This window comes from Salmo trutta, chromosome 16 (genome assembly GCF_901001165.1).
Source record: "Salmo trutta chromosome 16, fSalTru1.1, whole genome shotgun sequence".
Taxonomy (NCBI): Eukaryota; Metazoa; Chordata; class Actinopteri; order Salmoniformes; family Salmonidae; genus Salmo; species Salmo trutta.
Window position 1 is genome coordinate 58,186,995 of NC_042972.1, and position 144,179 is coordinate 58,331,173.

Below are 144,179 nucleotides of genomic sequence, written 5' to 3' on the forward strand. Positions count from 1 at the left end.
TAAGATGGTGTTTTTTTCTTGACTGATTGCCATTTGATTGATGTGGTGCTATTGTATGCTATATCATTTGAAAGGGCTGTGATTCAGTGTTCAAAATATGTATAATGTTTTCATATGTGGTTTCACACCAGAAAAGTATGCTGATTAACGTACACAGAGGTCATGGTCTCAGTAAATTCAGGAATTCCAAAACACTTCTACCGATGATGTAAAAATACCAAAATGGCGATTTACAGTTAGTCATAGAATTAGGAATTAGAATAAAAAAATATATACAAAAAAAGTAATTTAATAGGATCTCTATGGTTACAGTTAGCTGATGTTCTAAAGCCTAGTATTTCCATTTCTCTTTAACAGAAATTCTGCAATAACCTTCATGACCTAGTAGTGGACCAGAAGACAGCAAAGCCTAAACATTCCATATATTAAGAATGACATGAGGCAGGTTATTTCACTGACAGAAATGTATTGAAAAAGTACTTATTGTAAATAATGTGGTTGATGAACACAGACATTCCTGAATAGTATTTGTATTTTTGTACTTATTATGGATCCCCATTAGTTCCTGTCAGGGCAGATGCTACTCTTCCTGGGGTCCAAACACACCAAATCACCCACATTACATATAAAACAAAAGATAAAGCAGTGAACTATGTTTGTACTGAATGAGCTAAAGATAAAACAGTACATCATATAACATCCCTACACCACCACATATCCATAACACAAAATGTTCAATACCACCATACATATGTGTGCCTATGCATGTGTCTGTACCTTTGTGTGTGTCTCTTCACAGTCCCCATTGTTCTATAAGGTGTATTTTTACCTTCTTTTTAAATCTGACTCTACTGCTTGCATCAGTTATCTGATGTGGAATAGAGTTCCATGTTGTCATGGCTCTATCTAGTACTGTGCGCCTCCCATAGTCTGTTCTGGACTTGGGGACTGTGAAGAGACCTCTGGTGGCATGTCTTGTGAGGTATGCATGAGTGTCCGAGCTGTATTTTAAACAGACAGCTTGGTACAGTTCGGTACATTCAGCTTGTCAACAACCTCTTACAAAAACAAGTAATGATGAAGTCAATCTCTCTTCCACTTTGAGCCATGAGAGATTGATATGTATGTCATTAATGTTAGCTCTCCGTGTACTTTTAAGGGCAAGCCGCCCTGCCCTGTTCTGAGCCAAGTCAGTGCAAAGAATACCTCATCAGTAGCTTTGATTGTTTAATATATGTTTAAGATTGGTCTAATAATAACCAAGTATTTGAAAATTACAAGACTTATACAAAGGACATTAGCACTTACATAGAGTATATCACAATAGCAAATCTACCACACACAATGTCCTAACACAAATTAAATGAAACTTATGATAACGAAGTATATTTCTCATATAGATGTTTCATTCTCCGTCTGATCCTTATGCACTTGTTGACTGTTCATCCATTTACGATGAGCGTACTGATCTGTCCAGGGAGTGTGTAGAGGATGAGGACGAGAAAAACCAGCAGGACAGCCAGGATGAGTAGAGCGATGATGTACTTCTTGTATTTTTTCCAAATGAAGAAGACAAAGGTCTTCAGGGGGTTGATAAACCAGTTGAAGGTTGTCTTGGGGCGACTAATATAAGGTAGAATGAGGAAAGAGACAAAATGAACAAAAAAGTTAGCAATGTTCCCAGTTTCATGGATTTTTTTCATAATTGTTTTTTATACAGTAGGCTATGACATAGTGTGAGCAGTAGGACTCGTGTAGAGTTTGCACCGATTTCTCCAGGGGGAATAGAAGATAGGAAAAAAGGTCAAGTAAAAGTAGAATAAAAGGAATAAGGCATTAAGGTAAATAATAAATGAATACATGTTCATGTTTTAGCTTTGTCTTCAGTGTAAACTTAGCGAATTGCACAAAGTGTGCCCACGGATCAGATTCAATCAAACCTTCTAAGCTGTAGCAATGTTTAAATGCAGTCTGTGACCCCATGTACACCTTGTATAAAACATGTGAATGGTATGTGCATTTGTATTCACTTAACAACAAAAACATGTTAATGCAAGATCAAATGCGCTCAATGGCCCTGATTAAGCACATGTAAATGTAACATTATTCCCTTTTTATGCACTCTATACCTATTCTGACCTTGATCTTAAGCTATTCGCCCGCTATTCGTTCAGGGTGGAGATCTAAGAAATGAAGGTGTGGTAGAGATGTCTTCAGATAAGCCGTATTCTGACTAACTTAATTCCACCACCTTTACGCACAAGGAAACCATGAACAAGGTTTTGCAAACCTACCGGTTCCAAGTGGAAAAAGCATATACTTTATTTTTGCCGAAACAAATAACAGCATTCTCCATGCACTGTCATTTATAAATGGTTAACAGCTATTGATAAGAGCTAGGTAAATGAATAATCCGTTTGGAGAATGGGGATTATAAATACACAAAGCAATTGTTTTAGATCATTTTTCCTTATGATCACTGTGAAAGCAGACATATGGAAGCAAACTGAAAATCATATCAACATGACATGTATTGTGGCCCCTTTTCAACAGTGAAATTGGCAATACAGTGCCTTCGGAAAGTACTCAGACCCCTTGACTTATTCCACACTTTGTTAGGTTACAGCCTTGTTCTAAAATAGATTAAATAAATAAAACATCTCTGCAATCTACACACAATAGCCCCTTAATGACAAGGCAAAAACAGTTTTTTTGCAAATTAGAGAATTAAAAACAGAAATACCTTATTTACATAAGTATTCAGACCCTTTGTTACGAGACTCGAAATTGAGCTCAGGTGCTTCCTGTTTCCATTGATCATCCTAGAGATGTTTCTACAACTTGATTGGAGTCTACCTGTGGTAAATTCAATTGATTGGACATGATTTGGAAAGGCACACACCTGTCTATATAAGGTCCGACAGTCGACAGTGCATGTCAGAGCAAAATCCAAGCCATCAGGTCGAAGGAATTGTCTGTAGAGCTCCAAGACAGGATTGTGTCAAGGCACAGATCTGGGGAAGGGTACTGAATACAGTGGCCCCAATCATTCTTAAATGGAAGAAGTTTGGAACCACCAAGACTCTTCCTAGAGCTGGCTGCCCGGCCAAACTGAGCAATCGGGTGAGAAGGGCCTTGGTCAAGGAGGTGACTAAGAACCCAATGGTCACTCTGACAAAGCTCTAGAGTTCCTCTGTGGAGATCGGAGAACCTTCCAGAAGGACAACCATCTCTGCAGCACTCCACCAATAAGGCCTTTATGGTAGAGTGACCTGACAGAAGCCACTCCTCAGTAAATGGCACGTGACAGTCCGCTTGGAGTTAGCCAAAAAGCATCTAAAGACTCTTAGACCATGAGAAACAAGATTCAAACAAGATTGAACTCTTTGGCCTGAATGCCTAGCATCATGTCTGGTTGAAACCTGGCACCATCCCCACGGTGAAGCATGGTGGTGGCAACATCATGCTGTGGGGATGTTTTTCAGCGGCAGAGACTGGGAGACTAGTCAGGATTGAGGCAAAGATGAACGGAGCAAAGTACAGAGAGATCATTGATGAAAACCTGCTCCAGAGCGCTCACGACCTCAGACTAGGGCAAAAGTTCACCTTCCAACAGGACAACGACCCTAAGCACAGAGCCAAGACAACGCATGAGTGGCTTTGGGACAAGTCTCTGAATGTCCTTGAGTGGCCCAGCCTGAGCCCGGACTTGAACCCAATCAAACATCTCTGGAGAGACCTGAAAATAGCTGTGCAGCAACACTCCCCATTCAACTTGACAGAGCTTGAGAGGATCTGCAGAGAAGAATGGGAGGAACTACCCAAATACAGGTGTGCCAAGCTTGTAGCGTCATACCCCAAAAGACTCCATGCTTTAATCGCTCGATGCTGTAAGGTGCTTCGACAAAGTACAGAGTAAAGGGTCTGAATACTTATGTGATATGTTTTTTATTTTTAATAAATTAGCAAACATTTCTAAAAACCTGTTTTTGCTTTGTCATTATGATGATTTTTGTGTGTAGATTGATGACGGGGAATAAACAATTTTATCAATTTAAGAATAAGGCTGTGATGTAACAAAATTTAGAAAAAGTCAAAGGCACTGTAGCTGTGCCGGTACTCAGAATTTTTATTGTGTGCCCTCATAATTTGAATGGATTAAATCTGGACACCCAACCTATAGGCTTCTGTAGGGCTGAACCTGCCAAATTGATGTATGCGCTTTAGAATATTTTAATGATAGTCTACAGTATGCCCGGGCTTTTCTCCATTTTATTTTACAATTTGTATCATACAATTTGTTAAATACTAGCCACTATCGGGAGCCACCATCAGTAATACCCACATATATTTATAACTGTCACTTTAGTGTTCATTTTCTTCATTTTGTAGATTACATTTTGCATCATTCCATTCTGTTTACCTTTTACTTCCTCTGTCACTTCCGTGTAAATTATTCCTGTGGGTCGCTAGCATTACTGGATTATATTAGGCTAATGTTGTGCAATAATTCGGGACAAGTAGCCTATTTGTATCATTATGGAATTCAAGATCACATGTAGCAGGTTAAACCTGGAGCCTGGTTCACCACAACTGGACACTTGTCCTATAGTTCCATGATTAGTGAGAATTAGGGCAGATTTATATGACTATTGTTCAACCCCTATTGTACACTTTTTCCCATTTCCAATATTTCATGGATTGAACTTGAATTTGACAACTTTCATGATGAATCAAACCACTGTATTTTTGATTCATCAATATATTTAGTGCGTAAAGGCTCTCCAAACCAGTTTTTTTAATGATTCATACATACTTTCCTAACCCTAAAATTTGCGTAAATAATCTACAAGATCAGAGTATTTTTGTTGGCTAGTATGCCCGTGTGCAGTGAATTTGCATGTTTGTACAATTGCGTTTCATGGGCTAAGCCAGGTTTGCAGTGAAGTAGTAGTAGAACCTTAAATGTTTTATTACTTTTTGAATCAGGTGTGGGTCTCTGGTCCGTGTGTAAACTTTTAAGCTTGTTTGCAGTGAATAGTAGTAGAACCATGGATGTGTAGTGTCACTTTTTAGCACTTTCTTCGGGTCATAGCAGCACTTCTGACAGGGTTACAGAGATTGCAGGAATTTAGTAGGTCGTCTAGCATTTCATGCATGCTTTCTTATGAAATTGTTTAGTTAATAAAGATAATTGTTTGCTGTATCTGTATTGAGTTTTGGTGTCCTATACTTTGATGCTGGACCATACCGGTCAAACAAAGGTGGTGGCAGCATCACTCTACTCTGCTCAATCCAGTACTTGCCCCCCCTCTTGGGTGGTCTAGTGAGCTTTTTTACAACACTTTGTCTTCGCATTATCCGGAAGGCTATTGGCAATGTTATTTCTGATATTTTGATATAGGTATTTTTGAAAGAGTATAGATTAGGCCTACTGCAGATAATCTTGTCGCAATAAAAAAGATATCATATTATGAAATGACAGGTGCATTGTGTGAGCTCTCCAGGCTGTGCTTCCAGACCCCGATAAAACTCCCCTACTGATTAGGCCTACGTTTTAGGGACAAGACAGGTATCCTACCTACAACAACACAATGCAATGAAAATTAAAATATACAACCGGTTGTGATAATTGCGTTGTTTTCTCTATAATACATTACAATTGCATTCATACACCACCGTGATATATACAGTAAGGCCGACAAGCCATACATCGTTTAGAGACCCATCTAGCTCTCACAGTCTCACATCAGAATTAGATGTTCATCCATGTTAATCAAATGTCAAATTTCAAAGTTGTTGCAAACGTCACATTTTGTAGTGTTTAAGCTTAGGTTTAGGCATTAACTCCAAATTGATAAGGTAAGGGTTAAGGTTTGGGATAGACTTAAAATAAAAATCTAAAAAACAACTTTCTATTGCCGGATTCGAACTTACAACAGAGGCAAATGCATCCACCATCCCTGTCCACAATGCCCTAGCAAAACCAAAACCTACTTGAAGGTAACAGTGCTTACTGTTGCCCATAGTGGCTTGTTTCCAATTCATCTCCCGACATCCACAGGCATGGATGGACATCGAATACTGACTTGTATCACAGGTGACCTGGCTTTTACAGACACTGTTCTAGTTGGCCTAAACAGTGGCAGAATAAATTCAACCACATAGCCTAGGCTATTTGTGTTTATCACAGTTAAAACCGGAGAGAAAAATCTGTTTGGTAAAGTCCCCAAAGCAAATATTGCATGTAACAGTTAGGTGACCTACACAGCATGATCAAATGCAAGTTCCTATAATAATAATCTTGCTGCAAATTTCATTTTTGGTTTGCTTGTATGCTAATAAAGTCCTCACTAAAATGTTTCCAAAGCAGCAAGATTATTATAATGAAAATACAACGGCAATGCACTTCAACTTTGACATGTTGCAGGCTAAGTATAGGAAGAAGCCCCCAGATTACTGATGGTAACCTTACATTAAAAAGGCGCACACCTATTTTAGGACCACAGACATTACTGTAAGTCATGCAAAAAGTGCTGCCTCTGTTATTTCCGCACCGCTGGGCTGGGCACTGCGCGCAACGAGCACATTCACACTCATCACAATAGGCAACAAACCTATGCAGAATATATGCCCGCAGTTTAGTACACAATAGGTAAATAGTTATTGCAATATTGTGGCGAAGATGGCAGCATGTTCATTCCGAAATAGCCCAAAATGCTTAACTGAATGAAATGTATTTTAATCAGGACAGTCAAAGATGATGATGGAAATTAGAAAACAGTATTTTGGCCATATACCACAGCTCCTCAGGCCTTATTACTTAAATATACCACATCCCCTCTGGCCTTATTGCTTAAAGGTCTGCCCACGTACTCAGCACTCACACATTCTAAAAAAAGGAAAGCATTTAATTTGATATGACCATGAGAGCTTCTTGCACATTTCTTTGATTGAATAACAATAATTTTAGTCACTTACTCTGGTTTTTCAAGTGGCTCAGGTTCCTTGCGGGCTTTTCCCACAGGAGCCAGCTCTGCCTCCTCGAGTGTCACCAACTGGAACTCTGCCTCCACTTTTCCCTAAACAATAAAGAAAATTCAAAGAGTTATCATATAGGGCCCTGTGTCTTGCACAATCATGTGACATGCCTGGACTTTAACCTTTTACCCTATTTAAAGCTTTCTCCACTTTTCATTTTATGTCCGATGGTCCAGCACCATCCTGGTTTCATTGGTTTCATTAATTGTGTAATTAAATTTTTTTTGTGTAATTCAAATCCTGGTTTCATTGGTTTCATTTTTTGTGTAATTCAAATTTTGGGATAAGGCTTAAAATACAGGATACAATCTTACTATGTCAGATGATTGCGCAAAACACAGGGCCCTAATCACAACACACATACAGAAAGGTTATATTTAAGTTCTACACTTATCACTACCACCAATTCGAGACTAACCCATACCCTCACTCACCCATACTAACCCATACCCTCACTCTAATCTGATTCCACTATAGTCATTGGAGGCTCAACCAAAGCTGCCTTTACTACACTGAACAAAAAATATAAATGCAACATGTAAAGTGTTGGTCCCATGTTTCATGAGCTGAAATATAAGATCGCAGAAATGTTCCATACACACAAACCTTTGTGCACAAATTTGTTTACATCCCTGTTAGTGAGCATTTCTCCTTTGCCAAGATAGTCATGCTGATTAAACTGACGGATTTTGATGTGGATTTTTTCAATTATGTTTCTTAGAATGACGCACGGGCGTCAATAGACTCTTAAGGATAACTGCCATGCACTTTAAAAGTGTCTGGAAAGTTTAACAACGGCACAATTAAGTGGACGACAATTAAGAGGAAGGTATAAAATACCAAACTTGCATGGAGTTTGGGCTAACTAGGATCCTCCCCATTACCTCAGTTATTAATGTGTGACCCACACCAGGATTTACTCCTGCCCAACCCTCCAGGTCAATTATAATCTCATAATGCATTACCATAAGGAGATAAGTGCTCCCACTGCTGTCTACAAACTGAAGGTCCTCCGGCTTCATGTTTCTATTTTTCTTTTTCTTCTTGTTCTTCTTTGCCTCTTCAGCCTCCTTCTCCTCCCTCTCAATGTCCTCCTGACTCTTGAGCTTGATGAGGGGCCACCATCCTTTCATCCTTTTGTTAAGGAAGATAGAGAAGCGGGGACTGGCCTTGTCCTCGGCCATCTTTATGCTGCACTGCCCTGAGGTCTTGGCTGCCCGCACCATGTCGTTCAGACGCAGCTCAATGGAGCCTGGGAGAGAGGTGACAGAGGGGTGAGAGCAACCTTTAGCAGCTGAAGAGTATCAAGCTAAGCAATAGTTTTCCTGCCATTTTAATATCTACACACCCCAAAAGGAGTCGACAACACAGCAATAACGGCCGGCTGTGACACAGCCTGGGATCGAACCTGTGTCCCTAGTGACGCCTCAAGCGTGCCTTAGAACATTGCGCCACTCGGGAGGCCTCAAAGGTCATGTTTTTACAATGGTTTGTTTGAGTGGTAAGCCTAACGAAGCCAACTGCAGACAAGTCGAGGAGTGAAGTCGGGGGAGGTGCATTTGCAACAGCCGTTAGTTGGACACTGTAGTGGTTTTCCGACAGCAAGGCTCAGTTCAATACGGCAGTTTCAACATATCTGTTATTGTCTAGAAAAGCGTATCTGTATAAATGTTGAAATAAGCTTTTCTATACTCCCATATCACACACACAATGATAGAGTTCTTGAGTCATCTTTGATTAATTCAGACTATTTTGAGGAAGTGTATACTGGCTACGGCGTCTCAAAATGGACAAACAGTACTATTGCGACTTTTTTCAATTTTTTTAAGCAAAGGTCTTTTAAGGGAGGACAATTTTTATAACCATAATGCAAAACACTTTGTAAAGGGGTGACCAACGATGGTCACCGACTTCACAAACGGGATCCACCCCTTTTCAAAGTGTGTTGCATTATGGTTATAAAAATTGTCTTCCCTTAAAACACCTTCACTTCAAAAATTTGAAAAAAGTGGCAAAAGTACTGTTTGTCCATTTTGATACACCATAGCCAGTATACACTTCCTCAAAATAGTCAGAATGAATCTAAGATGACTCAAGAACTCTATCATTAATTATCGTTTTTGCGGAAGATATAAAGTTGCACGACTAAGATGTTTGGTGCAGTATTACTCAATGAAAAAAGTTGCTTGAAAACTAGTCGTCTCTTGTTGAATGACAACGAACTTCATTGAAGAATCCCTACTGTTGACCAATCACTGACGAAGGGGTGTTACCTCCAAAAGATATGTTGTGTGCCTGAACAGCCGAAAAGAAAACTTCACAAAATGTAGTCATAATGTATGCACAGAGAGCCTGTTCTAATGGAAAAAAATATATAGAAAGCCTTTATTACAGCAGACTGAAAACAGTTGCATGCATTTTGAATTGCGGTTTATTTATTGTTTAGGCTAATTATTCAAAGCTCCCTTTATTATTTCATTTTAAAACTAAAATGCTTGATTGCATTTCAAAGCATGAATGTCTCGTATGCTGTGTGATCGAATGAATGAATGATTGAATGATTGATTGATACCGTAGCCTATATATTGAAATACAGTGGGGGAAAAAAGTATTTGATCCCCTGCTGATTTTGTACGTTTGCCCACTTACAAAGAAATGATCAGTCTATAATTTTAATAGTAGGTTTATTTGAACAGTGAGAGACAGAATAACAACAAAAAAATCCAGAAAAAGGCATTTCAAAAAAGTTAGAAAATGATTAGCATTTTAATGAGGGAAATAAGTATTTGACCCCTCTGCAAAACATGACTTAATACTTGGTGGCAAAACCCTTGTTGGCAATCACAGAGGTCAGACGTTTCTTGTAGTTGGCCACCAGGTTTGCACACATCTCAGGAGGGATTTTGTCCCACTCCTCTTTGCAGATCTTCTCCAAGTCATTAAGGTTTCGAGGCTGACGTTTGGCAACTCGAACCTTCAGCTCCCTCCACAGATTTTCTATGGGATTAAGGTCTGGAGACTGGCTAGGCCACTCTAGGACCTTAATGTGCTTCTTCTTGAGCCACTCCTTTATTGCCTTGGTCGTGTGTTTTGGGTCATTGTCATGCTGGAATACCCATCCACGACCCATTTTCAATGCCCTGGCTGAGGGAAGGAGGTTTTCACCCAAGATTTGACGGTACATGGCCCCGTCCATCGTTCCTTTGATGCGGTGAAGTTGTCCTGTCCCCTTAGCAGAAAAACACCCCCAAAGCATAATGTTTCCACCTCCATGTTTGACGGTGGAGATGGTGTTCTTGGGGTCATAGGCAGCATTCCTCCTCCTCCAAACACGGCGAGTTGAGTTGATGTCAAAGAGCTCCATTTTGGTCTCATCTGACCACAACACTTTCACCCAGATGTCCTCTGAGTCATTCAGATGTTCATTGGCAGACTTCAGACGGGTCTGTATATGTATTCTTGAGCAGGGGGACCTTGGGGCGCTGCAGGATTTCAATCCTTCATGGCGTTGTGTGTTACCAATTGTTTTCTTGGTGACTATGGTCCCAGCTGCCTTGAGATCATTGACAAGATCCTCCCGTGTAGTTCTGGGCTGATTCCTCACCGTTCTCATGATCATTGCATCTCCACGAGGTGAGATCTTGCATGGAGCCCCAGGCCGAGGGATATTGACAGTTCTTTTGTGTTTCTTCCATTTGCGAATAATCACACCAAATGTTGTCACCTTCTCACCAAGCTGCTTGGCGATGGTCTTGTAGCCCATTCCAGCCTTGTGTAGGTCTACAATCTTGTCCCTGACATCCTTGGAGAGCTCTTTGGTCTTGGCTATGGTGGAGAGTTTGGAATCTGATTGATTGATTGCTTCTGTGGACAGGTGTCTTTTTTACAGGTAACAAGCTGCGGTTAGGAGCACTCCCTTTAAGAGTGTGCTCCTAATCTCAGCTCGTTACCTGTATAAAAGACACCCGGGAGCCAGAAATCTTTCTGATTAAGAGGGGGTCAAATACTTATTTCCCTCATTAAAATGCAAATCAATTTATAACATTTTTGACATGCGTTTTTCTGGATATTTTTGTTGTTATTCTGTCTCTCACTGTTCAAATAAACCTACCATTAAAATTATAGACTGATCCTTTCTTTGTCAGTGGGCAAACGTACAAAATCAGCAGGGGATCAAATACTTTTCCCCCCCACTGTATAAGCCTAAGTAAGTTACGGTATTAAAACTAAACAGGACACGCTCTTTGGCCTACAGCTCGATGGTGGTAATACAAGGCTACTATACAAAGCCTACTAATGATAACGACATTGCCTATTATGATTATCATTATTATAATAATAATAAGTAATCTTAAGAATAAGATGGAGATCAAGGAAAGGAGGGTTTAGGAGCGAGAGCTGCGTGTATATTGTGTGTGACAAACATGTGCTGTGAGATTACAATATTATTTTTCTGACTGTTTGGAACAGTGTAAACAACACTAAATAAATTATAAGTAATACCAGTCTGTTGAAAAGGAAAACATTTGTTAAGCCTTTGTTGCAGCTAGTAGTGACGTGAATGAATGGAAACCAATAGGATGCTAACATTAAATGTGTAACAGGGTACAGTTTGTAAAAGCAGCCTTGTGCCCCTGTCAGTGCCAGGTGTGTGAGATTGCAATTAAGAGTGTGGCCTTCACTATAAAAATTGCTGTTTGTTCTTTCAGCAGATCCCATTGCTGTGAGAAGGTTGGCGTGCACAGGGAAAACAGGAGAGGTGTATGTTACCAAGCACACTAGTCATTTGATATTAAACTGATTATGGCAATAGGCCGAGTATGGCATTAGTCATGTAAACACCTTACCTTGCTTATCTTAATCGGCGTAATGTCATAATTGAAGTAAGCATACACTGATTAAAACACCTGTTTTTCTGAGCAATCTTTCTTTTAATTAGGTCATGTAAACAGCTTAATCGGAGTTCAAGCGGTATATTTGATCTGCGCATGTGCCAGCACCAGCAGCGCAAGCCTCCCTCTTATGCATGATTGAAGTGAGGTCGGAAAAATAATGCATTTTAGAAATAGTTTTCCCATACAAAATGTATATTTACAATACCAGTAAAAAGTTTGGACACACCGAATCATTCAAGAGGTTTTCTTTATTTTTACTATTTTCCACATTGTAGAATAATAGTGAAGACATAAAAACTATGAAATAACACATATGGAATCATGTAGTAACCAAAAAAGTGTTAAACAAATCAAAATATATTGTATATTTTAGATTGTTCAAAGTAGCCACCCTTTGCCTTAATGACAGCTTTGCACACTCTTGGCATTCTCTCAACCAGCTTCACGAGGAATGCTTTTCCTACAGTCTTGAAGGAGTTCCTACATAAGCTGAGCACTTGTTGGCTGCTTTTCCTTTACTCTGCAGTCCAACTCATCCTAAACCATCTTAATTGGGTTAAGGTCAGGTTATTGTGGAGGCCAGGTCATCTGATGCAGCACTCTCCTTGGTCAAATAGCCCTTATACAGCCTGGAGGTGTGTTTTGGGTCATTGTACTGTTGAAAAACAAATGATAGCCCCACTAATCACAAACCAGATGGAATGGTGTATCACTGCAGAATGCTGTGGTAGCCTTGCTGGTTATTAAGCAGCATACCACCCTGCATCCCACTGCTGGCTTGCTTCTGAAGCCAAGCAGGGTTGGTCCTGGTTTGGTTTCTGGATGGGAGACCAGATGGTGCTGGAAGTGGTGCTGGATGCCAGTAGGAGGCACCCTTTCCTCTGGTCAAAATATAGCCCAATACCCCAGGGCAGTGATTGGGGACATTGTCCTATGTAGGGTGCTGTCTTTCAGATGGGATGTTTTTTTTTATTTAACCTTCATTGAACTAGGCAAGTCAGTTAAGAACAAATTCTTATTTACAATGACGGCCTACCGGGGAACAGTGGGTTAACTGCCTTGTTCAGGGGCAGAACGACAGATTTTTACCTTGTCAGCTCAGGGATTCAATCCAGCAACCTTTCGGTTACTGGCCCAACACTCTAACCATTAGGCTACCTGCCGCCCCAGGTTAAATGGGTGTCCTGACTCTCTGGTGTCACTAAAGAGCCCATGGCACATATCATGTCCTGGCTAAATTCACAGTCTGGCCATCATACCATCTTGGTCACCTAATCATCCCCAGCTTACAATTGGCTCATTCCTCTCCCCTGTAACTATTTCCCAGGTCGTTGCTGTAAATGAGAATGTGTTCTCAGTCAACTTACCTCGTAAAATAAAGGTTAAAATAAATAAATAAAAAGTGTGCCTTGAATTCTAAATACATCACTGACAGTGTCACCAGCAAAGCACCATCACACCTCCTTCTCCATGCTTCACGGTGGGAACCACATATGCAGAGATTATCCATTCACCAACTCTGCTTGTGTTTCTTGGCCCTTCTTATTATTGGTGTCCTTTAGTAGTGTTTCTTTGCAGCAATTTGACCATGGAAGTGGGTATTTCACGCAGTCTCCTCTGAACAGTTGATGTTGAGATGTGTCTGTTACTTGAACTCTGTGAAGCATGTATTTGGGCTGCAATTGCAGGTGCAGTTAATTCTAATTAATTTATCCTCTGCAGCAGAGGTAACTCTGCGTTTTCCTTTCCAGTGGGGGTCCTCACGGGAGCCAGATTCATCATAGCACTTGGTGTTTTTTTGCGACTGCACTTGAAGAAACTTTCAAAGTTCTCGAAATGTTCAGGATTGACTGACCTTCATGTCTTAAAGTACTGATGGACTATCGTTTCTCTTTGCTTATTTGTGCTGTTCTTGCCATAATATGGACTTGGTGTTTTACCAAATAGAGCTATCTTCTTGTCACAACACAACTGATTGGCTCAAACGCATTAAGAAGGAAAGACATTCCACAAATTAACTTTTAACATGGCACACCTGTTAATTGAAATGTATTCCAGGTGACTACCTCATGAGCTGGTTGAGAGAATGCCAAGAGTGTGCAAAGCTGTCATCAAGGCAAAGGTTGGCTACTTTGAAGAATCTCAAATATAAAATATATTTTGATTTGTTTAACACTATTTTTGGTGACTACATGATTCCATGTGTGTTAATTCATAGTTTTGATGTCTTCATTATTATTCTACAATGTAGAAAATAGTAAAAATAAAATAAAAACCTTTGAATGAGTAGGTGTTTCCAAACTTTTGACTGGTACTGTATATGTTTGACTAAAGCTAGTGTGTCTATGTATGCGGATGACTCAACACTATACACGTCAGCTACTACAGCGAGTGAAATCATTGCAACACTTAACAAAGAGCTGCAGTCAGTTTCAGAATGGGTGGCAAGAAATAAGTTGATCCTAAATATTTCAAAAACTAAAAGCATTGTATTTGGGAAAAATCATTCACTAAACCCTAAACCTCAACTAAATATTGAAATTAATAATGTGGAAATTGGTGACTAAACTGCTTCAAGTAACTGGATCAGTGGTAGAAAAAGTACCCAATTGTGATATTTAAGTAAAAGTATAGATACCTTAATAGAAAGTTACTAAAGTAAAAGTTAAAGTCACCCAGTAAAATTATAATTGAGTAAAATGTAAATTGAAAATGTTCAGAGTAAAAAATACATTATTTTGTTTAGGAATGTAGTGAAGTAAAAGTAGTCCAAAAAATAAATAGTTAAGTACAGATACCCCAAAAAACTACTAAAGTAGTACTTTAAATTATTTGTACTTAAGTATTTTACACCACTGCCCTGGATTGTAAACTGTCATGGTCAAAACATGTTGATGAAATAGTAACTAAGATGGGGAGAAGTCTGTTCATAATAAAGCGCTACTCTGCCTTCTTAACAACACTATCAATAAGTTAGGTCTTACAGGCCGTAGATTTGTTGCACCTGAACTACTGTCCAGTCGTGTGGTCAGCTGCCACAAAGAGGGAAAATTACAATTGGCTCAGAACAGTGCAGCACGGCTGGCCCTTAAACGTAGACGGAGAGCTGACATTAGTAATATGCATGTCAATCTCTCCTGGCTCAAAGTAGAGAAGAGATTGACTTCATCACTACTTATTTTTAAAGAAGTATTGACATGCTGAATGTACCAAGCTGTCTGTCTAAACAACTAGCACATGGCTCGGACACCCATGTATACCCCACAAGACATGCCACCAGAGGTCTCTTCACAATTCCCAAGTATAGAACAGACTATGGGAGGCACACAGTACCACATAGAGCTATGACTACATGGAACTCTATTCCACATCAGGTAACTGAAAGCAGTAGAATCAGATTTTTTAAAAATGGAACAGAGGGGACTGTGAAGAGACACACACACAGACATGCTAACACACTCACTCTACACATACGTGCACATGGATTTTGTATTGTAGATATGTGATAGTAGAGCAGTGCCTGAGTGCAGAGACTTAATGTGTTGTGAAAAGTGTTATGTAATATTTGTAATTGTATATCACTGCCTTAATGTTGCTGGACCCCAGGAAGAGCATCCTAAATAAATACAAATACAAATGTCCGAACTCAGAATCAACTAGGCTTCCCAGCTTAGTAGAACATTTATTTTGACTGGCAATTTTCTGCATTTATCAAAGTCCCATCAGGTAGCCTGATTTCAGAGGTGTCCATGTAAACAGGATTATTAGAAAATGTGTTATTCTTGCAAAGCTTGTAAACCTTTAAATAGAACTATTATATTAATCTGACTATTCACAATAACCTTAATATTGTCTGTATGTGAACGTACCCATTGTTGCATAGTCCAAACAGAGAACAAGCCTAATGGCTGTGAGTATGTCTGTATATGGTGTAAGTGCCCATATGCCATTGACCTGCTCACCTTCTCGCTGGGCACACCCTCCTGTGAATGTGACTGCTGCACAACATATTGATCTGAGTTACATATATTGACCGGTCATTTCATTGTTGATCTATATGCCAACTGTTTCTAAAGTTTGAATATTTGTCCTGGTATAGGGATATGTACCTGGAGCTGAAGATGAAAATATTGTTCTGTGTTGTGTTACTCAGCAGGGAAAAAAATACCATTGTTGATCGCTATTCCCATGTGCCACCTCTGATTAAAAGAACCTGTGTGTGTTAGTTTAATCCTGAGGTCACCTCGTGTATAGAAGAAAGTGCCGTAGTATCGGCAACATGTTACATTTGGCGTACTCGGCAGGTTGAGCTGACTATCCCGGGGTAACCCTGATTGGCTTGGCTGTGCAAACCCACTCCGGAACCATGACCTGGATCTTGTGGAGTGCTTTTCCTATATGATATTGTGTATTTGTATTTTTGTAATTGAATTTATTATGGATCCCCATTAGCTGCTGCCAATGCAGCAGCTACTCTTCCAGGGGTTTAGCAAAATTAAGACAGTTATACAATTTTAAAAGCATTACAATACATTCATGACAAATTTCGCAACACACTATTGTGTGTCACACATGTTTAACATTTGCTAATGTGTATTGAAGATTTGATTTCTTAATATTTTGCATGCATATTTTCTTATTTTTATTGCATGCTATTTTTATTATTGTCCAAAATGTGAGGACACATTTTGAAATTGCAGGGGGAATATGTGACATGCGTCACATCTAGACTGATTGCACCCATTTGCATCTTATTATTGGATAGTGGGTTTTGCCTTAGAAATGCCAGTGTTTCCATGTGCTCAGCAGTTTCACTTTACCTGTGAAGGTTGACGTGCCTCGGGAGGACGAGAGCGGTGACTGTGCCTTCAGTCCAAATTCCAGTGTAGCAGTTTGGTAGCCTAATCGTATGTCGAGTGTGTGGTTGGCAAGAATGTGCCCTTCAGCCAGGATCCGCTCACCTTCTCCTTGGGCACTTCCTCATCTATTTACTCTGTATAAAGTTAACTATGGTGATAGAATAATTGTACGCGTTACAGCACTGAAGATTTGGTTATCTATGCTTATATGCTGAGCACTCCGATGTTGATTATTGATGTGTGAAACTACGAATCTATTGAATACAAAGCTGACGCTAAAACTATTAATTGCTGCTGCTGAAAATAAAATGACTTATATTGCAATCTCGTTGTGTGCTTGTTATTTTCACGTTCCACCCCTGGTGATAAAGAACCTGTGTGCTTTATAGTGTTTTAGATCTTAACGTAATTATCAGAGGACCGATCACCTCTCCAAAAAGGTGATGTAGAGGCTACATCCTTCAACTGGTCACATTATGCTAACGTGACAAACTATTGTAATTAAATACATTAGTTGATTGCTGTGATAAATTGTTCATGGTCTCCTTCTGAGGTAAGAAGATGGTTAAGATGTCTGGAAACTGTCACTTTAAGGTAATTTTTTGTGAATTTATGAATTTCTGCTTGGACAGTATGAATATAGACCAATGTTTGTCATGCCAACACTCACAACTAAGATCTGAACCTTTAGCAGCCTTTGCCTTCATTTCTCTATTAGTATATGTTTACTTGTAGGGATATACAGTGTTGAATTCTACTAACCAATCTAGAAACAAACCATTATGTATTATGAAAAACATACCCTAGATAAAGGATTGTGTGTGATTTATTTTGTCAACAGCACCATTAACTCTTCATATTTGCTTTTGTTCTACTTCATTACAAGCGGAAAACACTTGATTAAGTCATCATTAAAAGACCTGGGCCAGTAAAAACTTTAAGTGGACACGGTAGTGCCTGGGCCAGTGAATCATTTAAACTGGATACATTGGTGCCTGGGCCAGTAAAAACTTTAAGTGGATACGTTAGTCCCTGGGCCAGTGAATTATTTAAACTGGATACATTGGTGACTCTCGGGCAAATAAAAATGTAGAGGACCTCTTTATTGAGATATGTGATTGTTTTTCTTGAATCCATCTATATTTTTGTATTTTCCTGTATTTTGTAAAAGGTGTAAGTGTAAAATGCAGGGCTCCCATGTGAAAAAGCCCTTGGTCTCAACTCCCTGTTGAAATAAAGGTTAAAAAATATATATATACAAAGATGAAGTGCTAATTTATAGTTTATGTTTACTAGTAGTTGGTACGTTCATCAGTCGTTCTGGTATTGTTTCGTAGCCAATATGAACTGAGAAGAGGAAAAACAAAAAATCTAAATAATTGAATATTTATGCCATTTAGCAGGCACTTTTACCCAAAGCGACTTACAGTTATGTCTGCATAAATTATACATATGGGTGGCTCCAGCGTAATCAAACCCACGACATTTGGCATAGCAAGCTCTATGCTCACACAGGACAACAGAACCATAAAGATACAAACTCATCATGAACACTCACCCAGGAAGTCATTTGAGGCGATGAGGTCATAGTCCCAGACCTGAAGCACAAGAACGGCAGGCTGGCGGAACTCAGATTCCTCCAGAGAGAAGATAGACTCCTTTTTTGTAAAGGTGATCTCTTTCTCTGTGGGGAGGTAGTCAAACCGGAAGACAAAACGCCAGTTGAAGTTCCCCTCCCCAGTCAAGGAGTTGAAGTGGACATCAGTCTCCTGTTTGTTCCCATCTAAGCCTTTAATCCAGCTATATTCAGAGTGACAAACAATTCAACGTCAATTCACACAACATCTTTCTACAAATAATCTTTATATATCATCCATAAAATCCGAATCCAGTTACTGTACATCTGAGAGGCACATCTGGTAAGAACAACTCAAATGGCCCCATTGTTACATCTGGCATTTCATCACCAAATTGATTTACAAAATAATTAATCCATTTGGTTTCCTAGGTCGTTGTGTGTGTGTGTGGTTTTTACCAACCCTTTCATGTATATATCACTGGATGGATTTCCAGTGAAGGGGTTGACATCATCCAGGACGACGTCATCAGTATTCCATATGATCACGCGCAACTCATAGCTTTAGCGAGAGAGAGAAGTGGGTGTTGCTGAGTTATCTTTAGGTTGTGGATCCTAGTATGTAGTAGTATGACATGGTGTCTCACAGACACTGTAACATATAACTTTGAACACTAGTCTGGATTACCTTATAGGCAGCCGGGGTTTGATATCGATAGGTGGAGGTGCTGGTACGTCCATAGGAAACATATCGATCCACATGTGAGCATAGCCCTGAAAGCACCAGGCACAGAGCAGTCAGGACAAGGACTCGTGAAAGAAACCTAAACCAGTGTTCCGGGGTAATCACTGGAACACCAATATCGCCATGTCTAAAACTTGTGGTTACATTAAACACAAATCAGGGCATCCACTACCTCTGGTCCAGGCCGTCATGTGCAGCTTTTGTAGCCGTTTCCTGCAGCCAACTGGCCCTTGGCCTCATGGGTGTAATTTTATTCATCCTTTTCATCATTTCATAATTAACAAACATACAAAAAATGTAAACGCCAAAAATCTACTGTTTCTATGTCAAATGGTTTTGTTATATTTCAGTCTTCTGTGATGTGTATATAAAGTGTAATATTGGGATGCAAACTAAAAATGTAATACATTTCAACTCAATATCTGACATGGTGCAGTATTCTTCTTCTTTTTTTATCCCATAACCATGTGTGTGAGGTGTATACTTTTGTTTCAAAGTATACATGTTTAAGACTACCAAGAAACACTGTGACCCTGATTTAGCTCACTGCAGTAAAAGGTTAATGCCTCCCAGGCACCATGAAGCACCGAGTGTGATGCCCCATAGAGGAATTTTGTTTTGGGACTGAATTCACTCATACGATACTGGACACTGTATCACGGGACGCCTAGATTTCTAACAAATGCAAGACCACACACCCATCACTGTGATCTATCAGACATGGTGAAGTGGCCCTCCCTTCCCACAAGAAGGACTACTGCCTACTTATCTATGCTCCTTATTAATAAGGTAATCCCAAACTTATAGCCTCTGTCTCAGATACTACTATCTTTCACTGTTCCTAAGGCCAGGACTAAATATGGGAAAAATACAATTTTCCTTTATTGCTCCTTGGTCTTGGAACGACCTGCAAAATACTTTAAAACAGGAGGAGAGGGTATCGCTTGCTGAGTTTAAAGCTCTGATTGAAGAAAATGTTGTTGACCATTAAGACCATGTATTGTATTGTGCTTTTGTGTTATGTACACGCGGACTACAACCCGCTGACCTCTTGCCAGGTCTCCCTCGCAAAAGAGGTTTCTAACCTCAAGGGTTGTTTCCTGTTAAATAGATAAAATGTTGCTAGAGTGCTGACAAACTTTTCTGTCCAAGCGCTGGGGTGTCCTTTCTCAAAAATCCTAAATAAACATCCTAAATAATACTTTTTCTTAAAAGTAGTTTATTTCTACAACTAAATTCCCGGACGAGCCTTATTTGCATTGCAATTTTCACTTTGTTTTCGTGGGAGGAAAGCACACCAGCACTTTGTTTCAAGATTATGTATTTGAATACATGTCTGCTATGCTTTTAAAGCCTTGTTCACACTGCAGGCCTTAATGCTCAAATCAGTTTTGTTTTTTAAATCAGCTTTGGAATACTGACAGTCCAAACAGCAAGTTACAAGTGACCAAATTGGATTTGTGTGTGTTCAGACTGTAGGAACTTGCTGACATGGCTACCCTACATGTCATGGTGGTGTGTGTGCAGTGGTGTAGGCTGATTGGTGGTGGTGCTCTCACTCAAAAGTTGTTGTGTAGCAAGCAAGGTGACAACAATGCCTGCCAGTTGCATTGCATGTTCAAAATCATAGTGTAAAGGCCTTTGCAGACTGCATGATTTTAGCCGTTTTATGCAACGATTTTGCTGTCCCAGCCAAGATGTCTCTGTCGTAGGCAAATTCTTAGGTTGTAACTCCTTGGCTCGTTCAGTGTGACAGGGTCTAGGTCTGCCAATGAAGTACCGACACGTGCAGTCGTAGGCTCCGACAAAGTTCTAGCAGTGTCAGATTGTTTTTGCATTTTGTCGTGTAGTGTGGCTGGTGTTGAGAGCCGATCCCAGTGACTGACCAATAGTTCCTATGGCCGGCACTGAGTATGCGCACAATAATACGATTATTATGAATAGTCAGATTAATATAATAGATTGATTTAAACGTTTAGCCTACATGCTGTGCAAGAATAACCATTTCCCTAATAATCTTGTTTACATGACACATCTGAAATGAGGCTACATGATGGAAGTTTGATAAATGCACAAAATCAGCAATGAAAATAAACGTTCTACCACATGTTATTTTGGGGAAGCCTATTTGATTCTGAGTTCGAACATATAAGATGCATACTTTAAGTTTTCCCGAACTCACTTCACTCACCCATAAGAATAGAGTGAGGCTTGTGCTGCTGGCACATGCGCAGATCAAATACATCGGCTGACGTAGACTTGCAAGCCAATCGCTGACAGAACTGACCAGGTTGATAGCAAGATTGTAATTTGGTAACATTGCACAGTGTGACGTGATAACCGTAAAAGATTGAATCCGACATACAGTCTGCAAAGGCCTTAAGATCACTTTTAAAGCTAGCTGTTTAGTTTGCTAGAACATTCACAAATTTGTTTGTAAACAATTAACAAGTTAGTTAGCTACCACATGTTCTTGTCAAACTGTCAACAGAGTAACTAACAAGTGACAAGATATGCCAAATAACAGTAAAAAAAAAAAAACACTTGATAAATCAGATTTGACAGTTCAGACACAAATCGCATTGACAGGAATCAGACTTTTCAAACCACCTATGAAGGTAGTTTAAAATGTAGCTTGAAATATCTGATTACATGTGTGTTTTGGCTGTTCATACTGCAAGAAAAAGTTCAGATTCGAATCAGATATGCAAAAAAAATGTGGATTTGAGTTACTTCAAACTGCCAGTGTGTCACGTCCTGACCAGTAAAGGGGTTATTTGTTCTTATTAGTTTGGTCAGGACGTGGCAGGGGGTATTTGTGTTATGTGGTTCAGGGGTGTGTTTGAGTATGTGTTCATGTAGAGGGGTATTTGATTTATTAGTTGTTGTTTTTTTGGTTAGTTCTATGTTGTTAGTTCTATGTCTGTGCTAGGGTATTGTATTTCTATGTTTAGGTATGGGGATTGGGGCCTTCAATTGGAGGCAGCTGTCTATCGTTGCCTCTGATTGAAGGTCCTATATTTAGGAGTGTGTTTGTTTTGGGAATTGTGGGAGATTGTTTCTTGTTTTGCTGTATGCCTGACGAGACTGTCTAGTTCGTTTTGTTTTTTGTATACGTTGTTTGTGTTTTTCCTTCTTCACTAATAAAAAGAAGATGAGTATACATTTTCCCGCTGCGTTTTGGTCTACACCCTACGACACCTGTGACACAGTGATAACAAGGCTTAAGATACAGTGAGCTCCAAAAGTATTGGGACAGTGACACATTTTTTGTTTGTTTTGGGTCTGTACTCCAGCACTTTAGATTTGAAATGATAAAAAGACTATGATGTTAAAGTGCAGACTATCAGCTGAGAAAGTTAGACGCACAAATATCATACCCCCAAGACATGTTCACCTCTCACCATTACAATAACAGGGGAGGTTAGCATTTTGTGGGGGGGTATGATATTTGAGCATCTGTAACTTTCTCACTCATCATTATTCACGACTCATTCAGGATTATCCGTAATCATGGTAGCATCCACATAATTGTATAAGTGCTTAGAAACATATTCTTATTTTGAATAAAAGTGACTCCAAAATGACACAATACATAATTTACCATTCCTTTCTATTGGGAACAAAATAATCTGAAACAAAACCAAAACAAACAGCCAATACTTTTGTAGCTCACTGTATGTGCCTGGTCGGTCCCTCAGATCCCCTGACACTGTTTTTTGTTTTTGTTCCAAAGCCAGAACAAAAACGTTTGGTGAGACTGCCTTTAGTCACTATGGTCCTAGCCTTTGGAACAGCCTGCCAGATAGCCCAAAAATAAAAGCTTCTCTTTAGCTGTGCTTTTACCAAGGGTGTTCTTAGTTGTCTAAGACATATTATTTACTTTATTTATTTTATCCCATACTGTATATCTTATTTATTTTATCCCCTTTAATTTATTGCTGCATTAGTCTCTCATATTCACTGTTATTTTACTATTGTTATACTATTGTAATCTTGCCTATCTTAATTTTATATTTGTATAGAAACGTAACGTTTTTGTTATATTTCTCACCTTTTATTTTATTTGTTGTTAAGCACTTTGAACTGCATTTGTTGTAAGAAATGTGCCCTCACCTGAGGCAGTCCTGGTTTCTCAGGGTTGAGGAGGGAGCGCACCTCCAGGTGCTCTGGTACAAGGGGACAGGCTCCCTCACAAAACTCTCTCATCTCCCCCCACCGGTGCAATACACTCAGGGCCTTGTGCTCATCCAGCTCACGCAGATCCTCTTCTGTCTTGTTGTTCTTCTTCAGCAACTCTGAGAACACAAAGGAAACATGATTATGATAGTGCCACTTGTTCATGTTATAGATTAGTTATTAACATGCTAATAATGCAGCTGCAAATATTGTCTATGGGCACATGATTGCAATCTGTGTAAATCAATTATGGGTTGTTCCACACGAAACTGAAGAAGAAAAAAGAAAAAGCTAATTACTTTTTGGATCATTCTGAAATGTAATGCATGAAAATGTCTTCTGGAGCAGGGATATTTGGTATATGCTGTATATTTGATATTTGGATCTAGACTCTACAACATTTAATTTCCTTACAAGTTTGAAAACTGGAATGTGTGATGTAATCCTTTTTATAAATCCTTATTATTTTGCCTAATGATTTTCAATTTGAGCATCATTGCCTCTATATAGCCTACACGTTCTCGTTCTAAACATCTAACGCTGGTGGGATATAAGGACGACTGTGGTTTCGTGACAATGACCACAAGAGCAACTGCTCACCGATTTGACAGTTCCAACGCAATTACACTTCCGACACCGCCTAAACAAAAGCAATGAAAAGCTATGTGTTTGTCGGCTAACCCGGGTTACCGATGATCTGATTGAATCCTGGACATGGTCTTTTTTTTCTTCAGTTTCGTACAGAACGACCCACATGTTAAAGGAAACATACCTTCAGGAAACGCTTCATCAGGCACTTTGAAGATCTTGTTTAGAACTTTGATTTCTAATTCCCGGTATTCCGGAGAGGGAATCGTATTTTTCCTGCAGAGCTCTGCCAGAATGGCAGATGGTTTCTTGGCATCTCTCCACTTATTGTATCCGTCTCTGCAATCACAGAAAACAGCTGCCTTAAATGACGCTGCAAAGACCAGTGATGAGGTTATGCCATTCTGATGCACCGTAATATCTTGTGCCATTATTGAGATGTAATGTCCTGTATGGACAGGAATATCAGACACACGTGTCATAGTAGAGGGCGATGCCACAGCCTGCGTAGTGGTGGCTGTAGAAACGGTTCTCCAGGTCGATTCGTGTCTCTCCGATGAGGTCATCAGAGCCCACCAAGTTGTGGTCAAACACCATCAGAGTAAGTTCCGTCTCCAGTGGGAAGGACACGGTCAGCTCAAACACTCTACAGGAGAAGTGCAACATGTAAAAACTTGCAGAACCTCCTGAAAAAGGACCTGTGTAAGCGTATTTTGGGAAACGGTCGTAAAATAAAGCTAATCATATTGTCACACTTTCACAGATTTTTCAGCTATTGTACAAAGAGGATATGAATCTGAATTTGACTGAGCTGGGCCTTTAATGTATTTGTTAAATAGTGATAGTTTCTGCAACACTCCTAGAAAATGGTTCCGCCTTAAAAAACACAATGACATCATTCATGTCAGCAGTTCGACAAGCAAGAGTTTTCGATTTAATGTTTGATTTAACTCTGGATAATCATATTCGGTAGTTGAATATTTATAATTCTTCCTTTTGCCACTCACTCGCCAAACACTGGGTTGAGCTGTTTGGGAATATAGCTGTCCTTGCTGTCCATGCTCTGTCCACCAACTTTCACCACCACATAGGGATCTGCCTTTCCATTAGGGTCAGTAGGGGCCAGGTTGGTGGCCTGGAAATTCATGGGGGAGATTGATAACATTGTTCCTTAATTTGCTCTTATGTAGTAAGGTTGCTATTACTTGAGTAATAACATTGTATTAACATATTACAAAGTAATTTATTAATTACTTTGAAATTGCATAGCAATGGAGTTGGGCTGAGGTTTTTCGAATTCAGTTCACATGTCTTGAAAACATAAACAACAAAAACATGCTAGCTTATAAGCCTACCTTCACAACATACACCCGCACTAGTACTTTAATGGGTGTATTTTGGGGAATTCCTTTGGTAATCTGGCGCTCTGCATGTTCGTCCTCAGGTGAGATGGGATAAATCAAAAAAGAACCCTGTGGCAACAAAAAACACTTTTTTTACTAACACTGTCTCAACCAACCACACAGTATCAGTACTGAAGAGTGGTTTGACACAATAGTGTCACTCTCTGAGACACTTATGACAGTAAAAATCTATCTGATTTGATTTATTGAGGGAGACACATTTCTCTTTTAGGTCTAGAGTAACAATTTGTTCTTATCTCGCTCACCTTGTATTTCCCCATGCTTCTCTCCTCTTCATCGTCATCCTCTTCCTCATTGGCTTTGCCTTTGTAGATGGGGAATGTGTGCAGCCAATCCATGAATTCGCTAAACTCATTCTCCAATTCTGATTTATAGAGCTGAGAAAACACCCAGGTTATTAATGTAGCCTTACTGTATTTTTTGCTCACATTTTCAAGTATATTGGACAGACACAATGAGGAGATAGAAGAACGTAAGGAGGAGGGATGGTGTGCTAGAAGGGCGTGGACCGGATTTGAAGCTACACCAGCATTGGCATACATACTGCGAGACCACACCAGCCCACAGCCTTACTGTATTTAACTGTGGATATACCGTGGTAGATATCTAACATTTCCAAAATTGTAGCTTTACCATAACATTACTGTGGCCATAACGTGTTTATTTTTTGAGTGAACAAACTCTAGAAAGGGCTTTTTGTTTTCCTGCCATAGTGCTGTACAGGCTTCATCAAATTCTCACAGAGAAAATTCTCACCTGGAGAGTTGCTATCTTTTTCCGTTTCGGTTTGGGCGGTGGCTCTATCTCCACTATCACAGCATCCTCCTCCTCTGCCTCTAATGTGCCACCATCTGTTGAATAAACATGACTTTTAACTCAGAGATTACAGTTGCTCTGTGCATTGAAGCCTTCAATGAGATACAGCGTGTGCAGATTTCCACACTGAGATGGGGAAAGGATCACTTGGCACACATGGCTGATGCATTACTACTACTGTATTTATTTATTTATTTTGCTCTCTTGCACCCCAGTATTTATACTTTCTACTTTGCACATTCACCTACTGCAAATCTACAATTCCAGTGTTTTTAATTGCTATGTTGTATTTACTTCGCCACTGTGGCCTTTTTATTGCCTTTACCTCCCTTATCTCACCTCATTTGCTCACATTGTATATAGACTTATTTTTCTACTGTATTATTGACTGTATGTTTGTTTTACTCCATGTGTAACTCTGTGTTGTTGTATGTGTCGAACTGCTTTGCTTTATCTTGGCCAGGTCGCAATTGTAAATGAGAACTTGTTCTCAACTTGCCTACCTGGTTAAACAAAGTTCAAATAAAATAAATAAATAAATTGCTGCTGTTGGGTTCTGAGAATATGAAACATACTTATTCATGTCACTGAGGGAGAGAGGGTAATGTATAACATTTACATTATATCAGCGATCTTATTGAAATATTGAGTGCTTAGGGTTAGAGGGTCTACACTAGAAGTTAATGGTTATCTGTAGGAGGAAGGTATATAGTGTGTGCAATTAAGCTTGGAATGTGCTGAGTGCAGGGAAGCGATCACATGTGGCAGGGGAGAGAGCTATGGATTAGTGATGAAGAGGGTCGAAGTCAGGTCAGATCACGTTAAGGGAGAAAGAAAAGTATATGGCCTATTACTTAGTTTCCTGCCTAGCAGTAAAGATACAATGTTTGTTCAGATGGTAAGAGGAGACTCAGCCTAGGAGAAAGGGTTAAATATCAGTGCTTGTGTGGAAATGTTTTTGTCTAATGCAGCTGTATTGATCCTCTTGGAAGAATAAACTTGGTTAAGCTTCCATATCGTCCGTTAAGTTTTTTACTCTGAGAATTAGAACCTAACACTGTATTAATGGATGCTGGGAATGTCATTATATTAAACTCTTGTATAAAAGATTAGAATTGCCAAAAATGTATGAAGAACAGGGCACAAATAAGAAAGTAAAGCATACATAGAATTATTTAATTTCAAAAGCTCTGGGGTGATTTTACCAAAAGCTTCGTAAGTAAAAGGTACTGTTTTTCTTGATGAACCACACCTACATCACTGGTAGAGCAGCAAAGTACTTAAAACCTGTTACATCTAGGGGGCAGTAATTTCACGGCTGGATAAAAAACGTACCCGATTTAATCTGATTATTAGTCCTGCCCAGAAACTGGAATATGCATATAATTATTAGCTTTGGAGAGAAAACACTCCAAAGTTTCTGAAACTGTTTGAATGGTGTCTGTGAGTATAACAGAACTCCTATGGCAGGCAAAAACCTGAGATGCTTCTGTTCAGGAAGTACCCTGTCTGAACATTTCTTGCCCTTCTTTATTATCTCTGTCGTTTACAAAGGATCTCTGCTCTTACGTGACACTTCTCACGTCAACAATGGAGTCTCACAGCCCGGGAAAAACAGGAATGATGTCATTCAAAGCCCTGGCTGAAGCACACGAGAGCAAATGCTGAGTGGTCAGTCAATGGACTAAGCCTTAGGCGCGTGACACGCCCCGCCCCCGGCTTTCGGTTTTTTCCTCAGTTTACAGACAGGCAGATTCCCGGTCGGAATATTATCGCTTCTCTACGAGATAAATTGCATAAATATTGGTTTTAAACAGCGGTTGACATGCTTCGAAGTACGGTAATGGAATATTTCGAAATTTTTTGTCATATTTTGCGTCATGCTCGTGGCCGAGATTTAGCGTTGGGATAGTGTCTAGAACGCACGAACAAAACGTCGCTGTTTGGATATAACGATGGATTATTTGGGACCAAACCTACATTTGTTATTGAAGTAGAAGTCCTGGCAGTGTATTCTGATGAAGAACAAGCAAGGTAAGAACATTTTTCTTATAGGAAATGTGATTTTGGTGAAGGCTACACTGGGTGGGTGTCTAAATAGCTAGCCCTGTAACGCCGGGCTATGTACTTACATTATTGCAAAATGTGCTTCATCCGAAAAGCTATTTTAAAATCGGACATATCGAGTGCATAGAGGAGTTCTGTATCTATAATTCTTAAAATAATTGTTATGCTTTTTGTGAACGTTTATCGTGAGTAATTTAGTAAAATCACCGGAAGTGTTCGGTGGGAATGCTAGTTCTGAACGTCACATGCTAATGTAAAAAGCTGGTTTTTGATATAAATATGAACTTGATTGAACAGACATGCATGTATTGTATAACACAATGTCCTAGGTGTGTCATCTGATGAAGATCATCAAAGGTTAGTGCTGCATTTAGATATGGTTTGGGTTTATGTGACATGATATGCTAGCTTGAAAAATGGCTGTGTGATTATTCCTGGCTGGGTACTCTGCTGACATAATCTAATGTTTTGCTTTCGCTGTAAAGCCTTTTTGAAATCGGACAGTTTGGTTAGATAAAGGAGAGTCTTGTCTTTAAATAGCTGTAACATAGTCATATGTTTGAAAAGTGTAAGTTTTCGGATTTAGAGGAGTTTGAATTTCGCGCCCCGCCCATCATTGGATATTGGAGCAGACGTTCCGCTAGCGGAACGTGTAGATGTAAGAGGTTTTAAGACTTCATTAAGATTGACAGTCAAATATTGATTTTAAAATGGTTGCATTTTCCATTGTAGCTATGCGGTTTTGGGAAACTCACCCCAGTTGAATTAAACAATTGTAAGGAGGAGTTCACACAATATAGACTTGCAATTTTGAACATAAGTGGTAAGAATAAAATCAAATAGTCTGCGACAATTTTCATTCCCCTATGCATCTAACTAAGACCGGGCCGTAGACATCTGTATTAGACAGACAATAACTCTCAGCTGTGTGGAGTACCTGTTTCCTGTTGTTCATCCATGTCCTCCTCGTTCTCAGTCTGTAAATAATAAAAATATGTCTCACTATCATCAAAACAGATAAACATTACTGGCTTCAATTCTATGATAGTACTGTAGCAAAACCAAATATTGACATTTCCTGTGAATGAAAAATGTGTTGCAAAACAAATTAAAAGAGTGATTTGATTGTATGCTGATGCTGTATAAAGTAGCAACAAACCTGGCCCTCAACAACAAATGTTGGTTTGGCCCACCAGAGACTTCCAGAAACATCTGATGTAATTATGAACAATGTTGTCTTTTTATTTGTTAGCCTGCAGCTCACCATTGGATTACATTTCAGCACACCAAGCCCACCCTTGGTATAAAAACATTGCTTTGTTTCACTCACTATATACCTGGTTTCTAAGCTCTTCCATTGACGCATAGTACTTGGACCACCAATCCAGCTCGTCTTTCTCTGGGGTCTCCTCTTCAAGCTCCTCCACTTTGTTCTTCTTTAGTTTGTTCAGTGGAGACTGAGGATGAGAAAGTTGATTTGAAATGGATTTATTCTGTCACAAATCTCATACTGCACTATAAGACCCCGTGCCTTTGCAGTAAAATATGGAAATATACAATAATACCATATTGCTGCTTTGTATTATTCAAAACAAGCAGTGGTAGGAACATTTAATCTTATCAGTCCCAGGAAATCCTCACATTTCACCAATGTCAGCAAAAACCTGATAAAAAAATACATTTATAAGAATGCTGTATGTAAATATAAATATCCAACTAGTCAGAGACAATGGTGGAGTTTGTGACAGCAACTATGTGAACTTAAAGACACTCTGTCCTGGGATTTCCTATGATCTTCAAAAAAGGTTGAAGGTCAAATAGGGGGTGCTTATATTTTAACTGTGTACTGAAGAACCTCTAAGCTAACGTAGCAGGTGTTAAAGAAACATCTGAAACTAGATCGCCTACATAATGGTCTTGACAAGAAGGGAAATCATTTTTTGGTGGAGGTTCTCTGCTGCACTGTTCAACCAATCCAGTAAATGTGGAAGAGGAGCCAAGATTGAGTGTCGCCTTGTTAATGTCCAAAAGCAGAAGTCTCATAACAAGATCTCTTTCCATTTCCCCTGAAAACCGGAACATCTGGCTGTAGGGTACTCGCCTCTGCCGAGTCCCCAACAACCGGCAGCGGTGTGAAGTACTGAAGTAAAAATACTTTATAGTACTACTTAAGTCGTTTTTTTGGGTATCTGTACTTTACTATTTATATTTTTGACAACTTTTACTCCAATACATTCCTAAAGAAAATAATGTAATTTTTACTCCATACATTTTCCTTGACAGCCAAAAGAACTCATTACATTTTGAATGCTTTGGCGGACAGGAAAATTGTCCAATTCATGCACTTCTTAATTACCAGAACATCCCTGGTCATCCCTACTGCCTCTGATCTGGAGGACTCACTAAATACTTGAAAGTCATCCATTAAAATAAGTGTTTGAAAGTCACCCAGTAAAATACTATTTGAGTAAAAGTCTAGAAGTATTTGGTTTTAAATATACTTAAATATCAAAAGTAAATGTAATTGCTAAAATGTACTTACGTATCAAAAGTAAAAGTATACATAATTTCAAATTCCTTATATTAAGCAAAGCAGATGGACACATTTTCTGTTTTTTTATTTATTTACAGATAGCCAAGGGCACGCTCCAACTAAGACATAATTTACAAACAAAGCATGTGTTAGTGAGTCCACCAGATCAGAGGCTGTAGGGATGACCAGGGATGTTCTATTGATAAGTGTGTGAATTAGACCATTTTCCTGTCCTGCTAAGCATTCAAAATGTAACTAGTACTTTTGGGTGCCAGGGAAAATGTATGGAATAAAAAGTACAATGTAGTGAAGTTAAAGTAAAAGTTGTCAAAAATATCAATAGTAACCCCAAAAAAACACTTAAGTAGTACTTGAAAGTATTTTTACTTTAGTACTTTACACCACTGCTTTTTTTTGTAAATGATGTAAAATGATGTAAAAGCATAGATATCTTAGTAGAAAATGACTTAAGTGAAAGTCCTCCAGTAAAATACTACTTGAGTAAAAGTCTAAAAGTATTTGATTTTTAATATACTTAAGTATCAAAAGTTAAAGTATAAATCATTTCGCATCCCTTATATTTAAGCAAACAAGATGGCACAATTTTTTGTAAATGATGTCTGAGTGTTGGAGTGCACAGCATTCGACCTTCGCTTTCGACCTTTCAACTCCGTACGGAGGTTGCAGCGATGGGACAAGACTGTAACAACCACCATGAATACCATGAAATTGGGGAGAAAAAGGGGTAAAAACACCAATGATATTTTTTTGTATATATATATATATACAAAAAAATCATAAATCATTTCGCATCCCTTATATTAAGCAAACAGGTTGAAAGGTCGAAAGCGAAGGTCGAAAGCCGTGCACTCCAACACTCAGACATCATTTACAAAAAAATCGTGCCATCTTGTTTGCTTAATATAAGGGATGCGAAATGATTTATACTTTAACTTTTGATACTTAAGTATATTTAAAATCAAATACTTTTCGACTTTTACTCAAGTAGTATTTTACTGAAGGACTTTAACTTAAGTCATTTTCTACTAAGGTATCTATACTTTTACTCAAGTATGACAATTGGGTATTTTTGCCACCACTGAAAACTGTTGAGCGTTCATGAGTCTCAGCTTTTCATAGATGGGTCATGATTGTTTGTAGCTTAAACCGTTACGAATTTACAGATGTTTTTGTGAGAATAATAACTGTTTTCGGGATCCGCCCTTCTCTCACAAACACTGCTCTAGCTCAGCCCCTGCTAATCATACATACTAATGAAATCAGTGGATGCAGAACAAATAGATAGTCTGTAGCTCAAACACACAATGTTAAAAAGGGGTTAGAAATCCAAAACGTGCCAGCTCCGGTAAACAAACAAGCATTGACAGTACACTGAGCACAGATACCCAGCTGAGGTGCAGGGCGAAAGAGTGTGAAACAGATTGACTGCTCCTCAGCGGGGAATCAACAGGACACCTGCTGTGAGCATGATGTGCATTTAATCCAACAGTAATCAGTGGCCTCTGAGACAAACGACTGGCACCAGTATTACAGCAAACCCCACTGCACATTGTGTGCCTGGCTAGCTCAGGCACACGTTTGGGCACAATCAGAATGTGGACAGGATCAGGACAAAGGATGCATGTTAGCACCAGGCATAAACAGGGCTGTAGCATAAATGGCAACCTTTGTCTTTTTAGTCTTTATGGAAGAGGGAAAAGGCATTTGTAGGTGGGTTGATTGATCGGTAAAGAGAGGAGCTGCAGAAGGCTCAGTTGAGCAGAAAGATGAGATAGGCTAAGGTACAACTACTCACAGTGAAGTTTAGGGGGTTGATGGGAATCTTGGAGGTTTTGATTGGAAGGCCTGTCAGGTCCATTTGCTTCACTGTATTGAGATGGGATGTCCTCATGGGGGGGTTATTTTCTGAAGGCAATAAAGAGAGGACATGGGACTGATTATTTGTATTAATTATGGATCCCCTTTAGCTGCTGTCAAGGCAGCAACTACTCTTCCTGGGGTCTGGCAAAATTAAGGCAGTTATGCTATTTTAAAAACATTACAATACATTCATTACAGAATTCACAACACACTAAGTGTGTGCCTTCAGGCCCATACTTCACTACCACGTATCTACAAAACAAAATCCATGTGTACTTGTGTGTATAGTGAGTATGTTATCATGTGTGTGTATGCATGTGTCAGTGTCTATGTTTGTGTTGCTACACAGTCCCTGCTGTTCCGTAAGGTGTATTTTTATCTGTTTTTTAAAATCTGATTCTACTGCTTGCATCAGTTACTTGATGTGGAATAGAGTTCCATGTAGTCATGGCTCTATGTAGTACTGTGCTAGTCGTTTTAACATAGCTCGGTGCTTTCAACATGTCAATAACTCTTACAAATACAACTAGTGATGAAGTCAATCTTTCCTCTACTTTGAGCCAAGAGAGATTGACATGCATATTATTAATGTTTGCTCTCTGTGTACATCCAAGGCCCAGTAGTGCTGCCCTGTTCTGAGCCAATTTTCCTAAGTCCCTCTTTGTGGCACCTGGCCACACAGCTGAACAGTAGTCCAGATGCGACAAAACGAGAGCCTGTGGGACTTGCCTTGTTGATAGTGCTGTTAGGAAGATAGAGTAGCGCTTTATTATGGACAGACATCTCCCCATCTTAGCTACTGTTGTATCAATATGTTTTGACCATGACAGTTTTCTACACAATGAAATGACACATATGGAATCACGTAGTAACCAAAAAAGTGTTAAACAAATCCCAAAATATTATAGATTCTTCAAAGTAGTCACCCTTTGCTTTGATGACAGCTTTGCACACACTTGGCATTCTCTCAACCAGCTTCACCTGGAATGCTTTTCCAACAGTCTTGAAAGAGTTCCCACATATGCTGAGCACTTGTTGGCTGCTTTTCCTTCACTCCGCAGTCCAACTCATCCCAAACCATCACAAATGGGTTTGCGGAGGCCATGTCATCTGATGCAGCACTCCATCACTCTCCTTCTTGGTCAAATAGCCCTTACACAGCATGGAGGTGTGTGTTGGGTCATTATCCTGTTGAAAAACAAATGATAGTCCCACTATGCACAAACCAGATGGGATGGTGTATCGCAGCAGAATGCTGTGGTAGCCATGCTGGTTCAGTGTGCCTTGAATTCTAAATCAATCACAGACAGTGTCACCAGCAAAGCACCCCCACACCATTACACCTCGTCCTCCATGCTTCACAGTGGGAACCACAAATGTGGAGATCATACATTCACGTACTCTGCGTCTTACAAAGACACGGCGGTTGAAACCAAAAATCTCAAATTTGGACTCATCAGACCAAATTACAGATTTCCTGGGGTCTAATGGCCATTGCTCGTATTTCTGGGACCTAGCAAGCCCTTTCTTCTTATTGGTGTCCTTTAGTAGTGGTTTCTTTGCAGCAATTCAACAATTAAGGCCAGATTCATGCAGTCTCCTCTGAACAGTTGATGTTGAGATGTGTCTGTTACTTGAACTCTGAAGCATTTATTTGGGCTGAAATTTCTGAGGCTGGTAACTCTGATAAACTTATCATCTGCAGCAGAGGTAACTCTGGGTCTTCCATTCCTGTGGAGGTCCTCATGAGAGCTAGTTTCATCATAGCGCTTGATAGTTTTTACGACTGCACTTGAAGAGACTTTCAAAGTTTTTTTCGTATTGACTGACCTTCATGTCTTAAAGTAATTATGGACATGTCGTTTCTCCTTGCTTATTTGATCTGTTCTTGCTATAATATGGACTTGGTATTTTACCAAATAGGGCTATCTACTACTGTATACCACCCCAACCTTGTCACAATACAACTGATAGGCTCAAACACATTAAGGAAAGAAATTCCACAAATTAACAAGGCACAACTGTCAATTGAATTGCATTCCATGAAACTGGTTGAGAGAATGCCAAGAGTGTGCAAAGTTGTCATCAAGGCAAGGGTAGCTACTTTGAAGAATCTCAAATATAAAATATATTTGGATTTGTTTAACACTTTTTATGTTACTACATGATTCCATATGTGTTATTTCATATCTTTGATGTCTTCACTATTATTCTGCAATACAGAAAATAAAGGAAACCCCTGGAATGAGTAGGTGTGTCCAAGCGTTTGACTGGTACTGTAAGTCAGTGTACAACATTCCGTCATTGGTTACTCAGAGTTCCTCATACTGACATTGGCTGCGGCCTCAGGCCCAATGGCGCCAACCTTGGAAAAGTAATTTCAATGTCTCCTCTCTCCTCTATTAGAAATAGGAATAAACCAAATGGTGCAGTTGCATGCAACCTTATAGCCATACCAACTTTATCAATATCAACCATCATTGAGTTGGAGACTCCATGTGACTTTAAAAATCATAAAGAACTTGGGTTGATGCATCTGAATGTTGGAGTTTACTTCCTAAACTGGATTACATCAAGATCTGGGCTATGCAGACAAATCCGGACATTCTGATATTGACTGAAACTTGGATATCTGTGGACATTCTGGACTCTGATATTAATATTGAGGATATTAATGTGTTCAGAGCTAACAGACAGGGTAGAGGTGGTGAAGTGGCCATTCTCATTCAAAATAATTTCTCTGTCTCTTTACTGAAATCCATTTCCTTGTCAAAAAATGATTAGCTACTATCTTTAAAGTAGAACTGACAGCGTTTTAACTACTTTGCAGATATGAAACAAAGAGACAATCATAATATCAGTGAAAAAAATATCAAATTCCCAGTTTATGCCACAAACCAGTTTCATAAGAGTTTTTAAAAATAGGTTGTATCTGACTTAACATTCCATGACGTACACTAAGGCATTGTTGGCTGAATAGATGGATGCAGTTCAATGCATGATTAATATAATTCACCAATACCTTTCTTGGTTGTCCAAAAAATATTGCTATCAGGTTGTAAATCATAGCAGGCCTGGTACATTGTTTCCTGCCTCCATTGTTTCAGTTTCATTTACTCAATATTTTGGACAAAAACAGACAAATGTACTGTAAATAAGGCTGGGAATGTCAATACAATCAAACTAGCAAGGGCAATGATCACAACTCAGTCATAATGTAGCTAATCAGCTAGCGTATCTATTTATGTAGCAAGTTAAAAACACGGAGCCTAACATTAGCTAGCTATCTAGCTGCTAGGAGGATCATGTCATGTCATTGGAGGAGTGAGTGAGTTACTGACTTTTTCCCCTCATTGTTTTTCGGTGGCTATACACAGCTAGAGATGCAGATGTCAATTGGTTAGCTAGCAAGAACTTGAATGACGTATCCAGATAGCATATCTCTTGCGTTCACAAATTCATTCTGGCTATCTACTCGGATTTCAGAGCACTCTCGTCTGAGTGTGCCAGAGCATAGAATAACTTACACATTTACCAACACGCAACATCCGCTAAATATGAACGTGTCAGTAAACATAGACAAAAAAAGTAATGAACGCTCTAGATAACAGTTGGTACATTTACATTTTAGTCATTTAGCAGACGCTCTTATACAGAGCGACTTACAGTAGTGAAGGCATACATTTCATTTTATGCATTTTTATTTATTTTTTGTACTGGCCCCCCGTGGGAATCGAACCCACAACCCTGGCGTTGCACACACCATGCTGGCGTTGCAAACACCATGCTCTACCAACTGAGCCACAGGGAAGAGCATGCCACTTGCAACACCAGGGTTATGGGTTCAATTCCCAGACCAGTACGAGAAAGTACAAAAATGTATGCATTTACTACTGTAAGTCGCTCTGGATAAGAGCATCTACTAAATGACCAATTTTTTATATTTTTATTGAATGTAAACAGCCTAGCTAACCAGCTCTGCTAGGGTGAGTAAAATGGTCAGAGTGAGGTGTTCTCTCATTTGTGTCTGGAAGTAACTAGCTGGTCAGTTAGCTTGGCTGCTTGGTTGCATGCAAGCTGCAGAAGGATGAGTAGGCTACAATTTCCCATTGTTAATCAGTGCAATTTTGACAGCCAACTAGCTGAAAAAGTTTGAGAGGTTTCATCTAATGTTCCTTCATTAGATTTTAGCTCATCTTACTTAGTTCTGGTTGGCTATGGCGCACCGGTCTGCGTAGACTCCGGTCCTGGACGAGACAGATGTTTTTATTAGGTTTTATTTACTGCAGTATCTGTTAATTGTCCAAAATTCACGGCCGCTTTCCCACTTCATATTGCGATAGAATTTTCACAAATGCCTTACTTTATGTAATATCCAAATATTCAAAGAATTTCTGAAAATGTGAAAATTAACATATCTAAGTGCTCGCCTGTCAGAAAATGATTAAAAAGTGTCATATTCTTCTTGGGGGTGTATATGAACAGATTTTAGGGGTTTTATACTGCAAAAATGCTGTCAGTTCTACCTTAAGGCTTTGTCTGGGATTTTTTTTTAATTCATAACGGTTATAGGGATCACCATCCTCCCTCTCATAAAAATCTGAAAAACTCCACAGATCTTCATTGTAAAGGGTTTAAACACTGTTTCCCATGCTTGTTCAATGAACCATAAACAATTAATGAACATGCACCTGTGGAACGGTCGTTAAGACACTAACAGCTTACAGACGGTATGCAATTAAGGTCACAGTTATGAAAATGTAGGACACTAAAGAAGCCTTTCTACTGACTCTGAAAAACACCAAAAGAAAGATGCCCAGGGTCCCTGCTCATCTGCGTGAACATGCTTTAGGCAAGGAGGCATAAGGACTGCAGATGTGGCCAGGGCAATAAATTGTTCGTACTGTGAGACACCTAAGACAGTGCTACAGGTAGACAGGATGGACAGCTGATCGTCCTCGCAGTGGCAGACCACATGTAACAACACCTGCACATGATTGGTACATCCGAACATCACACCTGCGGGACAGGTACAGGATGGCATTCAACAACTGCCCGAGTTACACCAGGAACGCACAATCCCTCCATCAGTGCTCAGACTGTCCGCAACAGGCTGAGAGAGGCTGGACTGAGGGCTTGTAGGCCTGTTGTAAGGCAGGTCCTCACCAGACATCACCGGTAACAACGGCGCCTACGGGCACAAACCCACCGTCGCTGGACCAGACAGGACTGGCAAAAAGTGCTCTTCACTGATGAGTCGTGGTTTTGTCTCACCAGGGGTGATGGTTGGATTCACGTTTATCGTCAAAGGAATGAGCGTTACACCGAGGCCTGTACTCTGGATCGGGATCGATTTGGAGGTGGAGGGTCTGTCATGGTCTGGGGCGGTGTGTCACAGCATCATCTGACTGAGCTTGTTGTCATTGCAGGCAATCTCAACGCTGTGCGTTACAGGGAAGACATCCTCCTCCCTCATGTGGTACCCTTCCTGCAGGCTCATCCTGACAAGACCCTCCACCATGACAATGCCACCAGCCATATTGCTCATTCTGTACGTGATTTCCTGCAAGACAGGAATGTCAGTGTTCTGCCATGGCCAGCGAAGAGCCCGGATCTCAATCCCATTGAGCACATCTGGGACCTGTTGGATCGGAGGGTGAGGGCTAGGGCCATTCCCCCCAGAAATGTCCGGGAACTTGCAGGTGCCTTGGTGGAAGAGTGGGGTAACATCTCACAGCAAGAACTGGCAAATCTGGTGCAGTCCATGAGGAGGAGATGCACTGCAGTACTTAATGCAGCTGGTGGCCACACCAGATACCAGAGGTCTGGACTCGAGTCACATGACTTGGACTCGAGTCAGACTCGAGTCACAAATATGATGACTTGCAACTCGACTTTGACTTTAACACCAATGACTCGTGACTTAACTTGGACTTGAGCCTTTTGACTCGACCTGACTTGATACCCTCACCAAGCCCAAATATTAAAAATTATGCTATTAAAAAAAGTGTGCAGTGCATCAACTCTTCATTTAACGGATTACAGTTTGAATCGGACAGTAGCCAATCAAATTGTGCCAACTGAGAAAAAGTTGTGCGTGGCAGTGCAGAGGAACGTCGGCAGGTGAATTCAGATGGAGCCCTTGGAAAGATAATACCCCAAATTATTATTTTCGGATATAAAGACGACGCTGTATAAACAAAAAAAAACAGATTGCAACTTGCAAAACATGCGGGAAGAAAATTACAGGGAGGCGTAATATTTTACAACTTTGTTCGACATTTGAAGCTGCACAAAGAACGGTAAGTCGTGGCTAATATAGCCAACAAAATGTATAACTTTGCTAGTGTATGTAGACTAACGTAACGTTAAATCAATAAGCCTCCACACAGTCAGTCAGCGCTAGAATGTGATCATTTCACCCAAGATTGAGCTACAACTGGCTAGGCAGTTGGTAGCCTAAATCCTCCTTGATGTTACTGCTGTTACTAAAACCATTGACATATGTTAGCCTACTGTAACCACACACAGAGAGAGTGTGTGTGTGTGTTAAGGTTGGGCTGTACAAGCAAGCCTACATCGCCCGATTGCGCCCTATAGCAATCACTATTGGGGGGGGGGTTCTCGTGGCTACCCATGTATTTCCATGGAAATATAACGTTTATTTGGAAAGTAATAAATATATAGATATTTTTAAAAGCATTCATGATTTGCGTTAATGTAATATACTAACTATTACTCTTGTTAAAAATATGAAATGGTATTACATTTGGTGAAGAGCACATTATGACTTGTTTAGGACTCGAAACACAAAGTTTAGGACTTGAGACTTGACTTGATACTTGTCGGTCTTGACTTGAGACTTGACTCGGACTTGCCTCTCCTGACTTGGAACTTGACTTGGGACTTGAGTGCTAAGACTTGAGACTTACTTGTGACTTGTAAAACAATGACTTGGTCCCACCTCTGCCAGATACTGACTGTTACTTTTGATTTTGACCCCCCCTTTGTTCAAGGACACATTATTACATTTATGTTAGTCACATGTCTGTGGAACTTGTTCAGTGTATGTCTCAGTTGTTGAATCTTGTTATGTTCATACAAATATTTACACATGTTAAGTTTGCTGAAAATAAACGCAGTTGACAGTGAGAGGATGTTTCTTTTTTTGCTGAGTTTATTTTGTTGTCCTCTTTTTACTAAAACACAAGTTATTATCCTGGTTGACCTAAATTATGATTGGGATGCAGGCTTCAGACAATCTAAAAGACGTGGAATGACCTAAACCTAACCCAGCTGGTGACTAAGCCTACACGGCCCAACCCTAAAGATCCTTCAAAGTCAACTCTGATTGATCAGAGTCATTAATAAAAGAGATGATGCTTGGGTCAAGGCTAGGAACACAGGCTTAGGACGGGACTGGCAAGCTTTTAAGCAACTGAGGAATCATTGTGTAAGACAAATCAGAAAGGCTAAATATGACTATTATGTAACCGCTCTTTCGTATTGTAATGGAAACCCAGCTAAATTCTTGAAAAACTGTCAAATCACTGAAGGTTTCTACTTCCTCCTCTCTTCCACAACAAATTCATTCAGACACTGGCCTCATTCTGGAAAATTCATTTAATAATTTTATTTCAGCAGGCTCTTTTTGAAAGAACTGCTAAGTCTATTCACAATGATACTGGGCTGGATGCTGATATGAGAAACTTGCTGAATGATCAGAGAAATGCTAGTCAAAGCTTTTTGGGGGGGATATTTACAGAAAAATAAGTCCTGGATGCTTTGCTAGCAATAGACAACAAGAAATCAACAGAGAACGACAAATTGGATCCGGTCTGCTTAAGTGTGCGTCGTGGTTGGCTCAATAACCCATATATTTAATTTAACATTGTTATCAGGAAATATTCCCAAATTATGGAAATCAGCTATTGTGCTGCCACTCCATAAGGGCGGGGATAGTAATGATCATTAGTACGACCCTGCCTCACACAGGAAGCGGCGCAGGTCCTAATCCAGGCACTTGTCATCTCCCGTCTGGATTACTGCAACTCGCTGTTGGCTGGGCTCCCTGCCTGTGCCATTAAACCCCTACAACTCATCCAGAACGCCGCAGCCCGTCTGGTGTTCAACCTTCCCAAGTTCTCTCACGTCACCCCACTCCTCCGCTCTCTCCACTGGCTTCCAGTTGAAGCTCGCATCCGCTACAAGACCATGGTGCTTGCCTACGGAGCTGTGAAGGGAACGGCACCTCCATACCTTCAGGCTCTGATCAGGCCCTACACCCAAACAAGGGCACTGCGTTCATCCACCTCTGGCCTGCTGGCCCCCCTACCTCTGAGGAAGCACAGTTCCCGCTCAGCCCAGTCAAAACTGTTCGCTGCTCTGGCACCCCAATGGTGGAACAAGCTCCCTCACGACGCCAGGACAGCGGAGTCAATCACCACCTTCCGGAGACACCTGAAACCCCACCTCTTTAAGGAATACCTGGGATAGGATAAAGTAATCCTTCTAACCCCCCCCCCCTTAAAAGATTTAGATGCACTATTGTAAAGTGGTTGTTCCACTGGATATCATAAGGTGAATGCACCAATTTGTAAGTCGCTCTGGATAAGAGCGTCTGCTAAATGACTTAAATGTAATGTAAATGTAAATCACCCCATTTCAAGGCTTTCTTGTCCAGTTAAGATTGAGTCCTTGGTAAATATTCAGCTTTGCTCTTTTATATCTGAGAAACGCATTTTCAATGTAAACCAATCAGGGTTTTGGCCTGGGCATAGCACTATTATAGCAACCACTTTAGTTATTAATGATCTTGTCAGTGCTTTAAGACACTAAAATGAAATGTGCTGCTTTGTTTGTGGGCCTGTCAAAAGCTTTTGATGTTGTTGAAAATGTTGATTGTTTCACAATAAAAAATACTTATTCAAACAAGAAATAACATACAAAAACAGAAAACCTGAGCGTGCAATACTTTGTAGAGCCACCTTTTACAGCAATTACAGCTGCAAGTCTCTTGGGGTATGTCTCTACAAGCATGGCACATCTAGCCACTGGGATTTTTGCCCATTCTTCAAGGCAAAACTGCTCCAGCTCCTTCAAGTTGGATGGGTTCCGCTGGTGTACAGCAATCTTTAAGTCATACTACAGATTCTCAATTGGATTGAGGTCTAGGATTTGACTAGGCCATTCCAAGACATTTAAATGTTTCCACTTAAACCACTTGAGTGTTTCTTTAGCAGTATGCTTAGGGTCATTGTCCTGCTGGAAGGTGAACTTCCGTCCCAGTCTCAAATCTCTGTAAGACAGAAACAGGTTTCCCTCAAGAATTTCCCTGTATTTAGTGCCATCCATCATTTATTCAATTCTGACCACTTTCCCAGTCCCTGCCGATGAAAAACCTCCCCACAGCATGATGCTGCCACCACCATGCTTCACTGTGGGGATGATGATTCTTGGAGTGATGAGAGGTGTTGGGTTTGCACCATACATAGCGTTTAGTCTCATCTGACCTTCTTCCATATGTTTGGGGAGTCTCCCATATGCCTTTTGACGAACACCAAACATGTTCGCTTATTCTTTTCTTTAAGCAATGGCTTTTTTTCTGGCCACTCTTCCGCAAAGCCCAGCTCTGTGGAGTGTACGGCTTTATGTGGTCCTATGGACAGATACTCAAATCTCCGCCGTGGAGCTTTGCAGCTCCTTCAGTGTTATCTTTGGTCTCTTCCGTGAGTTTGGCAGGTTTGTTGTGGTGCCATATTCTTTAAATTTTTTAATAATGGATTTACTGGTGCTCTGTGGGATGTTCAAAGTTTCGGATATGTTTTTATAACCCAACCCTGATCTGTACTTCTCCACAACTTTGTCCCTGACCTGTTCGGAGAGCTCCTTGGTCTTCATGGTGTCGCTTGCTTGGTGGTGCCCCTTGCTTAGTGGTGTTGCAGACTCTGGGGCCTTTCAGAACAGGTGTAAATATACTGAGATTATGTGACCCTTAGATTGCACACAGGTGGACTTAATTTAACTAATAATGTGACTTCTGAAGGTAGTTGGTTGCACCAGATTTTATTTAGGGGCTTCATAGCAAAGGGGTGAATACATATGCACGCACCACTTTATTATTTCACTTCACCAACTTGGACTATTTTGTGTATGTCCATTACATGAATTCCAAATAAAAATGTATTTAAATGACATGTTTTAATGCAACAAAATAGGAAAAACACCAAGGGGGATGAGTACTTTTGCAAGGCACTGTATATACTGTATTCTTTACTACCTATTGCATCTTAGCCTATGCCGCTCTGACATTGCTCATCCGTATATATTTTATTCCATTCCTTTACTTAGATTTGTGTCTATTAGGTATTTGTTGTGGAATTTTTAGATATTACTTGTTAGATATTGCTGCACTGTCGGAACTAGAAGCACAGGCATTTCGCTACACTTGCAATAATATCTGCTAACCATTTATGTGACCAATATAATTTGATTTTGATTCATCCCCTGTGGATTTATATCTGCGTTTTCTGTTTGTCTGTTGCCAGTTCGTCCTGTATTGTCAGGTCGTCCCAGCGTGTTTCCTGTTTTCCCTGCTCTCTAGTTTTTTGTTTCTAGCTATTCCGGTTCTGACCTTTCTGCCTGCCCTGACCCTGAGCCTGCTTGCCGTCCAGTACCTGTCGGACTCTGATCTGGTTACAAACCTCTGCCTTTTCGACCTGCCCTTTGCCTGCTCCCTGTGTTATAATAAATTATCTGAGAACTGAACCATCCGCCTCCTGTGTCTGCATCTGGGTCTTATCCTGAGTCCTGATAGGTTTATCTGTAAACAAAATAAGACCTAGGGCAAAAGATAGGACTAACATGCTAGTCACTCGTACCCCAACGTTCAGGCTCCTCCTCATCGTCTCTCCATTCCTCCAGGTTTTTTGGTGCAAATTGCATCAGACTTTGGACCACGTGTGTGCCCACCAGTACCAGCCTGCCAAACGCCCGCTGCTCCATCACAAAGATGGTGAGAGGAGGGTGAAGGTACGTCAGCTCTGGAAGGTCCTATAGGGGGATAAAACAAGAAACTGGAGATCAGGGATGCACAACTCTAGTTGGGGGCTCCCGAGTGGCGCAGCGGTCTAAGTCACTGCATCTCAGTGCTAGAGGCGTCACTACAGACCCTGTTTCGATTCCAGGCTGTATCACAACCGGCCGTGATTGGGAGTCCCATAGGGCGGTGCACATTTGGCCCAGCATCGTCCGGGTTAGGGTTTGGACGTCATTGTAAATATGAATTTGATCTTAACTGACTTACCTAGTTAAATAAAGGTAAAAAAATTAATAGTCCCTTGAGGGCCAGAGTTCTGGCTGTCATTTCTCTATGAGACTTAATTGATCAATTAGTGTCATTGATCGGTATAATTTGGTCTCTGATTAAAATAAGCCAGACGGGGACAAAAACCAGCATACAATCTGATCATCAAGCATCAGACTTTTGCACTCTTACACTAAATGAATGGCTGGACTAAAGGCAGCAAATGTGTCCAACCCCCCTTGAAGTAATCCTTCTGGTCATTTTAGCTGCACAAGTACTCATGTTAATAATTCACATCTAAAACCTGGAGCTACAGTTCAATATTAAACACAGTGGGCCAGTTTTGGCAGTGGAAAATAAGTACTTACCACATCAAAGTGTTTGACAACCTCTTTGAAGTTGGGAAGGACTTGGTAGCCCTCGATTTCCTCTGACTCGATCCTTTGTCCCGCACACTCCATTCTCACTTGAGGCCTCTCCACTTCAAACAGGTTGACCCTCTTCAGGTCTCGCACACCCCAGTACAGCACCTGAACACAATCAATCAAATGTATTTATAAAGCCCTTCTTACATCAGTTGATGTCACAAAGTGTTGTACAGAAACCCAGCCTAAAACCCCAAACAGCAAGCAATGCAGGTGTTTAAGCTAGAGGTCGACCGATTAATCAGAATGGCCAATAAATTAGGGCCGATTTCAAGTTTTCATAACAATCGGTAATCGCCATTTTTGGACACCGATTATGGCCTATTACATTGCACTCCACGAGGAGACTGCGTGGCAGGCTGACTACCTGTTACGCGAGTGCAACAAGGTGCCAAGGTAAGTTGCTAGCTAGCATTAAACTGACCTTATAAAAAATAATCAATCTTAACATAATCACTAGTTAACTACACATGGTTGATGATATTACTAGCTTTTCTAGCTTGTCCTGCGTTGCATATAATCGATGCGGTGCCTGTTAATTTATCATTGAATCATAACCTACTTCGCCAAACGGGTGATTTAACAAGCGCATTCGCAAAAAAAGCACTGTCGTTGCACCAACGTGTACCTAACCATAAACATCAATGTCTTTCTTAAAATCAATACACAAGTATATATTTTTAAACCTGCATATTTAGTTAATATTGCCTGCTAACAAGAATTTATTTTAACTAGGGAAAATGTGTCACTTCTCTTGCGTTCTGTGCAACAGAGTCAGGGTATATGCAGCAGTTTGGGCCGCCTGGCTCGTTGCGAACTGTGTGAAGTCTATTTCTTCCTAACAAAGACAGCCAACTTCACCAAACGGGGGATGATTTAACAAAAGCGCATTTGCACAAATGTACCTAACCATAAACATCAATGCCTTTCTTAAAATCAATACACAGAAGTATATTTTATTAAACCTGCATATTTAGTTAAAAGAAATCCAGGTTAGCAGACAATATTAAACTAAGGAAATTGTGTCACTTCTCTCGCGTTCATTGCACGCAGAGTCAGGGTATATGCAACAGTTTGGGCCGCCTGGCTCGTTGTGAACTAATTTGCCAGAATTTTACGTAATTATGACATACCATTGAAGTCTGTGCAATGTAACAGGAATATTTAGACTTATGGATGCCACCCATTAGATAAAATTCGGAACGGTTCCGTATTTCACTGAAAGAATAAACGTTTTGTTTTCGAAATTATAGTTTCCCGGATTGGACCATATCAATGACCTAAGGCTCGTATTTCTGTGTGTTCTTATGTTATAATTAAGTATATGATTTGATATTTGATAGAGCAGTCTGACTGAGCAGTGGTAGGAAGCAGCAGGCTCGTAAGCATTCATTCAAACAGCACTTTCCTGCGTTTGCCAGCAGCTCTTCGCTGTGCTTCAGCTCTTCGCTGTTGCATATACCCTGACTCTTGAGCTGTTTATGACCTCAAGCCTATCAACTCCCGAGCTAGTTAGCGGGGTGCACGCTAATAGCGTTTCAATCGGTGACGTCACTCGCTCTGAGACCTTGAAGTAGTTGTTCCCCTTGCTAATGCAAGGCTTTTGTGGAGTGATGGGTAACGATGCTTCGACGGTAGCTGTCGTCGATGTGTTCCTGGTTCGAGCCCAGGTAGGGGCGAGGAGAGGGACGGAAGCTATACTGTTACACTGGCAATACTAAAGTGCCTATAAGAACATCCAATATTCAAAGGTATATGAAATACAAATGGTATAGAGAGAAATAGTCCTATAATAACTACAACCTAAAACTTCTTACCTGGGAATATTGAAGACACATGTTAAAAGGAACCACCAGCTTTCATATGTTCTCATGTTCTGAGCAAGGAACTTAAACGTTAGCTTTTTTACATGGCACATATTGCATTTTTACTTTCTTCTCCAACACTTTGTTTTTGCATTATTTAAACCAAATTGAACATGCTTGATTATTTATTTGAGGCTAAATTGATTTTATTGATGTATTATATTAAGTTAAACTAAAAGTGTTAATTCAGTATTGTTGTAATTGTCATTATTACAAATAAATAAATACATAAAAAACAATTGGCCGATTAATCGGTATCGACCTTTTTTGGTCCTCCAATAATCGGTATCGGTATCGGCATTGAAAAATCATAATCGATTGACCTCTAGTTGAAGCACGGTGGCTAGGAAAAACTCCCTAGAGAGGCCAGAACCTAGGAAGAAACCTAGAGAGGAACCAGGCTATGAGGGAGAACAGAACATGGCCAAGAGGTTCAAATGAACACAAGCATCACAGTGGTCTCAACTGACACTAAATAGCACTGAGGCAGCAGCATCACATGACAGGAAACACACTCAACATACTGTAGTACAGCAGCCATCAAAAGGTATTGTGTCCCACATAACATTTTTCAGTGATATAGCTCAGTTGGTGAGCGCTGCGTTAGCAACACCAATGTTTTGGGTTCATATCCCACAGGGATCACATACACATAATACTGTATGCACTCACTGTACTGTATAAGTCACTTTGGATAAAAAGCTTTTATAAAGTGACATATATTATAATGTCATACACATTTTATAGAGGAAAGGTTTTCACCTACTTCTATACGAAATTTCTTCAGTACAGGCCTAACCCCATCTGGGATGATGTAATACTTCTCTTCCTTTAGATACTCAGGCTCCCTGGGGTCCACATCAGCAGGTAGTGATGGCTGGGTAGATAGAGAGGAGAAATAAAGTCAGAATAAGTATACTTTCCCAACCACAGCAGCAATGCTACCTTCGTGGGGCATATATACATCTAAATTATTAATATATTTACCACACCATAAGTGTAAACATAGTGGGTTAATAACGTAGAAGATTGTATTTCTTACTTAGTCTCTATTTGCTTTGACATTCCAATCTCTCTCTCTCTCCCCCTCCATCTCCCCCTGTCCAGTCTCACTCACTCTTTCACTCACTTGCTATATTGTTTTCCTTATAAAGCAGGGCTTCTGACCTTGCTATTTCCATAAGAAATGAATGCTTTAAGTGTCTGACCTCTCCAAATCTTGAGTAGTCCAGCTCTATCAGCTCAAAGGCCGCCAGGAGCTCCCCCGCTGAGGATTTGCCTCGGCTGATGTCAAAGAACTTCAGAACAGGCTTCTTATATGGCTCCTCCACAAACTTCAGCTCCGGCTCAGCGAACGCTCGGCCGAGGGGCTCAGGACTCCCCTGTGACATCGTTAACACAGAGAAATACATGAGACCTGGGTGAAGTGCCTGATGACCACCTGTGATTGCATGTTTTCAACTGATAGTTATTTTTAAGGGATTTTATTGACAAACTGTTATCCTAATTGGATATTAGGATAACTTATTTGGCATCATGATGTCCTGTCATTTTAGGGTCGGCAAATGTCCTTGTATATGCGAAAGATGTAACAGGGTAGAACTGCTGAATTGTCTTGAACCCATAGAGATCCTATTCTAATTCCTAATTGTATGCTTGAACCTGGCTCTTGGCCTGTTGGTTCCCAGGTGTGCCTCGTTGTAATTAAGAACATGGCCCAAGGTATAAATGTTTGTCCGTTTCATTCATTTAGGGGATCCCCTTACTATTTGCAGGCTGGCGTGCCTTGGGAGGACGAGTGCGGCGACTGTGGCCTACACCTGGGATTCTCAAACTTTTTGAGTCCTTTTGTGATAGCAAATTCATCAGAGACCCTTCAGTCATAATCAGTACACAATTCAAGTGACATAAAAATAGCATACAATAAGTTTTACAATGACTTCGGCAGAGTATGGCCAGACAAATCAAGTCTCGGGCCCTGGAAAGAAACATTTTAAAGACCCACCTCTTGACATCAGAGAGAACATTTTGCAGTTTTCAAGCTAATTTCCAGAGATGTTTTGTTGTTGCAACCTTAAAGCTAATACCCTGCAATTCTACACATTTTTCCATGAGGCAAAGAGAAAACTTTGCAGTTTTAAAGCTTAAATTACAGTGCATTTATGTGTTTAAAAAAAAAAATACCCCAGTACTGTGGAAAGCAATATCCCTGTGAGCCTTCAAGTCCCATGTTGCCCAGGGTTAAGAACATAAATGTCACATCCTGACCAGTAATGGGGGTTATTTGTTATTATAGTTTGGTCAGGACGTGGCAGGGGGTGTTCCTAATTCCTAATGTTTTTGTACACTCAGTGTATATTGAGATCTGGCCACGGACCCCTTGCAGTATATTGTACACGGACCCCACTTTGAGAACCTCTGGCCTAGACCAAATCTATGATGAGAACGAATCGTGATTATGTTTATGGCACACCTCCCTAGGTATGTTGTGTTTCATTATTGTTGAGCCAGAAACCATAGTGTTTATTGAAACTTCCTGATATTGAACACTTGAATAGGTTACTTATTGAATACCTGTCTGTGATGAAGTTGATTTGTGATAACAAACTGTAACCTGTTGAACCCAAAGCTATGGTAGTTACTGACAGAGAGAACAAGCTCTGCTTGAGTTGCTCCAGTTTCTATGAATTAAACATGTATTTTTGATATCTGACTGGTAATTCCAACGCTTCCCTCCCTGTGTGAAAGATAACCTGTGTGGTAGAATAGTCCAGAGAACCTCCCACCTCGTGTAAAAAAAAAGGCACGGCTTCAGGAACAGTAAAACCTCAGACACACAGGTAGGATTGTCAAACGTTTTCCTGCCGACAATACTTAGCACTTCTGAACAGAATTTATTTTGTGTTCACACAGCAAAGATCTTGGAGGTCGTCAGCCTTGTTAAAATACTCCAAACCAGAAGGTGGCAGTAGCGTTGTTTGGCAATGCATATCTGTCCGTATTGCTTATGGTCTAGAGCACGTGTCAAACTCATTCGACAGAGGGCAGAGTGTTTTCACTCCTCCCTTGTACTTCATTGATGAATTAAGGTCACTAATTAGTAATAACTCCCCTCACCTGGATGTCTAGGTCTTAATTGAAAGGGAAAGAACTCAAACCAGCAAACACTTGGCCCTCCATGGAATGAGTTTGACACCCCTGGTCTAGAGATTCCAAGCTATCTGAGATAATTTTGCCAAACGTTTAGCTAGCTAGATGAGCAGTGCGAAGTAGAAACAGTAGGTTCGTCACTACCGGGTCGGCACGCAACAAGTACTGCTTTTGTTCTAGCAAGAGAAGGAATGGCCTCCGGCTGTGATAAATGCCTATCGGCAGTCTATCGGCAGTGAGATTCTCTTTGTCTTTTATGCTTTAGGCTATACAAATCCCCCATGTTACATTTGAAGATAGTCGGCAGGATCAGTGACCGGAACACGATAACATTATTGGTTTTAGTAATTCAATTATTTATTGGTAAGGGATCTTTTAGCATATGTATTGGTGCATTTAGTTTTAGTATCCCACCCTGGATAGTCTTAGTTTTAGTGTAACCTCTGAAGCCTGGTATGTTTTTTGGGTAGGTGGGATGGAGGAGTGATAAGGGGCACTCGCCCGGCACTATTGTGGCCGCAATGGCTGTGCCCTCCTCTGCCGTCCCGGTGTATGTAGTGTGTGGCATTACTGCTGGATAAGTACAGTACCAGTCAAAAGTTTGGACACACCTACTCATTCAAGGGTTTTTCTTTATTTTTACTATTTTCTACATTGTAGATTAATAGTGAAGACATAAAACGTATGAATTAACACATGTGGAATAATGTAGTAACCAAAAAAGTGTTAAACAAATCAAAATCTATTTTATATTTGAGATTCTTCAATGTAGCCAACTGGAGGTGTGTTGGGTCATTGTCCTGTTGAAAACAAATGATAGTCTCACTAAGCCGAAACCAGATGGGATGACGTATCGCTGCAGAACGCTGTGGTAGCCATGCTGGTTAAGTGTGCCTTGAATTCGAAATAAATCACAGACAGTGTCACCAGCAAAGCACTCCCACACCATAACAAGTCCTCCTCCATGCTTTACGGTGTTAAATACACATGCAGAGATAATCCGTTCACCCACAACGCATATAAAGACAAGGCGGTTGGAACTAAAAATCTCCAATTTGGACTCCAGACCAAAGGACAAATTTCCACGGGTCTAATGTCCATTGCTTGTGTTTTTTGGCCCAAGCAAGTCTCTTCTTATTATTGGTGTCCTTTAGTAGTGGTTTCTTTGCAGCAATTCAACCATGAAGGCCTAATTTTCATGCAGTCTACTCTGAACAGTTGATGTTGAGATGTGTCTGTTACTTGAACTCTGTGAAGCATTTATTTGGGCTGCAATTTCTGAGGCTAGTAACTCTACTGAACTTATCCTCTGCAGCAGAGGAAACTCTGCGCCTTCCATTCCTGTGGAGGTCCTCAAGAGGTCACCCTGGAATGAGTAGGTGTTCTAAAACTTTTGACCGGTAGTGTATATAGTATGTATAAACTGGAAGTATAAGCCTAAGTGTTGTTGTCCATTAGTTTACTCCAATTAGGGGAGATATGGTAGGGTTAAGGGAAAATAATAATGGAAAAATAATTTTAGAAAATGTATATATGGAGGATTGGAAATGATGCAGACAATTACATTGATTAAAGCCACGATCTATCTGCAACATTGAAGCTGATCTACCCCTTAAAAAACATCTTAGTTAGTTGGTGGTTTACGTGCGGCTGTGCGTTTTTGTTGCTAAAATTACTTTGCTACCTGACAACTTTAAGGTTTTTACTTTTAATCACTGTTTATATTTTTAGTTTTTCCCTCACTCAACTTTTTTTCATTCGACTTTTTCACTCCGGACGCTCTATCTGGACGTGGTTCGTCAGGACCTCCACCAGCCGAAGCTAAGTAGTAACATTAACATGCCTTCTAACTGCAGTCGCTGTACTCATAATATACAGGAGAACGATCGCCTTACGGCGAGGATAGCTGTGCTGCAAGCCCAGCTTCAGACGCAATCGTTAGGCAACGGTAATTTCAGTGTAGGAAAGGATGAAACAGCGTCTGTGCCACCAGTAAGTAGAGATAGTAGTATAAATCACCTAGCACGGTCCCCGCAGCCGGACAACTTTCTCATGGCTTCTGGAGGGGAAATGCTGTAGGAATGCTCAACCGGTGTCGCTCATTCAGCCGACAGTAACTTTCAACTGGTTCTCCCCATTAAGCAGCGAGTCGGAGTCAGAGGCCAAGCCTTCTCTGGTCTCTACTCCTCCTGTTACGGGATCTGAGACGCCGAAGCCTCCAACCATTAGCTCTGACAAATTGAAAACCCTATTCATTGGCGACTCCATTACCTGCAGTATTAGACTTAAAACGAATCATCCAGCGATCATACACTGTTTACCAGGGGGCAGGGCTACCGACATTAAGGCTAATCTGAAGATGGTGCTGGCTAAAGCTAAAACTGGCTAGTGTAGAGAGTATAGGGATATTGTTATCCACGTCGGCACCAACGATATTAGCATGAAACAGTCAAATTAGCTAGAAAGATGTGTTGGCATCGAGTAATTGTCTCTGGCCCCCTCCCAGTTAGGGGGAGTGATGAGCTCTACAGCAGAGTCTCACTATTCAATCGCAGGTTGAAAACTGTTTTCTGCCCCTCCCAAAAGATAGAATTTGTAGATAATTGGCCCTCTTTCTGGGACTCACCCACAAACAGGACCAAGCCTGGCCTGTTGAGGAGTGACGGACTCCAGCCTAGCTGGAGGGGTGCTCTCATCTTATCTACAAACATAGACAGGGCACTAACTCCCCTAGCTCCACAATGAAATAGGGTGCAGGCCAGGCAGCAGGCTGTTAGCCAGCCTGCCAGCTTAGTGGAGTCTGCCACTAGCACAGACAGTGTAGTCAGCTCAGCTATCCCCATTGAGACCGTGTCTGTGCCTCGACCTAGGTTGGGCAAAACTAAACATGGCGGTGTTCGCCTTAGCAATCTCACTAGAATAAAGACCTCCTCCATTCCTGCCATTATTGAAAGAGATTGTGATACCTCACGTCTCAAAATAGGGCTACTTAATGTTAGATCCCTCAATTCCAAGGAAGTTATAGTCAATGAACTATTCACTGATCATAATCTTGATGTGATTGGCCAGACTGAAACATGGCTTAAGCCTGATGAATTTACTGTGTTAAATGAGGCCTCACCTCCTGGTTACACTAATGACCATATCCCCCGCATCCCGCAAAGGTGGAGGTGTTGCTAACATTTACGATAGCAAATTTCAATTTACAAAAAACCCCGACGTTATCGTCTTTTGAGCTTCTAGTCATGAAATCTATGCAGCCTACTCAATCACTTTTTATAGCTACTGTTTACAGGCCTCCTGGGCCATATACAGCGTTCCTCACTGAGTTCCCTGAATTCCTATCAGACCTTGTAGTCATAGCAGATAATATTCCAATTTTTGGTGACTTTAATAGTCACATGGAAAAGTCCACAGACCCACTCCAAAAGGCATTCGGAGCCATCATCGACTCAATGTTTTTCCTCATGATCCTGGACTATCGGACCACCATTTTATTACGTTTGCAATTGCAACAAATAATCTGCTCAGACCCCAACCAAGGATCATCAGAAGTCATGCTATAAATTCTCAGACAACCCAAAGATTCCTTGACGGCCTTACAGACTCCCTCTGCCTACCTAAGGACGTCAGACGACAAAAATCAGTTAACCACCTAACTGAGGAACTCAATTTAACCTTGCGCAATACCCTAGATGCAGTCGCACCCCTAAAAACTAAAAACCTTTGTCATAAGAAACTAGCTCCCTGGTATACAGAAAATACCCGAGCTATGAAGCTAGCTTCAAGAAAATTGGAACGGAAACGGCGTCACACCAAACTGGAAGTCTTTCGACTAGCTTGGAAAGAGAGTACCGTGCATTATCGAAGAGCCCTCACTGCTGCTCGATCATCCTATTTTTCCAACTTAATTGAGCAAATTACGGACTCCTCTTTAAATCTGCGTATTCCTCCAAAGCTCAGTTGTCCTGAGTCTGCACAACTCTGCCAGGACCTAGGATCAAGGGAGACACTCAAGTGTTGTAGTACTATATCTCTTGACACAATGATGAAAATAATCATGGCATCTAATCCTTCAAGCTGCATACTGGAACCTATTCCAACTAAACTACTGAAAGAGCTGCTTCCTGTGCTTGGCCCTCTATGTTGAACATAATAAATGGCTCTCTATCCACCGGATGTGTACCAAACTCACTAAAAGTGGCAGTAATAAAGCCTCTCTTGAAAAAGCCAAACCTTGACCCAGAAAATATAGAAAACTAAATCGGCCTATATCGATTCTCCCATTCCTCTCTAAAAAAAATTGAAAAAGCTGTTGCGCTTCAACTCACTGCCCTCCTGAAGAGAAACAATGTATACGAAATGCTTCAGTCTGGTATTAGACCCCATTCACAGCACTGAGACTGCACTTGTGAAGGTGGTAAATTACCTTTTAATGGCGTCAGACCGAGGCTCTGCATCTGTCCTCGTGCTCCTAGACCTTAGTGCTGCTTTTGATACCATCGATCACCACATTCTTTTGGAGAGATTGGAAACCCAAATTGGTCTACACGGACAAGTTCTGGCCTGGTTTAGATCTTATCTGTCGGAAAGATATCAGTTTGTCTCTGTGGATGGTTTGTCCTCTGACAAATCAACTGTAAATGTCGGTGTTCCTCAAGGTTCCGTTTTAGGACCACTATTGTTTTCACTATATATTTTACCTCTTGGGGATGTCATTCGAAAACATAATGTTAACTTTCACTGCTATGCGAATGACACACAGCTGTACATTTCGATGAACCATGGTGAAGCCCCAAAATTGCCCTCACTGGAAGCCTGTGTTTCGGACATAAGGAAGTGGATGGCTGCAAATGTTCTACTTTTAAACTCGGACAAAACAGAGATGCTTGTTCTAGGTCCCAAGAAACAAAGAGATCTTCTGTTGAATCTGACAATTAACCTTGATGGTTGTACAGTCGTCTCAAATAAAACTAAAGGACCTCGGCGTTACTCTGGACCTGATCTCTCTTTTGACAAACATATCAAGACTGTTTCAAGGACAGCTTTTTTCCATCTACGTAACATTGCAGAAATCAGAAATTTTCTGTCCAAATATTATGCAGAAAAATTAACCCATTCTTTTGTCACTTCTAGGTTAGACTACTGCAATGCTCTACTTTCCGACTACCCGGATAAAGCACTAAATACACTTCAGTTAATGCTAAATACGGCTGTTAGGATCCTAATCTGGACTACAGCCTAAATTACAGTAGCAGCATCAACAAGGACTTAATATTATTCTATTATTTTTCCTTTGCCAATCATTGAAATACTTTCTATACATTTTATGAAGAGACATTCTGTATAATAAATATCAGAACGTCATTCCAGTCTCAGCCTCTTCCCTCCCACCAGCTCTAAGAACCTGTATTGTATGGTTAGGCAAAGCTCCCCATGCTCTGGTTTAAACATGGGGTGGCATAGGATCGGCTACACTTATTTCGCTACCACCTCACATATACAAAAGAGGTCAGACATTTAGCACTCAACCCAGGCAGTAGAACAAATAATTCATAACAACACCAACGTTTACAAAAAGAGCCATACTGGATTCATAGCATAACAGAGTTTACCATTTTGTCGTAATCATAGACATTAATGATGATTACTGGGGGGTCGTCTCTTAATTCGTCCTTACTACCCTCCATGAGGATCTGGTCAAACAGGAGCAGCTCACACCAGGTCGGGGAGAGAGTCTCCTCCATCACCTAAAATACAACCACAAAAAACAACAAAGGAAGTCATGTAGACCTACTGTACATACATGGGTACTTATTTGTGCATGTTTTCATTTCATTAATAAAGACATCATTACTGTATTATTATGGGTACTGACAGACTTCAAACACATAGTCCAAAAGCCAATTGTAAACTACATTGTTCCAGATTGTTCCATTGCATGTGTCACAGGTGATTTCGAAGGTTGAATTGGGATTTTGTTAGTGCACAGACTGTTGCTTTTCTTTGATAATCTATGATAGTAGATCATGATAGTAGATGTAATGGGGAATATTTAAGATGAGTAAAAGTTCATATTCAGTTTAAGAATGATTAACACAATGTTAAGCATATTTGTTTTCCCTTTCTGTAATACACATGATTTCCAGAGTTCTATTTGTGACTCTCAGGGTTGATGTTTACTAGACTCGATGCAGTATGTTATGTATTAAACTAATATCTGTTGATAGCGACTGACGCCAGACTGGCTGTACAAGGACCGAGGACACCGATATGTTATCTAGTATGGGCTATGTGGGACGCTAGCGTCCCACCCGCAGTACAGCCAGTGAAATAGCAGGGTGGCAAATTCAAAACAACAAAATCTCATAATTCAAATTTCTCAAACATACAAGTATTATACACCATTTTAAAGATAAGATACTCCTTAATCTAACCACAGTGTCTGATGTCAAAAAGGCTTTATGGCGAAAGCAAAACATTAGATTATGTTAGGACATCACCTTGACAAGAAAAACCACACAGCCATTTTCCAAGCAAGGAGAGGCGTCACAAAAACCAGAAATACAGCTAAAATGAATCACTAACCTTTGATAATCTTCATCAGATGACACTCCCAGGATTCAATGTTACAAAATACATGTATGTTTTGTTCGATAAAGTTCATATTTATATCCATAAACCCCATTTTACATTGGCACGTGATGTTCAGAAAATATATTCCCACCAAAACCGCCGGTGAATGAGCACATCAATTTACAAAAATACTCATCATAAACGTTGATAAACTTTACAACAGTTATTGAAAGAATTATAGATATACTACTCCTTAATGCAACCGCTGTGTCAGATTTTAAAATAGCTTTTCGGCGAAAGCACATTTTTCAATATTCTGAGTACAGAGCTCAGCCATCAAAGCAAGCTATACAGTTACCCGCCAAGTTCTGGAGTCAACTAAACTCAGAATTAGTACTATAAATCTTCCCTTACCTTTGCTGATCTTCGTCAGAATGCACTCCCAGGACTCCCACTTCCACAAGAAATGTTTGTTTTGTTCGAAATACTCCATATTTATGTCCAAATACCTCCTTTTGTTCGTGCGTTCAGGTCACTAATCCAAAGGCATAACGCGAGAGCGCAGAACCAGAGACAAAAAGTCAAATAGTTCCATTACCGTTTATAGAAACATGTCTAACGATGTTTACAATCAATCAATAGGGTCTTTTTAACATAGAACGTCGATAATATTCCAACCGGACAATAGCGTAATCATTACAGAAGAAAAATAAGGAGCGGCGCGCCAAACTTGCCTGCGCAGTAAAAAACTCCCTGCTCCCAGGCAGTCCACTGATTGACTGAGCTCCTATTCTCTGCCCAGTAACAGTAGACGCATGAAACAAGTTTCTAAAGGCTGTTGACAGCCAATGGAAGCCTTATGAAGTACAACATGACCCCACAGACACCGTAGTTTGAACAGGGATTAGATAGAAGAACTACAAGTCACTTCCTGGTTGGATTTTTTCTCAGGTTTTTGCCTGCCATATGAGTTCTGTTATACTCACAGACATCATTCAAACAGTTTTAGAAACGTCAGAGTGTTTTCCATCCAAATCTACTAATAATATGCATATCCTACCTTCTGGGCCCGAGAAGCAGGCAGTTTAATTTGGCCACGTATTAATCTGAATTTCTGAATACTGCCCCCTGTCACCAATGACCTTGTGTGATTCTGTAGCAGCTGGCAAAGTCGTCAGTGTCTTTTGTTTTGATTGTGTTCAAGCCTCTCGGGCTGATGTTTACAGAACATTGGTACTGTGAGATTAAAATATAAGGGTCGGCTGAGAGAAGGCGAGTTAGACATTTTCTCTGCTTCAGTGCTAGAGGTGTCTCCCTGTTGCAACTTGTATTAAACCAGGTTGATTTATGATTGACAATATATTTTGTTCACCTGAATATCCCCTTTACAGTAGATCATGATAGATCATTTATATGATAGTAAACTGTTCAATTCTTCCTGTATTCTGTCTGGCCATCCTATAGTTGTTTAACTTTCCACTGTATATTATCTTCTATCCCAGAAGTATATGAACTCCATTCCTCCCATTGAAACCCACATGGTACTCTAGTGGTGGGTTAACAAGTGCCTCCAGTTTGTGACTCACTCACCCGTGAGACCTGGCATTGTGTGGAGAACACCACCTTGGTGAAGGGGTCAGACAGTCCATTGTCATCTGCTGCCACGATGCCACGCGCCTGGTAGATATGGGCACGCAACTGGAAATAGCGGCTGTCTGGAAATACAGAAAAGACGGAGAAACTCATTAAGATGTCAGATTCAAATAATGGGTGTGTAGTTTATCCATTGTGAGTGACAAATTGCAACAGGTTTGTGTATATAGATATGATATCTTATTTTTTTTACTTTGCTGTTGCAGAGAATTTTCCTGCACCACAGTTCTCTCTCTCAATAGATCTCACACCTAAACTATAGCCTACCGTAGCCTATAAAAAGTAATTTCCTGTTTTTTTAAATAATCAAATCCTACTGCAGGATTATTTTACTTGTGCAACGAAACTGGTCAAATTAAGATCCGACATCTGTATGTGTGCCCATCCGTGCATGCCAATGTAAGGGTGTGTGTGGGTGAATAACAATATCTTGACCATTAGTCCAAGAGGGAATTCCCCCTTGGGCCGAGGGTGACACTGATTTTGAAGTCGCAAGGCGGGGCTACCTCATCATGAGACCATAAGCCCAACTCATGTCCACTACATGTGTCAGGCTGCATATGTGTGTGAGTGAGTTTAAGTGTGTGTATTGCATCCGAGGGAGTCATCAGAGGTAACGGTGGAACTCTTACCCTCGCAGGAGAGTTTGATGGGGACCATGTTCATAGGGACAGGGATGATGCCCATAGCCTCCTCGTACACAGGCTTGAACTCAGCTGGCAGGCTGGTAACACAGTTCTTGGAGTATTTGGTGATACCAAGCCATAGATACACCTCCAGCTTAGCAAAGATCTCCCCCACTGGGCAACCTGGAGCCTAAAGACACAAGAGAACTTTGATTTGGAGTTTGTTGATTGTTAAACACAGGAATACAAAGTTCTCGAAATTCCATAGAATAACATTAAAATGCAATATGATACTTGTATGAATTAAATTAAACAGTGATACATATTATACATTAATACAGTTAGTATAGAACACCATATAGAGATTTGGGAGATACCTTCAAGTATATGGTGGTGAGTTTCCCACAGTCTTTCCCCCTTTCCTCCTCCACCAAAGAGAAGAGGATGGAGTGGGAGGGGATCCTGGCAAAGGCCACCCGTTTCCCTACACTCATCATCCACACAAACACATCTGGCAGGGTGCTCTGAGGCTGCAGATAGAGAGAGAAAGAGATAGAGGCAGACAGGCAGAAAGACAAAAATAGAAATAGATTGAGAAAAAAAGTCCCGCATAGAAATAGTTAACATCTAAAAGTCAGTAAGAGCTGTTGATCCTCATTGTCTCCTTACTGCTGTACTGTTTGCTGCTACTTGGCTACCTGACCAACTTTTTGAGTGGCTTTTTACTCTTAATAACTATTTAATCAAACTCTTTATTTAACAAGTTTACCAACGTCTTAGTTTTGTCCTCACACAACTTTTTTAATTCAACTTTTTCACCCCGGGCGCTTTATCTGAACATAGATCTACAGGACCTCCTCAGGCCGAAAAAAAGCTAAGTAACATGATGCCGTCTCATTGCAGTTGCTGTACTCTTAATATACAGGAGAACTATCGCCTTACGGTGAGGATAGCCGAGTTGCAAGCTCGGCTTCAGACGCAATCGTTAGGCAAAGGCAATTGAAGTGTAGGAAAGGATGATACAGCGTCTGTGCCACCAGTAAATACAGGTAGTAGTGATAATCCCCCTGCACAGTCCACGCAGCTCGACAATTTTCTCATGTCATCTGGAAAGAAATGCTGTCGGCATGCTCAACTGGTGTCGCTCATTTAGCCGATAGAAACTTTCAACCGATTTTCTCCACTAAGCAAGGAGTCGGTTTCAGAGCCCGAACCTTCTCCACCCATTACGGGGTCTGAGCCACCGAAGCCTCCCACCATTAGTTCTGACATTGAAAACCCAACTCCATTAACCGCAATATTAGGCTTTAAAAAAATCATCCAGCGATCATACATTGTTTACCGGGGGCAGGACTACCGACATAAAGGCTAATCTGAAGATGTTGCTGGTTAAGGCTAAAACTGTCAGGTGTAGATTGTATAGGGATATTGTTATCCACGTCGGCACCAACAATGTTAGGATGAAACAGTCAGAGGTCACCAAACGCAACATTATATTAGTGCGTAACTTAGCAAGAAAGATGTGTTGACATCGAGTAATTGTCTCTGGCCCCCTCCCAGTTGGGGAAGTGATGAGCGCTACAGCAAACTTGCACAACTCAATCGCTGGTAGAAAACTGTTTTCTGCCCCTCCCAAAAGACAGAATTAGTAGCTAACTGGCCCTCTTTCTGGGACTCCCACACAAACAGGACCAAGCCTGGCCTGCTGAAGAGTGACGGACTCCATCCAAGCTGGAAGGGTGCTCTCATTTTATCTATCAACATAGACAAGGCTCTAACTATATCTCACATCTCAAAATAGGACTACTTAATGTTAGGTCCCTTCCAAGGCAGTCACAGTCAATGAACTAATCACTGATCGTATCCTTGATGTGATTGGCCTGGCTGAAAGATGGCTCAAGCCTAATTCATTTAATGTGTTAAATGAGGTCTCCGGCGCAGGAACCGGCGCAGGTCCTAATCCAGGCACTTGTCATCTCCCGTCTGGATTACTGCAACTCGCTGCTGGCGGGGCTCCCTGCCTGTGCCATTAAACCCTTACAACTCATCCAGAACGCCGCAGCCCGTCTGGTGTTCAACCTTCCCAAGTTCTCCCACGTCACCCCGCTCCTCCGCACACTCCACTGGCTTCCAGTTGAAGCTCGCATCTGCTACAAGACCATGGTGCTTGCCTACGGAGCTGTGAGGGGAACGGCACCTCCATACCTTCAGGCTCTGATCAGTCCCTACACCCAAAGAAGCGCACTGCGTTCATCCTCCTCTGGCCTGCTCGCCTCCCTACCTCTGCGGAAGTACAGTTCCCGCTCAGCCCAGTCAAAACTGTTAGCTGCTCTTGCACCTGAATGGTGGAACAAGCTCCCTCACGACGCCAGGACAGCGGAGTCAATCACCACCTTCCGGAGACACCTGAAACCCCACCTCTTTAAGGAATACCTGGGATAGGATAAAGTCATCTTTCTGCCCCCCCCCCCAAAAAAAGATATAGATGTACTATTGTAAAGTGGTTGTTCCACTGGTGTAACGCCCTGGCCATAGAGAGGGGTTTTTTGTTCTTTATTTTGGTTAGGCCAGGGTGTTACATTGGGTGGGCATTCTGTTCCTTTTTCTATGTTTTTGTATTTCTTTGTTTTGGGCCGTGTGTGGCTCCCAATCAGGCACAGCTGAAGTTCGTTGTTGCTGATTGGGAGTCAAACATAAGGAGCATGTTTTTCCTTTGGGTTTTGTGGGTAATTGTTTCTGTTGAGTGTTTTGCACCTGACAGGACTGTTTGGCTGTCAGTTTTCTTGTTTTTGTTGTGTAGTGTTCTTTATTAAATTAAAATCATGATGAACACTAACTCCGCTGCACCTTGGTCTACTCTCTCTCACGACAGCCGTTACAGAATTACCCACTACAAGAAGACCAAGCAGCGGAGGAAGGAGCAGCGCAAGGAGAGGAACCAGGAGAGGAGCTATCTGGAATTGTGGACTTAGGAGGAAATCCAAGACGGTAAAGGACCATGGGCTCAATCTGGGGATTATCGCCGCCCGCAGTGGGAAATCGAGGCGGCGAGAGCTGAGAGGCGCTGGTATGAGGAAAGGGAGCGCAGCAGACACAAGAGGCAGCCCACAAAAAAAATTGGGGGGGGGGGGGGGGGCACACGGGGAGTGTGGAGGAACCAGGAAGGAATTCTGGGCCAACTCCCCGTGCTTACGGCAGGCAGCGCAGTACTGGTCAGGCACCGTGTTATGCGGTGAAGCTCACGGTGTCCCCAGTACGCATTCATAGCCCGGTGCGCTATAGGCCAGCCCTCCGCAAGTGCCATGTGAGTGCAGGCATCGAGCCAGGACGGGTTGTGCCAGCTCAGCGCGTCTGGTCTCCAGTGCGCCTTTTCGGGCCAGGGTATCCTGCACCGGCTCTGTGCACTGTGTCTCCAGGGCGCTGGGAGGGTCCAGTTCGCCCAATGCCTGCTCTCCGCCCGTGCCGGGCCAAAGTGGGCATTCAACCTGGAGTGTGGGTAAAGAGCATCCGTACCAGAACTCCAGTGATCCCCCACAGCCCGGTTTATCCTGTGCCTCCTCCTCGGACCAGGCCTCCAGTGGGTCTCCCCATCCTGGTTAAGCCTGTGCCTCCTCCATGGACCAGGCCTCCAGTGGGTCTCCCCATCCTGGTCTCTCCTGTGCCTGCTCCACGGACCAGGCCTCCAGTGGGTCTCCCCATCCTGGTCTCTCCTGTGTCGCCTCCACGGACCAGGCCTCCAGTGGGTCTCCCCATCCTGGTTAAGCCTGTGCCTCCTCCTCGGACCAGGCCTCCAGTGGGTCTCCCCATCCTGGTCCGTCCTGTGCCACCTCCCAGGACTAGGCCTCCAGTGGGTCTCCCCATCCTGGTTAAGCCTGTGCCTCCTCCTCGGACCAGGCCTCCAGTGGGTCTCCCCATCCTGGTCCGTCCTGTGCCGCCTCCTAGGACTAGGCCTCCAGTGGGTCTCGCCAGTCCAGAGCCGCCAGAGCCGCCCGCCAGTCCGGAGCCGCCAGAGCCGCCCGCCAGTCCAGAGCCGCCAGAGCCGCCCGCCAGTCAGGAGCCGCCAGAGCCGCCCGCCAGTCAGGAGCCGCCAGAGCCGCCCGCCAGTCAGGAGCCGCCAGAGCCGCCCGCCAGTCAGGAGCCGCCAGAGCCGCCCGCCAGTCAGGAGCCGCCAGAGCCGCCCGCCAGTCAGGAGCCGCCAGAGCCGCCCGCCAGTCCGTAGCCGCCAGAGCCGCCCGCCTGTCCGGAGCCGCCAGAGCCGCCCGCCTGTCCGGAGCCGCCAGAGCCGTCCGCCTGTCCGGAGCAGTCAGAGCCGCCCGCCAGCCCGGTGAGTCCTGTGCCTGCGCCTATGGCCAGGCCTCTTACATGTCTCCTCAGCCTGGTGAATCCTAGGTCAGTGCCGCCGGAGTCGCCAGGGATGCCCGCCAGCCGGGTGCAGCCAGGGACGCCCACCAGCCGGGTGCCACCAGGGTCACCCGCCAGCCGGGCGCAGCCATCGCCGCCCACTAGCCGGGCGCAGTCATCGCCGCCCACCAGCCGGGCATAGCCATCACCGCCCGCCAGCCGGGCGCAACCAGGGTCGCCCGCCAGCCGGGCGCAACCATCACCGCCCGCCAGCCGGGCGCAACCAGGGTCGCCCGCCAGCCGGGCGCAGCCATCGCCGCCCGCCAGCCGGGCGCAGCTAACACCGCCCGCCAGCTGGGCACAGTCAGGGTCGCCCACCAGACCTTCGGCGCGGCCAGGTGCGCCACCTAAGAGGGCGACGGCGAGGGTGGAGCAGAGGCCACGTCCCGCACCTGAGCCGCCGCCGTAAGAAGGCCCACCCGGACCCTCCCCTTCAGTGTCAGGTTTTGCGGCCGGAGTCCGCACCTTGGGGGGGGGGGGGGGTACTGTAACGCCCTGGCCATAGAGAGGGGTTTTTTGTTCTTTATTTTGGTTAGGCCAGGGTGTTACATTGGGTGGGCGTTCTATGTTCGTTTTCTAGGTTTTTTGTATTTCTTTGTTTTGGGCCGTGTGTGGCTCCCAATCAGGCACAGCTGAAGTTCGTTGTTGCTGATTGGGAGTCACACATAAGGAGCATGTTTTTCCTTTGGGTTTTGTGGGTAATTGTTTCTGTTTAGTGTTTGCACCTGACAGGACTGTTTGGCTGTCGGTTTTCTTGTTTTGTTTTGTATAGTGTTCTTTCTATTATTAAATGCAATGATGAACACTAACTCCGCTGCACCTTGGTCTACTCTCTCTCACGACAGCCGTTACAGACTCGTTCTCGACCTTTAATAAGTCTTTACCGAAGACTCATCTCTTCAGTAGGTCCTATGATTGAGTGTAGTCTGGTCCGGGGTTGCGAAGGTGAATGGCAAGTGACGAACCGCCCTTGCTGTCTCTGACAGGCCGTCTCCCCTCTCCACTGGGATTCTCTGCCTCTGAACCTATTAAGGGGGCTGAGTCACTGGCTTACTAGTGCTCTTCCATGCCGTCCCTAGGAGGGATGCATCACGGCAGGTTTTCTTCACTATACTCTACTTGAGTGGTGTGGAGGCTGTGCTTTGACAAAGTGCTTTGGCAAAGTACCGGGGGGTATCGTCAAACTCAGTGTCCCCAGACCCCCCCTGTGTCTCAGCCTCCAGTATCTATGCTACAATAGTCTATGTGCCGGGGGGCTAGGGTCAGTCTGTCCTATTTGGTGAAATTGTCCTGTCTTATCTGGTGTCCTGTGTGAATTTAAGTATGCTCCTAATTCTCCCATTTCTCTCTCTTTCTCTCCCCTCCCAGAGGACTTGAGCATTAGGACCATGCCTCAGGACTATCTGGCCTAATTAATCCTGGCTGTCCCCTTTGTGGCATCTGCTGATGTAAAAAGGGCTTTATAATATACATTTGTTGGAATACGATTGAAAGACCCAATCCCACCCCTGCAAAGCCCTCGCTTCGACTCACTTCTTTCGTCAGGAGTTGTAGCCTCTTTAGGATCCTCTTGGTGTCTGTCAGTCTTTCCTTCACTGTACGTCTGGTCAGCTTCCGCTTCACTCGCAGAGACTGCTTGGCTAGGATAATCTGAGGAAAGAGATATGTATATATTTACATAAAAAAGATAAAACAGTACAACATATAACATTATTACACCACTACATATCTACAATACAAAATGTATAATACCACCATACAACATTATTACAATGTACGTGTGTGTAGAGTGTGTATGCATGTGTCTGTACCTGTGTGTGTCTCCTCATAGATACCATATCACAGGATAGAAACATAGTATCAATATAATCAGTGAGAATTGTGTTTGTAATGTGGATTAAGATAATAACGGATGAGATTAGTGGCTCATGTTTTTGCCTCACTCACAATGTTCTTCTTGATAAACTCCTTGCGGAATTTGTCCAGGTTGTTGCGCTTCGCTGGTGTCTTCCTATCGGAGTTGGAGTTGTACTGCCTTCAGGGCAGGGAGAGACATGGTCATTTTTATTATTAAATTGTTTTATTTATTTAACCCTTATTTTACCAGGTAAGCTGACTGAGAACACATTCTCATATAAAGCAACGTCCTGGGGAATAGTTACAGAGGAGAGGAGGGGGGATGAATGAGTCAACTGTCAGTTGGGGATGATTGATAAACATTTAAAAGCATCATCGTAACCTACTGTAAGTAATTGACTAAAATGCTACAGGTTGTCCACTTGTTGTATTGTAGCAACTCACTTGCAACTCGTGACAAACTCCAAAATCACCTCCCCTAAGCGCTCCTTGGCATTGCTCCTTGGTCTCTTTAGAAGTTTCTCCACCTCATCAATGCCATATTCCTAATGAAGAGGGAACAGCCCTCAACATCAGTATCTTTGCGGCTTCCAGGGAACCGATGGAGATCAGGTCACAAGTTAAGCACAGGTTACAGTATTTAGATCTGAGCACTTACCAGCCTATCAGCCATCTTGTGCAGCCAGTTGGCATTGTGGTAACGGAAGCAGTGGTCCTCAAAATGGGTCCACAGAAACATACAAGGCTTCTCATATGCCATTGGGACACAGCTAAATGATCTGTAAATGTAAATAAAATAAAAAGATTTACACTGCCTTGGTATCTATCTGGAAGATGGCTGGGGTGCATCCATTGTTAGTTTGTCTGTTGATATTTCATCAGATGAATAAGACTTTGAGTTACCTGTCATACTCAGTAAACTGTGGTCTTCTTGGAGCAGTGATAGAACTGTCCTGTGACCCAGGGCTTGGGCTTGGAATATCCTCCCTCTCCAGTTCATCTTCTGATGATTCCAACAGAGACTGTCTCTCACTGCTTAGATCCTCTCTGCTCTGACCCTTCTTTGGCTTCACTACCACCTCTGCTGCCTTACCGTAGTTCCCTGTTCACATCCAAAAATACACAACACACAGAATATATCTCAGTGAAAAGACCTTGACAAAATCCTTGTTTGATAGAAAAACTGTTATGGGCACTGAAAAGTTAACCTGTATTGCAACACTTCAAGATGGATGTAACTGCACCACCAGGGGCAGATTTCAGTAATGTATTTCATTACATAGGTTATAGTTAGATGATTGCTAATTAACTTGGCACTAATCCCAGCAATGTCTAGTTTCTTATCTTGAAAAAGTGGGCAAAATGTCACAGTATTACCAATGGACAACTCAAAGGTCACTGGCTTGCTTCCAATGATGGGATCAATCATGGTCACTTCAAAGAGGGATGCGAACAGCAAAAATTCATCCTTTTCTCCAAAGAAATTCTGTAAGACAAAATAAGACAAGTTGTCAAATACACCAGGTAGTCTCTTGTAACAAGAACACAAGAAAAGGGGTCTTAAATACTCAAACTTTAACAATCAGGCAATAATAATGCAGCAAATGGTATGTCAGAGTAGGTTTATTATTGTGTTAGGTTTCTGGGGGATGTAGGCGGTGCTGACCTCAGGCAAGGGATGAATCTCCTCCACCTCCACAGTCACAGCCCCGGGTACCTCTGTAATTGCTTCCTCAGACTCCTCTGCAGGCCCACTAGGGCCTGGTGCTGGTACACATCACACCAACAACAACAAATCACCAAAGCTCGCAGAACAACCTATCCCTTCCTATACTTAGCCTTTATTAACTGATGGCACTGCACTATACCATAAAACAACATCACACACTAACAACATACTACACTGCAATCCAAAATACAACAACCATTGTAACTTGCGCAATAACTGTTTGCTACCTTCTTGCTTCTTTTCCTTGGACTTCCGACTCTTCTTCTTGAGGGAGAGCTTGCTAAGGGCGCTCCTGGCACCGGCTGTGGCCTTGCTGTTCTCCACGGCAACAGTGTTGGGGGAGGAGTAGACCTCCACACTGAGAGACAGCAGCATGCGGCCCCGGTAGAAGATGCCCTCGCTCAGACCTTCGTTCAGAACCTGGTGGATGTCGCCCAGGGCAGAGTTCTGAGGGGAGCCGTACAGGTTGATCCAGGACGGGCCAAAGGTGGGGTTGAACCCTGGAGAGGATGGAAAGGATGAACCCAGGGAGACCACACCAGAGAGAGGGGAATGATAATGTCATTACTGAGAGATACAGTATAATTCACAGATGGATATTTACATCAAATTTGTAATAGACAGGACCAAAGATGGTAACACCATGAAATAATTTTGATTCGTAAGAATTGGTTCCCAGAGTCATTTCTTCCCATTTCCACCCCTGATTATACATCTTTAGCAGCAGTTATAAACACCCATGTTGTGCATGCATAGCATTATAAAGAAGTTATTATAAGGTAAGTGTTACTTAAGACAATTCCTATATTTTTATAGTAAATCCCTTCCCCCAAGAAAAACCTTTATCATTCTGTCGATTGTAGCTTCGGACCGCAAAATGGATCTTGACAGGACATTGGGCTTAGATGTATCATAGTTGTGTGAGGCTCCAGTGCCTGGCGTCTGAAATCAATACAGACCTAAAGTATACCGTTTCACCCCAAAAACTTTTCCTGTCAACAAAGGCATATCCATAATCTCCAAGAACAATACTTACCACCAGGCAACATGTTAAACTCTGACACATTAGATACATTTAGATTATATAAGTCGTATCAAAACATGCTTAGTACTGTTAGAAAGGTAAGAACCGTGGGATTCTGATACAGGTGTCACCCACAACTTGACTATTACAGAGCTAGAGCAACAGCAGGCAAAGAAAAGCAATTTATTATTATTATTATTTATTTATTTTTTATCCCCATGTTGGGGAATAAAATATTTGAAAGTCTAGGTTTTAAATAAAATATCTCACTAATTTAGGGTGACAACATTTAAAATACCCAGATGGGGGACAACAGGATGATATTGCGGGACATTCGTGGGCCAGTTTATCCAACATGAATCCTTTTTAGAAGCAGCACTCCCCCTTTGGAAGATGCATAAAATGCATACACATATTGTAACGTCTGACTATGCCCAAACATAGTAAAAAAATAGACAAAAATAATAAGATACCCTCAAACCCCAAATAAGGCATACCGAATTTCAAAATGATAATTCTTCACGTTTTGCTGTGAAACAACCAAGCTACATCTGCATGCCAATCATTTGATCTCAATCATTTTTATGGGAATATGCATTTAGATCTTCTTGAATTACTGTTTTGTAAGCCAATTAGAGAAGATGGTGTGAACAAACTATATAGCCTTTATGTATTTTGTTTAAATTAAAGCACATTCTGCCTAGTGGCACGCGCTGTTGAGTTTTGGACGCATGAGAATAATTTTTTGACTATTCGGCTAACCATCCTAAAATATTATTAGAAATGAGGTGGTGTTTTGGTGTAACAGTAAGACTATGCTATTGTATGTGTTTCTGTTATGTAGAATACTAATAATCATTATTTGATCTTCCAAGACACTGATTCAGCTTTGATCTAACTTTACTAAACGAGCACCATTGTGAGGGTGTAGTGCGCTCCAGCAGCATTACACCCCTGCAGCACTACACCCCTGCTCCTGCTGCACCAAACAAGCTAATTGATGAGCACCAAGTGCTACTATTTTGCCTTGCGCAAAATGTGGTGATACAGAAACGAGAGACCACGTGTGGCTGTTTTATGAAAATCTGGGAATATTTAGCCAAGGAAATATTTCTGGTTGGTCTCAGGGAATGTAAAACAGTTAGGAATGGAGACGTTTGAAATGGGATTGAGTAAAGTAGCAGCAAATATGTTGAATGAGCAACTAATGAGCATGGAGAGCCTCACAAGTTTGACAAAATGAACTTGTCTTTCAGTCTAAAATGGCTATGTACTTACTATGGTAGCTCTTAGTCAGAAGTACACTTTTTGTAAGAAGTTAGGCCAGCTAACTGTCCTCTCCAAATTTTGCTGGAATTTCAACCTGGACTCAGGGTTAGGTAACATAGTAAATGTAAATCCGGGACTCTCCAATTAGAATGACATTGTATGGTATGTATTAATTTGTGGATGTCCATCATCCATTTCTTATGTTATGTTAGGAATTACAATTCGGGGTTAAGGTTAGGAGTTAAGGTTAAAGAGTCAACAACGATTAACATCCCCAGTAGGCCTACCTTATGATATACAGTACCAGTCAAAAGTTTGGACACCTACTCATTTAAGAGTTTTTCTTTATTTTTTACTATTTTCTACATTGTAGAATAATAGTGAAGACATCAACACTATTAAATAACACATATGGGATCATGTAGTAACCAAAGAAGTGTTAAACAAATCAAAATAGATTTTATATTTGAGATTCTTCAAAGTAGCCACCCTTTGCTTTGACAGTTTTGCACACTCTTGGCATTCTCTCAATCAGCTTCATGAGGTAGTCACCTGGAATACATTTCAATTAACAGGTGTGCCTTGTTAAAGTTAATTTGTGGAATTTCTTTCCTTCTTAATGTGTTTGAGCCAATCAGTTGTGTTGTGACAAGGTTGGGGTGGTATACAGAAGATAGCCCTATTTGGTAAAATACCAAGTCCATATTATGGCAAGAACAGCTCAAATAAGCAAAGAGAAACGACAGTCCATCATTATTTGAACACATGAAGGTCAGTCAATATGGAAAATTTCAAGAACTTTGTGCAGTCTAAAAAACCATCAAGCGCTATGATGAAACTGGCTCTGGAAAGACCCAGAGTTACCTCTGCTGCAGAGGATAAGTTCATTAGAGTTACCTGCACCTCAGACTGCAGTCCAAATAAATGCTTCACAGAGTTCAAGTAACAGACATATCTCAACATCAACTGTTCAGAGACTGCGTGAATCAGGCCTTCATGGTCGAATTGCTGCAAAGAAACAACTACAAAAGGACACCAATAAAAAGAAGAGACTTGCTTGGGCCAAGAAAAACGAGCAATGGACATTAGACCGGTGGAAATCTGTCCTTTGGTCTGATGATTCTAAATTTGAGGTTTTTGGTTCCAACCGCCGCGTCTTTGTGAGACGCAGAGTAGGTGAACGGATGATCTCCGCATGTGTAGTTCCCACCGGGAGGCATGGAGGAGGAGGTGTGATGGTTTGGGGGTGCTTTGCTGATGACACTGTGAGTGATTTATTTAGAATTCAAGGCACACTTAACCAGCATGGATACCACAGCATTCTGCAGCGATACACCCTCCCATCTGGTTTGCGCTTAGTCGGACTTTCATTTATTTATTTTTTTCAACAGGACAATGACCCAACACACCTCCAGGCTGGGTAATGGCTATTTGACCAATAAGGAGAGTAATAGAGTGCTGCATCAGATGACCTGGCCTTCACAATCATCCGACCTCAACCCAATTGAGATGATTTGGGATGAGTTGGACTGCAGAGTGAACAAAAAGCAGCCAACAAGTGCTCAGCATATGTGGGAACTCCTTCAAGGCTGTTGGAAAAGCATTACTCATGAAGCTGGTTGAGAGTATGCCAAGAGTGTGCAAAGTTGTCATTAAGGCAAAGGGTGGCTACTTTGAAGAATGTCAAATATAAAATATATTTTGATTTGTTTAACACTTTTTTGGTTACTACATGATTCCATATGTGTTATTTCCTAGTTTTTATGTCTTCACTATTATTCTACAATGTAGAAAATAGTTTTAAAAAAATAAAGAAATCCTGGAATGAGTAGGTGTGTCTAAACTTTTGATAACGAGACAGGTTGAAATGTCTGACTTAAATACCAACCTGGACTCATGGGTAGAGGTAACATAGTAAATCTAGGGCAGAAAGAGACAGGTTGGAATGTCTGACTTAAATACCATGCATTCATTTTGCGGATGTCCATCAACCATTTCATATGACATGTAATGAATTACAATTTGTACGATATGTTACGAATTGCAATTGGAACAATATATTATGAATTGCAATTTATACAATATGTACCATTCTCTAAGGCCCGGCCACCGTAGTTACTGTTGCAACCTCGGTCAACATTTTCCCGGGAAGCCCATATCCCCATGTGAACCACTGGCAAAATCCCTTCACATTGATCTCAAACTGTGTTTTTAATACACAATTCAATTAAACACTACCCCTTGGTAATCAGGAGACTCTCGGATATGTTGTGATGGACTATCATTACAATTCCACGGGATCCTGGTTAAAACCACTAAAAGTATAAGCCGTTGGAGGAGGTGTGGGGTACTAAGCTAACATACAGTATGGAATTGTTTTAAGATGGTCATAACATGGATCATTTAGCCATTTGATTTTGAATTTTAGAACCCCTTTAGGTATTAAACTAAAATATTTGATAAAATATTGAATTTGACTCTTTACTACTATGGCTGATAGAAACATATTGAATAGCACATTCATAAATGGAGAAAAAAAGACAGTAAAAAAATGTATTATACGAAATAAGGTTTTGAAGTGTCTGTCCTATATCTAGGAGATCTAAGAAGGTTCAGATAATATTTTTGCTTTTTTGGACACATATTTAACCCCATATTTACCTCAATCGTTTCATTCCTTTGTATGGGTTACCTTCAGATGAGTCTTGTGACGTTTGTGGGGGTCGTAGAGCCAAACCGTTCGGATATTAAGGACGTTTTCGTGAGAAGACCGATTTTCAGGATGTCTCATGGTCTGACAATCAGTGTTGTAGCTCAACCACCTTCCACCGCAGGCGCAAGGACGACATAGGCGGATGTGGTGGATTGCCAATGGAAAAACCTTGACATCTCTATCTTAAATTGACAGATTTTGATTTTTTTTATTATGCAACTTAGATTGATATACAGGTGGATTTTAAATGAAGGATTTTAATTGAAGGTTGTAGTGTGGCTAGCCACTGGATGGCTCTGAATGCACTGTCAGCATGCAGCCAAAGTTACTAACCACTTTTGGAGATAACTGGGACTCTCAAATCGTATCCTAATGTCGACAGCGCATAAGAGTTGTATTCATAACATGCATAACTTAGCTAATATACATTTTTTTAAATAAGTTATATTAACTGGCTAGCTAGCTAGCGTTAGCAACATTGGGTGGTCAATAAGACTGAGAGCTAGCTAACCAGCTGAGCTAGCAAACAATGTAACAAAAGTATAATTTCGGATTCTAAAAAATATTCCATCAAGATAGATTTTTTTAAGAGAGAAAAAAGTTACATCTTTTAACTAATGGTGGCGCTCTAAACATGCACAGTTCCCATAGGTGTAGGGCTTGTACAACAAGCTATGCCTTAATTTTTCATATTACAGGAATTACAGTACATAGATGAAAAGCTGAAGTCATAACCTTTTCACTGATGTAATCAGATCTCATGTCTAATTCCCAGTGCGTCCACTAATCGCAGTAGCAGATCACATGACGTGACTTGGCCACTTGAAACCAGATGTGTCTGGTTTGATCTGGTTTGGGTAGCGAACTGAACTGATTTTCAAGCCTGACAACTTAAAACTGCCTGGTGGTAAGTATTGTTCCTAGAGATTATGGATATGCCTTTGTTGAAGGGATTTTTGGGGGGATGAAAGCGTTCACACTTTAGGTCTGTATTGATTTCAGACGGCAGGCACTGGAACCTCACGCAACTAGGATCCATCTAAGCCCAAAGTCCCATCAAGATCCTAGTTGTGGTCAGGATCCTACTTGTGGTCCGAAGCTATGTCGATAGTAGTCTGCTAAAAGGAGAGTTTAGGTCTTCTGCTGCAGACGCTACCATTTCTGTTGGGATTGGAGATTTGCTGCAGGTCAAGAAAGTGTGTCCCCACTGCCACATCGCCAATGTTGGCATCATCCAGGATCTGCACTTTTATTCGCCGGGCAAGGGGAGGAAACTGCTCGATGAAAGAGATCTGCTCATTCCACTCAGGAGTGTTGGTGTTGGACTCCACTGACGTCTCACCCTTTGATAAAAAGTAGTATTTCTCAATTGAAGCAGTCCATTGATAAATTCACATACTGTAGGTCTTACAGTTAAATTATAAAAATCAGGCTAATTTCATTTTAGATAAAGGTTAATTATTTGATTTAAAAAACTCCCAAAAGCCGGAGAGCGGTTTAGTGCTATTGTAATTCTATCCCTATTCTTACAGTACATCAAGAGAAGGAATGCAGTAAAGGAAATATAGGGCTGTGCCGTGATGTGAATGAGGTGACAAGGCAGCCACGGTGACACACTCCATTTGTTTGGAAACAGTGGTGTGTTTGCCATTACCTAACCAGGAAAGACAGAGTGTACTGTACAAATAAAGGGACCACAACCCAGTAAACAAATAATGGGTGTATTGTAAGAGTGAGTGTTGTTGGGAGTTAAGGCATAGAAACACACAAGCATATCACAGGGAGGACATGGATGGCTTATACGAGACCAGGCGGGTATAGGTGAGAGGAACTCAAATAAGGAAGAGACATCCCATATTAAAAAATATTACAGTTTAGTATATAATACCCCTATACTTACTAGAGAAGTATGTAGTATACTGTAGAATACTATACTACACACTGTAGTGTCCCTCGTTCATGTGTAGTACTTACTATTGACAAATTGGATCCTGGTCTGCTTAAGTGTGCAACGCCCATCAATGTTGGCTCAATAACCCACATTTTTTATTTTACATTGTTATCAAGAAATATTCCAAAAGTATGGAAATCAGCTCTTGTGCTGCGACTCCATTATGTTTAATTAGGCATCCCAGTTAAGAACAAGTTCTTATTTACAATGAAAGCCTACCCCGGCCAAACCCTAATCCGGACGACGCTGGGCCAATTGTGCGCAGCCCTATGAGACTCCAATCATGTCCGGGAGTGATACAGCCTGGAATTGAATCAGGGTCTATAGTGACGCCTCTAGCACTGAGATGCAGTGCCTCAGACTGCTGCGCCACTCGGGGCCCTAATTATAGCCCCATTTCAAGGCTTCGTTGTCTAGCTAAGATTCTTGAATCCTTGGTAAATGTACAAGTTTTCTCTTTTTTATCTGAGAAATTTATTTTGAATGTAAACCAATCATGGTTTAGGCATTGGGCATAGCACTATTACAGCAATCACTTTAGTTGTTAATGATCTTGTCAATGCTTTAGGCACTAAAATTAAATGTGCTTCTTTGTTTGTGGACCTGTCAAAATGTTATACTGTTTAACATTTTATTAAATAAGTTGTCCTCGATAGGCCTGAGCTCCAACACATGTTAATGGTTTCATGATTATCTTAGTGACAGAACTCACGCCATCGTGATTGATGGGGTTAAAGGAAAACTCCACCCAAAACAATCTTTTGCTATTTCTTTTGAAAACTTGATTGCTGACAAGCTAAACATTTTGGGACTATGTCAACAATGGACTAATGAAACAAATACCAAAAGATCGTTTTGGGTGGAATTTTCCTTTAAGTCCGAATTTCTTGAAGTACGTAAAGGTGTTTCGTGGCGTTGAAACTAGGACTTCTTCTTTTCATTTTTTATATAAATGCTATTGGTCAATCAAAATGTAATTGAACCTATATGCAGATGATACTATTATGTACGCAATTTCCCCAACTGCTGACCTGGCTGTGACAAGACTACAGTCCGATTTTGCAGTTGTGCAGGAAGCCCTTACTGATTTGAAACTCGTACTTAATATGTGCAAAACAAATACGTTGTTTTCAAGGTCATGTAAGACTGTCTCAGCTGGATTACATCTTTACTCATCGGATGGTTCTTTAATCGAACGAGTCCCTGCATACAAATGCCTTGGTATGTAGATTGACAATGATTTATTGTTTAAAAACACACGACTGAGCTTGTTTAGAAACTAAGATTTAAAGTGGCTTTTTTTTTTTACAGAAACAGATGTCTCTCTCCAGTCAGCAGGAAGCAGATTGTGCAGTCAATCTTTCTACCTGGTCTTGATTATGGTGATACTATTTATCGAAGTGCAGCTGCTTTTAATCTTAAACCCTTGGATGCACTTTTATCACAGGAAACAGTTGTAGCCTAGTGGTTAGAGCGTTGGGCCAGTAACCGAAAGTTTGCTAGATCGAATCCCTGAGCTGACAAGGTAAAAATCTGTTCTCCCCCTGAATAAGGCAGTTAACCCACTGTTCCTAGGCCATCATTGTAAATAAGAATTTGTTCTTAACTGATTTGCCTAGTTAAATAAAACATTTACTCCCTGTCAAAATAAAGGTTAAATAAAAAATACAAAAATAAAAACTATAGAATGTTGCAGTATATTGTAGAATATCCACACAAAAAATCACTGTAGTATATACTACAGTAATGTCCATAACCTACTTACAGGTACACTAGACTACTTACACTATAGTATATACTCCCTCACTAGCTTTAAGCACCAGCTGTCAGAGCAGCTCACAGATCACTGCACCTGTACATAGCCCATCTATAATATAGCCCAAACAACTACCTCTTCCCCTACTGTATTTATTTATTTACTTATTTATTTTGCTCCTTTGCACCCCATTATTTCTATTTCTACTTTGCACTTTCTTCCACTACAAATCTACCATTCCAGTGTTTTACTTGCTATATTGGATTTACTTTGCCACCATGGCCTTTTTTTGCCTTTACCTCCCTTATGTCACCTCATTTGCTCACATTGTACATAGACTTATTTTTCTACTGTATTATTGATTGTATGTTGATTGTATGTAGTCCCGTGTGGCTCAGTTGGTAGAGCATGGTGTTTGCAACACCAGGGTTGTGGGTTCGATTCCCACGGGGGACCAGTACGGAACAAAACATTTATGAAATGTATGCATTCACTACTGTAAGTCGCTCTGGATAAGAGCGTCTGCTAAATGACGTAAATGTGTGTTTGTTTATTCCATGTGTAACTCTGTGTTGTTGTATGTGTCGAACTGCTTTGCTTTATCTTGGCCAGGTAGCAATTGTAAATGAGAACTTGTTCTCAACTTGCCTACCTGGTTAAATAAAGGTGAAATAAAATAAAAAATAAATAAAAAGTTATTTTATTTCTTTTTTCATTTATTTAATAATTATTTATACTATAGTTAACTGTTAACTTAACTGTAAGTACTACAGTATACTACAAAAACACTACATTAATTACTATAGTATATATAAACACTACAGTACAGCAAAAACAGTACAGTGAATACTTAAATACAGGGCTCATCTGCAAAATAGGCCATGACTCCCTGGTTAAATAAAGGTTAAATAAAAATAATTGTATACTACAGTATTTAGTCATGTGAACTGGCACAACAAAGAAAACCCTGCACTAATGACTGAATACACAAAACCAACAAAACCATTTTATAGACTATTGTTATATGAATGCGACCGAAATTGGTTTGATATACCTTATTTCTAGCATATATCCAACAGATTGGGGTCAATTCCATTTAAATTCAGTCAATTCAGGAAGTAAATTTTCCTCATGACGAAAATGGAATTGGAATTTCCGTTTAATTCCTGAATTGACTGAATTTAAATGGAATTGATCAAAACCTTGTTATTCAACATCTAAAAGAACCTGCACCTGTACCTGTTGGCCTGCGAATGTGACCTGCACGTAAGGGTCAATGAAGACCTTTTTGTCCCCCATCATCTTAGAGAGGCTACCCAGGAAGCCAGCGCTCATACTGGGTAAACCTTCTGCCTTGTAGATCTTCACCAGGAACTTAGCCCAGGGCCTCTCCATTGGCATTCTCTTGGGCAAGAGCAGGTTCCTACACAGAGAGGAAAGCAACATGAGCCCAATTTCAATTCAAATCAATACAACTTAACTTATCCCCTCAGGGGCAATTAAGAAAGGCAAATCCAGGAATAGTGAGCAGTTAAAGCTTTCCTACATCAATATTTTTTTTGAATGAATGAATGAACAATACGGGCAGAAGAAAAATAAAATGGGAAATCAGCCAATGAATTCAAGTAATAAACACAGGAAAAAAAGGAAACATCCCTTTTTCAGGACCCTGTCTTTCAAAGATAATTCGTAAAAATCAGAATAACTTCACAGATCTTCATTGTAAAGGGTTTAATCACTGTTCCCATGCTTGTTCAATGAACCATAAACAATTAATGAACATGCACCTGTAGAACGGTCACTAAGACACTAACAGCTTACAGACGGTAGGCAATTAAGGTCACAGTTATGAAAACTTAGGACACGAAAGAGGCCTTTCTGCTGACTCTGAAAAACACCAAAAGAAAGATGCCCACGGTCCCTGCTCATCTGCGTGAACGTGCCTTAGGCATGCTGCAAGGAGGCATGAGGACTGCAGATGTAGCCAGGGCAATAAAATGCAATGTCCGTACTGTGAGCCGCCTAAGACAGCGCTACAGGGAGACAGTACGGACAGCTGATCGTCCTCGCAGTGGCAGACCACGTGTAACAACACCTACACAGGATCGGTACATCCGAACATCACACCTACGGGACAGGTACAGGATGGCAACAACAACTGCCCGAGTTACACCAGGAGGAACGCACAATCCCTCCATCAGTGCTCAGACTGTCCGCAATAGGCTGAGAGAGGCTGGACGGAGGGCTTGTAGGCCTGTTGTAAGGCAGGTCCTCACCAGACATCAACGTCGCCTACGGGTACAAACCCACCGTCGCTGGACCAGACAGGACTGGCAAAAAGTGCTCTTCACTGACGAGTCGTGGTTTTGTCTCACCAGGGGTGATGGTCGAATTCGCATTTATTGTTAAAGGAATGAGCGTTACACCGAGGCCTGTACTCTGGAGCGGGATCGATTTGGAGGTGGAGGGTCCGTCATGGTCTGGGGCGGTGTGTCACAGCATCATCGGACTGAGCTTGTTGTCATTGCAGGCAATCTCAACGCTGTGCGTTACAGGTAAGACATCCTCCTCCCTCATGTGGTACCCTTCCTGCAGGCTCATCCTGACAAGACCCTCCAGCATGACAATGCCACCAGCCATACTGCTCGTTCTGTGCGTGATTTCCTGCAAGACAGGAATGTCAGTGTTCTGCCATGGCCAGCGAAGAGCCCGGAGAGCCCTCATGCAGTCCACGAGGAGGAGATGCACTGCAGTACTTAATGCAGCTGGTGGCCACACCAGATACTGACTGTTACTTTTGATTTTGACCCCCCCCTTTCCCTTTGTTCAGGGACACATTCCATTTCTGTTAGTCACATGTCTGTGGAACTTGTTCAGTTTATGTCTCAGTTGTTGAATCTTGTTATGTTCATAAAAATATTTACACATGTTAAGTTTGCTGAAAATAAACGCAGTTGACAGTGAGAGGACGTTTCTTTTTTTGCTGAGTTTAGCTTAAAGTGAGTTATAAACACCACCCACCAAGGAGTAGTCTACATGGCTAATAAAATGTTAAGCATTTTTCTTAGGAGGTTCCTTCAAGAAAAAGCTATGACTTACGTCTCAATGTCATTGTTCTGACTGCCTAAAGGAGGCAAACTGGGCATTCCCATTGCGTCTCCTTTCATCACAACACTCAAGGTGCACTTCACGAAACCTTTTATCCCTGCCCGGGTGTCACTGGGATCAGTAAGGGGAGCCCATTTCTGGTAGAACCTGTGATCTGTTGTGACAGAAAGAGATACTTCTTTATGAGTACAAAAATACAAGGCTGATATTTCTATTGAATAGTGATGTCAAAATGAATGACTATCCCAACTCCCTAAAATTACAATATTGAAAGAATAAGGACTATTCCCTTTAAATCATAGTCTTATCAGGGCACCAAAGAGTTTATCTTCCCTTTTATACATGCTTCCAAGTTTTTGTGTCATATCCTGTTTACCTTGCTGACTGTAGACAGTGCTGATGTCAATTTTGAAGGTGCCGATAAGTGTCATCATAAATCCCAGCATCTTTTTGTGAACAACCTATGTGTTAAAACAAAGGCTCAGTATATCCAAGGATAACATTACATTATCTTAACTGATTCAGTGAGCCCAGGACATTATGTATCACACCCCATGATCGTGTGGTTCCAGTGTGAAAATGCTGCTTCAGGACAAAGATACCTCCTTTCACTTTACACTGATATATATTGAATCAAATTATGATTATCAAAAATGTCAAGTCCAGACATACAACTAACTATTTTTACAACTTACCGTTATCTCAATAACTTTATCAAACAGAACATCTTGTGTCTCCTGGAACTCAAACATGAAGTTCTGAGAGAGGAAAGAAACATTGAAGTAACGTGTTGGGAATTGAAACCTTACGTAAAGTCTATTGGATACCTCCACATATAAAGTAAATTATCTTATTCGATTACACTCAACATCATATGTATTTGGACAGTGAAGCAAACATTTTTTATTTGTCTCTATACTCCAGCATTTTGGATTTGAGATCAAATGTTGCATACGAGGGTATTATTTGAGGGTATTTTCATACATATCGGTTTTACTGTTTAGAAATGAAAGCATTATCTAGTCCCCCCATTTGAAGAAGTCATAAGTATTTGGATAAATTCACTTATGCATTTGCAATTTGTTTTAGTTGTGTTTTGGGTTATGTTTTTCCCAATAGGAGCTGATCGGTGAATAATGTTTGGTAGATAAGATGTTTCTGAACACAAATTAATCCTGATAATGTCATGATTAAGAAAAATCATGAATGAATCATGAATAATGATGACAGGGGAGTTTAGCATTTTTGGGGGGGTATGTGAATTTGTGCCTATGTAACTTTCTCACTCATCATTATTCACAGTTCATTCATGGTTATCCATAATCATGGTAGCACTAGTATCCAAATTAATTTAAAAGTGTTCACAAACATCTTCTATTCTTACTTACAATAAAAGTGACTCCAAAATGGCACAATACATTATTCACCATTCAGTTCCTATTGAGCAAAACATTATCTGGTGAAAAAGATATGCATGAAAATACCCTCAAATAAAAGGTGACATTCTGAAATGTCGCCTCATATGAAATATTTGATTTCACATACAAAATGCTGGAGTATAAAGACACATTTAACATTTTAGCTTGCCCGTCCAAATACAAATGGTGTTGAGTGTATATTCTATACCCCTGAGACTCAGGGTTAAATAGCCCACCTCATTGTAGAATGGACAGTTGGTGGACTTCTGTGTAGCAGTTTTCTTCTTCACTTCTCCCACTCTGATGTACACGGCTGGGTTTATGTTCACGCCCACCAGTTTCTGGGCCTCCAATACATTCACATTAACCTGAGAGAAAGAGCAAAAGAGACTTTAAGATGCTGGTCTTGAATTAAGTTTTTCATGGGACAAATAATGGTGTGATCATAAAGATTAGATGGACCCAACTTTGTCCCGCTTTAAATTAAGTGCAATTTATGAAGGCCTTATCAAGCATTAATAAAGGCTTCAAAATCACTATATTATTGTGTCACAAATCATCTAGGACTGTATGTCATGCTCTATCAAGGATTCATAAATGTGCCATAACTGTGTGACATAACCACCAATGTCAAATGTGACATGACCCACTATGTCAAATATTACATAAACCAGTGCTTTTTAATGGGTGACATAAGCATCTCTTAATAATGGTGTTTGGGGAAACTTGTCCTTTGCCTTCTCCTCCATAGCTTTCATCACTCACCTGGAAGCTCTGTACTCGGGGTGTGGCAGCAAGCACATGCTTTGAAAGAGGTCTGCAACGACTAAAAACACAGACAACTCAGCATAAAAATATAAACATTTTCAACGTAAACTACTGTGTCTAAAAATCCCTCTACAGAAACAAGAGGGGAAAAAACACCTTAAAATGGGAGTGAACATTATGTTGGCAGACTCCATGTCTGATATATCATAATCGTCATCATCCTCGTCATCGTCTTCATCATCCTCGTCCCCGGTTTTGACCAGACCACGCCCTAATTTCCTGGTCTCTCGGTCGAGTTTCTCGGGTCGCAGACTCTGCTTTAACCTGAGAGTCAGAGTATCATCATTTGGATCATTGTCATATGAAATACAATAAGAAATACAAATACAGGTGTCTGGACAAATGAACAAAATGTCTAAACTTGAGAAATCGTTCACAGAAACTTTCCATATGACTAGAGTTCACTGAATGTGATCTTATCTCAGAATGGCATCAATCAATCCAATTTGAGCACTCCTCAATAACAATCTCAATTACAGTGTCTAGGACTTACCTAGGCTCAGCAAAACCTGAGTTTCTGATAACATAACCTGAGCTGAGAAAGGGGGAAAGGAGAGAAAATGAGAAGAGAGTTTGATATGGGACTTGAAGATTTTTTAAATATAATGATATATTAATTCATCAACATTAGGAAGAACATAACGACGTCGGTGAGCATGCAATCTGTTATCAGGTGTAGACAAATATGATGGATGAAATGGTGCAGTATTCTACATACTATTCTTTCACTCACTCATCATTGTCTTCCACATTGAGGAATTCCTCACCCTCCCATCCACCGGCAGCACCTTGCACAGGGTGGTATCGTACGTCCAGCTCAATGTATATCTGAACATATGAAGTATATTAAAAAAGTGCCTTTATAGATAAATAAACCTGTGTGTGTTGTGCATGTGTGTACCAGGATCATACGTTTCAAAAATGCATTCCACAGTGAAGTGGAGGTTCATTCTCGGTATCCTCCCTGCAGAAGCCTCCACTGGTGTATATGTTTGACTTACATTTGTCTGGCTGTGGTTGCTGTCTGTCAGTGGCTCTCGGAGTATCAGTCTCCCAGAGGTCACCACATGCTGGAGACTGATGATTAATTTACCCAGGAGCCTGAGGGAGACATCACGGTCAAACAGCTTTGGACCACCCCTCCATATATGCATATTATATATATCAATTGAATTAAACATTAGATTAAATTCAGCATTTGTCTTTTGTTGGGATTTATTTTTCCCCTCAGTGAAGAAAGGTTGGTCACAAACTCTACATACAGTAAGGTTGACAGGTTGGACTGCGGAGAGGTTTACTTGTGTGAGGAGGTGCTGGACAAAAAGCTGGTTACTCCACCTTAAAACTCTCCTCCTGTCCATATAGATGTGTAAAGTGCGTGCTGGACAAAAACGATAGAGCTGTTCTTCCTCCAGAGAGGAGAAAGGCAGTGGGTGAAAAGCATTCTAATCTGAAGCAATTGTAGGACAGGCTGTAGGGTAACCTTAGATAACCCCAGGGCAAATTGCAGGCACGAGTGATGAACTGCATACAGCTCACACACTTCTTGATTTGCAGAAGTAAGGGCAAGTAGCAAAACAGTTTTGAAAGAGAGGCACTCACGCTTTCCATCGGCTCTAAAGGCTGCTGTGAAATACTGTAGCTTACAGCACAATAGACAGGGGTGTGTGCTTAGTCCCTTCCTGTACTGCTGTACACCCTGTTCACACATGACTGCGTGGCCAAGCACGACTCCAATATCATCATTAAGTTTGCTGACAACACAACGGTGGTAGGCCTGATCACCGACAACGATGAGACAGCCTATAGGGAGGAGGTCAGAGACCTGGCAGTGTGGTGCCAGGACAACAACCTCTCCCTCAATGTGATCAAGACAAAGGAAATGATCATGGACTACAGGAAAAGGAGGGTCAAACACGCCCCCATTCTCATCGATAGGGCTGTAGTGGAGCAGGTTGAGTGTTTCAAGTACCTTGGCGTCCACATCACCAACAAACTATCATGGTCCAAACACACCAAGACAGTCGTGAAGAGGGCACGACAACACCTATTCCCCCTCAGAAGACTTAAAATATTTGGCATGGGATCTCAGATCCTCAAAAAGTTATACAGCTGCACCATCGAGAGCATCCTGACTGGTTGCATCACTGCCTGGTATGGCAACTGCTCTACCTCTGACTGCAAGGCACTACAGAGGGCAGTGCGTACGGCCCAGTACATTACCGTGGCCAAGGCTCCTGCCATCCAGGACCTCTGTACCAGGTGGTGTCAGATTAAGGCCCTAAAAATTGTCATAGACTCCGGTCACCCAAGTCATAGACTGTTCTCTCCGCTACCGCATGGCAAGCGCTACCAGAGCGCGAAGTCTCGGTCCAAAAGGCTCCTTAACAGCTTCTACCCCGAAGCCATAGACTACTGAACAGCTAATCAAATGGCTATCCGGACTATTTGCATTGACCCTCCCCCTATTTTTACGCTGCTGCTACTACTCGCTGTTTATTATCTACAGTTGAAGTCGGAAGTTTACATACACCTTAGCCAAATACATTTAAACATTAGCCTATCTGAAGCTTCTAAAGCCATGACATCATTTTCTGGAATTTTCCAAGCTGTTTAAAGGCACAGCCAACTTAATGTATGTAAACTTCTGACCCACTGGAATTGTGATACAGTGAATTATAAGTGAAATAATCTGTCTGTAAACAATTGTTGGAAAAATTACTTGTGTCATGCACAAAGTAGATGTCCTAACTAACTTGCCAAAACTATAGTTTGTTAACAAGAAATTGGTGGAGTGGTTGATAAATGAGTTTTAATGAATCCAACCTAAGTGTATGTAAACTTCTGACTTCAACCTGTATACATAGTCACTTTACCCCTACCTACATGTACATATTACCTCAATTACCTCGACTAACCCATAACCCCGCAAATTGACTTGATCACTTTAGTTTTTCCACAGATTGTTACGTTAAAGCCTTATTCTAAAATTGATTAAATTGTATATTTTCCTCATCAGTCTACACACAATACCATAATGACAAAAGAAAAACAGGTTTTTATAAATTTTAAAATATTTATTAGAAAATAAAAAATAAAATATCACATTTACATAAGTATTCAGACCCTTTACTCAGTACTTTGATGAAGCACCTTTGGCAGTGATTACAGCATTGAGTCTTCTTGGGTATGACGCTACATGCTTGGAACACCTGTATTTGGGAAGTTTCTCCCATTCTTCTCTGCAGATCCTCTCAAGCTCTGTCAGGTTGGATGGGGAGCGTTACTGCACAGCTATTTTCAGGTCTCTCCAGAGATGTGCGATCGGGTTCAAGTCCGGGCTCTTGCTGGGCCACTCAAGAACATTGAGACTTGTCCCGAAGCCACACCTGCATTGTCTTGGCTGTGTGCTTAGGGTCATTGTCCTGTTGGAAGGAGAACTTTTGCCCTAGGCTGAGGTCCTGAGCGCTCTGGAGCAGGTTTTCATCAAGGAACTCTCTGTACTTTGCTCCGTTCATCTTTGCCTTGATCCTGACTAGTCTCCCAGTCCCTGCCACTGAAAAACATCCCCACAGCATGATGCTGCCACCACCATACTTCACAGTAGGGATGGTGTCAGGTTTCCTCCAGATGTGACGCTTGGCAGACGTGACCAGAGAATCTTGTTTCGCATGGTTTGAGAGTCTTAAGGTGTTTTTTGGCAAAGTCCAAGTGGGCTGTCATGTGCCTTTTACTGTGGATTGGCCTCCGTCTGGCCAATCTACCTTAAATGCTTGATTGGTGGAGTGCTGGAGGTATGGTTGTCCTTCTGGAAATTTCTCCCATCTCCACAGAGGATCTCCAGAGCTCTGTCAGAGTGACCATCAGGTTCTTGGTCACCTCCCTCTTGGTGGTTCCAAACTTCTTCCATTTAAGAATGATGGAGGCCACTGTGTTCTTGGGAACCTTCAGTGATGCAGACATTTCTTTGGTACCCCAGATCTGTGCCTCGACACGATCCTGTCTCTGAGCTCTACGGACAATTCCTTCGACCTCGTGGCTTGGTTTTTGTTCTGACATGCACTGTCAACTGTGGGACCTTATATAGACAGGTGTGTGCCTTTCCAAATCATGTCCAATCAATTTAATTTACCACCGATGGACTCCAATCAAGTTGTGGAAAATTCTCAAGGATGATCAATGGAAACAGGATGCACCTGAGCTCAGTTCGAGTCTCATAGCAAATGGTCTGAATACTTTTGTAAATAAGGTATCTGTTTTTTATTTTTAATACATTTGCTAAAATAAAAAACTGTTTTCGCTTTGTCATTATGGGGTATTGTGTGTAGATTGATTAAGATCTTTCTTTATTTTATCAATTTTAGAATAAGGCTGAAATGTAACAAAATCTGGAAAAAGTCAAGGGGTCTGAATATTTTCCGAATGCTTTATATATAGCTCATTATTGTTATTTTATTGTGTTACATTTTTTTTACTTTAGTTTATTTAGTAAATATTTTCTTAACTCTTATTTTTCTTAAAACTGCATTGTTGGTAATGGGCTTGTAAGTAAGCATTTCACGGTAAGGTCTACTACACCTGTTGTATTCGGCTTGGGGTCCCATGGCGGGACTAAAGGCTTTAAAACTGAGCATAAACGATGCACACCCTTCATAAAATGACATACAAGTGGATGTTTTTCTCCTGTATTGTTTTGTAAAAAGCATATCACTTCGGATACACAGCACTTATTGTCATACAGTGAACATGTGGAAGGGGCCCTGGCACCCGCAACAACCTTAAGTGGCAGGCCTGTCGCATTTAGATTCATCCATTCACGGGCCAGGCCCAGAGGGCTAGCCGATCTGGATGAGGATGGAAGATTTATCCAGTAGAAAATGGGTGGTTTAATGGCGAACTGAACCCTGCATCCCCTCGCAATCGTGGATAGTGCACAGGGATGAACTGCACGTGCGCATCAATTCTCCCTTTTGGCAGTGAGCTGTCCACAAGCCTGATGACAGAGATGGTGTGCTCCGACACTCTGGTGGCGTTCTAGAGATTCACCCTCTACATTTAAATAACTTGGCCCTGTGCCCTTGGAGTAGGAACAGTGCTTGGTGACAACTGTGATGTTAGCCCAGCTAGTGTTAGCCTGGGGCTATTTTAACATGCCCTTACCCATGGGCTTGAGCGTGGTAACACACAGCGTTTAATTTAGCTGAGCTAGCAGTATTTAGCTAGCTGTCAGCAGTCTGAGCTCTTTTATTCAATACATATCCGAACTAGAGCAGCCCTTGACAGGGACTCTGTTGGTTAAAAAAAGTTGTAGACTTTTTCCTCTAGCAGCACACTACAATGCGAGCAAGATTCAGGGTTATCGAACAAGACTTGGCCCTGCTCAACCCCCAGACATGAAATACAAAGGGGATATGAATCCTTGTCTGAAATCAAAGACCTGCATGAGCACGGACGAGGTGCGGGGTCCTTAGCCTTGTTAGAGTCGACTTGTGAATGAGGTGAGGGTAGCCATATCCAGGGAGAAAGTTTGGTAGCTTTGTAAGCTAGCTGACATTAGCTGTGTGTAGACTAACCAGTGAATGGTTAGTGAGGGAGGCCCTGCTCTCTCGCTTCCCCAGTTGTTTAGTTAATTTTCATTCCAATCTCCTTTGCATTAGCGTAGCCTCTCCTGTAGCCTGTCAACCATGTGTCTGTCTATCCCTGTTCTCTCCTCTCTGCACAGGCCACACAAACGCTTCACACCGCGTGGCCGCTGCCACTCTAACGTGGTGGTCCCAGCGCGCACGACCCACGTGGAGTTCCAGGTCTCCGGCAGCCTCTGGAACTGCCGGTATGCGGCCAACAAGGCAGAGTTCATCTCAGCCTATGCTACCCTCCAGACCCTCGACTTCTTGGCGCTGACGGAAACATGGATTACCACAGAAAACACTGCTACTCCTACTGCTCTCTCCTCGTCTGACCACGTGTTCTCGCATACCCCGAGAGCATCTGGTCAGCGGGGTGGTGGCACTGGAATCCTCATCTCTCCCAAGTGGACATTCTCTCTTTCTCCCCTGACCCATCTGTCTATCTCCTCCTTTGAATTCCATGCTGTGAATGTCACTAGCCCATTCAAGCTTAACATCCTTATCATTTATCGCCCTCCAGGTTCCCTTGGAGAGTTCATCAATGAGCTTGACGACTTGATAAGTTCCTTTCCTGAGGATGGCTCACCCCTCACAGTTCTGGGTGACGTTAACCTCCCTACGTCTACCTTTGACTCATTTCTCTCTGCCTCCTTCTTTCCACTCCTCTCCTCTTTTGACCTCACCCTCTCACCGTCCCCCCTACTCACAAGGCAGGCAATACGCTTGACCTCATCTTTACTAGATGCTGTTCTCTACTAATCTCACTGCAACTCCCCTCCAAGTCTCCGACCACTACCTTGTATCCTTTTCCCTCTCACTCTCCTCCAACACTACTCACTCTGCCCCTACTCAGATGGTATTGCACCGTCGCAACCTTCGCTCTCTCTCTCCTGCTACTCTCTCCTCTTCCATCCTATCATCTCTTCCCTCTGCTCAATCCTTCTCCAACCAATCCCCTGATTCTGCTTCCTCAACCCTCCTCTCTTCCCCTTCTGCATCCTTTGACTCTCTATGTCCCCTATCCTCCCGGCCGGCTCGGTCCTCACCTCCTGCTCCGTGGCTTGACAACTCATTGCGAGCTCACAGAACAGGGCTCCGGGCAGCCGAGCGGAAATGGAGGAAAACTAGCCTCCCTGCGGACCTGGCATCTTTTCACTCCCTCCTCTCTACATTTTCTTCCTCTGTTTCTGCTGCTAAAGCCACTTTCTACCACTCTAAATTCCAAGCATCTGCCTCTAACCCTAGGAAGCTCTTTGCCACCTTCTCCTCCCTCATGAATCCTTCTCCCCCTCCCCCCCTCCTCGGATGACTTCGTCAACCATTTTGAAAAGAAGGTTGATGACATCCGATCCTCGTTTGTTAAGTCAAACGACACTGCTGGTCCTGCTCACATTGCCCTACCCTATGCTTTGACCTCTTTCTCCCATCTCTCTCCAGATTAAATCTTGCGACTTGTGATGGCCGGCCGCCCAACAACCTGCCCGCTTGACCCTATCCCCTCCTCTCTTCTCCAGACCATTTCCGGAGACCTTCTCCCCTACCTCACCTCGCTCATCAACTCATCCTTGACCGCTGGCTACGTCCCTTCCATCTTCAAGAGAGCGAGAGTTGCACCCCTTCTCAAAAAACCTACACTCGATCCCTCCGATGTCAACAACTACAGACCAGTATCCCTTCTTTCTTTTCTCTCCAAAACTCTTGAGCGTGCCGTCCTTGGCCAGCTCTCTTGCTATCTCTCTCAGAATGACCTTCTTGATCCAAATCAGTCAGGTTTCAAGACTGGTCATTCAACTGAGACTGCTCTTCTCTGTGTCACAGAGGCTCTCCTCACTGCTAAAGCTAACTCTCTCTCCTCTGCTCTCATCCTTCTAGACATATCTGCTGTCTTTGATACTGTGAACTATCAGATCTTCCTCTCCACCCTCTCCGAGTTGGGCATCTCCGGCGCGGCTCACTCTTGGATTGCGTCCTACCTGACAGGTCGCTCCTACCAGGAGGCATGGCGAGAATCCGTCTCCGCACCACGTGCTCTCACCACTGGTGTCCCCCAGGGCTCTGTTCTAGGCCCTCTCCTATTCTCGCTATACACCAAGTCACTTGGCTCTGTCATATCCTCACATGGTCTCTCCTATCATTGCTACGCAGATGACACACAATTAATCTTCTCCTTTCCCCCTTCTGATAACCAGGTGGTGAATCGCATCTCTGCATGTCTGGCAGACATATCAGTATGGATGACGGATCACCACCTCAAGCTGAACCTCGACAAGACGGAGCTGCTCTTCCTCCCGGGGAAGGACTGCCCGTTCCATGATCTCGCCATCACAGTTGACAACTCCATTGTGTCCTCCTCCCAAAGAGCTAAGAGCCTTGGCGTGACCCTGGACAACACCCTGTCGTTCTCCGCTAACATCAAGGCGGTGACCCGATCCTGTAGGTTCATGCTCTACAACATTCGCAGAGTACGACCCTGCCTTACACAGGAAGCGGCGCAGGTCCTAATCCAGGCACTTGTCATCTCCCGTCTGGATTACTGCAACTCGCTGCTGGCGGGGCTCCCTGCCTGTGCCATTATACCCCTAAAACTCATCCAGAATGCCGCAGCCTGTCTGGTGTTCAACCTTCCCAAGTTCTCTCACGTCACCCCGCTCCTCCTCACACTCCACTGGCTTCCAGTTGAAGCTCGCATCTCCTACAAGACCATGGTGCTTGCCTATGGAGCTGTGAGGGGAACGGCACCTCCATACCTTCAGGCTCTGATCAGTCCCTACACTCAAAGAAGGGCACTGCGTTCATCCACCTCTGGCCTGCTCGCCTCCCTACCTCTGCGGAAGCATAGTTCCCGCTCAGCCCAGTCAAAACTGTTCGCTGCTCTGGCACCCCAATGGTGGAACAAGCTCCCTTACGACGCCAGGACAGCGGAGTCAATCACCACCTTCCGGAGACACCTGAAACCCCACCTCTTTAAGGAATACCTGGGATAGGATAAAGTAATCCTTCTAACCCCCCCCCCCCCCAAAAAAGATATAGATGTACTATTGTAAAGTGGTTGTTCCACTGGATATCATAAGGTGAATGCACCAATTTGTAAGTCGCTCTGGATAAGAGCGTCTGCTAAATGACGTAAATGTAAATGTAAATGTGGGCTTTAGCCCATACAAGAGAGCTAAGTTAGCAGTGTGCTAGCAGAGGTAAACCGAGTGCGCATTTAGCCTAGCTTAAGCTAGCAGTGGCACAGTTCATCTTGGTGCGTTAGCTAGCCTGTTTTTCGTAATCTCGTCAGACCGGATCACCGTGTGATGGGACTGGTTTCATTAGTAAGCACAAAGCAACTGATTGCTAGTTGAAATAAATACGAAAGCTAAGCTAGCAGTTGCTAGATGGCAGTTAGCTAGCTGACATTAGCTGTGTGGGTTAGTAGCCTAGCTTAAGCCGCGGGAAAGCAATGTGGATGGCGTCTTCCTTCACTTTTGGAGTTTCTCTGACCTTATCACCATGAGGTGGGTCAGTCTATTAAGCACAACGTTAGCTGTGAGGCTTTAGTTTTAGCTAAGCTGTTACTTAAACTGGTAGTTAGCTAGCGGGCATTTGCCTCGTGGGCTAGTAGCCTAGCTTGGGCTAGTAGCCTAGCTTGAGCTAGCACAAAGCTAGCCGTAGAAAGCCGCGTGGGTGGGGTCTTTCTCCGGTCTTGCATGTTCCTTTGACTGTAGCACCGTGAGGTTGGACAGGGCAGTTAGCACAAAATGACTGAATGCTAAGTGCACTAAACAAGGGAGCTGGATAGCAATTCCACCATTGGTAGGTAGGACTCGCTAGAAGTGGTAGCTAGTTTGTCTTGATGAGTTAGCTAGCTTGGTTAGCTCGCTTTGCAGTTTTAGCTAGCCTAGTTATCTTAGCTTTTCAGTGTTAGGTAGCCTAGTTTCGAGAGCCTCTTTGTTTCACACGCAACGACTTATAAAGGGGGGGAGGGTCCCTCCCGGTCGCAGCGCAGCCTGTCTGTCTTCGACAGAAGTGGTGATACCCCAACGAGAGGTATCGTGAGATATCGAACAATTATTTGAAAGAGAACCACTATTGATATGTGTGGCCTTGCATTTCACAGTTACGTCATATGATCTGTAGACTGACCTGTTGCTGAAAACCTTGCTGCAGTTGTACACACTGACAGAGAGTACCTCGTGCTTGATGACCTTCCCATAGTGTGGCCACCTGAAGTGCTGCAGAAATGGAGACATTCAAGAGTATAGAATAGCTGTTAGTAATTTGTGAGGGGGTGATATTCTCTCATCAATCACACATTTGCTTGCCATTTCCAGGATCCCAGGACAGAAGTGAACTTTGTATCTTGTAAACAAAACACTTAAAAGTCACTGATGACATCTGTATTTAAAGTTTTGCTAAAGAGGGACCAACATGATTGGAATTTCTGCAAAACTTTTCAGACATTAGTTCATTGTTGTTCCACTGTAGATATATTTGTAAAAAAAACTGTTCAGGAAAACAGTAACACCATAAAATGGGATCATGGATGTGTTTGTTCAAATTGTATAATAGCATCAATCAAACATACCTGTAATTAGCAAAAAGATCATTAGCAGTCGATAACTGTCACTAACTAACCCTCAACAACTGTGAATGCAAACAAGAAACTGAATACGTTTCTTTACGAGGGACATGGAGACTCCTCATGTTGATTCAGTACCACCTTCAATTTGTGTTTGTGAAAGGTTAACCCCAGTCTCTCTCTCTGTCTGTCTGTATTTGTGTGTGCATGTGTGTCACCCAGTGCCACTGTGAGCTTAGCACCCATGTTTGCTATGTGTGGAGAATGTCCACCCATTACCAGTAAGGTAAATGACAACTTGATGACTCACAGAGAGAAGAATAGAGCCTTGAGCTCCATCCAACCTACAAGTAGAAAAAGCATTGCTAATAAAAGATCATACAAAGAACCTGAAGAAGTAAGAAGAGAGAGAGCAATTTGTTCCTGGGGCTCTGTTCACAAACACAAACACATCCCACAGATCTCCAGGACAGCAACACAATTAGACCCAACCAAATCATGAGAAAACAAAAAGATAATTACTTGACACATTGGAAAGAATTAACAAAAAAACTGAGTAAACTAGAATGCTATTTGGCCCTAAACAGAGAGAATACTTGACCACTGTGACTGAACAAAACGTTGACTATTTACAGACTCAGTGAGCATAGCCTTGCTATTGAGAAAGGCCACCGTAGGCAGACCTGGCTCTCAAGAGAAGACAGGCCATGTGCACACACTGCCCACAAAATGTGGTGGAAACTGAGCTGCACTTCCTATCCTCCTGCCAAATGTATGACCATATCAGAGAAACATATTTCCCTCATATTACACAGAGCCACAAAGAATTAAAAAACAAACCCAATTTTGATAAACTCCCATATCTACTGGGTGAAATACCAGTGTGCCATCACAGCAGCAAGATTAGTGACCTGTTCCCAGAAGAAATGGGCAACCAGTGAAGAACAAACACCATTGTAAATATAGCTTGATGCTGCTTTCCGATCATTTTTGAGGGTCTTATTCTGGTGTCATGATGACCAATGCTTAAAACCTCTTTAGGATCGGACCCTTTTTTAAATTTTCCCCCAAAATAACATACCCAAATCTAACAGCCTGTGGCTCAGGACCTGAAGCAAGGATATGCATATTCTTAAAATGAAATAAAATAGTATTAGTCACATGCGCCGAATACAACAGTGAAATGCTTACTTACGAGCCACTAAACGATAGTGCAGTTTCAAAAAATACGGATAAGAATAAGAGATAAAAGTAACAAGTATGCATATTCTTGATACATTTTGAAAGGAAACACTTTGAAGTTTGTGGAAATGTGAAATTAATGTAGGATAATAACACATTAGATCTGGTAAAAGATAATACAAAGAAATAAACATGCATATATATTTTTTTTGTACCATCATCTTTGAAACGTAAGAGAAAGGCCATAATGTATTATTCCAGCCCAGGCGCAATTTAGATTTTGGCCACTACATGGCAGCAGTGTATATGCAAAGTTTTAGACCGATCCAATGAACGATTGCATATATGTTGAAAAGGTTGTATAAAGACGGCCCAAATTGGCCTAATTGGTTTATTAATACATGTTCAAGTTTATAATTGCACACTCTCCTCAAACAATAGCATGGTATTATTTCACTGTAACAGCTACTGTAAATTGGGCAGTGCAGTTAGATTAACAGTCAGATATGTAATATCACCATGTAGACTAGACAACCCGCACAGCCTACCCGCACTGTATCTGCGAGCTACTGTCTAGAGCGCAGGTGTCAAGACCAGAGTAAGCACATTTATTATTTAATGCAACCGTTTTTGTGACAAAACTATCGGTAGACTTGAAAATACAATGGAAGCACATCGAACTTCACACACTTATTTTATCTGCAACAAGTCCATTTGGTGGAAAGTGCTCATATTTTCTTTATGCGGATTCTAGAATATTCTCATGAAAATCCATCACCAATTGCATGGAAAGCTACTGACTTCCAAACCATGTACATAAACCTTCACTAGCCCTGATGCTAGTATTTATTTATACAGCTTCCGTTTGGGTAATGTCTCTTCTGTCCACCTTGATCATGGTTCTGCAGCACTGACAGCTGTGTTGTTGATATGACAACTGGGCCGGAGTTCCGAACCTTCAAATGGATCATGTGACAAAAGCATTCGTTTTGATTGGCTGTTGCTTGCAATTAGTTGCTCAAATCCAAAGTGGACTTGTGGTGTTTGTTTGTGTGTCTTCAGATCAGAGGGAGCAGGCGCTCTGTACGATGCAACTTAGGGAAAGTCCTGTATCTTGCTTTGCACTTAGGTACAGGGCACCATTGAGGTGAGTGATTATCTGTGGTAGTATTAAGTGTGGAGGTGGAACAATTCAAGTTGAAAATTCCTGATGTTCGTGATGCCCACCGTTTGACCCGGTGGGGAGCATGGTGAAACAGAGGAGTCACTGTCAGTCCTTTTGAGTTTTGAGTCAGTCTTTACCAGACGAGGTCACGTTAGGACATATCAGCTGTCCTGTTAAAGCTTTTGTAGCGAATCCACTATGCTGTTTCAATGGCAACGTTTATGGTCATGTCACAGCAGTGTGTAGGAGGGAGATTCTAAGATGTGGGAAGTGTGCAGGAGGGCATGGGATAGAGGATTGTGTAGTTTTGGTGGATAAATTTGTGTGTGTCAACTGTAAGGGGTGCACATGTTGCTGGGGATTGGAAGTTTCTGGAGCGAGAGAGGCAGGTTAAGGTGGCTAAAGTCAGAGTAGAGCAAAAAGTGTGGTATGCTCAAGCAGTGATGAAAGTAGAGGATGATGCGTCAAGGGTGAGGGATTCTGAGAGGATCCCTGTGAATAGTAGATCTGTGCGAACAGAGGGATATGCCAATGAGTGAAATATGCTTCAGTAAGGTTGTCCTCTTAGCGTTTCTAGCAATGGTTATCAACTGTACAGCAGAAATGGAACTTAAATCACAGAAACTAGGTGTTGTTATGGCAGCTGCAGAGAAGTACTTGGGGGTACAAGATTTTAATTAAGAAGAGTTACAGTGTGTTGAGTGGCAGTGTCCTGTCCTCTCAGGCCGTTGGCCTGGGGTAGGATCAGATATGGTTAAAGTAGTGGAATAAGGTGGTGGGTTTTAACGAGTAACTCAAATATATGTATATTTCTATTTATTTCAAAAATGGCCTGGTTCCCCCATTTTGTATCACAAAGTGTAATGGATCTATACTATAGTTCAGTTGGGCGTGGTAATGCAACATATTGGATGCCAACCGCTGTTAAACCTCACTGAAGAAGAAATTATAAGAACTAGTTGCACAAAGTTGAAAAGTTTCAACTGAATGCAACCAAGTTGCAGATAAGTTGCTTATTAGTTGCAGGGGGGTGTTTCACATAGCAATCAAAAAGCAACTCAGTTGCAAGCAACTACATTTGTGTGCAAGTTGCGTCGTGTAATATGCTCTGATGTTCACCAGCTGCATATGCGTTTTGTTCTGCCAGATGTCTAACCCACATTTTCCGTACGACGAACGTGCTTTGCTTTTCAACTAGCTAAATGTTAGCTAGTTGGAGTCTGTGTGTGTATTTCTGTTTGTACCACCGCAGAGTAAAACAATGCACAAGTTGAAAATATTGAATACAATCAGGCACAGAACGCACCGCGCCTAGTGCTATGTAGTGTATTGGACTGCTCCATTGACAATGAATGACTTCCGCCTGAAGACAAAGAGTTTGATGCATCTGGTGGACATGAGGCGTTAGGCATAATCAACGAGGGGCTGGCTATGTGTTCTATGGAAAATAATGAACAATGGAAGGTGTTCCACGACACTATAATGGAGTGGAACTAACTTTCCACAGAAGTTGCCTTATTTTCCAGAGAACGCATAGAGCCCCGAGTTGATTATCCCCATTATACCATGGCTATAATTTAACACATTTGCTGCAAACATTTTTTTATTTTGCAGGTAAAAATGTGTTCAACATCCACTGAAGTAGGTAGCAGTTTCACTAGATAGCTAGCTAAAGTAGTTGCCTTGGTAACCAAACCATCAGTCCTAGCTTGCTATTATGAACCATGCCAATAATGTTTTCAATTCGACTTTAGCTTTCAAAAGCAGCTTAAACATAGAACATGTAAGATTGAACTATAGCCATTGAATTCTACCGTGCTGATATAATGTGCGTTATAGGGAAATCATGCATGCTCTAGAATTCCCTTCAAGCCAATCAGAAATGAGTATTCAACAATACCATTATATAATTAAGTGATAATGCCCGAAAAGCAGCTGTTTTGTAGGAAACGGGCCGGGAAACCCTGCCAATATATCCTCCAAACACCGGCTCCGAGGGCATTATCACTTTTATACAACGGGTTACCAATATATTCAAATAATGATACATATTTTCTTAAATGTATTCATACTATTTCATCCGTCCACAATATATAGTCCCAACACAAATCTAGGGTTGCTACCCAAGCCGGCTGGTTGCCAGAGACGCGACCCAGTATTTCAGTCTTTTTGTTCTGTATCTATGGACGCAGTAGTTCGTTCTAAATGTTCCATTGCCATACTTGCTGCCAACGTTCTTATCCCTTGCTTGCTAGCTAGCTACAAGTCACGTCAAAAAGTGCAGCCAGAATAACAGCAAAGTAGATGCATTTGCATTTGTTTAAACTGTTTGCTAGTGACATTTATTTGGATACATCCATTGCAATGAGCTAATGAGGCGCAATTTCGCCTGCCATAGAAAATCTGCTCATTCGTCAGGACACTGTTGTTCAGAGGAGCTAGCCAACAACACAGCTAACACAATCACTTCAAACTGAAGCTGGAAAGACTGTAGTTGCACTTTGTTTAATTTTACCTTTTTTCAATTGACATTTCTTTGTATATATCCATAAAAATTATGCCTGTTGATTCATGATTTCGACTGGCTGAGAATCGCTGCCTGCCTGTCTGTCTCGTCCCGACTCGTTCATTACTATGGGACAGCTGGAGATTGAATTTGAATATTGAAACAATGTTGAAAATGTCGAGACAGACAGCAAGGTTTATACAAATCTCCGCTGTTGAAAACGAAATATTAGTCTAGAATAAATGTGAGATCATGTCTATATGTTTTTTATATTGGAGATCAAGTTTATAAATTGCTTGGCTGATGGATTAAGCAGTATTTTGAGGTTTAAAACTAAGACGTTTTGTGGTTGGAATTGCAGTATTTACTTCGTTTGAGAATTAAGACGTGAGCTAGCAACTTTTGACAAACTGGTTTCGTCTGGACAAACAAATGGTTGCTTAGCGCAACCAGATATCAACGTGTTCTGTTGAGAAAAAAAAGTGATGAGTTCAAATATTTGGATAATCGATGTTTATATTTAACGATGGCAGAAAGGCCAGATTCTTTGGTACATGACATGGATTACAGGGAGTGGATAAGGTGAAGAGACTGATACCTACTGTAAACTTGGGGTTGGGGTCAATTCGAATTTAAATCAGTTTGTTTAGGAAATAAACTGAAATTCCTTTACAATAATTGAAAAAGGGCATCTCTTTTCAATAAACTGAAAAGGAGAAAAAAATAGTTTGTAAAATAATTTCCTGAATTGAATGATTCCAACTCAAATTGACTACAACCCTGATACTGGGCCAAATATTTAATTCAAGAAGGATCTTACCTCATTGAAAATGGCAACATTTTCACACTGAAGAATCTTGGTTTTGTGGGTAAAACCTAGAAAATGGATAAATATGCTGAGAAGACTGCAGACATATTACACACATTGTATGAATATACTGTAGGACAGAAAACAATGGACATAATTACACTGGCATCAACTCGAAAATAAGTATATAAACCACTGTAGTTTTAATAAGACACTGTTTTCTTGTAAGTAATTGAATGGGTCGTTCTTGAATTGCAGTGGCATTTGCGTCCCCTTCCTTTGCAACCATGAAACACACTTTAAAATAGCAAATAGTTACACATAATACATGTTTTTGTTTATATTGAACTGTTTACCATTGATACAACATAATGCAAGTCCTTTATACTACAAAACATTATGTTTATGATTTGTTTAAAGTACTTGGCTCATCCCAGTAGTAATCCAGTACAGTTGTACTGACATTAGGGAATTTATAGTATATCTATCATTTTGAATGCAAGAAAGTAAGTATTGTACAGATCAATAAAAACAAAATCCTATTAAAAATAACTTTGATAAAAAAAATACATAAATCATCCCTAAATTTTGTTGTTTGTGTTAACGCCTTGAAAATCACTTACAACAAAGATACACAAGGACCTTGAGCAGCAAACTTATCGTGGGAGGTGTCTATATTAAAGAGGATTATTAGCTAATCGCATTGATCATTTGATGTCTTAATTGAGTGTCATTGGTGTAACTCAATTTAAATTAAGGGAAATTACATTGTGAGCAAAATTCTTAATCATATCACTCCATTAAATTATTTAAGGGGTTAATGACCTTAGGTTTGATCGTCATTTAAAGGGGCAATCTGCCATAGCTACATAAATGTTCTGAGTTTTAAATGAATGATACAGTTGAAGTCAAAGGTTTACATACACTCAATTAGTATTTGGTAGCTTTGCCTTTAAATTGTTTAACTTGGGTCAAACGTTTTGGTTAGCCTTCCACAAGCTTCCCACAATAAGTTGGGTGAATTTTGGCCCATTCCTCCTGACAGAGCTGGTGTAACTGAATCAGGTTTGTAGGCCTCCTTGCTCACACACGCTTTTTCAGTTCTGTCCACAAATTCTCTATAGGATTGAGCTCAGGGCTTTGTGATGGCCACTCCAATACCTTGACTTTGTCGTCCTTGGGCCATTTTGCCACAACTTTGGAAGTAAGCTTGGGGTCATTGTCAACTTGGAAGACACATTTGCGACCAAGCTTTAACTTCCCGACTGATGTCTTGAGATGTTGCTTCAATATATCCACATACTTCTCCTCCCTCATGATGCCATCTATTTTGTGAAGTGCACCAATCCCTCCTTCAGCAAAGCACCCCTACAACATGATGCTGCCACCCCCGTGCTTCATGGTTGGGATGGTGTTCTACGGCTTGCAAGCCTCCCTCTTTTTCCTCCAAACACAATGATGGTCATTATGGCCAAACAGTTCTATTTTTGTTTCATTAGACTAGAGGACATTTCTCCAAAAAGTACGATCTTTGTGCAGTTGCAAACCATAGTCAGGCTTTTTATGGCAGTTTTGGAGCAGTGGCTTCTTCCTTGCTGAGCGTTTTACTGTGGATATAGATAATTTTGTACCCGTTTCCTCCAGCATCTTCACAAGGTCTTTTGCTGTTGTTCTTGGATTGATTTGCACTTTTCGCACCAAAGTACGTTCATCTCTAGGAGACAGAACACATCTCCTTCCTGAGTGGTATGATGGCTGCGTGGTCTCATGGTGTTTATACTTGTGTACTATTGTTTGTACAGATGAACCTGGTACCTCAGGCATTTGGAAATTGCTCCCAAGGATGAACCAGACTTGTGGAGGTCTACAATTTTTTTTCTGATGTCTTGGCTGATTTATTTTGATTTTCCATGACGTCAAGCAAAGAGGCACTGAGTTTGAAGGTTGGCCTTGAAATACATCCACAGTTAGCACTCCAATTGACTCAAATGATGTCAATTAGCCTATCAGAAGCGTCTAAAGCCATGACATCATTTTCTGGAGTTTTCCAAGTGTAACCGATGTGAAATGGCTCGTTATTTAGCGGTGGTGCGCGCTAATAGCGATTCAATCGGGTGACGTCACTCGCTCTGTGACCTTCAGTAGTTGTTCCCCTTGCGCTGCACGGGCCGCAGCTTTTGTGGCGCGATGGGTAACGATGCTTCGTGGGTGTCAGTTGTTGATGTGTGCAGAGGGTCCCTGGTTCGAGCCCAGGTTGGGGCGAGGAGAGGGACGGAAGCTAAACTGTTTAAAGGCACAGTCATCTTAGTGTATGTAAATGTCTGACCAACTGGAAATGTGATACAGTGAGTTATAAGTGAAATAATCTGTCTGTAAACAATTGTTCGAACAATTACTTGTGTCATGCACAAAGTAGATGTCCTAACCGACTTGCCAAAACTATAGTTTGTTAACAAGAAATTTGTGGAGTTGTTTAAAAACAAGTTTTAATGACTCCAACCTAAGTGTGATGTAAACTTCCGAATGAAACTGTATATAGCCATTGATTCTTAAAGAATATAATTTAGTTCAACTGTCTAACTTTATCAGAACCCAAAAGCTTGTGGATAAGTTGCATTCACTCCATTGTTTGTTAACAATGTAATTATAAACAAACACTTTATGGCTTCAAATGTCACCAGAATTCAAGAACAACTGTAATACACTTGTGGATCTACAAGATTACTAAATGTACACCACCACCCAATATGAAACTATCCTCTTTCATCTAGTTAAACCTCAGGTTTCCTATCCAGGTAAAGCAAACATTTACTTTCATGTCAATCAAATACAATAAATGTTCAGAGGATAAGTTGCATCCATGGCAGACAATCACATCAAACATATTCATGAAAGCTGAATCCCCGAAAGCTCAAAATAACTGCACTTATGTACCTCTAAAGGATAACTCCACTTTTCGATCATACGTCCCAGGTAAATTGATGATCCTCTTCAGGTTGACAGTGATGGACATGTTTCTGTTAAAGTATGTAACTGTATCCAATAGATATCATCGTACAGCTTTGATCTGTTTCAGTGTGGAGACCAGTAGCTTACATGCTGTCACCTGAACCTCTAACAAAATCTCCTATCCACATAGGTGTTGATTCAATGAGGACCTATAACAGTGTTTTTTTCTAAAGGGGAAGTTCCTAATGTTTGAGGAATGTGAGGTAGGAGTTGCCCAGCCTGTTTCGTTAGGATCAGACAGAACACATAGGCTACGTTTACACAGGCAGCACAATTCTGATCTTTTGCTCAATTATTGACAGAAGAGCTGATCTGATCAGTCAAAAGACCAAATAGTAATAAAGAAAAATACAGAATTGGGCTGCCTGCCTGTGTAAACCTTGAGGGTCTGTCCATGTCAACTGGATTCCAAAGAATGTTTTTAGAATAAATTAAGTTGCTCATATTAGAACGACTGGTGTATTGACATGGGTGTCTTTAAAAACATTTTTTTTTAAAGTTATGACTGAAGATACAGCTTCCTTCGCCTCAAGGCTTGAGTTCATAAATATACTCAACAAAAATATAAACGCAACATGCAACAATTTCAAATATTTTACTGAGTTACAGTTCATTAAAGGAATTTTAAATAAATGCATTAGGTCCAAAGCAATGAATTGCACATGACTGGGCAGGGGTAGGCCCGCCCACTTGGGAGCCAGGTCCACCTACTGGCCCAGCCAAATCAGTTTTTCCCCACAAAGGGCTTTATTACAGACAGAAATACACCTGAGCACCCCCCCTTCCCCTCCTCAGACGATCCCGTAATTCTCTGGCAATAACTCTGGTGGACATTCCTGCAGTCAGCATGCCAATTGCACGCTCCATCAAAACTTGAGACATCTGTAGCATTGTGTTGTGTGACGACAACTGCACACTTGAGTGGCCTTTTATTGTCCCAAGCACAAAGTGCACCTGTGTAATGATTATGCTATTTAATTGGCTTCTTGATATGCCACACTTGTAAGGTGGATGGATTATTTCTGTAAAGGTCAAATGCTCACTAACGGGGATGTAAAGAAATTGACAAAATGAGAGAAATAAGCTTTTTGTGTATATGGAAAATGTCTTGCCTCTTATTTTAGCTCATGAAACATGGGACCAACACTTTACATGTTGTGTTCATATTTTTGTTCAGTAGAAGCAAAACTGATTCCCTTTAAATTAAACAAAAAAAACTTTGTATGTACTGTATATGTATGTACTGTATACATGTGGTCCCAACAAGTTAAGCATATTCATAGCAGCACTGATTTGGGTGATTGAGCTACTGTGGAATTACAAGTCTGTAAGTGCTTTTTTCTAATCTAATGGGTACATACGCTGCCATCACTGTCTACAGTCTTAATCTAAAATTGATTAAATTGTTTTCCCCCCCTCAAACTACACACAATACCCCATAACCACAAAGCAAAAACAGGCTTTTAGAAAGTTTTGCAAATGTATTAAAAATAAACTGAAATATTACATTTACATAAGTATTCAGACCTTTTACTCAGCACCTTGTTGAAGCATCTTTGGCAGCGATTACATTCGAGACTTCTTGGGTATGACACTACAAGCTTGGCACACCTGTATTTCGGGAGTTTCTCCCTTTCTTCTCTGCAGATCCTCTCAAGCTCTGTCAGGTTGTATGGGGAGCGTTGCTGCACAGCTATTTTCAGGTCTCTCCAGAGATGTTAGTTAGGGTTCAAGTCCAGGCTCTGGCTGGACCACTCAAGGACATTCAGAGACTTGTCCCGAAGCCACTCCTGCGTTGTCTTGGTTGTGTGCTTATGGTCGTTGTTCTGTTGGAAGGTGAACCTTTGCCCTAGTCTGAGGTTCTGAGCGTTCTGGAGTAGGTTTTCATCAAGGATCTCTCTGTACTTTGCTCTGTTAATCTTTTCCTCGATCCTGACTAGTCTCCCAGTCCCTACCACTAAAAAAAATCCCCAAAACATGATGCTGCCACCATCAGGCTTCACCGTAGGGATGGTGCCAGGTTTCCTCCAGATGTGACGCTTAGCATTCAGGCCAAAGAGTTCAATCTTGGTTTCATCAGACCATAGAATCTTGTCCTTTACGTGCCTTTTGGCAAACTCCAAGCGGGCTGTCATGAGCCTTTTACTAAGGAGTGGCTTCCGTCCAGCCACTCTACCATAAAGGCCTGATTGGTGGAGTGCTGCAGAGATGGCTGTCCTTCTGGAAGGTTCTCCCATCTCCACAGAGGAACTCTGGAGCTCTGTAAGAGTGAACATCGAGTTCTTGGTCACCTCCCTGACCAAAGTCCTTCTCCCCTGATTGCTCAGTTTCGCCCGGCGGCTCAGCTCTTAGAAAAACTTTTTCCATTTAAGAATGATGAAGGCCACTGTGTTCTTGGGACCCTTCAACACTGCAGACATTTTTTGGTACCCTTCCCCAGCTCTGTGCCTAAAGACAATCCTGTCTCGGAGCTCTACAGACAATTCCTTCGACCTCATGGCTTGGTTTTTGCTCTGACATGCACTGTCAACTCTGGGACCTTATATAGACAGGTGTGTGCCTTTCCAAATGATGTCCAATCAATTTAATTTAATTTAATCCATTTTAGAATAAGGTTGTAACGTAACAAAATGTGGAAAAGGGGAAGGGGTCTAAATACTTTCCCGAAAGCACTTCTTTGCACGTCAAATCCACTTCTTTGGCTTCAAAAGCACATTACACATTACTTTGTTGTAACACAGCATACTCTTGAATACAGGGTGGGTGTAATTTCAATCCGACAAATATAATTCACAGATTGGACCTATCCTTTCAGATCCTAGCTGGTACACCATTGAAATTGAAAAAGCATTGACATTGTAACTTCCAACTACTACCACAAAGATGGCTGCCGGTGTTGTGCTGAAAATCTCCCCTTGCCAGAACTCTCCCCGCTTCGCGTTCTTCATTGCTGCGACTTGCTTTCTGCTCTTTACTCTGTTGTCAGTTTAGCTTACTTTTTTTAACCTTTATTTAACTAGGCAAGTCAGTTAAGAACAAATTCTTATTTTCAATGATGGCCTAGGAAAAGTGGGTTAACTGCCTTGTTCAGAGGCAGAACCAGATTGTTTTATGGGGGGGGGGGGGATTCTGGCAGGGGGGAGATTTTCGGCACAACACCAGTACTCCCACTGTCAACTTGAATGGGAATGTCAATTCTATCATATAAGTATGTTTCCTATAGAAGATTGAGAATATTATTTAAAACCTCAAAATGACCTAAAAATCAACATTTTGTCTTAATCAATGACCAAGATATTGATGTCTCATGGTAGAGTGTGGGGGAGGGTCCAAGAATAGGCTAAATGGTCCAACTTTGAGGACCTATATCTCCTGAACGGTTGTCATTCAGGTCAAATATTAATATTCTGACATTTTCTATCATGGGTAAATATTAGGGGTGAAACGGTACGTGTATTCGTATTGAACCGTTCGGTACAGCGTCCACGGTGCAGTACAATAATCATATATATAGCTAGGAAAATATATATTATAGCCAGGAAAATATATATTTCATTGTAAAAAAAATATTGCATTAACCAATGGCGTATAAAGTTGTATTTAAAAAAAAATTGTTATTTCATCTCGTAGCTGTATGCAGCTCTGCTCATGAGTTATTTCACTCTAGCGAGAACAGAGCTGAGACCGTCGTAGCAGCAATTAGCTTAAGAAGGAATTAGCAGTTAGCTAAATGCAAAGGAGCAACATGGCAAGCATTGGCATATCAGAACTAGAAGACGCCCCAGTATCATTCAGGTCTGCCGTTGTCATGGCCGTCGTAAGGAGTGGACCAAAATGCAGCGGGTATATTTATCATCTTCTTCTTTATTGAAGGAAAAACACTTCAACAAAACAAACGACGAAAACAGTCCCGTAAGGTGCACAAACTATACAGGAAACAACCACCCACAAAACACAAGTGAAACAAACCCCAACTAAATATGAAACAAACCCCAACGACAACCAGCTGCCTCTAATTGGAGGTCCTACCAAAACCCCAAAATAGAAATAGAAAAACTAGATAAACACATAGAAATAGAAAATGTTGAAAAAAAACAAAATCCCGAACCACACAAAACAAACACCCCCAAACTACAATAACAAATAACCCCTTTTACTGGTCAGGACATGACAGCCGTCTGGGAACATTTCCGTTTCCCTGTAAACTAAAACGGGGATTGCCAACGAGTGGTGGATAAAACTTCTACAACATGTAGGCTCTGTTCATTGCCGATACCCTATTCGAGTGGCAATACGAGTTACTCATTTGCGCCAACATCACCCCAAAGTGTCAATTGGTGGGACTAGGCGAAAAAATGAAACGGCAACCAAATGGGCAACCGCTTCTTCCCACAGCCGTCAGGCAATAATATGCGGCTGACTCCGGTAGAGATAAAGAAATCAATGCAGCGATAGCAAAATTCATAGCGGCAGATATGAGCCCTTTCTCTGTGGTAGAGAATGGGGGGTTCAGAAACATGTTTAAAGTGTTCGAGCCGTGCTTCACTATTCCTTCCCGTACACATTTTGCCCAGACATTAATACCTGCCTTATACAAAAAAACAAAATATCAACTTGAGAGCGAGTTGTCCTTCAGCCCTGTCCTTCAAACACATCTCCTTGAGAGTAGTCACACCAGTGTAAACTTGGGGGAAGAGCTAAGGGACGTACTTGCAGTGTGGAAGTTGGAGAGGGATAATGTAACGATTCCTGTGACCACTGACAACTCTAGAAATATTGTAAATGCAGTTGCACCAGCTGGACTGGGGCCACAGATAGGATGCTTTGCTCACATTATTAATATAGCATCTCAAAAAGCAATGTCAGTGAATCCAATCTCTCGCCTCCTAGCAAAAGATCAGGAAGGTGGTATCCTTCTTTCATAAAAGCACAACTGCTGCACACGTTTTCAAGATGAAATAGGAGAAGCCGGAGCTGCCAAACCACAAACTAATCCAAGATGTCCCTACTAGATTCAAGCCATGACATGGTTAAGAGATACCTTGAGCAGAAAGCTGCAGTGTATTTTACACTGACTGATCAAGCTGTGAGGAAGAATGTCATATATATTGTGACTTTGTCTGAAAATGACATAAGATTAGCAGAAGTTATCAAAGTGTGCAAACCTCTCAAAACAGTCACAACACTGATATGCACTGAGAGCATTCCATCAGTTTCCATGGTCCTGCCTATGAAAACAATGATCCTGAAATCAATGGTGGCATCTGATGAAGATGAACCCGCAGTAAGGGATGTCAAGACTGCTATCAGAGTTAACCTGGAGCCTAGATATGCTGACCCTAGTGTCCAATACTTCTTACACAAGAGCACCGCTTTGGACGACCCGGTTCAAGACCCTGCTGCACCTGGATGCTGCTGCTCGTCTGAGAGTCTACAATGAACTCACAGCAGAGATTGTGACCAATATACAACAGGTGTTGTATTTATTTAGTTAATGTGACATTTATTTTATTCATTAGTGATTAGCGAATTTTGAAAAAAATACGTGCCCATTTTAAACGGCCTCCTACTCAAACTCAGAAGCTAGGATATGCATATAATTAGTAGATGTGGATAGAAAACACCCTAAAGTTTCTAAAACTGTTTGAATGGTGTCTGTGAGTATAACAGAACTCATATGGCAGTCAAAACCCTGAGACAGATCCTAACAGGAAGTGGAAATCTGATTTGTGGACTCACCTTCAGCACTTTGCCTATAAAACACACCATGAGTTAGGATTCATTGAGCACTTCCTAAGGCTTACACTAGATGTCACCAGTCTTTACAAAGTGGTTTGAGTCTTCTATGGTACAAACTGACCGATAGAGAGGCTTTGGAAGTTGGTCACAGGGGGAGGGCCATTACCATTATGATGCGGGTGCCCCTGGCTACCCTCCCCTTTCGAAACGTTTTGTATGACAATGCAATCGTCCACCTTGAATATTATTGAAGCTCTGGTTGAAAAAGGCCCTAAAGATTTATGTTATACAACGTTTGACATGTTTGAACGAACTTAAATATATATTTTTTGCACATTCGTGACGACAAGTCCCGCACACTACGGTACATTTTGAGTAGCCTTCGGGACGCACTAACAAGAAGAAGCTATTGGGACATAAATTATAAACTTTTTCGAACAAAACTACATTTGTTGTGGACCTGGGATTCCTGGAAGTGCCTTCTGATGAAGATAATCAAAGGTAAGGGAATATTTACAATAGTATACAAGAGTATATTTGATATTAGATTGTTCCAAGATGGCGCTAACCTGTATCGCCTAGCCTATTGTTCTGAGCATAGCGTCCCCTTTTATTACAAAGTGTGATTTCCCAGTAAAGTTATTTTTAAATCTGGCAATGCATTCACGAGATGTTAATCTATAATTCTTTGAATGACAATATTACATATAAAAATGTATTCGAATAGTAATTTAGTAAATTGTAGCACTGATTCACCGGATGCATTTGAGGGAAAATATTTTCTCAACGTCACGCGCCGATGTAAAATGTTGTTTTTATATATAAATATGAACTTTATCGAACAAAAGAATGCATGTATTGTGTAACATGATGTCCTAGGAGTGTCATCTGATGAAGATTGTCAAAGGTTAGTGCTGCATTTAGCTGTGTTTTGGTTATTTGTGACGCATGTGGTTGGTCGGAAAATGGCGATGTGGCTACTTTGACGATGTACTCCTCTAACATAATGTAATGTTTTGCTTTTGCTGTAAAGCCTTTTTGAAATCGGACAATGTGGGTCGATTCAGGAGAGGTGTGTCTATAAAACGGTATAAAATAGTCCTATGTTTGAGAAGTAAAAAATATATAAAATTTTGTTATGGTTCGGTTATGAATATGGCAATATGATTTTTCGCTGGATGTTGATCCCGCATGCGGGACGAGTGCTTTAAGAGGTTTTAACAATTAATTATAAAGTAACAATTCTAATTGTCATAATAGTGTCTGATAGATATTTCTAACAACAAATCATATTTTTAAAGCCACTAAAGAAAGTAATTTTCATCAAATTGAATTTTGCAGGGTCAAGCCATATATCACAGGAGCCAACCCCTCTCCAGAGACGGCAGACGACAGGGGTTCTCTTCCAGAAAATAAGCCTGCCATGGCTGAGCTTTCGGGGGAAGTTGTTCACGACCCAGGAGCAGGGAACCAAGTCAAATGTCAAGGTCATAGAGGTGTCCTCATACAGGGAAGTGGACTGTATTCCCCTGGATGCTGATCCACTTACATGGTGGAAGACCAAAGAGTTAATATACCCTCATGTTGCCATGTTAGCAAGGCGCTACCTGGCTGTGCCTGGGACCTCTGTCCCTAGCAAAAGTATTCTCCACAGCGGCTGACATTGTCACAGCAAGCCGATCTGTGCTCACTGCAGATTTGTATTCGTAATGGATCCCCATCAGCTGCCAAAGCAGCTGCCACTCTTCCTGGGGTCCAGCGAAATTAAGGCAGTTTATACAATTTTAAAAACATTACAATACATTCACAGATTTCACAACACACTGTGAGCCCTCAAGCCCTTACTCCACCACATATCTACAGTACTAAATCCATGTATATGTATATATGTTATATATGTATATATGTTATCGCGTCTGTCTGTGCAAATGTTTGTGTTGCTTCACAGTCCCCGCTGTTCCATAAGGTGTTTTATTATCTGTTTTTTTTTTAATCTAATTTTACTGCTGGCATCAGTTACTTGATGTGGAATAGAGTTCCATGTAGTCATGGCTCCATGTAGTACTGTGTGCCTCCCATAGTCTGTTCTGGACTTGGGGACTGTGAAGAGACCTCTTGTGGCATGTCTTGTGGGGTATGCATAGGTGTCTGAGCTGTGTGCCAGTAGTTTAGACAGACAGCTCGGTGCATTCAACATGTCAATACCTCTCATAAATACAAGTAGTGATGAAGTCAATCTCTCCTCCACTTTCAGCCAGGAGAGATTGACATGCAAATTATTAATGTTAGCTCTCTGTGTACATCTAAGGGCCAGCCGTGCTGCCCTGTTCTGAGCTAATTGCAATTTTCCTCAGTCCTTTTTTGTGGCACTTCACCACACAACTGAACAGTAGTCAAGGTGCAACAAAACTAGGGCCTGTAGGACCTGCCTTGATGATAGTGTTGTTAAGAAGGTAGAGCATCGCTTTATTATAGACAGACTTCTCCCCATCTTAGCTACTACGGCATCAATATGTTTTGACCATGACAGTTTATAATCTAGTGTTACTCCAAGCAGTTTAGTCATCTCAACTTGCTCAATTTCCACATTATTAATTACAAGATTTAGGGTTTAGAGAGTGTTTTGTTCCAAATACAATGCTTTTAGTTTTAGAAATATTTAGGGCCAATTTATTCCTTGCAACCAACTCTGAAACTAACTGCAGCTCTTTGTTGAGTGTTGCAGTCTTTTCAGTTGCTGTAGTAGCTGACGTTTATAGTGTTGAGTCATCCACAAACATAGACACTCTGGCTTTACTCAGTCATTAGCATGTCGTTAGTAAAAATTGAAAAAAGCAAGGGGCCTAAACGTGGATAAACTAATCTTCTTAAAGAAAAACTTGAAAATCTGATTAAAAAAAAATATTTTTTTCCTGTAACTAGTCTTAAGTGGTCCTATTTTGTTTAAGGCACTGCAATGTGACTTAATTTTGATATATGCTGCTGGACTATGTTGAAGTTCTGTTTTAAATTACTATTTTATTTCACGTTATAAAGGCAGGCACTGCTGTTTTTTATTGTCCCTTTGTTTCCATATGCTCCTGGGAATTCAAGCTACCCATGTTTACTATTATAATAAATGGAAAATCTAAATACAGATTACATATTTCTCAGGCATTAATTTTGTCAATGTATTGAAAACGTACCGAACCGTGAGTTTTGTGAACGTTTCACCCCTAGTAAATATGCATGCAAGTTTTGTTCTAATCAAAAGGGGCACGCTCAAACATAGCCCCTTTTTTATTTAATTAATGTGGAACGACTCTATAAAGTAAGAAAATAGAATGGGTGAAAGTATCTAACATCTGGACCAATAGCAATTCCTGATAATTATATGTTTTTTAATGGGAGTAGTAAACAATCGATGAGAAGTTCTACAGCACTACTCTTAAGGCAATTCTTATTCATCTTTGGTATAATCCAATTTACATTAGTATTCAAACCCTTTGCTATGAGACTCAAAATTGAGCTCAGGTGCATCTGGTTTCCATTGATCATCCTTGAGATGTTTCTACAACTTGATTTGAGTCAAATTCAATTGACTGGACATGATTTGGAAAGGCACACACCTGTCTCTGTGAGGTCCCACAGTTGACAGTGCATGTCAGAGCAAAACCCAAGCCATAAGGTCGAAGGAATTGTCTATAGCGCTCCGAGACAGGATTGTGTCGAGGCACAGATCTGGGGAAGGATACCAAAAAACGTCTGCAGCATTGAAGGTCCCCAAGAACACAGTGGCCTCCATCGTTCTTAAATGGAAGAAGTTTGGAACCACCAAGACTCGTACCAGAGCTGCCCGCCTGGCCAAACTGAGCAATCGGGGGAAAAGGGCCTTGACCAGGGAGGTGACCAAGAACCCAATGGTCACTCTGACAGAGTTCTAGAATTCCTCTATGGAGATGGGAGCACTTTCCAGAAGGACAACGATCTCGGCAGCATTCCACCAATCAGGCCTTTATGGTAGAGTTGCCAGATGGAAGCCAGTCCTCAGTAAAAGGCACATAAGATAGCTACCAAGAGGCGCAGCGGTCTAAGGCACTGCTTCTCAGCAACCATCACTCCTGTGTTCCAATGGCATGTTGTGTTAGTTAATCCAATTGTATCATTTTAAAAGGCTAATTGATCATTAGGAAACCCTTTTGCAATTATGTTAGCACAGCTGAAAACTGTTGTTCTGATTAAAGAAGCAATAAATCTGGCCTTCTTCAGACTAGTTGAGTTTCTGGAGCATCAAGATTTGTGGGTTCAATTACAGGTTCAGAATGTCCAGAAACAAAGTACTTTCTTCTGAAACTCGTCAGTCTATTCTTGTTCTGAGAAATGAAGGCTATTCCATGTGAGAAATTTCCAAGAAACTGAAGATCTCGTACAACGCTGTGTATTACTCCCTTCACAGAACAGCGCACACTGTCTCTAACAGAATAGACAGAGTGGGAGGCCCCAGTGCACAACTAAGCAAGAGGACAAGTACATTGGAGTGTCTAGTTTGAGAAACCGATGCCTCACAAGTCCTCAACTGGCAGCTTAAATAGTAAAAATAGTACCCGCAAAACACCAGTCTCAACATCAACAGTGAAGAGGCAACTCCGGGTTGCTGGCCTTCTAGGCAGAGTTGCAAAGAAAAAGCCATATCTCAGACTGGCCAATAAAAATAAAAGATTAAGATGGGCAAAAGAACACAGACACTGGACAGAGGAACTTCGCTTCACTGTTGACGTTGAGACTGGTGTTTTGCGGGTACTATTTAATGAAGCTGCCAGTTGAGGACTTGTGAGGCGTCTGATAACGGAGTTTGCAGCTGTGCTAACATTATTGCAAAAGGGTTTCCTAATGATCAATTAGCCTTTTAAAATTATAAACTTGGATTAGCTAACACAACGTGCCATTGGAACACAGGAGTGATGGTTGTTGATCATGGGCCTCTGTACGCCTATGTAGATATTCCATTAAAAATCAGCCGTTTCCAGCTACAATAGTAATTTACAACATTAACAATGTCTACACTGTATTTCTGATCAGTTTGATGTTCGTTTAAATGTACAAAAAATGTGCCTTTATTTCAAAAACAAGGACATTTCCAAGTGACCCCAAACTTTTGAACGGTAGTGCATATATTACACACACCACCAGTTAAACCTTTCTTGTTACGTGAGTAGCCTACTTTATTCCATCAAATGTTTTGAAGGTGCATTTCATCCTTTTCCCCAATTTTGGATCACCACCATTGTTGAACTCCTTGTTAATTCCTGACTCAGAGGAATGAAAGAAGAATATCTGAAGCAGAAAAGAATAAGAAATATCTATGATTGTAGAAAATAAAATAGAAAATACGTTTACATGTGGTCATAATTGGTATCAAAAGGCACAATGAGCATTGACACAGTAATTCCAGAATGTGATTTACACTTCTGATAGTGGGCATACTAATTTCCCAGTGTGGTGTGTTGGCTCCCTCGTGTGGCTAGGAGTGCGAAGCGCTGCAGTTCTGCTTGCTCCACTAAGCCTTGAGCGCAGCAACATTGACTGGATCTAGTTTCAGCATCTTGAAGTAGGACACAAGTTGATTTGGCACCTCAGCCAAGACGCTCTGGGCGAGGGCTTCCTTAGGATCCTGCAGAGGACGGAATAGCAGTGTGATGTGAAGAGTGCCAACAGCAGGGCAACAAAACAAACAAACTCAAGATAGAAAAGTATGTAAAATCTGTCAATATTTTACCAAAGTGGTATGGATTGGTGCTTCACTACCCACTGATACTATTACAGACTAGACTGATGAAAAGTGATGTTCCATTGTGAATCTTCTCAGTGGTACTGACAACACACTGCACAATGACACAACCACAGACTAAAATAAACATACATTGGCAAACTGTCTGAAGGGCACAAACTGTACAATGTCCCTGGCCACGGGTTCGCCACTCTGACTTTTCCTTCTCGGGTCGTGGTGTATTTTGCCAATCATAACACAGGGCCGCGTAGCAGAGATGCGGTGCGCTCGGTCCACTTTTAGGCCTTGGGGGAAATTGTCAAATCCCTAACAGTTTTGGTATGAGTTCTGCCATGAACTGTGTTGGTCTGCCCTTCTTAATTTTTTCTTCCAAGCCTGTGATTTTGATATTCGAACGCCTTGAACGTCCCTCTAGGTGAATTAGCTTGAGTTTCACAGCTTTGTTTGCTGTTAGTAGCTCTTCATGCTGTCCCTCGAGGGTGGTGATTCGTGTCTCATGGTCACCTGCTTTTCCTTTCAGATCAATAATGCGGGTTGTATGTTCAGCCAGGGAGGTTTGCACTGATTGTAAGGATGAGCCAAGATGATTAAATCGAGCGTTCATGTCCTCTTCCATTTTCTTGATAGCTGCTAATATAATAGTCAGTGAGGGCTCCGAGTCAGGGATAGCCATGCTAGCCATTACGGCCAGGCTAACGCAAGCCTCCTCGTGCTGTGGTGGGGACTTTGCCGTGTTTCTTTCTGGTTGTTTTTGGATTAATTAGTTTCTCATGGAGTTGCTCATTGTAGCAGTTTGGTCGTGTAAAAGTAGAATTTAAATCAAATTTATGCAAGGGTGAGGAGGAGTTAGTCGGAGACACGTCTACTCCATGTGGTGCTCACTAGCGCCCCCCATGATCGCTCACCTTTGTTGTTGTGAGTGGTAGGGGGAGGGCTTAGGACAAAATAGGCGGAGCCAGAGGTTTCAAACTCACCAAAATCTGTCCAAAATAAGCCCAATGTATTTATATGCGCTTATTTTGAAACTAGCGCTGGTCACCTGCTTTCTTGCCTTTTGGACAACGACTCCCATTGTTAGGGCGGAGACATGAGCTTCTTGTCATTATATACATATCTCTGGTGTAAATGGGAGGGTGCCCAGCACAGAAGGACCAAACGAGACCAAAAAGACATGAGAACAAGCGGACATATAATAAACGCTCATAAAAACGAAAAATTGATTCTGCAATAGAGGCATTTGGAATACATTGTAATTCGATATATCGCCCAGCCCCACATTCAGTGTCTTGATAAATAACTCCAGCGTAGATTTGGCCTTATGTTTCAGGTTAATGTCCTGCTGAAAGATGAATTCATCTCCCAGTGTCTGGTGGAAAGCAGACAACCAGGCTTTCCTCTAGGATTTTGCGTGTGCTTTGGTCCATTCAGTTTTATCCTGAAAAACTTCACAGTCCTTAAAGATTACAAGCAAACACATAACATGATGCTGCCACGACTATGCTTGGAAATATGGAGAGTGGTCCTCAGTAATGTCTTGGATTTGCCCCAAACATAATAGTTTCTATTCACAACAAAAAGTGAATTGCATTGCCACATTTTTTGCAGTTTTACTTTAGTACCTTATTGCAAACAGGATGCATGTTTTGGAATATTTTTATTCTGTACAGGCTTCCTTTTCACTCTGTCAATTAGGTTAGTATTGTGGAGTGACTACAATGTTGTTGGGCCATCCTCAGTTCTCCTATCACAGCCATTAAACTCTAACTGTTTTAAAGTCGCCATTGGCCTCGTGGTGAAATCCCTGAGCTGTTTCCTTTCTCTCCGGCAACCGAGTTAGGAAGGACGCCTGTGTCTTTGTAGTGACTGGGTGTATTGATACACCATCCAAAGTGTAATTAATAACTTCACCATGCTCAAATGTCTACTTTTTAAATTTTCACCCATCTACCAATAGGTGCCCCTCTCTGCGAGGCATTGGAAAACCTCCCTGGTCTTCGTGGTTTAATCTGTTTCAAATTCACTGCTCAACTGAGGGACCTTACAGATAATTGTGTGGGGTACAGAGATGAGGTAGTCATTAAAAATCATGTTAAACACTATTATTGGGGCCTCACGAGTGGCACAGCAGTCTAAGGCGCTGCATCGCAGTGCATGAGGCTTCACTACAGCACCGGGTTCGATCGGCCGTGACCGGGAGATCCATGAGGCGGCGCACAATTGGTCCAGCGTCATCCGGGTTAGGGGAAGGTTTAGCCGGCCAGGATGTCCTTGTCCCATCACGCTTTAGCGACTCCTAGTGGCGGGCAGGGCGCTTGAAAGCTGACTTCGGTCACCAGTTGTACAGTGTTTCCACCGACACATTGGTGCGGCTGGTTTCTGGGTTAAGTGAGCAGTGTGTCAAGAAGCAGTGCGGCTTGGCAGGGTCATGTTTCGGGGGACGCATTGATTCTCGACCTTTGCCTCTCCTGAAGTTGTACGGGAGTTGGAGCGATGGGACAAGACTAAGTACCAATTGGATATCACAAAATTGGGAAGAAAAAGGGGTAAAAGTACCAATTTCTTTTATTAAATACTATTATTGCACACAAAGTGAGTCCATGCAACTTATTAAGCACATTTTTAGGTTTGCCATAACAAAGGGGTTGAATACTTATTTGAGTCAGCTTTAAATGGTTTATTCATTTGTAAAAATTCAACAAAACATGATTCCTCTGTCATTATGGGGTATTGTGTATAGGCCAGTGACAACATTTAATCCATTTTAAATTCAGTCTCTAACACAAAATGTGGAAAAAGTCAAGGGGTGTGAATATTTTATGAAGGCCCTGTATATCAAAATCGATCTATTGTTTGACTACCATAAAGCCACTAAGAGGGTAATCTGCATTGGGCATCCTCTGTCTAAATGGAAAAATATGACCCCACCCATGTTCAGTTTATTAGATAGCTAAATAATATTTTTTATTTTTTGAAGGGAGTCTATAGCGCTAGGATAAACTTTCATTCATGGTTTGGATTAATTTAAATAGTCACCGCTAACTTGAGTCAACTTTATCCAACACTGCACAAAAACAATAGGATTGATTGGAAGTCATTATGTTCGAACTGTGTAGCCAAAACAGTAACTTTAAATCAATCCACTCTATTTTGCTCTCTCCCAGTCTCCCCTCCAGGAGGCTGAGCCCCTAGGACCGTGCCTAAGGACAATCTGGCACAATGATTCCTGGCTGTTCCCGTCCCCAATCCACCTTGTCGTGTTACTGATCTCGTGCTGCTGTTCCGACTGCAGCTTTGAACCCCTGGCCTGACTTCGGAGTACGTGCTATCTTATCCCGGACCCATGCTGACCAAGCTCCCTTTCTCTCCTCTAGGTTTTCCTCCTATGTTCCTTTATTTTTTTTAGCCACTGTGCTTCTGCCTCTGCTCTTTGCACGCCCATTATTTTTTGATTAGCAGTGGCTAAAGTTTATTCAACTTAGCAGTGGCCATTTAAAGGTAGAGTCAGCAACGCAAAGTAAACAGCAACATTGGGTCGATTTCCAAAACAACTAAGAGTGTTGAAGCGCGGGGCTAAACTTCAACTGTTTTAGCCTTACAGCCATCACTTTTCAAAAGCATGAAGCGCACATCTTTTGCTATTGCAACATTTTGCATCACACTCATGTACAATATCATGCTGCTCGTGGCAACATCATATCCCAGAGTCTCAGTTTAAGAAAACCTGAACCATGGATGACGGTTTCTCCTGGTCCCAGTCTATTTTCTTTCATGAGAGGAAGGAGGGGGGGAAGAGAGGTGTTGCATGTGGTCTAGAGTGCTGCATGGGTCCATTTTGTTTTAAACTGCACCCGCCCACATTTCAAGCACCATCTTTTTTTCACAATGAGATACGCCACATTGACAACTCAAAACTCTTAGAAAAAAATTGCTTTCTAAATTATCCTTCTTGACTAAAGAAAGTGTGACAAAGTTGGCAGTTACCTTGTACACATAAAAAATGTTTCTTGAAGTATCTAATATCTAATTTGTTGTCAATAATTAGATCAATACAACAGGTAAAAAATTAGGCTAAGAGCTAAAACAAGGATTAGAAGATCAAAAAGCTCAATCTAGCAAACATGCTCTCCTCTATCCTTGCTTCCAACTACCTCTCACCCTCCAAAGACATATAGACCTGTATTTCATCAACTGAAATAGGTGGGAGGGGCACACAGTTACAATCAGCCAATCCTGATTTTAAACACATATTCAATTGACCCACTTAACTGCTGCAGGTGAAATGGTGAAAAAACATGTTTAACATCAGGGCTGAACTGATGCACCCCCAACCACAACTTCACATAATTCTGCCCAAAAACAATGATAATTTCTCTCAACCAGTGGCATATGGGCTTTTTAGTGTTGATGTTCTATGATAAGCACTGCCCACGTTGTCAAAGGCAGGGATGCAAATGATGTATCTTGTCCATTCCCAGCGCGCCTCTCCAGGGTGCTGTTGGAGACGCAGCACTGTGGCACTCCACCAACATTCCATCAAAGAAATGACCATAAATCATGTAGCATATGGTAGAAAGAGTATGTGGCCTTTTCTGTAGCCTACACGCTGGAGATAAAATGAGACGGAAACTTTTTGCATCATGCAGGTTTCTACGGTCAAATAGCCTAACCTAAAATGGCGCCCAATGAAATATAACACGAGCTGACATGCTAACTAACATATCCTAAAAACAGGACAGGTCAAAGTAAAAATTAACAATATGGAATGGACAATCAGGCTACTCATCTAGTGGATTTCATCTAGTGGGCTACTTTGTCATGATCAGTGGTTTCAAGTTTGTATCCATAAATATTTTACGAGCTGATCATAGCGAAAAATAAAAAGAACTTCTGCATTTCCCACTGTGTAAACATACTGCTCAAGATAACTCCTTCTGATAAAGTTGGGTAGCTGATATTCAGAGCTTAAATAGACAAATTGATTAGTCACAGGAATCAGGACTAATAAAGCCAATACAATAGCCTGTTTTGCAAATGGTGGGCCTACCACATGGATGGGCATTCATAAAATGTAACTGCGGACATGGTAGGCTAGACCCCAGTAAGCACAGACCAACGTCTTGTTTTGGTCCTGTCTGGACGTCTTTTGGGGGGTTTAACAAAAGGTTGGCCTACCACAGAGATTGGCATTCCAAAAAAAATGTGACTCACCACCTGGATTCGGTCTTATGTAGCAACATCTGAATCTGTTTTCTTACATTGGATAAAAGTAGAGACTCAGAGCTACAAAATGGTATATCATACACTGCATTTGAGGAAACAATGGGAAAGTAATTATGCTTTAAAAGTTGATCAACTTGTAAACTCACTTTTGAGAAAACAGTCTTTCAATGTTTTGGCACTACTATTGGAGAGCCCTTCTTTGTCTACACCATTCAGCATTGTTCACACCCTCTTAAGCCTTAGCCCCACCCATCTCTTTAAGGGTTGATCCGAGCGTTCTGTACTAACTTGCCAGCTACTATATATAAATATATGAGAGTGAGTGAGTGAACAGGTCACTGAACATTACTCGCCCTAGCAGAGCTGGTAGGCTGCTTTGTTATCCAGAGCGTTGGTGACTGCAACTGTGCTGTCAGATTGTTCATTCGTAAATTCAGAGCGTTTGGCGTTCAGAGCGCACACTGGACGCTCTGGCCAATAAGTAGGGTTGTTCCGAAAGCTCTGACCTCACAACGACAGTCAAGCGCCCAAGCTAACTGGCTAACATTGGCTAGCTACTTCCATACACATAATGAGAGAACACCCCACTCTGACCATTTTACTCACCCTAGCAGAGCTGGTTAGGCAGTTTTCATGTTACCCAGAGTGTTGGTGACTAATAGTGCTGCTGGCTACAATTGAATTACGCTTTGTTGCCAACGTTTACTGACACAGGACATATTCAACCGGTGTTGAGCGCTCAAAAATGAATCAGTTATTCTAACCAACCAGGTTATATGGCTATAACTAATCAAGCAAATGTGTCTGAGATACAAAGAATAAGATCATACACATAACGTTAGCTAGCGACCCCACCAGCTAACATTAGCTAGCTAACAGTACACTTGAAATGAAACCACTGTCAAAATTAGAAACGTGTAATATCTGAAAATGTAGCTAGCTAGACTATCTTACCAGTATACATCACGGTTGGACGCGTCTCCTGTCTGATGCCATTCATGGTTGCCCTTAGTTTGACAATGTAATCCGGACTGGTGTTCTCTCCATCTCCTTAGCTATCATACTCAAATTCCACTGATTTCAAAACTCGGTCTTCCAGAAAGTGGAGATCATACACATAACGTTAGCTAACGAGCCAGCCAGCTAACGTTAACTAGCTAACGTTAACTAGCTAACTAGCTACACTTTAACTTGACATTAGGTTTATGCAGTTTTACTACGCGATACATTTGGAAAAAAAGCTGTGTTTGACACTAGACATACTGACCAGCTCCAATAGACAGACATGTGCTATATGGCAGACCAATACAAACTCATCTCTCGTAATGTCCAGCCCACTCATTATCTCAGCCAACCATGGCTAGTGGGAAGGTTGCTCACTTTTTCTGTGGCTAAACCAACGAGGCTCGTAATTTAACAATTGTATTCATATTTACAGATGGCATACAAGTTTGATATTAAGGCACATGAAAGTTCACATGTTTGAGAAGGCATTTCTGCCAAAAAACGCATTTTGATGTAAAAAAATATGTTTTTTTGCGTTCGAACAGCTCTCCTGTGAATTAGTGACTTGCAACATACGCCTAGTTTCATGAATCGGGTCACGAATTACATATTTGCAACTTTCATTCAGAATCGAAAATGAACCAGATTTCAACGTCCGGAAAATACGTATTTTCACCTTTTCTTCAGAACCTAACTTTAACATCTGGGAAAATACGTAATTCTGCTTACTGGGACTATTCTTGTAGGGGTAGCAATTTTTAAGTCCAGGGCATATTCTGGTTAATAAGGATCCGCCCCTTTTTTTCCCTCCAATTTTTGCCTAAAATGACATACCCAAATCTAACTGCCTGTAGCTCAGGACCTGAAGTAAGGATATGCATATTCTTGATACCATTTGAAAGGAAACACTGAAGTTTGTGGAAATGTTCAATTAATGTAGGAGAATTTAACACATTAGATCTGGTAAAAGATAATACAAAGAAAATTGTTTTTTGGTATTTTTTCTCTACCATCATCTTTGAAATGCAAGAGAAAGGCCATAATGTATTATTCCAGCCCAGGCCCAATTTAGACTTTGGCCAGTAGATGGCAGCAGTGTATGTGCAAAGTTTTATACTGCCCAAATGTGCCTAATTGGTTTATTAATACATTTCAGTTCATAACTGTGCACTCCCCTCAAACAATAGCAAGGTATTTTTTCACTCTAATAGCTACTGTACATTGGACAGTGCAGTTAGATTAACAAGTATTTAAGCTTTCTGCCAATATCAGATGTCTGTGTCCTGGGAAATGTTATTGTTACTTACAACCTCATGCTAATCACATTAGCCTACGTTAGCTCAACCGTCCTGCGGGGGACACACCGATCTTGTAGTGGTTTTAACGTGTTTATTGCAGGATATGAAAAATGACTGAAAACAGGGCCCTTTAACAATAACAAATTCACACACAAAATGTGGAATGTTCAGTATTTTAGTGAGGATGCGTCTCACAGAAAGCCTATAGCAGACATAAAACATCACCATTTTGTTTAGATAATCAAATAGTTCAATTGAACTGAAATAAACAAATTCCCAGACACATAAACAGGATGCAAAAATATATGTATTTTGAAGGATATTGCCTACTCAAAAACTTTACCAGCCGCACCGGTTTCAAATTGATATGGTCTAAATCAGGGATGGACAAATGGCGTTCTATTAATTATTTATTTGGAACTCAGTCGGGTTCTCAACTTAATGTTGAGAGTTAGAATAAACAAGGTGCAATTTCGAAATGTGGTTGTGCATCAGCAGTTTCTCTTGTTGTGTGTCAGTCACTGACAGTCACTCAATTAGCCCATGTTAGCAAAACATTTTTAGATGTATAGAATTGCAGCTAACGTGCTGCAAATTTTTCTCTCAACTCCATGGCAAAATTTGTAGAATTGCATGAAATTAAATAGAAATGGCAGGGGCCGCAGCGGTCAACAAAAAAAAAGGCTAAATCCTCTCTACGTCCACGACAAAATGTGTGGAATTGCAGGAAATTAACTCTAAAACTGAAATGTTTTGCTCACAACAAAATTTCACTTAGGGCCCCCAAAAGGCTACGGTCGGCTCTGACTGCATGTGTGGGTATAGATGTAGGAAGACCCACGAGCCACTGCAGCCCAGATTGTTTTGTAGCACCCACCCCCTACAAAGTTGCCCATCCCTGGTCTAAATGAACGAAAGCCGTAATTAACATAATACAGTGCATTGCAAAAGTATTCATCCTCCTTCGCGTTTTTCCTATTTTGTTGCATTACAACCTGTAATTTAGATGGATTTTTAATTGGATTTCATGTAATGGCCATACACAATAGTCCAAACTGGTGAAGTGAAATGGAAAGAATAACTTGTTTAAAAAAATTCCCCAAAATAAAAAATGGAAAAGTGGTGAGTGCATATGTATTCACACCCTTTGCTAAAAAAAAACCCTCAATAAGATCTGGTGCAACCAATTACCTTCAGAAGTCACATAACTTGTTAAATAAAGTCCACCTGTGTGATCTCAGTATATATATATATATATATATATATATAATATATATACACCTGTTCTGAAAGGCCCCAGAGTCTGCAACACCACTAAGCAAGGGGCACCACCAAGCAAGCGGTACCATGAAGACCAAGGAGCTCTCCAAACAGGTCAGGGACAAAGTTGTAGACAAGTACAGATCAGGGTTGGGTTATAAAAAAATATCCGAAACTTTCAACATCCCACAGAGCACCATTAAATCCATTATTAAAAAATTGAAAGAATATGGCACCAGAACAAACCTGCAAAGATATGGCCACCCACCAAAACTTTGCAAGGAGGGCATTAATCAGCGACGCAACAAAGAGACCAAAGATAACCCTGAAGGAGCTGCAAAGCTCCACAGCGGAGATTGGAGTATCTGTCCATAGGACCACCTTAAGCCATACACTCCACAGAGCTGGGCTTTACGAAAGAGTGGCCAGAAAAAGCCATTGCATAAAGAAAAAAATGTGCAAACACGTTTGGTGTTCGCCAAAAGGCATGTGGGAGACTCCCCAAACATTTGGAAGAAGGTACTCTGGTCAGATGAGACTAAAATTGAGCTTTTTGGCATTAAGGAAAACACTATGTATAGTGCAAACCCAATACCTCTCACACCCCAAGAACATCATCCCCACAGTAAAGCACGGGTGGCAGCATCATGCTGTGGGGATGTTTTTCATCGGAAGGGACTGGGAAACTGGTCAGAATTGAAGGAACGATGGATGGCGCTAAATACAGGGAAATACTTGAGGGAAACCTGTTTCAGTCTTCCAGAGATTTGAGACTGGGATGGAGGTTCACCTTCCAGCAGGACAATGATCCTAAGCATACTGCTAAAGCAACACTTGAGTGGTTTAAGGGAAAACATTTAAATGTCTTGGAATGGCCTAGTCAAAGCCCAGACCGCAATCCAATTGAGAATCTGTGGTATGACTTAAAGATTGCTATACACCAGCGGAACCCATCCAACTTGAAGGAGCTAGAGCAGTTTTGCCTTGAAGAATGGGCAAAGATCCCAGTGGCTAGATGTGCCAAGCTTATAGAGACATACCCCAAGAGACTTGCAGCTGTAATTGCTGCAAAAGGTGGTTCTACAAAGTATTGACTTTGGGGGGGATGAATAGTTATGCATGCTCAGGTTGTCTTATTTCTTGTTTGTTTCACACTAAAAAATATTTTGCATCTTCAAAGTGGTAGGCATGTTGTGTAAATAAAAAGGCTACAAACCCCCCAAAAATCTATTTTAATTCCAAGTTGTAAAACAGGAAAAATGCCAAAGGGGGTGAATACTTTCGCAAGCCACTATAATTAACTAATAATAAACTGAATTAGCCTATCGTAAACAAATAGCCTACCAACTTGCACTTTCTGCAAGCTGTGTATCCATCTTCCGGGTTGTCCTTGTCCCCAAGGACTCCAAAATCCTTCCAAACCAAACCAGGGATTTCACTTGCCCAGCACTTGTTTCCACGATGGTGTATGCCAAGGGTATTCAACTCTCTTTTTTACCTTTATTTAACTAGGTAGGCTAGTTGAGAACAAGTTCTCATTTACAACTGCGACCTGGCCAAGATAAATCATAGCAATTCGACACATACAACAACACAGAGTTACACATTTAATAAACAAAACATACAGTCAATAATACAGTAGAACAAAATAAAACAAAAGTGAGTGCAAATGAGGTAAGTTAAGGCAATAAATAGGCCATGGTGGTGAAGTAATTACAATATAGCAATTAACACTGGAATGGTAGATGTACAGAAGATGAACGTGCAAGTAGAGATACTGGGGTTGCAAAGGAGCAAGATAAATAAATAAATACAGTATGGGGATGAGGTAGGTAGATAGATGGGCTGTTTACAGATGGGCTATGTACAGGTGCAGTGATCTGTGAGCTGCTCTGACAGCTGGTGCTTAAAGCTAGTGAGGGAGATACGAGTCTCCAGCTTCAGAGATTTTTGCAGTTCGTTCCAGTCATTCGCAGCAGAGAACTGGAAGGAAAGACGACCAAAGGAGGAATTGGCTTTAGGGGTGACCAGTGAGATATACCTGCTGGAGCGCATGCTACGAGTGGGTGCTGCTATGGTGACCAGTGAGCTGAGATAAGGCGGGGCTTTACCTAGCAGAGACTTGTAGATAACCCCCCTCTTACCCTAGGAGGTCCGGGTGCCTGCTGGTTTTCTTTTCTACCTGATAAATAATTGCACCCAGCTGTTGTCCCAGGTCTAAATCAATCCCTCATTAGAAGGAAACAATAAAAAAATGCAGTGTAATTGTCTTCGAGGTCTGGAGTTGAGTTTGAGGGGTGTAGGCTATTTCCCGATCATCATCACCTTTTTTATTTCTGCGTTAACGTTAGCCATTTTCGTGTGAGCTAGGCTAGCCAGGGAAAGTAGACTTGGCAACGTATTCTCATGTGGGGGGGATGAAACATAAAAGATTCAGCTCCACACAAATACTTGACAACACACTACGTGCATGGCTGGTAGCATATATGTCTGCCACACCGCTCACAGGATGGAATTCTCAACACAATGCAACAAGCTCATGGGTTCAATTTTTTACCTTTATTTAAAACGTTTCCGACGTGCAATAATTGTTCTTAACCGCGAGCCGACCTGCGGGTTGAAAGTACGTTTTCATTTTTTGTGGGTCGAAACCCAATGCAGGATTCTAAAGTGGTCTAGACTCACCGATGCGTTGTTCTGCTGTGCCGCCCCTGATGCGATGCCTGCCACGTGGTTGATGATGGGGGAGAAGTTGGTGGGACCGTAGAGCTACACCTGAGGTAGGGCCATGCGGTAGGCCTCCACAATCCCCTGGACCCCTGCAACACAACACGTAGGGCCACATTAGTTTGAGCTAGAACTACTGTATATACCGTAGGGCAATGGTACCAAAACACTAGAAGGTCCAAATAGTGACAGCATGCACAATATATTACTTTGGCACAGCCAGGAGTAAGCATCATTTGCATTGTCCACAAGAATTAATGTAATCCATGGTACCAATGTTAACAAAGCCGCATTGCAAGCAAGAACTTCCTAAAAAAATCTATGTTCGATAGTTGGAGTTTGCAGGGATTTATTAACGTACATACTTCTAACTTAAAAAAAACAACATTAATTCTACTTTTTAGTCAGGGGAAACCCATTGAGACCAGCACAGCAATACAAAATAATCACAAAAAAAAGTTACTGGAAAGTTCAGGAAAACATCAGGAATGATCATAAAGAAACCATGGTTCTATGAACTACTTGGTGCATTCAGTTGACTGAAGAAAACACAAAACTCAGTGTTATTCGGTCCGTATTGGGTATGGTCCGTATTGAGTATGGCACCTGTAGGTTTATTTGTTAAAAATTGCAAATGGCAAAAAAAATTAAATGAATAAACAATTCTGCATCTGGGCTAACAACAAGCAACGAGTATGGGCTCAATTTTAAATTGTATTCAGCCAGGTTAGATTAAAAAACATGAGGCAATAGACATGCATTATATTAACAAACACTTCATGGAAGAAAAAGATTTACCTTGACAGTAAGGATTACTTGGGTTGAAGTTCAGTGCAAATTCATGGGATAACTGCAGGGTAAATAACATAACGATTAACTAACTTACAAAACCTGTTCTTCTCTTTTTTATGTTTTACCTTGAATTCTGGGGGCACTTGAGCTCCAAATCCAAAGGCAGGGAAGAGTTTGTCACTGAGAAAGCAGATAAAACAACATGAGATCTGAGTAGACTATCACAATGACAGAGGAAACATGAAAACATTGGAAGGATGTTATCCACCCCTCAATACAAGAGAGTAACACAGTAAACAGGGCAAACCTGCCATGTTAGTCCATTTACAGGGCCTTCAGAAATTATTCACACCTCTTGACCTTTTCCACATTTTGTTGTGTTACAGCCTGAATTTAACATTTATTAAATTGAGATTGTGTCACCTACACACAATAACCCATAATGTCAAAGTGGAAATATGTTTTCAGAAATGTTTACAAATTAATAAAAAAGAAAAGCTGAAATGTCTCGAGTCAATAAGTATTCAACCCATTTGTTATGGCAAGCCTAAATAAGTTCAGGAGTAAAAAGGTGTAAAAGTTATCTAAGTTATTCCAACAGAGCTACAGTAGTCTTTTAGCCAGATGTGTTATGCCAGTAGCCTGCTTAATCTTTCACACCCGCGGCCCAACGATGGTACTGGACCTGAAATAATTGGACACTTTTTGAAATCTTTCAAAGCTAGAATCAATTCTTTGAAATTAATTTTCAGCAGGTCAGAGCTATACTGGCATGGACTCACTGTGTGCAATAATAGTGTTTAACATTATTTTTTAATGACTACCTCATCTTTCTACCCCACACATCTCTCAGTCGAGCAGTGAATTTCAAACACATATTCAACTACAAAGACCAGGGTTTTTTTTCCCAATGCCTTGCAAAGAAGGGCACCCATTTGTATATGGGTAAAAAGAAAAGAAGCAGACATTGAATATCCCTTTAAACATGGTGTTATTAATTACACTTTGGACGGTGTATCAATACACCCAGTCACAACAAAGATACAGGTATCCTTCCTAGCTCAGTTGCCGGAAGGAAGCTGCTCAGGAATTTTACCATCAGGCCAATTAAAACAGAGTTTAATGGCTGTGATAAGAGAAAACTGAGGATGGATCTAAAACATTGCAGTTACTCCCCTATACTAACCTAAACGACATAGTGATAAGGATGCCTGTGCAGAATAAAAAAAAAATCCAAAACATGCATCCTGTTTGCAATAAGGCACTAAACTGCAAAAAAATGAGGCAAATAAATGAACTTTATGTTGTGAATACAAGCCGTTGTTTGTGGCAAATCTAACACATCACTGAGTACCACCTCATATTGTCAAGCATGGTGGTGCTTGCATCATGCTATGGGTATGCTTGTCATCAAGGACTAGGTAGTTTTTTGGGATAAAAATAAAAAGCACATCAATCCTACCATCCAGCCATGGATATGTCACTCGCCGAAAGCAGCGACTTCTGGCAATGGGGGCCTTTTTGGCGGTGTTAAGCCCGGACTGAACACAGACTAGAAACAGCTGATGCTGTGGTAGTCCATGTGGGGTCAAATTACATTAGGAAGGCTAGCTCTGAACTGCTGAAAATTAATTTCAAAGAATTGATTCTAGCTTTGAAAAATTTCAAAAAGTGTCCAATTATTTCAGGTCCAGTACCATCGTTGGGCCGCGGGTGTGAAAGATTAAGCAGGCTACTGGCATAACACATCTGGCTAAAAGACTACTGTAGCTCTGTTGGAATAACTTAGATAACTTTTACACCTTCTGGAAACAGAAGATACTCTACAGGAATGACGGAGTCCATCAAAATCCTCTTGACTTCTGTCCACGCCTTTCAAGGCTGCGTTGATACAATGACCACAGCTAAAATAATCTCTACCATTGTGTTGCTGACTTATCGTAATGCTGCAGCAAATGTACATTATCCCAGGGGCGTTAGCAGTCACAATGCAAGTAACCTAATTTATGTCCCTCTAACTCCCCTAAATGCCCCTGTCGATCCTACAGCTACTGATCCAGTAATTATGTGCCTATGAACCAAAGTTATACTGTTAGCACAGAGGCGGTGTGCCCCAGTAGGAAGTCCACTGTGTGCAGCTCACCCTGCACTGTCTACTCCCGATAAGCTTCCCAGTAAAGCAATAAAAACAATCAAGCAACCCAGAAAAGTGCTAAAAATAGCCCAATAACATACAGTTGAAGTCGGAAGTTTACATACACCTTAGCCAAAAACTAAATTTTTCACAATTCCTGAGATTTAATCCTCGTAAAAATCCCCTGTCTTAGGTCCGTTAGGATCACCAATTTATTTTAAGAATATGAAATGTCAGAATAATAGTAGAGAATTTTTTATTTCAGCTTTAATTTCTTTCATCACATTCCCATTGGGTCAGAGGATAACATGCACTCAATTAGTATTTGGTAGCATTGTCTTTAAATTGCTTAACTTGGGGCAAACGTCTCAGTTAGCCTTCCACAAGCTTCCCACAATAAGTTGTGTGAATTTTGTCCCATTCCTCCTGACAGAGCTGGTGTAACTGAGTCAGGTTTGTAGGCCTCCTTGCTTGCACACACTTTTTCAGTTCAGCCCACAAATTTTCTATAGGATTGAGCCAGCAGAGACGGCCCACAGTCCGGAGCCTGCAGAGACGGCCCACAGTCCGGAGCCTGCAGAGACGACCCACAGCCCTGAGCCTCCAGCAACACTCCTCAGCCCTGAGCGTCCAGCGACGCTCCTCAGCCCTGAGTCTCCAGCGACGCTCCTCAGCCCTGAGTCTCCAGCGACGCTCCTCAGCCCTGAGTCTCCAGCGACGCACCTCAGCCCGAGGTTTCCAGCGACGCACCTCAGCCCGAGGTCTCCAGCGACGCACCTCAGCCCGAGGTCTCCAGCGACGCACCTCAGCCCAAGGTCTCCAGCGACGCACCTCAGCCCAAGGTCTCCAGCGACGCACCTCAGCCCAATGTCTCCAGCGATGCACCTCAGCCCAGAGCCTTCAGCAGTGGTCTACAGCCCTGAGCCTTCAGTGGGGGTGGGCAGGTTAGAATGGGGACTAAGGCCAGAGCCAGAGCCACCTCCGTAGTTGGAAGTTTGGGGGGGGTGTAGCACGGGAGCCGTCGTTGACGGTGGCCACCCTCCCTTCCCTCCCTTTAAGTTGGGGTTATTTTTTGTGGGGTTTTTGTTTTGAGGTGCATTCGGGGTCTGCACCTTTGGGGGGGGGGGGGGGGGGGGGTACTGTCACGTCCTGACCAGTAAAAAGGGTTATTTGTTATTGTAGTTTGGTCAGGGCGTGTTTGTTTTGTGTGTTTCGGGGTATTTGGTTTATGTTCTAGGTTATCTATTTCTATGTGATTATCTAGCTTTTCTTTTTCTATGTTAGTTTTGTCAATGACCTCCAATTGTGGGCCGTCAGCTGGTTGTTGTTGTCTCTAATTGGAGGCCATATTTAAGTGTGTTCGTTTTCACTTGTGTTTGTGGGTGGTTGTTTCCAGTATAGTCTGTGCACATTATTGGACTGTTTTCGTCGTTTGTTTTTGTTTAAGTGTTTTTCCTTCAATAAATAAGAAGATGATAAATATACCCGCTGCATTTTGGTCCACTCCTTATGACGACCGTTACATCCTGACTGTTGTCTTGAGATGTTGCTTCAATACATCCACATACTGTCCTCCCTCATGATGCCATCTATTTTGTGTAGTGCACCAGTCCCTCCTGCAGCAAATCACCCCCACAACATGATGCTGCCACCCCCGTGCTTCACGGTTGGGATGGTGTTCTTCGGCTTGCAAGGCTCCCCCTTTTTCCTCCAAACATAACAATGGTCATTATGGCCAAACAGTTCTATTTTTGTTTCATCAGACCAGAAGACATTTCTCCAAAAAGTACGATCTTCGTCCACATGTGCAGTTGCAAACCGTAGTCTGGCTTTTTATGGCGGTTTTGGAGCAGTAGCTTCTTCCTTGTTGAGCGGCCTTTCAGGTTATGTCGATATAGGACTCATTTTACTGTGGATAGAGATACTTTTGTACCTGTTTCCGCCAGCATCTTCACAAGGTCCTTTGCTGCTGTTCTGGGATTGATTTGCACTTTTCGCACCAAAGTACGTTCATCTCAAGGAGACAGAAAGCGTCTCCTTCCTTAGCGGTATGACGGCTGGTCTACATTTTTTTTCTGACGTTTTGGCTGATTTCTTTTGATTTTCCCACAATGTCAAGGAAAGAGGCACTGAGTTTGAAGGTTGGCCTTGAAATACATCCACAGGTACACCTCCAATTGGCTCGAATGATGTCAATTAGCCTATCAGAAGCTTCTAAAGCCATGACATCATTTTCTGGAGTTTTCCAAGCTGTTTAAAAGGCACAGTCCACTTAGTGTATGTTAACTTCTGACCCACTGGAATTGTGATACAGTGAATTATAAGTTAAATAATCTGTCTGTAAACAATTGTTAGAAAAATTACTTGTGTCATGCACAAAGTAGATGTCCTAACCGACTTGCCAAAACTATAATTTGTTAACAAGAAATTTGTGGAGTGGTTGAAAAACGAGTTTTAATGACCCCAACCTAAGTGTATGTAAACTTCCGACTTCACCTGTATGTATCCTAAGAAACAAGGCAAATGAAATCGATAACTTGCTAGTATCAGATGACATTCATATTCTGACTATATCTGAAAGTCACATACTATAGATACAGTGATAGCAATACATGGTTATAACAGCTACAGAAAAGCCCATGCTTTGCAGTCCATATTCAGAGCCACGTTCCTGTTCAACTTAGAGGATCTCATTAAATACCGTTGAAGTAATATGGCTACAGGTTCACCTGCCTCACCTACTGTCCATTGTTGCTATACACCACCAAGTGCTAACAATCAGTATCTGGATAATGTGTGTGAAATGCTTGATAATGTATGTGATATCAACAGAGAGGTATATGTTCTGGGTGACCTAAATATTAACTGGCTTTTATCAAGCTGCCCACTCAAGAAAAAACTTCAAACTGTAACAAGTGCCTGCAACCTGGTTGCCTGCTACCAGGGTATTTATGAAATCATCATGTACTGATCACATCTTTACTAATGCTGCAGAAATCTGTTTTTAAGCAGTATCCAAATCCATCGATGGTAGAGGGCCTAATATAAAGAGATCACACAATACGTTTTGTAATGATTCCTTGATGTAAATAATATGTTGTGGTCTGTGGTGTATAATGAGGGGCAACCAGACACAGCACTTGACACATGAAATTGTTTATTCCAGTTACTAATAAGCATGCAGCCATTAAGAAAATGAGTAAAAACTGAAATCCCTGTGGATTGATGAGGAATTGAAAAATTGTATGGTTGAGAGGGATGAGGCAAAAGGAATGGCAAATAAGTCTGGCTGCACAACCGATTGGCAAACGTACTGCAAATTCAGAAATCATGCAAATAAACTGAATAAAAATAATCAACTATACCACGAAACAAAGATAAATGACATAAAAATAGTAAAAAGCTTTGGAGCACCTTAAATTACATTTTGGGCAAAAAGGCAAACTCAACACCATCATTCATTGAATCAGATGGCTCATTCATCACAAAACCTACTGGATATTGCCAACTACTTTAATGATTTTTTCTTTGGCAACATTAGCAAGCTTAGGCATGACATGCCAGCTACAAACACCGACACTACACATCCAAGTATAATTGACCAAATTATCAAAGACAAGCGTTGAAATTTTGAATTCCGTAAAGTGAGTGTGGAAGAGGATCATTTTTTAGTCTATCAACAATAACAAGCCACCGGGGTCTGACAACTTGCATAGAAAATGACTGAAAATAATAGCGGACGATATTGCCACTCCTATTCGCCATCTCTTCAATCTAAGCCTACAAGAAAGTGTGTGCCCCCAGGCCTGGAGGGAAGCAAAAGTCATTCCCCTACCCATGAATAGTAAAGCCCCCTTTACTGGCTCAAATAGCCAACCAATCAGCCTGTTACCAACCCTCTGAAAACCTATGGAAAAATTGTGTTTGACCTGATACAATGCTATTTTACAGTAAACAAATTGACAACATAATTTCAGCATGCTTATAGGGAAGTACACTCAACAAGCACAGCACTTACACAAATGACTGATGATCGGCTGAGAGAAATGTATTAAAAATATTGTGGGAGTTTTTGACATTATTGTTCATAGTCTGCTGCTGGGAAAAACATGTGTTTATGGCTTTACTCCCCCTGCTATATTGTTGATAAAGAACTACCTGTCTAACAGAACAAAGGGTGTTCTATAATGGAACTTTCAGTAAATCCAGCATGCCTGTGTATGTCCAGAGTACTCAACAGTCAACACTTAAAGAGCTGCAGTCAGTTTCAGAATGGGTGGCAAAAAAACAGTTAGTGCTAAATCTAAAAGCATTGTATATGGGACAAATCATTCGCTAAACCCTAAACCTCAACTAAACCTTGAAATAAATAATGTGGAAATTGAGGTGTCTAAACTGCTTGGAGTAACCCTGGACTGTAAACTTTCATGGTCAAAACATGTTAATGCAATCGTAGGCCAAGATGGTTTGTTGTCTCTGACGTATTGTTGTCTCTACCTTCTTTCCCTTTGTGCTGTTGTTTGTGACCAATAATGCTTGTACCATGTTTTGTGCTGCTGCCATGTGTTGCTGCCATGCTGTGTTGTGGTCTTAGGTCTCTCTTCATGTAGAGTTAGATATGCAGTGTTACATGGTCAAAACATGTTGATGCAACCGTAGCCAATATGGTTTGTTGTCTCTGACTTATTGCTGTTTCTACCTTCTTTCCCTTTGTGCTGTTGTATGTGCCCAATCATGTTTGTACCATGTTTTGTGCTACTACCATGCTGTGCTACTACCATGCTGTGCTGCTGCCATGCTGTTGTCATGTGTTTTCATGTGTTGCTGCCATGCTATGTTGTCTTAGATTTCTCTCTATGCAGTGTTATGACATGTTGAATGTACCGCGCTCTCTGTTTAACTACAAGACATACCACCAGAGGTCTCTTCACAATCCCAAAGCTCTGAACAGACTATGGGAGGCTACTATGGGAGTACAAACCTCAGCAAAAAATATATTATTTGTATTTGTCAGGATGAGCCTGCAGGAAGGGTAACACATGAGGGAGGAGGATGTCTTCCCTGTAACGAACAGCGTTGAGATTGCCTGCAATGACAACAAGCTCAGTTCGATGATGCTGTGACACACCGCCCCAGACCATGACAGACCCTCCACCTCCAAATCAATCCCACTCCAGAGTACAGGCGTCGGTGTAACGCTCATTTCCTTCGACGATAAACGCGAATCCGACCATCACCCCTGGTGAGACAAAACCGCGACTCGTCAGTGAAGAGCACTTTTTGCCAGTCCTGTCTGGTCCAGCGACAGTGGGTTTGTGCCCATAGGCGACGTTGTTGCCGGTGATGTCTGGTGAGGACCTGCCTTACAACAGGCCTACAAGCCCTCAGTCCAGCGTCTCTAAGTGTATTGAGGACAGTCTGAGCACTGATGGAGGGATTGTGCATTCCTTGGGTAAATCGGGGAGTTGTTTTTGCCATCCTTTACCTGTCCCGCAGGTGTGATGTTCGGATGTACCGATCCTGTGCAGGTGTTGTTACATGTGGTCTGCCACTGCGAGGACAATCAGCTGTCCATCCTGCCTCCCTGTAGCGCTGTCTTAGGCATCTCACAGTACGGACATTGCAATTTATTGCCGTGGCCACATCTGCAGTCCTCATGCCCCCTTGCAGCATGCCTAAGGCACGTTCACGCAGATGAGCAGGGACCCTGGACATTTTCTTTTGGTGTTTTTCAGAGTCAGTAAAAATACCTCTTTTGTGTCCTAAGTTTTCATAACTGTGACCTTAATTGCCTATCGTCTGTAAGCTGTTAGTGTTTTAACGACAACTCCACATGTGCATGTTCATTAATTGTTTATGGTTAATTGAACAAGCATGGGAACGTGTTTAAACCCTTCACAATGAAGATCTGTGAAGTTATTCTGATTTTTTACGAATTATCTTTGAAAGACAGGGTCCTGAAAAAGGGACGTTTCTTTTTTTGCTGAGTTTACATAGAGCAATGTCATGTATTCCACATCAGGTAACTGATCCAAGCAATAGAATCAGATTTGTAAAAAATAATAATAATAAAAAACACCATTGAGGACTTTGAAGAGACACACAGATTTTGTATTGTAGATATGTGGTAGAGTATTGGCCTGAGGGCGCACAATGTGTTGTGAAAAGTGTTATGAAATGTAATGTCATATTTTTTATTGTATACAAGTGCCTTAATGTTGCTGCCTTGGCAGCAGCTAATGGGGATCCTTAATAAAATACAAATAAAGGCAAAACCCTAGAGAAAAACCTGGGAGACAAATTCACCTTCAGCAGGACAATAACCTAAAACAAGTCCAAATATACACTAGAATTGCTTACAAAGACGACCTTGAATGAGTGGCCTAGTTAAAGTTGACTTGAAATCGGCTTGGAAATCTATGGCAAGACTTGAAAATGGCTATCTAGTAAAGATCAACAACCAACTTGACAGAGTTTGAAGAATAATGTGCAAATAGTGTATAATCCAGGTGTGCAAAGCTTTTAGAGACTTACCCAGAAAGACTCACAGCTGTAATCCCTGTCAAAGGTAATTCTAACATTTATTGTCTCAGGGGTGTTAATACTTATGTAAACATTTTTCTGTATTTCAATAAATTTGTGATGTCTAAAAACATGTTTTCACTTTTTCATTTTGGGGTATTGCGTGTAGCTGGGTGAGAATTTTTTTTAAATACATTTTGAATTCAGGCTTTAACAACAAAATGTTGAATAAGTCAGGGGCATGAATACTTTCTGAAGGCACTGTAGGTCCATGCCTCTATACAAATAATTTGGTAATGATCCTTAGGGCTAAACATTTCCATGACCTATATCTACCCAACCAGGAAGGCAAGCCAAGAGCTCCGTTGCTGTATTATGATTCTCATCGCATCCCCCCAAAGTGTGCACTTTCCCTCTTTCTCTCATAAATGTAACAGCATTTGATTGGTGTTAGCATTGGCTCGAGAGTGTATCCACCAGATTTCTTAAAAAGATAACGCATTTAAAATGAATTAGGTGGCGGGTGGAAGCCATCTATTCATTTACTCATGGCCTCTTCCCTCTTGGGCGTTCTACAGAGCAGAAAGAGTGTTCTTCTTACGTGTCATAGTCTTGGACCACCAGGCCCACTGACCAGGTGGCCGCCAGGTACTGGTTCAGACCGTCAGGACTCAGGTAATGCAGGGACTGTGGGGATCGAGGGTCGCCATTCGACCCAGTGAAGTCAATGCCCACCTTAGAGAAATATAGGAACCCTGAGTGATGAAGTCCAATTGGCACAAAAAAGCTCAAATAAAGACTAATTTAAAATAAGCAATGTTTAAAAGATGTAGCCATTGATTCTTAAAGGGCAATTCCACCACATTTCATACTCATTATTTATCTCCAGCACCAAACCAGTGTCTACATACGTGAAAACAACACGGTTCTATGCATTGTGGTTAGAAGTCAAGTGGCTGCCCTCCACAAGATAATCAGCAGACTTCCTCACTGGGTTAATGCATATAACGTGTAAATACCTTACGATCTTAGTACATTTGTCATGCCCCATCAGAACCCAAAATATAAGCTTATTGTAACGACCCGGTATTGTGTTCTGTGTTTGTGGGTGAGTTATGGTTCTCATGGCTACTAGCAGGGGTTAAATATGTCAGGACAGAGGGAAAGATTGGGGGGGTATGATGGGTAATCCCGCGGGATTTGGAAATGCATAAATAGGGATTACTGTCTCATCTTTCTCTCTTTTTCTGTTCGGGCCTTGATCTGTTCCTATGGGAGTGACCCTTAACTCGACATGGTATAATTGTGTACGTTCGGTATTTAGCGGCATGGGCTGTGGCCAGAACAATAGCCCAGTTTAGGAATAAACCTGTGTTCTGACCTGCACACCTAGAGTCCGTCTCTTTTCCTTTTATGACCCAGCCGGGTCATTACATTGGTGTCAGAAGTGCTTTCGAACTACGGGATCGAGACTAGGCGAGTTAGCTGTCAGTATAGGCCGGGTTGGCTTTAGCGTGACTCGCATCTACGGTCATGATGCTTGGGGCGAGACGGAAAATGAAGGAAGAGTCGGACAAAGTGTCCGTTGTGGGCTCGGGGGTACCCGGTCGGGAGGGTCGGGCGGCGACTGCCGTAGATGAGCTGGAGGACCACATGGCGGGAGTTAAATTGTCAGTCAGCAAGATGGCAGAACTGGCGGGTTTTCCTGCACACCGCTCGAGAGCAGACGTCACGGCGACGGGGATATCGACGTCACCGGGTGCGGAAATGGCGGGGCCTGCTTATGTAAACAGAGATGGCAGCGGCCTATTGCCATTAGCCACGGTAAACTACCAAAATTCAATGGACAAGGTAAATGGGAAGTTTTTTTCACTCAATTCGAGTTGTTGGCTAGAGCCGGGAGGTGGTCTGACGAGACGAAAGCGTTACAGCTTGCCCTGAGCCTGGCAGAGGAGGCGTCGGAATGCCTGTTAACGCTAGCCCCGGACGAGAGGGGCGACTACGGTGCGCTAGTGGAGGAATTGGGGGGCCGTTTCGGCAGCGACGCGCAGCCCAACATGCTGCGGATTGAACTGAGTAACAAAAAGAGACTTCAGGGGGAATCATTAAAGGTGTTGGCAAGTTGTATTCTGAGCCTGACCAGGCAGGCTTATGCAACTATGCCGATTGGGGTGCAAGACGAGCTGGCACGGGACAGTTTTATTAGAGCGCTCTCTTCCACCGAACTGGGTAAGCATGTTCAGATGGCGGACCCACCATCTCTGCGGGCTGCAGTGGAGATAGCCAGGAAGAGGGAGCTGATCTGGGGTGAGGGAGTGAGAGTGGAAGTCGCCAGTCAACCAGAGGTGAGAGCAGCGGTGGCTGGGGTGCCAGGGGTCACGAAACCAGAGTGGGTCGACGAGTTGGGCGGGCTAGTCAAGACTGCTTCGCTTGTCATGGAGAGGGGCTCCAGGCAGCGTCGCAGTGTCAGCTTAACTCCTATTGTCTGCTGGGGTTGTGGCCAGCCTGGCCACATTCAGCGGGAGTGTGGCAGATTCCCCCGTCACCAGGGAAACGACGGCGGGTTCTCGCGCAGGGGGCAGCGCGGACCCACCCCCCCCCGCCCCCGAACCCACTGTAAGCAAAAGAGGTACCCAGCAGCGCAGACAAGAGGGTGGGGACCTGCTCCCCCAGGGTGTAGCTGCCGCCGTGTTTCCTAGTCCGGTAGTTGTGGTGGGACGTACCACCGTGGGGGACTTCTGCAATGTCATCGTCAAGGTAGAGGGGTGGAATGTTTGGCCCTGGTCGACACGGGCTCTACAGTAACCCTGGTGAGACCAGACATACTACCTGTTGGGGTGCGGGTGGAGCCGACCCTTGTCCAGCTACGGACTGTCACGGGGAGCTAGCCCCCATGTTAGGGAAGTGTCAGCTATCTGTGACTGTGGGGGGGAGAACTGTGGGGTGTCCGGCGTGGGTAGCAGCGGTGCAGGACCCCTGTATACTGGGAATGGACTTTTTGAAAAACTGTGGGGCTCTGCTGGACTTAGCGTCGGGCACTTTGAGGCTGTCGGGGGGGCCCACAGTGGGAATGTCGCCTTCGGGAGGGCCAGCAGCGGGCAGGGCTGTCCCTCCGTCTTCCTCCAAGCTTGCAGAAACTCCACCGGTCATCCCGGCTGCTCCCTTGGTCGTTGTGCCATTCCAGCAGCTGTCTCCGGCGGCGACGGCCTTCATCCCCCATCATGGTGCAGGCACAGGCAGCTCAGTAGCCCAAAACACACTGGCTCCTTCACCCCATCAGCCCGACGGGGGGAAGGAGGAAGCTATCGACGCCGTCGAGGCTGTGTGGCTGAAGAACTGTCAGGGTCTGGATGAGACACAACAGAGACAGTTAAAGCAGCTGCTGTTGGACTTTAAAGATAGCTTCGCTTGGGGGGAAGATGAGGTAGGACAAACGCACCTAGTTCAGCACGAAATAGACACTGGGGACGCCCGACCCATTAAAATTCGGCCCCGTCGTATTCCCCTTGCCAGGAGGGAAGCAGCAGACACAGCTATTGTTGACATGTTGCGGGCTGATTTCATTGAGCCATCAGATAGCCCATGGTCCGCGCCGGTCGTCATGGGGCCTAAGAAAGGGGGTAAACTTAGGTTTTGTGTTGACTACAGGGGCCTAAATTCTGTCACCACTAAAGACTCTTATCCCCTACCAAGGATTGATGAGTCGCTAGACCACGTGAGAGGGTCCTCGTGGTTCTCCTCCCTTGATCTGCGCAGTGGCTACTGGCAGGTGCCCCTCTCGCCAGGGGCACGTGAAAAAACGGCCTTCTCCACAGATAGGGGCCATTGGCAGTTCAAGGTGCTGTGCTTCGGGCTCTGTAATGCTCCTGCTACCTTTGAGAGGCTCATGGACAGAGTGCTGGCGGGGGTTCCGAGAGACGAGTGTGTTGTGTACCTAGACGACATATTGGTGCACGGCACATCGTTTGAGGGGGCACTGGGGGCAATTAGGCGAGTGTTGGAGAGGATCTCGGGGGCGGGGCTAAAATTACATCCGGGGAAGTGCCATTTCATGCAAAGGGAGGTGGCGTTCCTGGGGCATCAGCTGGGTGGTGAGGGCATCAGCACGATGCCAGACAAAGTAGAGGCTGTGAGGGGGTGGCCAGTTCCAGGGGGAAAAAAAGAGGTTAAGAGCTTCCTGGGGCTGGCATCCTACTATCGTAGGTTTGTGAAGGGGTTTGCGGGGGTAGCGGCTCCCTTGAACCACCTTCTCAAGGAGGACACGGTTTTTCAGTGGGCCGAAGACCACCAGCGGGCGTTTGAGGCCCTCAAACGTGCCCTGATGGAGGCCCCTGTCCTGGCCTCACCAGACCCGAACCGTCCGTTCATCCTGGACACCGACGCAAGCAATGAGGGTTTGGGGGCTGTGCTGGCTCAGCGTGGTCCTGATGGGGAACACGTAGTAGCTTATTACAGCAGAACTTTTGATAAGGCTGAAAAACGCTACTGCGTGACAAGGAGAGCTTTTGGCTGTCGTGGCAGCAGTACGCCATTTCAAGTACTACCTGGGGGGCCTGCCGTTTGTGGTCCGGACGGATCACTCCGCCCTGCAGTGGCTTCTCTCCTTCAAGGAGCCAGAGGGTCAGATTGCCCGCTGGCTGGAGGAGCTGCAACCCTACAACTTCCAGGTGGAGTACAGAGCCGGCCTTCGCCACAGCAATGCAGACGCCTTGTCCCGCCGCCCGTGTGCTGAGGATGGCTGTGGGTACTGCGCCAAACGGGTGGAGCGAGAGAGAGAACTGTGCAGGGAGGAGGGAGTCACCGCCACGGTGAGTCAGCTGAGTGTGACAGAGTGCCGGGAGCTTGAGGCTGTGGACGTTGGGGAGTGGAGGCGTCGCCAGGAGGAGGACGCAGAGCTGCATCCTGTGCTGCGGTGGGTGGAAGAGAGAAGACGACCGCCGTGGGGGGAAGTAGCCCCTCTATCACCAGTCACCAAGGGACTGTGGGCTAAATTCACAGTCCTTAGAGTGGCTGAGGGAGTGCTCCAGAGGGGGTGGAAAAAGCCAGCGACTGGAGAAATTACGTGGCAGGTAGTGGTGCCCAAAAGGCTGCAGGGGAGCGTGTTACAGCAGCTTCATGGGGGAGTTGGCGCAGGGCATTTTGGGGTCTCCAAAACGTTAAAGCGCGTGCGTAAAGGCTTCTATTGGGCCAGGCACAGGAGGGATGTTGAGGACTTTTGTAGGCAGTGCGACGAGTGTGCTGCTAAAAAAGGACCTCCAGGTCAGTCACACGCCCTCCTACAACAATTCCCAGTAGGGGAGCCCATGGAGAGACTGGGGGTAGACATAGTGGGGCCGTTTCCAACCACAGACAGCGGTAACAGGTGGATTCTAACCGCTATGGACTACTTCACCAAGTGGCCGGAGGCTTACGCTCTCCCAGACCAGGAGGCAGCGACAGTAGCTGATGCGTTGATGGGGGGAATAATCAGTCGGTTTGGGGTGCCACAGTCTATTCACAGCGACCAGGGGAGAAACTTCGAGTCACGGGTGTTCTCAGAGTTGTGTAGACGGTTAGGCGCGGAGAAGACGCGCACTACTCCGCTTCACCCCCAGAGTGATGGGCTGGTGGAAAGATTTAACAGAACATTAGCACAGCAGCTGGCCATCGTTACCTCAAAACACAAGAGAGATTGGGACACCCACTTATCGTTTATTCTTATGGCATGTAGGTCGGCTGTTCAAGAATCGACTGCGTGCTCCCCAGCAGTACTAATGTTAGGTCGTGAGTTGCGCACCCCAGCCGAACTGACATTTGGCCACCCTCCTGATAATGACGACGGGGTTTTGCCTGGCCCGAACTATGTGTGTCGTCTGCAGAACCGGTTAGAAGCGGCTCACACCTTCGCAAGAGAGCAACTCGAGAACGCAGGGGTCCGCCAAAAGCGCAACTACGACTCGCGCGCTAGGGGGAGGCACTTTGGAGCGGGAGAATGTGTGTGGCTTCACAACCCCACGCGCAAGAAGGGGCGGTGCCCAAAGCTGGACAGTGCATGGGTGGGGCCGTGTCTGGTGATAGAGAGAGTGGGGGAGGTGACGTACCGGGTGGAGGTCCCCCCACGGAGCAGGAAGGTGGTGGTCCACCGGGACCGATTGGCACCCTACAGAGGGAGGAAAACGGTAGGAAATGGGAGTGAGGTCTCTGATGGGAGCCCACGGGAACAGTCTAACGAGGAGACTCTAGCGCAACCTGGGATGGGGGCTGCTTCTTCGGAGGGCGCTGGAAATGACATTGGGGCAGATGAGTGTTCTGGGGGTTCACCGGTGAGAGCCACGGGGAGGCCCAAGAGACTGATGCGACCCCCGGGTCGTTTTAAGGATTTTGTTGTGTAACCCTAGGGGCTAGGGTTTAGAAAGGGGGGGGCTATGTAACGACCCGGTATTGTGTTCTGTGTTTGTGGGTGTGTTATGGTTCTCATGGCTACTAGCAGGGGTTAAATATGTCAGGACAGAGGGAAAGGTTGGGGGGGTATGATGGGTAATCCCGCGGGATTTGGAAATGCATAAATAGGGATTACTGTCTCATCTTTCTCTCTTTTTCTGTTCGGGCCTTGATCTGTTCCTATGGGAGTGACCCTTAACTCGACATGGTATAATTGTGTACGTTCGGTATTTAGCGGCGTGGGCTGTGGCCAGAACAATAGCCCAGTTTAGGAATAAACCTGTGTTCTGACCTGCACACCTAGAGTCCGTCTCTTTTCCTTTTATGACCCAGCCGGGTCATTACATTATTTTACTCCATTGTTTATAATCAATGTAATTGTAAACAAAAACTGCACTCAGTCTATGTATTTGAGAGTGGTTACATTTCTACAGCCCCCCTCAGCTGTTTACAAAGACAAATGGTGGGGTTTTTTTGCATCCCGGAATTCCCCTTTAATTTATCTTCTTTAGTGCATTTTCAATCCATCAAAGATAATGCTTGAGTTTTGGACATTAACTAATAAGCACAACTTCAACCTTTTATTTCTGATTGTGTCCGAAGAGCTTACACTTACGCGTTGAACACACCGACTGTGTTTTGCGTTTCGATACACCAGAAGTACATTCCTTTCCAATGAAACGCTGCGTTTGCCTTGCAGCATTGCGTTGCAGAGGCAGTTGCAGTGCGTTCTGTGTGGTGCATACGTTCGAATGTATGCGTAGACTTGACAGAAAGTAGCAAAATGTGAATGTTGAATTTTTGTTGCACACATATCCAGTAAAAAATGTGGGATTACATAATAAAAACTGTTTCACTGGAGAATTTCTTTACATGTTTTATTCATTTAATTGTCAAGAATATTATTTATTCGATGACATCCACAAATTAATTGTGAGAGCCTATAATATAATTTCCCTCAACTGCAGTTTTGGGGCGAAATGCAATAATAAATAGTCAAGATAGCAGCGTAGGCTCTTTCAACAATGAGACCAACATTGAGGAAGGTGGTCTTGATCGCACTGTTGGGCCGGGACCAGCCCCGCTGAAAGCGCAGGTCTGTCTGGTTCCAGAGATGGTTAATGTCCCGAAAGCAGCCAGGGGGGTGCCACCGTCTCATTCAAGAGCTTCGAATGTTTGGAGAGGAATTCCGAAGTTACTTTCGTCTGGACCGAAGCCAGTTCGATCACCTGCTCCAGATGGTTGGAGCCAGGATCGCCCGGATGGATACCAACTACCGGGAGTCCATCAGCCCAGTTGAACGCCTGGCGATTTGTCTCCGGTAAGCTTTTGATTGATTGATACATTGTTTTTATGTGCAACCTAGCTAGCTAAAGGGCTCTCTAGTTAATAGTCCCTATTTGATATCAGATGTGCTTTTACAGAAGGTTCATTAGGACTATAACTTTTCCCAAAGTTTGTTCATAATAATTTTTTAATTATGCAATGTTACCAAATGAAAAGAAAATTGGGGTGCCTTCTGCCCTGATGAAGGTAGGCTAGTCTTCTACAGGACCCATTGTTGTTCAAGACAGTTAGTCATTCATTACTTTCTTATTGGACTCACATACACTCTTAGAGAAAAAGGTTCCAAAAGTGTCCTCCTGCTTTCCCCATAGGATAACCATTTTTGGTTCCAGGTATAACCATTTGGGGAAAATGTTATACATGGAAGCCAATAGGGTTCTACTTGGAACCAAAATAGGTACTACCTGGAACCAAAAAGGGATCTCCTATGGGGACAGCCAGAGAACCCTTTTAAGTAGATAGTACCATTCTTTCTAAGAGTAGAGTTGGCCTGGGCTACAGTTTAATGATATAGTCATAGACTGAATTGTACTGTTTCAAGGCATTGTTAATGATGGTTGATGAGTATTACAATATAATTAGTAGAGCATAATAAACAGTAATGAGGTAGCTATAGGAGTAGATAGAATATGTGGGTGGAATTCAAGTTCCACACAATATTGATCATTATTTGGAATTCTATTCTAGATTCTTGGTGACAGGGGACTCCTACAGGACCATAGGATTCAGCTTCCGAGTTGGACAGTCCACGTTGGCAGGCATTGTCCCCTCTGTGGCACAAGCCATTTGGGACTGTCTGGTTGGTGAATACATGCATGTCCCCAAGGAGGAAGACTGGAGGGCCATCGCTGCTGAGTTGCTGGAGAGGTGGAATTTCCCCAACTGTCTTGGCTCCATTGATGGGAAACATGTAGTAATCCAGGCTCCACCGTGCTCAGGTTCGCAATTCTACATTTAGTTTACATATTAAGTTGTACTCTTGGCTGTTGTAGATGCCATCTACTATTTCTGTGTTGTCGATGTTGGTGCTTATGGCAAGGGAAGTGATGGCAGGACCCTCCGGGACTCTGCCGTCGGCCAGGCACTTCAGGATGGCACCCTGGAGATTCCACCACCTGCATCACTCCCTGGAGCTGAAGACCTGGGACCTGTTCCCCACGTCTTCGTCGGCGACGAGGCCTTCCCTTTAAGACCCAACCTCATGAGGCCCTACGCTGGAGGCCAGCTGCCATTGCCAAAGCCTGTAAGGATCTTTAACAAACTATTGTCCAGGGCAAGGTTAGTTGTTGAATGTGCCTTTGGGATTCTGGCAGCCCGGTGGAGAATGTATTGAAGAGTGCTTGGTCTCAGCCCCTCAAATGTCGATGCCTGCGTAAAGGCCACGTGTTCTCTGTAACTACCTGCCGCGGTCATTCCAGGAGCCGCTCTGGATGGAGATGGGAACGCCAAATGGTCACCTACCTGATGTCACCAGGGCAGGTGCCAACAACGCCCCCAGACAGGCACTCCAGGTGAGGGAGAAGTTGACCAGCTACTTCTCATCGCCAGCAGGTGAAGTTCCATGGCAATATGCCGTGGAGTGAAACTGCTCTTTTAAGAGCCCCCTAACACAAAGGTTACTTTAAGAACCATCCACCGTTGTCCATAAAGTTGCATTTTCCCCCCCAGATTACTTTATCTATCATTGTCTCTCTTCATTTGGAAGCTATATTTAAGTGAAATTTGGGAGTAAAGACCACACCTTAACCCCTTCCCTCTCCCATTAACGTCAGTATTATACACACCTGACATGGTACATCAGGTGAGCAGGGGCACTAATTAAGGTTATACGACATACAGTTAGTATGATAACAAAGGGAAAGGGTAACCTAGGGTCCATACAAATAGTACAGTTTACCACCATGTTCACTGGCCTGACAAAATACAGGTGGGAAAAAAAACGAATTAGGAAGAGAATGTGTTTTTACTTTCATCTTGTCTTAGATCTGCAAAGGTGTAGGGAAGAAATAAGCAGATTAAGTCTAAATGAGATATTAATAAACAACTGACTATGAAAACATAATTTAATAAGTATTCAAGTACAGGAAAGAATGTTTAAAAAAATGCAACTATTGAAAGAGGTGTGTGTGCGTGTAAATAAAATAAAAAATTAATGTGTAGCCTGTAATCTGTAAGAGAACAACAAGAGCGTGTTATTTTGGTACAACTGCAGACCGATACAGGGACTACTCATAAAGCCTAGACGTAGTAGGGGAACTTCAGACATGGCCATAAAGAGAGAGAGTGCAGTGTACTGGAGATCTGAGGGACAGAAAGGAGTGGAGAAGAGGTGTGTGTGTGTGTGTGTGTCTCTGTCTCTGAAAAAAAAAAAATAATGTGTAGCCATAACACAGCTAAACAAACAAATGGCCCCTGGATGTCATGGACCAGTCGATGGAACATAACTTCAAACAGTTTCAACACCGGATTTTCAAGTGGTTTTAAATGAAAGAAATACATTGACCTTTAGTATTGTAAGAGACCAACAAGAGCTTCTGAATTCTCCGGTGTATGAGTTTCAATTCCGTCAATTCAGAAATCTATGTAACCCTAATAATGAATGCTATCCTAGGACTTTATAAACAAATGACTTTATGAATTGACTGAATTTAAATGGAACTGACGTGTGTGAAAAGAAAGGTACAATGAGGGAGGTCAAAACAACAACCAGACAACTCCTCTCCTCTTGCTGTCCTTCCTGTGAGCTGATCGGCTAAATTGACTCCATTTCTGAAAGGGAAGAGAAAAACAACATATACAAGCTTAAAATGATATGACACCATAAAAGGTGAGATTTATGTTAACTAAATACTGCTTGTGTAGTTAGAGGCATAAATATAGGAACAGTGTGGTAAAGTTGGTAATACTCGCTGTTTACTCATGGAATTTGTATTTCAGATCAAAAGATGAATGTGACAGGCAAATATTTAGACAGCAAACTGTTGTTTTAGGATATTTTCTAACCCAGAAACAACGGCTATACATTTGCCTCATTAATACTTTGATCTGAAATACCAATTAGCCTACATGACTATACTGTAAAAATGACCTACTTTACTTCACTGTTGCAACACTTATGACACTACCTGTAATGTGGAGAAGAAAAAAAACGTACCATTGAACTCGGCTTCGAAAAGCAGCTGATACATTTTAACCTTGACTGCTGCTTTTCTTTGCTGAGGCAGCCTCTTCAGTGTTGGCACCAGGCTCATGGCAGAGGGTCTCTTCATCCTCCTTCCTGTGAGCATCAGGTTGGGCTGCATCCCTCTCGACGGCTTGGAGGAGCCTCTGCTGAAATGAGTTGAGTGTATCTGGGGGCTGGAACCTTCGATGACGCCTGGTGTGACGTTGTTCCTCTTCGTTTCTCTCTCTGTTTGTCTCCACAGCCACATCCTGTTCAACGAGGTCCTCAGTGGTCACTTCTGTGAGGTTCATAATCTCCGGTGGTCCTAGATCCAGAGGTGCTTCCTCCATTTCATTGTCTTCCATGGCTGCACCGGTGGTGGTCATACTCGTGGATGACGTAGTAGAGGGTCTGGCTGTAAAATTGCCACTCGTTGCCCTAGGCACAATAAATGGATCCAGAAAAGAAAGAATGAGGCAGAAGCTCCAAGGCTGCTGGCCTGAAGCTGCTGACCCAGACCTCTTTCTCTGCCCTTCTCTCTCTCTGATACCTGTCCCTGAGACCTCTCCACTTTCTCCTACAGTCTTCTTCTACATAGACATGAACATGATAAGCCAAACCATTACCTAGCATACCTATAGTTATTAGATAGCTATCATGGACCTGTCACCTACTGTACACAGACATACACACATGGTTGGTTATCTGACCAAATTATCAGGGGTACAGTAGTATCTACCATTTATTACTATTTATGACATACACACTCACACTCTTTCAAACATGATTATTTGGTAAAGTTATCAGGGGTAGTAACTAGCATAATTTATTTGACTATTTCTTTCACACACACACACACACACACCTCATTGGCTAGGTTAGCAAGCTAGGTTAGCTAGCTAGCCACATCTAGCACACGCTCACTACTAAACTGACCTGGCAATCCTACTATCGTGGACACTTGTCTCCAAGCAGCATTTTTTCGTGTTTATGTCCCTGTAGCTGTCAGCAGTTGTGTCAAAAAGACACAGTTTGAGGATACTGTGAAAACTTTTCTCTCCTCCATGTGTCCAACCGCATGCGACCATCTGCAAAAGGTACCTGTATCAGTATAGTTGCCTAGCTGCGCAAAATGTTATGTAGCAGTGTGTTCGAAGCGTTACCGTAAAATTTATTTGGCAACCTCCCATGACATAGTCCAGGAATGTGTACCGTGCCTGTATCTAGGGGGAAATTACAATTAGCTTTAGAAGTAACAAAATTTAGAGGGTAAAATCTAAGGGCTAATGATAAGCTATTGTGCAATTAATTATAACCTACCTGGCAGCCCTTGACACTGATTACGCCAGAGTTTTAACTCTTCTTCTTCTGCTTCTCTGGATGGACACAGTCAAACTCCACCTGATTAAACATCAATAAAAAGGTTCACAATGGGCAATATAAAACTAACTCAAATAATAAACTACCTTCACCATGATTAGATAAATGAGGTGGAAACCCTTTACATTGAGTTGCTCAGATTTTATACATGTAGTTAATACAGTGCATTCGGAAAGTATTCAGACCCCTTCCCTTTTTCTACATTACAGCGTTATTCTTAAATATGTTCCTCAATCTACACACTAGAGGTCGGCCGATTATGATTTTTCAACACCGATACCGATTA

The 144,179-nt window shown here is 42.1% G+C and overlaps 2 protein-coding genes across 2 annotated transcripts in view; both read right to left on the minus strand.

The window, feature by feature from the left end:
* Positions 1–446: 446 nt before the first annotated feature.
* On the minus strand, positions 447–99,321 carry fer1l4 (fer-1 like family member 4). The gene is made up of 46 exons (XM_029695094.1): positions 99,045–99,321; positions 96,123–96,178; positions 90,014–90,102; positions 81,260–81,359; positions 80,992–81,086; positions 80,752–80,793; positions 80,355–80,522; positions 80,196–80,256; positions 79,667–79,798; positions 78,708–78,770; positions 78,389–78,473; positions 78,004–78,166; positions 76,144–76,327; positions 72,354–72,540; positions 66,419–66,691; positions 66,129–66,229; positions 65,840–65,948; positions 65,366–65,564; positions 65,121–65,241; positions 64,907–65,007; positions 64,553–64,640; positions 64,139–64,255; positions 58,582–58,734; positions 58,211–58,394; positions 57,516–57,640; positions 54,965–55,099; positions 47,408–47,581; positions 46,966–47,076; positions 44,278–44,439; positions 43,485–43,656; positions 32,540–32,649; positions 29,528–29,647; positions 29,128–29,167; positions 26,064–26,158; positions 25,553–25,684; positions 25,239–25,355; positions 24,891–25,018; positions 24,359–24,529; positions 24,068–24,222; positions 23,233–23,414; positions 19,060–19,145; positions 18,835–18,933; positions 18,354–18,595; positions 8,007–8,293; positions 6,982–7,082; positions 447–1,623 (listed from the first exon to the last, which is right to left on the minus strand). The coding sequence occupies exons 1-46, from the start codon at positions 99,121–99,123 to the stop codon at positions 1,443–1,445; spliced, it is 6,075 nt and encodes a 2,024-aa protein (XP_029550954.1). The 5' UTR covers positions 99,124–99,321; the 3' UTR covers positions 447–1,442.
* A 42,074-nt stretch (positions 99,322–141,395) lies between these two features.
* LOC115149835 (copine-3) overlaps positions 141,396–144,179 on the minus strand; it is a 22,251-nt gene continuing 19,467 nt past the window's right edge. The window contains 5 exon segments of the mRNA XM_075074232.1: positions 141,396–142,119; positions 142,505–142,951; positions 143,450–143,601; positions 143,677–143,736; positions 143,834–143,914. Of these exon segments, the coding sequence (XP_074930333.1) occupies positions 142,540–142,951; positions 143,450–143,601; positions 143,677–143,736; positions 143,834–143,914 (705 nt within the window). The 3' untranslated portion in view covers positions 141,396–142,119; positions 142,505–142,539.

Coding starts and splice junctions, on each gene's coding strand:
- fer1l4 (XM_029695094.1), bottom strand. CDS start 99,123: ATGTCCATCACTGTCAACCTGAAGAGGATCATCAATTTACCTGGGACG. Junction 65,242..65,365: donor CAGTTTACTGAGTATGACAG/GTAACTCAAAGT, acceptor TTACATTTACAG/ATCATTTAGCTGTGTCCCAA. Junction 43,657..44,277: donor TTGTCAAACACTTTGATGTG/GTAAGTACTTAT, acceptor ATCCCCCTATAG/GACCTTCCAGAGCTGACGTA.